General features: G+C 48.8%; 2 protein-coding genes and 1 long non-coding RNA gene across 3 annotated transcripts; 1 reads left to right on the top strand and 2 right to left on the bottom strand.

Annotated features, from left to right (window-relative positions):
• Window positions 1-145: 145 nt before the first annotated feature.
• LOC116951365 (protein disulfide-isomerase-like) lies at window positions 146-19,092 on the bottom strand. Its single transcript, XM_032969896.2, has 11 exons — window positions 18,840-19,092; window positions 13,454-13,663; window positions 10,014-10,147; window positions 9,277-9,411; window positions 8,879-8,983; window positions 8,096-8,221; window positions 6,849-7,049; window positions 6,377-6,497; window positions 3,600-3,781; window positions 2,167-2,268; window positions 146-1,116 (listed from the first exon to the last, which is right to left on the bottom strand). Exons 1-11 carry the CDS (start codon window positions 19,000-19,002, stop codon window positions 1,057-1,059), a joined length of 1,539 nt encoding a protein of 512 aa, XP_032825787.2. The 5' UTR covers window positions 19,003-19,092; the 3' UTR covers window positions 146-1,056.
• Window positions 19,093-26,556: 7,464 nt separating this feature from the next.
• BAIAP3 (BAI1 associated protein 3) lies at window positions 26,557-112,734 on the bottom strand. Its single transcript, XM_076073720.1, has 35 exons — window positions 112,645-112,734; window positions 92,387-92,544; window positions 79,908-79,983; window positions 77,310-77,393; window positions 76,414-76,521; window positions 73,237-73,296; window positions 72,275-72,341; window positions 71,406-71,622; window positions 67,558-67,602; window positions 66,651-66,728; window positions 63,666-63,768; window positions 63,228-63,335; window positions 62,564-62,653; window positions 58,107-58,210; window positions 54,282-54,399; window positions 53,253-53,377; window positions 52,101-52,191; window positions 51,499-51,555; window positions 50,273-50,370; window positions 49,660-49,711; window positions 47,796-47,947; window positions 45,268-45,391; window positions 41,602-41,619; window positions 40,339-40,479; window positions 39,510-39,611; window positions 38,734-38,967; window positions 38,212-38,280; window positions 35,540-35,619; window positions 34,992-35,100; window positions 34,599-34,670; window positions 33,806-33,889; window positions 30,935-31,055; window positions 30,322-30,445; window positions 29,042-29,292; window positions 26,557-28,281 (listed from the first exon to the last, which is right to left on the bottom strand). The coding sequence occupies exons 2-35, from the start codon at window positions 92,518-92,520 to the stop codon at window positions 28,175-28,177; spliced, it is 3,603 nt and encodes a 1,200-aa protein (XP_075929835.1). The 5' UTR covers window positions 92,521-92,544; window positions 112,645-112,734; the 3' UTR covers window positions 26,557-28,174.
• A 4,744-nt stretch (window positions 112,735-117,478) lies between these two features.
• Window positions 117,479-119,319, top strand: LOC142930791 (uncharacterized). Its single transcript, XR_012946742.1, has 3 exons — window positions 117,479-117,562; window positions 117,878-117,983; window positions 118,461-119,319. It is a non-coding gene; the product is annotated as an uncharacterized LOC142930791 (long non-coding RNA).
• The last annotated feature ends 24,860 nt before the right edge of the window (window positions 119,320-144,179 follow it).

Genomic DNA, 144,179 nt, shown 5'->3' with positions numbered 1-144,179 from the left:
GCTCAAGACGACACCTGCAACACGGGCTGAAATTCGGGTCATTATCCGAAACATCACCAATTATGTTTTCCTTTTAGGCGTTGTAGGTCAATGTGTTTATGTGCGTTGGTATTTGTGCTTGTGTACCACTGCCAACACGTGCATCATCATTTCAATGTTGTCTTTATTTTGACGAAGTGAAATGAGTTCACGCGCAGGAGGAGTGGGATGGCTCGTGGCGAGAACATCGTGAGCGTAAGAATTTATTATTTACTATGTTTTGATTTAAAGCTTTCGTGACTGCAGGGATTCATATTCTTGGTTCTTTCGGTAAAGTCACGTAGAAGGGAAACAATAAAATAATAAAAATATAAAACAATACATTTCCCACGACGTTTCGACTGCAACACAAGCAATCATCATCAGGTGAAATTTTCTTGCTGTGGAAAATTTGAAATTTGCAGTTGTAAGGCTCCTATGTTGACGTTTCGACCGCAACGCAAGCAATTATCATCAGGTGTGAAAACCACAGCAAGAAAATTTGAAAATTTGAGATTTTCTTGCTGTGGAAAATTTGAAATTTTCTTGCTGTGGTTTTCACACCTGATGATGATTGCTTGTGTTGCAGTCGAAACGTCGTGAGAATTTTATTGTTTTATATTTTTATTTTTTCATTATTTCCCTTCTACGTGACTTTACCGACAGAACCAAGAATATTTACTATGTATCACGCACTTGCTGTGAGAGTGTGCGAGGGGACGTGGCAAATGTGAGATCTGCAGTTGTAAGGCTCCTATGTTGACACCCACGATGATGGGCCTTGGTTTAATCTCGACGTATATCCGCTGAGGTAAAAATGTATTTTTTTTTTCTAAAAAGAGACGTTGATTATTTTCGCCCAGTCCGTCTGAAAAGTCTCTCCCCCCAAAAATTGAGAGCAACAAAATTGGGATTCCTGACTCCCGTCGTATGGACAAACTAACAAACAACAACAACAAAATCCATGCACGTGTGGTGTGTCTAAATAATAAATTGTGAAGTCACGATGACCCCGCGCTTAACAAACAACAAGAAAGATTACAGCTCATCTTTCTCGTCTGATGACTGATCTACGTCATCTTCCACCTCTGCTTCATCCTGAGAACAAGAACAAAACACACACGCAAACGCACCGTGAGGCACACTGCAACAATGGGCGTGGGTTGTTCAGCAACAGTTGGGCATGTAGTAGTAGTAGTAGGCCTTCGCGAACAATATCATTCATAGCAAAAGTTTTATGGGTTACATCGCGTAAATATAAATGCGTCCTTAACCCACCGCCACCCAACACGGAACAACTAGTAAGGTTTGTTACGTTAACAAAACGTGCCAATGAGTCACTACACGATCATTAGTTGCTACATGATAACGATGAAGTAGTAACTGATGGGCACGTTTTGCTCACGTGACAAACCTCACTAATTCATCGCGGGTTAACAGCACATTCATAATACTCATTGGATTTTTCTTGCCGCTCTCTCTCTGGCCCCTCTCCCCCCTAACCGTAATTCCTATTTAAGCTTCTGTTCTTCCCTCTGGCCCCCCTCTCTCTCTCTTTCCTTGCCTCCCTGTCCGTCTTTCCTCCCTCCTTACCTCTTGGTGGACTTGTATATGTATTTCTACTGACCGTGTACCTCGTATTTTTTCACTTTTTTTCACTCTTTCTATGCTGGTTTGTGGAATCCAGAGGTTGAACACGAAATTTAACACTCTTATGAAATTCGTGGTCCGCCAGGAAGTGTCTAACTGTGTTGTTGGCCTGACTGGCTGTGCTTTACGTAATGTTTTTTCAGGTTTGATGAATTCTCGTCTCTCATCTTTTTTGTTGTATTTACCTCCGTGATTTGTTCTTGACACCTGATGAAGATCGCTTGCGTTGTGATCGAAACGTCGTGATTGTTTTTTTGTTTTAATATAATTTAATTGTATTTCTACATACGTGACTTTACCGAAAAAAACCAATGAGTAATTTTATGCAGTCACGAAAGCTTTAATACTTTATTAACACATTCATATTTACGAGCTCTAACCCGTGAAACCTTTATCGTGTTCAGAAACAGTCCACGCGGCATCGGACGGTCTTCCCGAAGACTTTTCCTTTGGCCGCCCTGCCCGCCCGCCCACCCGCTCGTGCAAACCGACTCTCACGTCTGCGGGTGCCTCTTCCGCCTTCTCGGATTCTGGATTCCCACCGCTGTCCAGAAACTTGCTGAAAGCCTCCAGAGTCTTGTCTCCATTGTAGTCGACGATCTGCGGGGTCACCAGCACGCGGTTTAGCACGAGCAGCTTTTTGTGCTAACCACGGCACAGCCACCATTGGAAGGGTGGCTGGGGCAGAGGGCAGGGGGGGGGGGGTACAGTCAAGGTCATGATGTGTGGATAAAAGGACCGCAAAAGAAAGAGAGGCCGTCCATAAATGACGTCACGCACCTGGGGGGGGGGAGGGGGGTCAGACATTTGTGACGATGTGTGACGAGGGGGGGAGGGTGGGGGGGTTTGAGAAATGTGACGTCACGTAAAAATGCGCAATTTTAAATAAATATTGATTAAATAGAATTGTTATAACAACACAATTTAAAAAAAAATCATTATTAACTGTTTGATCCTTTAAATTTACTAAGGCCACCTTTTATTTATTCCATGAAGGAGCATTTTGCTTCTCCATGGGAGAATGGAGAAGCATACAATTTGAAAAAATATTGTTATTTAACATTTTTATTCAAATTATTCTACTAGGGCTTTTCATTATGTAGAATGAATATGTGATTGTTATAATTGTACTCTTCATTTTGCTTCGTTCTACTACAAAATTTAAAGTATTTTTTTATAGTTCTAATTACGTTTAATATTTAATAATTATAAGAGAATTTCAATATAATATTCTGAACATCTGCAGTTTTAGTTGAACGTTGAATATTTTCAAGTAAATTTTATGCTAAATTTCTCCTACAACATCAGAGTGCAGCGCCACATTAAATACGCACTACAATGACAAAAGTGTAAAGCGATTTGAAGCATGTTTTATTTTTATAATGGAAATATGTTTTTTTGGGGGGGGGGGGAGACAGAGCTTTGTGACGTCACTTTTGAGGGGGGGGGGTCTGACTTTTTGTGACGCCGTGTGACGAGGCGGGGAGGGGAGGGGGCAAAAATCTTCCAAAATCGCGTGACGTCATTTATGGACGGCCCCAGAGAGGAGATGATGGGAAATTAAAGAAAAAGGAGCAGAGGGTCAGGTGAGATGAGGATAGACAGTGACTACACCAGGGCCTCAACGTTGAAACTAAAACTATTTTTTTTATTTTACCAGGTAAGGCCCACTGCCCTACCCACTAGCTCAACAAAGTGGCTTATCACGTGGACATTTACAGCGGCCGAATACTCTAAACAACGCTTGCTGAGTCTCAATGTGCAGGGGGAACAAAACCGCAGGGACCCAGTGAAAAATCCCACGCAAACCCAAGGGGAGAGGGACGTGCCAACTCCAAATATACGCGCGCCAAGGGTCGCGATCGACCCCCGAGAACCTCCCGTGTTGCCAGGCGAGGTGGTCCGACACCTCGCCACCGCCGGTTGCTCACCTTGCGCCCAGCGCCCGCCGGGAAGAACTTGATCATCGGGTAGCTCGTCACCTTGAACGCCTCCAGGTCGTTCTTGGTGGCGTCCATCTTGGCGATGACGACGTCGTCGCGCTCCTGGTAGCGGTCGCCCAGCTCGTCCCACACGGGGGCCAGCTTCTGGCAGTGGCCGCACCACTCCGCGTCTGGTGGGGGGGGGGGGGGGGGGGCGGGGGGGGGGGTGGTGGTTACGCAGCTCTGTGGAGGCAGCGGCGAGGGTTTGGTGGATCGCGCGCAGATGTTGCGCGGAACTCCCTTGCCCCGTGGACATCGAGGACTCTACCCGCTTCGTCCGTGCGGGATCGAGCGTTTCCCCCTCGCGCGTGGGTTTTTCTCCGGGTTCTCCGGTTTACCTCCGACGTGCGTTAACACTCATCGATGGGTCCGATAACACCTTAATATGTAGAAGACCGCAGAGCTTCGTGGGAGGAATTTGGCTGCGGCCTTGCCAGCTCGTCTCTGGTTCCTCCTGGCGCCTCCGAGCCGTTCTCTCTCTCTCTTCACGAGTGAGCGAATGCCAGTGGACATGAATAATATTATGATTATTATTATGAGAAAATCCTTTACGTACGAGCAAATTTCCACTCGCCGGACAAACGGGAAGGGACTGTGAAAACAATTACTTAATCACAGAAAAAAAAACCCCGGGGGGTGGAGGGGGTAGAGGGGGTGCTGGTAAAAGAGAAAAATTAAAACACGTCTTGGAAAAACGGAAGTTTGCAGAAAAATCACAGTAGAGCAAAAAAATAAATGAAACCATGATATATTTCTTGATCAAGTAAGTTATTTCTTTGAACTGGGTTTGTTTTTTCTTCCCACCCCCCCCCCCCCCCCCTAATGAGGAAGCAACCAAATGACAAAATCCGAGTTTGGAAATTCCCCGGCAGGACTGTCACTTGGGGTCACAGGTTCGGAGAGGAGCCAGGAAGATGCCCCACCGCCGTGGCGAGGACTTCCACCTGTCCGGGGGTTTCCGAGGATTGTTCCCACCCCCCCCCCCCCCCCCTTGTCGAGGCAGCTGCCCTGGGAAATATCGAATTCTCCCCCGGGGCATTCATTGTAGGTCTGTGGTTTTTTTGTTTGTTTGCTTGTGTCAGTTGGGTAATAACAATAATGATATTTCCACGTACGCGTATAAAGTTGCTTTTTAAATAAAAAAAAGCAAGGATCTTAAAGCGCAGTAACAAGGCAGCAGCAGACAATCAGCACGAAGGTAACTCACGCAATTAGACACTAAGACACGCTGCAAAATAATAATAATAATAAAACATCTTCTTTGGTTCTTTTGGTAAAGTCACGTAGAATGAGAATAAAATAATAAATTGATAAAATAAAATAACACAATAAAATTCTCACGAGGTTTTGACCACAGCACAAGTGGCCTTCATCAGGTGAAGGGACGAGACTGTCTCGAGGACAGCGCTTCACCTGATGAAGACCACTTGTGTTGTGGCCGAAACGTCGTGAGAATTTTATTGTATTATCTTATTAATTTATTAATTTATTCTCATTCTACGTGACTTTACCGAAAGAACCAAAGAAGATGAATCCTTGCAGTCACGAACGCTTTAAATCGAAATAAAAAAAAAAACTAAAAGCCATTTTTGATGAATTAGCTACAAGTTGAATGAACGGATGTGCATAGAGATAAGATTTAAGACAAGCATTCAATATATCCGCAGGCTCGAGATACTGCTTGGCATTTCGTGGGGGGGGGGGGAGTTCCAGCGTCCGGGCGCTACATGGGAAACCATGGCAGGCAGATGCGGGGTTACCCGATGTACAAGTGGGAAATGAAAAAAGACTCTCCTGCAGTAGTGTGCGACTGCGTTCGTCCAGAAAGGACCAATGCAACGAGTCACGACGCGATGCCCCCCGATCCACGAATTCCCAAGGAGACATCATGGCGATACGCGACTCCGCTGCTCCAGACGCGGGTTATCTGTCTGGCTTGACCCACCTGAATGTGAATTTGTAACCGTTGCTCTGCCATCTATATTAGCAGTCGTACAGAAGATGACGAAGAAGAAGTAAAAGGTGGAGGGGGGGGGGGAAGGAGCAAGGAGCTGTCGCCCATCGACCAAAGCCTTGGCCTGGAATCCACCGCTCGGGACAACGCTTTTCCACGTCCATTAGTTCTCCCCCTCTTCCCACATTTGCGAGAAGTTCTCTACGAGAAAGGTTTCCCTCGCTTTTTTCCGCGGTAGTGGTCGAGGCGGTTAGGGGTGAGATGCGTTCCGGAAAAAATAGGGCGGCGCAAAGCGAAATGGCGTAGCGTGGATCGTACGGCCACCCGACCCACAACGCACCGCACGAGGAGACAGCTGCCTGCCGAGTGACGCACACACACACGACGTTGTCCGACGTCCGACTGCTTCGAGCGAATTTTGGGTAGAAACAGCCGCGTAGATACGTGAAATGTTACAAACTGAACCCACAAAGTGAGGGAAACTTGCGCTGTGTTGTTTGTACCTGATAGGTGCCAATCCTATCAGCACCCAGTGTCTCTTCCAAAGATCCTCTTATCAAAACCAGTCATGGCCCACTCGTGCCATTCACGCTGCGTGCATGGTGAATTGTGAGATGTGTCTCGATGATGGATTAAAGTCTCCTGAATCTGGTTCATCACACCGGACATCTGTGAACAAGAGCTTCACAGCTCATCGGATTTCTCCAGGATAAATACAGAGATTCTGGCTCAATATTCGTCACGAAGAGGCAAACAAACAAAATTTACTAACAGAACTTCACGAAGACATTCTTGTCGTTGTCAAAGGCCACCTCCTCAAAGTTCTTCCCGACGAGGACCTGGACGGTGCCGTGATCCCAGTCCACGGGCACCTCCTCGCTCTTCAGGAACGGCTGTCGCACGGCAAAGCAAACACAACAGCATCATTTAGTATCGTCATTCTGAAAACTCAAGTTTTTATGTTACCAGGTAAGGCCCACTGTGCTATATAGCCCAGTCGTCATCTTCATCGTTGTTGTTGGCGTCACCGTCATCATCATCATCGTCATCATCGTCGTCGTCATCATCGTCTTTATCGTCCTCATCATCGTCATCATCGTCATCATCATCATTGTCGTCGTCATCATCGTCGTCATCATCGTCATCATCATTGTCGTCGTCGTCATCATTGTATTTATCGTAATCATCGTCATCATCGTCGTTGTCACTGTCGTCATCGCTGGTGGTGGTGGAACGGCACTTACCTTCAGCGTGCCCTCGACGAACCCTGAGCAGAACGCGCGTAGGCTTTCCGCCGAGAAGTCGTCCGAGTCTGGCTTGAACTTGTCCATGGTCTTCTCCACCTCGATGAGACGCAACGTGGGGCAGTCCTCGGCCTCCACCCCGAAGAACTCGAGCACCTGCTTGTTCTCCTCCACGTCCGCGTCGATGGAGACAAAGAGGATCTGCGCGGGTCAGAGATGCGAGGTCGCCCCCCCCCCCCTTCCCCGTCAGCGCCGCAGGTTCCGGCGACAACGAACCGGCGGCCGTATAAACTATTTTTTATTTTATCCTACCAAGAAAGGCCCCACTGAGCCGTGTAGCTCTTTTGTCAAAGGCGACCTGGCCATCACAAATTATAGCTCAACGAAAGTGTCTTATCACGTGGAAGTGTACAGCAGTAAAATAGTCTAAACGCGTGGTGATGTTGATTCTTAATGTGGAGGGACAAAACCTGGAGGACTCGGAGGAAAATCCACGCGACCACGGAGAGAGAGAGAGACACCGAAAAACTCCAAATATACAGCAGCAGCAGCAGGCGTCAGGGGTCGGGATTGAACCCACGGTCTTCTGCATACCAGGCGAGGTAGTTAACATCTCGCTACCGTGGCGCACCTTAAAGATTCCCCCCCCCCCTGTGACGTCACGTGCTGGACGGCGTCACGTCCCAAGTATGACCGGGATAACTTTACTTGAGAAACATCGAGATCGTCGCCCCCGCTGATGCAAACACTTGTGGCAGGAACCTCCTGAAAATGGGAGATTTGTGGCTTTCCCGGATAAGCCGGCTCAATAAAAAGAATAATCATGACCCTGTTCAGCAGGAAGCAAGAGGCCCATTAGAGATCGAGGGGGCATCTATAATAGGATCGCCGTGTACTTATATTCTCACGTCAGTAGGCCTCACACTGGAGTCGAACTTTGCTCAGAGACTGCTCAGCCGCTCGCCAATCGTAACCAACATTTCCAATTCGCCGCGCTGGAATTCTTTCTGTCGCGTTAAAGCCAAACGTAAAACGGCGGAGGTTTTGCGTAGGTTTAGCAGGCATCGGCGACCGTGCCGAGGGCCATCAGCTCCACTTGAGAACCCGGTGAATGCTAAAGAGCGGCTGCCTGCATTCGAACCCGGTACACGAGCAACGGCGATCGAAACGCACGCCCCTGACATGGCCACGATGGTCGCCGCCCCGAGACAACGTCGACTCGAAGCAAAGGGATGCGAAAGCGTCACCTTGTCCCGGAACTCCGGGGCCACCTCCCGGAAGTTGTTCTTGATCTCCTGTAGGTTCTCCGTGCCGTTGGAGAAGAAGAGGACGTTGTGCACCTTGACGCTGTTGCTGAAGAGTTTGTTGGCGATCTGCAACGGGCGGAGGTGGACGGGCGAGCGATAAGCGGGAGAGTTTGCGAGCGGGCGTCCGGGATGGGGTGAGCGGGTGGATTAGTGTGGAGAGGACTTCATGCTGTGCGGAGGAGTTTCAACGTGCATACCAGGCGCATCGATTGTTATCATATTAACAAAATAGAAAAAATCAACACATTCGTCAATAGCAAAATAAATCGTACGTGATCATTGCAGGCAACGTTTCGGCCCATGCACCCCTCTGCATTGGCCGCAAGAAGACGAGCCATTGCCCGAATCCTCGGCAATTGTATACTTTTTCTTTTCAAGGTGACAGTGTTATTGACGAATTAGTTGAGCTGTCTTTTGATGCACGCTTGCGCACCACTGGCAACGTAGTATCGCCACGTAATTTGTCGTACGCGTGCGCGTTGAACTTCTTTCGCACCGTACGTAGCCAACCGCGCTGATCGGATGTGTGGGGGGAAGGACAACAAACTAGACACAAAAGAAGAATTGAGTCTTCAATCTCGATGATTTAAAAGTGCATTGCTCAAAGTGGTTTCCTAAAATCGAAAGGAAAGAGCGTTCCAGACGGCCGCAGAAGCGCATCTGAGAGCGCCGCGCGACGCCGGTGGCCGCCATCCCCACGGCTCCATGGAGGCTGACGCTCACCTCGCTGGAGAACTCGACGACCATCGGGAGTTCGTGCCTCTGGATGAACTTCAAGACGCTCTCCTTGTTGATCGCGCCATCGTAGAACACCTTGGCCTCGTCAAACTGTCGACGGGAGCGGACACGCGCGAAGCCGCGGTTTCAGCCCTCGCTTTGAGCGACGTCCGAAACGATCGCCGGCACGACGTTGATCCACGATAAGACGCAGGTGCGATTCGCAAAGACGCGCGCGCGCGCGAACGCGAAGAGCACAAATTCACAAACACAGCAAACAGTCTTCTTAGCCGGTGGGGCAGGGCCTCGACGAGGAGACCGACTGTGTGACGAGAAAGCAACGCGGCGACCGCGAGATGGGCAGCGGCCGGGGCAGCAGAGCGGCGAGCGGAGGAGTTGGTCACCTTCTTGAAGAGCACGAGGCCGTCCTTCTCCACGCCCTGGTCGCTGAACAGGCCCGGCTCGGACGTCACGGCGAAGGGGACCGCGTCCGTGGTGCCCGCGAGGGCCAGGAAGGCCTGCTTGTCTGGCCCGTCCTCCTGCCGTTCAGCGTCACCACCGCCACCATCACCACCAAGCATGGTGTCCACAGGATCAGGATCATGATGAACCATGGCATCAACATAATGAACGTCATCACCAACCACGGTCTCCACAGCAATCACAGTCATCAACGCCATCACCACGTGTAATACGTACAGACCTTTGATATACGCGTAAAAAATATTTTTTGTAAATGCTGTAGTCATGTTCTCCATCACCATCTATACCATCATCTTCACTATCATCATCATCATCATCACTAGCATCACCTTCACCACCATCATCTTCAATACCATCATCTACACCATCATCATCACTAGCATCATCATAACCACCATCATCTTCACGACCATCATCTTCAATACCATAATCTACACCATCATCTTCACTATCATCATCATCATCACTAGCATCACCTTCACCACCATCATCTTCAATACCATCATCTTCACGACCATCTTCAATACCATCATCAACACCATCATCTACATTCTACACCATCATCTTCACTATCATCATCACCACCACCACCACCACGTTCAACATCATCACGATCAATCCTCCAATGTCACCATCGTCCTCATTCACACATCACCACCTTGAAGAAGCCGACCAGGACGAGCTCGTTGAGATCCTTGACCTTGTCGAGCCCTTCGGCGGAGTCCACGACGGTGGCCGGAGGCCCCATCTGCTTCCTAATCCACCGCACCATAGCGTCCGAGTTCCGGCTTCCTGCGCGCCACGGACGAACAATGTCCCTGGGGACCTCAGGAATCGTCTCTGTGGTCTCCTCAACACGACGTGGCTAGCAGTAAGTGCCGCACTAAGCTAGTGCGGGGCCTGCAGCATATATGTTATAAAGGGGCCCTAAATTAAAAAAAAACAAAAGCACGTAAATATTAAAACGCATACATTTTATACTTGCATAGTAAAGTAATTGTATTTTTTTTATTTGCTATACAGCCGGATAATACGACAAATCGCTAACCATAAACACCCAGATGTTCGTAAAAGTTGAAGGCGGTATAGTACTATAGTAATGGAGCAAGTGCAGAATCACTGAACCGGAATTGATAGCTTGAAAGCGTTTAGCGTGGGGCCCTTGAAAGTGCGGGGCCCGTAGCTACTACATATACTACATATGACAAATTATCAGTCTATAATTTTAATGGTAGGTTTATTTGAACAGTGAGAGACAGAATAGCTACTACATATTTAGCTACTTGTGCTACTTCGATCATCAGGCACACGCTGCCAGAGGGTTGGCTCGGAGCGTGGGGGGTCGCGATCCCTGGGTTCCAGTCGCCCCCCCCCCCCCCGGAACGTTAGCCCGGGTGAAGTTCGCTACAATGCCTCAACGTACAAAAAAAAACAACGCGAAGTGTTTCCCTTAAAAATTGACGAAATTCCAGGCGTGAGAATTTCAAACAAAACAAAAAGGTGCCCCATCTGGTTTGACCGCTGCAGGATGAACGCGTCTCTGGAGCGACGCGCGCGTTCAAAGTGCGACCCCTGGCGTGTGGGTTAACAACAGCAACAACGTCTAAAGTCACATTCTTAGCTCTTTCGGTAAAGTCACGTTGAAGGGAAACAATAAAATAATAAAATATATATAAAACAATAAAAATTCTCACGACGTTTCGACCATAACACAAACGGTCATCATCAGGTGTGAAAACCCAACGGCAAGAAACATTTGAAAGAAGTGGCGGTTTGCATTTATATATTTATTTTTAAACGGTGTATTTATTTAAAAAAAACGTTAGCGCCACGGGCAGCGATTTGGCAGTTTATTTAGAAGGACTAGTCCATCTGTGTTCTGAAAAGAGGAGGGGGGAGACGAAAAATTAATGTATGCTGTCTGAAAGCCACCGTAAGCGTGAACAATCTATTAAGACCTGAAATGGTTTATCAAATCCTTCCAAAGATTGCTAAGCCAGAATCCATCTTCTCGGTTGAAATTGTCTCTGTGCTTGTATATGTGGATAGCCTCATGAACGAATCTCTCATGGTAGCCAGATGGCTTACAAATAACCTCTGTCTTGGAGAAGTCAATGTCATGTGAGCCTACTGAATTATAACAATGATCTGCCACGGCCGAGGTGTTGGTCCTACCGTGTTTAAGGTCTGCTTTGTGTTCACGAATGCGGTCCGAGACATGGCGTTTGGTTTCTCCAATGTAACTACTACCACAGAGGCAATTTAGTTTGTAGACACCAGGGTACCGTATGTCCGGAATCACATCTTTTACAGACGGAACCAGATCACGGATTTTATGTAATGTGTTGAAACGGACCTAAAGTCACGTGACCAATAAGAAGAGGCGTTTCCCCTTTCGAGCAATCAAACGGGAGTTGTGTTAAGATGGTCGAGCACAAATAGAAACATTTTGCAAGGAATCACGTGACTGCATTAAACACACTCAGCGCTTGCGGTGAACATGCAAACAAAACAAGGATCTGATGATATATTATTTTACGTATTGTCTTTGAAACTGATTGCCCTACATCAGAGACAGACAGCAGCATGCTTCGTGGCCTCGTCTCACCAAGAGAACGACGCCACGAGGCGAACACAGAACAGCAGAGAGCACTGATAGCTCGGGGCACGTTTGTTTGCATGTGCACACTTGATTCCTCGCGAAAGGTGTATATTGAGTGTTCGAACATCTTAACACCTAGCGGTGTTTTTTTCTGGAAGACTTTGATATTTTCTTCCAACACTTTCCTGTTGCGTATAGCCACTTTAAATATATCCTTGGTTCTTTCGGTAAAGTCACGTAGAATGAGAATAAAACAATAAAACAAAATAAGGCAATAAAATTCTCACAATCAAATTCTCACTGAGAATTTCTCACTGAGAATTTTATTGTCACTTGTGTTGTGGCCGAAAACGTCGTGATTTTTGTTGTTTTATTTTTTACCTACGTGACTTTACCGAATAGAACCAAAGAGTATGGATCCTTGCAGTCACGAAAGCTTTAAATCTAGACTTTACCGAAAGAACCAAGAACATGAATCCTTGCAGTCACGAAAGCTTTAAATCGAAATTTTAAATCACTTTAAGATGTTTTCTCGTTCATGTTTGTTTTGGTTTTGTTGCGGTTGCACCCGGTTCAAAAGCCGCACGGCTCACAGGGTTATACCTAATAAGTGCAACTGAAACCTCCTGCTTTATTGATAGAAAGGGTAAAAACCTATTATTATTTTTCATACTTTGAGACTGGCTAAAAAGGCGAAAGAGTCGCTTGTTTGAAGGGCTCTTCTCGGCGGAAGGAGCTCCGTGACTTCTCACACCTCTTCACCTCGAGGCCGGTAGCACAGTTTCAATCGACTAAATCGCACGCAAGGTTTATTCACTTAAAGACGTCCTACCCGTTCCGACTTGGCACCATTACGTCCTCACGGCAAGGTCCACATTTGTCGAAATGTTCTCGCAAATGACTCACTTGGGTAAAACCACGGTAGCAACATCACCCCCCGCCGGCAGGCGATAGTCACCTGTGAAGCATCGACTTTGCGACAGCCTCGTGTAAGGGGTAGGAATGGAGAGGGACGGTGGCTTAAGGGACATGGGGAGGATTCCTGTCAAAAGGAGGGGGGCAGTGGAGCGGGAACAGTGGAAGGGGGGGGGGGGGAGGCTGGGAAACGGATTGAGAGAGGGCTGTGGGCAAGCGTGTGGACTGTCGGCTCTACGCTACACTTGCACTCAGTGATGATCATAGCCTCCGTATGAGAAAACACACGTCTTCGCCCGAGCCCATTTTCAAATCACAACTTAAGAATCCATCCGTGCCGTCCTGAAGGGCACCTCTTAATCTCTCCAGCGACGGCGTGACCGACCACCCAGAGGACAGGAGGGATCACGCCTGCCGCCACCAGCACCCATTTAGCCATTTAGAATGATCCCCCTGGAGCAAGATCTGAGATCTGTTAATTCCCAGAAGCGCCCGCGGGTGGTGGCTGGAGATCATCGCCGTGCTCCACATGGGCCAATGCGAGCCACGCCACCGACACGGCGGAGGGGAGAGCCACCGACCCTCGTATTTCTTGGCCTCGTCGCGGTTGCCATTCTTGAAGAAGACGAGGGTGGGGAAGCCCTTGACCGAGAACTCCTGGGCCAGCTCCGTCTCCTCGGTGGCGTCCACCTTGGAGACGCGGGCCCCCTGCTCGGCGCCCTCGGCCAGCTCTGCGGCCGCTTTGGCGTACTCGGGGGCCAGCTTCTCGCAGTGGCCGCACCACGGGGCATCTGTCGGGAGTCAGTTCAGTTTCATTGATTAGGTGTAGAGCCCGTGAGCCATGCGGCTCTTGACTCGGGTGCAACCGCAACAAACAAAAACGTGAACAAACACGAACAAACAACGGACGCGAGAAAAATCTTGACTTCAAGCTTTCGTGGCCGCAGGAATTCAGATTCTTTGGGCCTTTCAGTAACGTCGGGGGTAGACATCGTCGTCGTCATTCGTAATAGAGGTTGTTGTTGTTGGTTCTTTCGGTAAAGTCACGTAGGTAGAAAAATAAAATTAATGATATATTATTTTGTATTTTATTTTCTACCTACGTGACTTTACCGAAAGAACCAAAGAGTATGGATTCCTGCAGTCACCAAAGCTTCAAATCAAGGTTGTTGTTGTTGTTGTTTTTCTTATCCTTGTGGTTAGAGCGCATGAATAAAAATGTTGTTGCTAAAACCCGCCACAATTGTGAGCGTCGTGGGTCTACTCTCCAACACACAACCGTTGTGCTGAACTAGCAACTAACGTTTTGTTGACGTGACGCACCTTACTTATTGGCTGTGTCGCGGGCGGTGGCGGATTTAACGACACATTTATATTTAAGCGATCTTACCCAACAAAACCCCCCTCTATTATGATCATCATCATCTTCGTCACCATCATCATCGTCGGCACCACAGTCGCCTACTGCTGTTACCACCAAATCCCACATCTTGGATCTCAGCAGCAGCAGCAGCAGCTTCACACTGCGGACAATCCAGGCTCTCCGATTATTCGAGTAATCGATTTACTCTTTACTATTATCGGTTCGATCAACTCGACTGCAGTCGTCGGATGACACGAAAATAGCTGCAATAAAAAAGTAGGTCTCACTGCTCTCGTTCTACCACGTGTGCCGCTGGACGGGAGGTGATGGTGAGCGGGCCTCGGTGACGTCACCCGCATCATGAGCCGCACGCATCACGCTGGGCGTGGCTCGTTCGGGGGTTTCCTGCCTTCAGGAGGCAGGCTTGTCAAGGATCCCGATATAAATCGACCACAACCAAAAAAAAAGTCGATGAATCAACTTATTTTTTTTAATGAATTAATTGTTTATTTCCCAGCTTCAAACTCGCGTGGGTGGAGATGGGCGACGTCACCGCGGTGGCGGTGCAGGCGCTAATTTTTTTTTTAAATCGAGCTGGGAAGAGTCGCCCAGCGGTTCTCACCTCCACCCGTGCCTCTTCAAAACTTTCAGGCGAATGGGGCGTCGGCTGCGGGGCATGTATACCGTGCAGGAGGACATTTCGAATGTGCGCCGGGAGGGAGGGGGCGTGAGGGGGGGGGATGTCAGCGCCACATTGCGGCGAGAGCTGGGGGTGCCCCATCGCCGTGGGGGAGATGGGATAGAGGGGGGGGGGGGATTGTGGCGACCATCTGATGCGCCGTTTTAAGTCGACGAATCGACTAAAACATTGCAATCAACTCCCCCCCCACCACCCTTTTTTTTAGGTCGAATACTCGGCCCCCCCTTTTTGGAAATGACTGACGGCGAGTCGAGATACCCAGGCGCCCGAAGGCGAGCAACCCCCTGGGAGCCACGGCCAGCGTGGCGGGGCGGATAGCGATGAGCACGTGGGAATGTGGATGAAGCGATCTCCGTGCATGATACCCCACAAATTCGATCATTCAGATATCCCAGTAACGAGCTTTGTGACTGCTCAGACGTCGCGAGAAGGGACGATGTGCTAAACCGTCGAACAAAGACGGCCAATGGCAGCGCGCGTTTCCAGATGCCCTTCGGCGGCCGTCTGGATCGCTCTTCCTTTGCGATATTTTAAAGCCACTCGAACTGTGCACCTTTAAGTCGTCTAGATTGAGAACTGATTTCTTTAGAGCTGCTTTTTGCGTTTAGTTTATTGTCCTCCCCCCCCACCCACCCCGCACCTCCCGATGAACACGGTCGGCGACGTACGGTGCGAAAGAAGTTCAACACATCTACACACGCACACAAACGACGGAGTGGCAGTCCAGGGAGAGACACGCGCCTCAGGGGTCACGTGCGACGCGGAGAACGGAGCAATGAAATCAGCTCGCGCGCAGCTGCACGGCGTGATCCGTCCGAGACGGCGACGGCTTTGGGAGGCCTTTAATGCAGCAGTGGATTGATCGTGATGATGGTTGCTGTGCGGTGCCGCCACCTTGTGGAATAACTAAAATATTCCCGCATAAGTTGGTGGGGGGGGGGGCATTGGGGGGGAGCGGTGGCGCAGCGGTTAGCGCGCTCGGTGGAATGAAACTGGCAAATCCGATTTCGATTCCCGGCCACGAACTCGCATCAGCGGCGAGTGACATCTTAAAGCTGTCCTCCACCGATTCGCAGCGATGACCAGGGTGGTGAAGTATGGTCAAACAGCCCTCACTGTGGACACGGCGGCGGCATGGAGGATGACCTTCGTCTGACGGTGGATTGGCAACGAGCCGCCGATTGTTAATCCTTAGCAAGTTCGACTCGCAACCCTTTCATCTAGAAACGTGTCTATTTATTTTTACATATCGCGTGCCACTACCGTAATTTCCGGATTAAATACGCACCACCCCCCCACACACACACACACATTTTATTTGAAAGCAAAAGTTTGAGGTGCGTCTTATAATCCGGTATTCGCGCAAAAGTTGTAGGTGCGTCTTATAATCCGGTATTCGTGCAAAAGTTTGAGGCGTGTCTTCTAAAACGGTGCGTCCTATAATCCGGTATTAGGTCAAACGTTTGAGGTGCGTCTTATAATCCGGTATTCGCGCAAAAGTTTGAGGTGCGTCTTATAATCCGGTATTCGTGAAAAAGTTTGGGGTGCGTCTTATAATCCGGTATTCGTGCAAAAGTTTGAGGTGCGTCTTATAATCCGGTATTCGTGCAAAAGTTTGGGGTGCGTCTTATAATCCGGTATTCGTGCAAAAGTTTGAGGCGTGTCTTATAAAACGGTGCGTCTTATAATCCGGTATTCGGTCAAACGTTTGAAGTGCGTCTTATAATCCGGTATTGGTGCGTAACCAGATTTGTGTAACTTGATTGACACCCGGTCCCGAGTCGTTGAGGATTGCGTCTTACTTTCCGAAGCATCTCATAATACGGAGAGTACGGTGCTCCTGTTCCGAAATGGTAACATGAATATAGCATTACTATTCCATTATTTAAGCAGACGTGTCCTATACGATGATACATACATGCATAAAGCGCTTTGTTAATATCGTAGCTTGCTTGCTGTTGGACATTACGGTGCGAAAGAAGTTCAACATATATATGCACGCGTATGCTCCATATTGCTGCACGCATGCAATGTGTTTGTGAAGGTATACATACATACATAGACAATGCGTAGAACTAAACTAAAAATATTTAAACAAAAAATGTTTGTTTTAACCAGGTAAGGCCAACTGAGCTATATAGCTGGGGTTTTTTTTTTCAGACACGACCTGGCCATCACAAATGATAGCCCAACGAAGTGGCTTATCACGTGGAAATGTTATCGCAGCCAAATAGTCTTAATCGCGTGGTTAGAAATGTGGAGGGAAAAACCGGAAAATCGTGAGAAAAATCCACGCGACCATGGAGAGAGAGAGCGAGAGAGACGAAAACTCCACATATACAGCAGGCGTCAGGGTCGGGATCAAACCCGCGCCCTCCTCGTGTACACCACGCGAGGTGGTTAACACGAATATAGCATTACTATTCCATTCATTAAGCAGACGCGTCCAATGTTATCCAGCACATGCACACGTGCCATGTTGCATCGCATCTGACTTTGCTATTGGTCATTAGGGACCATGCGCCACATGCTACGCGCATGCAATGCATCTATGAAGGAGTAACTTACGGAGGACACTGCTACGTACGAACGTGAACAAGGCTAGACTCCTATGAAATGTCATCGGTAAAGGCGCATCCCCTGCAACCGCTTACCCCCCCCCCCCCCACTCCCACCACTGTTATCAGAAGGGCATCAGCTCGACTCTGGTGACTGCAGGGCGTTTCATACAGCTACTCCAGTGGAGGAGGGGGGGTGACGTTATATAAAAGTTATACGAATCAATAGACCGTGAGGAAATTTTGCAATACATGCGCACACTTTCTGGTGGTTCTTATGTTTCGCAAGAATGCACGTTTTAAATTGGGTCTGTCGTGCGAACGAATAAGGGCTCCGGTCACCATCGCCTGAGAGCGCTCACGCACGTGGGCACGACAATGCATGCGTGTAAGGATGTATGCACGCGTCAGTCGATGTGGTCATACCGTATTGACGATTATTGAAGGGTTTTGTGTCGTACGCAATAGCGACTGTCGGTGTTAACTATTCGCATGGCGATTTAAAAACAGTGACAAATATCTACTCGAAGTGTTTATCAGGTCCCCATGGCGTAGCGTGCAGTTTCTAACTATCATCGTCCACTTTATGACTCGTCTCTATGTACTATGAAGGGCTGTTGCCCGAAACGTCACCAGCTGTATATACAGGGTGCTTCAACATTGTTTTAACACTTCTATGGGACTATCGCTGTTAAAGGAAAAATAACGGATAATGCAACACTGTAACGTGATAACAAATGGATATTAATAACTTCAAAAAGGTCAAAGGGTCTCCCACGTGTTCGCCATCGTTGTCAACGCGTGCCCTGGAATCTTCTGTAGGTGGTCTTCAGAGCATGGAGGCTGCTGCACATTTCTCGTGGTTATTATTGCAAATTCTCGGAAGTGTTAACATTTTTTTGAAGCACCCTGTATTATACTTTTCGGGCCACGCGTGTTCCTGACAAATGTGTTGGGTCGCCAACGCAGCAGCGCCTCGGAACACATCACCAAAGCAAGCTAGGGTCTGTAGCATATGTTAGAAAGGGGGGCCCTAATATCAAAGAAAATTTATTAAAACACATTTTTTTTTTTACTTGCATAGTCAATTTATCGCATTTTTTCATTTGCTATACAGCCAGATAATACGACAAATCGCTAACCTTAAACACCCAGTCGTTCGTAAAAGTTGAAGGCGGTATAGTACTTTAGTAATAGAGCAAGTGCAGAATCACTGAACCGGAATCGATAGCTTGAAAGCATTTAGCGCGGGGCTCTTAAATGTGCGGGGTCCCGTAGCTACTTTTGCTCCGAGGATAATTCGGCAATGCCTCATCTACGTGTGCGTCGTCTGCGCGGGTACCTACAGAATTCCACCATGAGGTAGGGGTAGGTGGAAAGCGCCTCTTCAAAGTTGGCCTTGTTTAACACCAGCACTCCATCCTCCTCCTGAAACTCCGACGCAGCGGTGGCCAGGAGGGCCCACAGCACCAAGACGAGACGTGGAGACATCATCAGCAGCAGCTGCATCAGCACCACGAACCAACCAGCCAGCCGCCGGAGAACTCACCACGGGCAGGCGAACACGACGGCGAGAAGAGACAGAGAGAGGGGGGGTGTTGGGGACAGGTCTCGAGTTTTAACCCAGGGGGGGGGGGAGGGGGAACACGAGAGGCTTGGCTGGGCGGCCGTGGGTATCCTGCCACCTGTTTGCGAGTTGCACGGACAACCCTGTCAAGGACTCGGGGAGGTAAACGCCACGTGGAGGGACGTGAGTGGTGGCGCCGCGCTCGGCGACGTTTCAGGCTGGCGGCTCCGTCCATGGCAAGCGAAGAGTTGTGTGGAAATCCGCGGAAGCTCTCGACTTTTTTTTTGGTGGGGGGGGGGGGTGGTGTTTGTCGGTGGGAGGTTTTCTTCCCACCTGCATCGCCGTTGTCAACCCGCGGGGTTCAACGCCGCGTTCTTGTGACGGGTCGGGGCGGGGGGGGTTGAGTTTTCAGGTCCATGCTGCGTACAGCCGTTTCAATACGGGCAAAAATAAAGAAATCATACGGTCAAACCAAAGGATAGTGTATTGTTAAAGCCTTCATAAGTTTCTGTGTTTTATTGTTGTACATTTACAACACGAGTGTGTGCATCCACATAGCAAGCTCGGGGGCCGTCCATAAATGACGTCACGCCATTTTTTACGATTTTTGACCCCCCCCCCCCGTCACACGGCGTCACAAAAAGTCAGACCCCCCCCTCCTCAAATATGACGTCACAAAGCTCTGCCCCCCCCCCAAAAAAAAAATAAAACATGCTTCAAATCGCTTTAAACTATTGTCATTGTAGTGCGTATTTAATGTGGCGCTGCACTCTGATGTTGTTGGAGAAAACATTTTTTTTTAAGTCTATTTAATTAAGTAGAACGTGTTGTCTATATTTATTTAAAGTTGCGCATTTTGATGTGACGTCACATTTCTCAACCCCCCCCCCCCTCGTCACACATCGTCACAAATGTCTGACCCCCCCCCCTCGGTGCGTGACGTCATTTATGGACGGCCTGCCAGCAGCAGCATCGGCATGCAAGATCACTGACATGATAAGCAGCATCATTGACACCAATGATCAAAATAAATACATGAAGCAGGTTTTGTTCAGCAAAAAAATAATTTTTAGGTCTATTTTTTTGGTGTTTCTCCCTTGTGATGGTACTTTGTAGGATGAACGTTGATGTTTATAAGGGGCACGGGGTGACCAATATGTTCTGAATTGGTCTGTAATAAGGTAGGGGGCACTGATAAGGGGGTTTGACATGTATGTAGTAGTGAGTGTACTGGTGGTGAATGTAGTAGTGGTGATTTTCTATTTGTGTTTCTCTCCTTGTGATGGGACTTTGTAGGATGAACGTTGAGATTTATAAGCGGCACGGGGGTGACCAATAAGGTCTTAATTGGTCTGTAATAAGGTAGAGCAGTGATAAGGGGTTGACAGGTATGCTCTTGCAAGGTTCTCGTTCTTAAAGTGGAAGCAATTCAGGGCCGGTTCATCGATTCTCCGCTCGCCGTTCAATAATTGAGAATTAAAAAAAAAAGAATCCATTGTGTTGAATGTAGCGGCCCCTAGTGGCTGGAGGGTTTCACGTGAGCCCATTACATGTACTCATTTTGAAAAATATCGATACAGAACGTGTATCGTGAGCCTATATAATCGATATGAAACGAGCGCAATATGTAAACTGGACCTCCGCTAGGTCGACTCGGCCTTAAACGAGTGCCTGGCGCGCGGCGTAAATATATCGGCATTTGGGGAGACAAAGGTGGCCGGGCGGGCGCGGTGTTGGCGACACCACCAACTTCGTGCGCCGCTGCGATCTCCGCAGGTGCCCGCTCGTAGGTCCGCACCTCCGACATGGCACGGTTGGCCACGTACGGCGCGAAATAAATCCCCGCATACCCATGCAAACAAACTACGGCACTTGGATTTCGATTTAAAGCTTTCGTGACTGCAGGGAATCATCTTCTTGGTTCTTTCGGTAAAGTCACCACGTAGAATGGGGATAAAATAATAATAAAAAATAATAAAATAACAAAATTCTCACGACGTTTCGGAGGCAACACAAGCTTCCGTCTTGAAGACGTTTCCGAGGCAACACAAGCTTCCGTCTTGAAGACGTTTCCGAGGCAACACAAGCTTCCGTCTTGAAGACGTTTCGGAGGCAACACAAGCTTCCGTCTTGAAGACGTTTCCGAGGCAACACAAGCTTCCGTCTTGAAGACGTTTCGGAGGCAACACAAGCTTCCGTCTTGAAGACGTTTCCGAGGCAACACAAGCTTCCGTCTTGAAGACGTTTCCGAGGCAACACAAGCTTCCGTCTTGAAGACGTTTCCGAGGCAACACAAGCTTCCGTCTTGAAGACGTTTCGGAGGCAACACAAGCTTCCGTCTTGAAGACGTTTCCGAGGCAACACAAGCTTCCGTCTTGAAGACGTTTCGGAGGCAACACAAGCTTCCGTCTTGAAGACGTTTCGGAGGCAACACAAGCTTCCGTCTTGAAGACGTTTCCGAGGCAACACAAGCTTCCGTCTTGAAGACGTTTCGGAGGCAACACAAGCTTCCGTCTTGAAGACGTTTCGGAGGCAACACAAGCTTCCGTCTTGAAGACGGAAGCTCGTGTTGCCTCCGAAACGTCGTGAGAATTTTTATTTATTATTTTATTATTATTTTATCCCCATTCTACGTGGTGACTTTACCGAAAGAACCAAGAAGATGAACGGCACTTGGCACCAAAAGTCCGCACGAGGTGCTTGGGTTTTGTGTGCAACTGCAGTGGAACGGGGAGGAGCACGCGTTGGGTGTCGTGGAACTTCCTCGATGTTTGATTACATTCCACGTTTTCTTTTAACTCACTCTGTCTGTTGTTGTATCCTCAAATCTTGTAACTCAATTTTAACCCACTGCATACTCTTTGGGTTTTTCGGTAAAATCACGTAGGTAAAATAAAATTTGAAATAAAAGAAAACAACTAAATTAAATCACGACGTTTCGGAGGCAACACAAGCTTCCGTCTTCAGGTGGAACAGTCACAGCAAGATAGCTGCATCAAGTGCGTATTTAATGTGGCGCTGATGCAGCGATCTTGCTGTGACTGTTACACCTGAAGACGGAAGCTTGTGTTGCCTCCGAAACGTCGTGATTTAATTATTTTCTTTTATTTAGTTTTATTTTATCTACGTGAATTTACCGAAAAAACCAAAGAGTATGAATCCTTGCAATCACGAATGCTTCAAATCTAGAATTTAACCCACTTCCCAATGTGGTATCGACTGTAAACTTGGTAAACTTATGTCATACTGATGACAATACTATATTCTATCATTAAAAATGAAAATATATTTTTAAACATTCTTTTTTTATATGTTATGTTTCGGCTTCGGTCTAATTGTCTACGCTCAACTGACTTTGGCTGTAATTGGCCACAGTCCCTTACGTTGTGGAAAGCTTCGGGGCTACTTTTTGGAGTCGTGGAGTTCTTCCATTACGAGTACATTTCATAAAAGCGTGTTTTTAAATGTTTTTTTTAAATGTTACTTATGATTTATCCTCAATCCTGAGTGCCGAGCTGTCCTTAAGCTCTGTGCCGATAGCTTTGAGCCACCGGGGATAGTTGGTCTGTACTATCTGGGGTAGTTGGTCTGTTCTATCTGGGGTAGTTGGTCTGTACTATCTGGGGTAGTTGGTCTGTACTATCTGGGGTAGTTAGTCTGTACTGTCTGGGGCAGTTGGTCTGTACTGTCTGGAGTAGTTGGTCTGTACTATCTAGGGTAGTTGGTCTGTTCTATCTGGGGTAGTTGGTCTGTACTATCTAGGGTAGTTGGTCTGTACTATCTAGGGTAGTTGGTCTGTTCTATCTGGGGTAGTTGGTCTGTTCTATTTGGGGTAGTTGGTTTGTACTGTCTGGGGTAGTTGGTCTGTACTGTCTGGGGTAGTTGGTCTGTTCTATTTGGGGTAGTTGGTTTGTTCTATCTGGGGTAGTTGGTCTGTACTATCTGGGGTAGTTGGTCTGTACTATCTAGGGTAGTTGGTCTGTTCTATCTGGGGTAGTTGGTCTGTTCTGTCTGGGGTAGTTGGTCTGTACTATCTGGGGTAGTTGGTCTGTACTATCTGGGGTAGTTGGTCTGTACTATCTGGGGTAGTTGGTCTGTACTATCTAGGGTAGTTGGTCTGTACTATCTGGGGTAGTTGGTTTGTTCTATCTGGGGTAGTTGGTCTGTACTATCTAGGGTAGTTGGTCTGTACTATCTAGGGTAGTTGGTCTGTACTATCTGGGGTAGTTGGTCTATACTATCTGGGGTAGTTGGTCTGTTCTATCTGGGGTAGTTGGTTTGTACTGTCTGGGGTAGTTGGTCTGTTCTATCAGGGGTAGTTGGTCTGTACTCTCTGGGGTAGTTGGTCTGTACTACCCAATATTCAAATATTCTCAAAATGTCCCCCCCAATATATTGCTATAAAATAGATTTCTGTTCATATGATTGTGGTTATGGTTGTATTTTTATTTAAAGCTTTCGTGACTGCAGGGATTCATATTCTTGGTTCTTTCGGTAAAGTCACGTAGAAGGGAAACAAAATAATAAAAATAGTAAGCAATAAAATTCTCACGACGTTTCGTCTGCAACACGAGCAATCTTCATCAGGTGTGAAAACCACAGCAAGACAATTTGAAAAAAGTGGCGGTTATTTTTAATACCTGATGATGATTGCTTGAGTTGCAGTCGAAACGTCGTGAGAATTTTATTGTTATGGTTGTACTTTATTAATCCCTAATCTCTGCCATTACATACAATGAAACAAGAAAAGGTAAAAAATAAAAAAAACAGAGCAATGTAATACAATACACTATTAGACATTATTGTAAAAAATAAATTGAAAGTCCATCCTATGCGTTAGTGATTTTTTAAATATTTTAGGCAGGAAAATCGTTTTTAAATTTAGATTTTTTTCTGGGGGGGTGGATCCCCACACCCCCTGGAAGATTTGGTCACCCCCCCAACGTTGACTCCATGGCTACCGCCTTGGTAGACGCTATTCATATTCCGCGGATGTTCCTCGTCACTTTTTTTTCGTGCCATTCCTCAATTCCAAAATAAGTTTCCAATGAACATAGTGTGTTAAACCCTTAAATTAAAATGTTTTTTTGTCGTAAAAATAGAGCTACCGAGATCACGTTGCCACCACAGATATGTTGCCATGGAGATAAAAACACAATTCAATAAAATCGGCGGTAGCATTTGCCACCACGATTGCTACTTTATACTGCCAAAGGGATTGTTCCGCTACGCATGAATGTCCACGAGCTGATTTAATCGCGGGCTCGTGAGAGATATATGGCAAACGGCTTGGGAAGGCTTTCATCCAGCAGCGGATTGACCATGGCTGATTATTATCCAGCATTTGCGACGTTGAAAGGCAACAAAAAAAAGACACCACCCTTAACAGATGACGTTAAAAAACACCCGCAACACATTGGTCCATCATACTGCGGTCGTAACCAGGCGCGGTTCGTCCACAAGGGGGCGTTGAGGCGCCGCCCCCATCAAGCAGCTGGAAAAGACCTTTCCATACTCTGGTTCTTTCGGCAAAGTCACATAGGTAGAAATAAAATAAAACAAATCACGACGTTTCGATCGCAACTTCAGCATTTTCTTGCTGTGGTTGTTCCACCTGATGAAGATTTCTTGTGTTCAAGGACGGAGCCACAGGGGGGGGGCTGGGGGGGGCTGGGGGGGGGGCTGGGGGGGGCTGGGGGGGGGGGCTTAGCCCTCCCTGAAATTTTGGTGCTGCCCTGCAGGCTGCCACCTTGTGCTGCCCTGCAGGCTGCCACCTTGTGCTGCTACCTTGTGCTGCCCTGCAGGCTGCTTGAGCGGCAGCCTTTCGAACTTATCGAACTTATTAACCACATCAGCGGCTCCGACCTATTAATAAACTCCGCATTCAAATCCAATAAAATGTGTTTTATACATTTGTGGCGCCCAATGGAAAACATAACCACTGGATATCTCAGAATATTGAAGTCAGCCCCCCCCCAAAGTCAAAATCCTGGCTCCGCCCCTGCTTGTGTTCAAACGTGATTTGGAGCTTTCGTGACTGCAGGAATTACTGTTTGTTTATTTCGGTAAAGTCACGGTAGAAAGAACATTAATAGTCGTGAGCGTATTTAACCTCTTACCATGGCGGCTCTCCTGCCGACTTCAGCATTTTCTTGCTGTGGTTGTCCCACCTGATGATGATTGCTTGTGTTGCGATCGAAACGTCGTGATTGGTTTTATTTTATTTCTACCTACCACGTGACTTTACCGAAAGAACCAAAGAGTATGGATTCCTGCAGTCACGAAAGCTTCAAATCAAATACTTTTCTAAAAAAAATAGTTTCGTGTTTAAATTATTTTTTAATTAAAGAAACTTTTATAAATGGTTTTGTCGTGTAAAATTTTTGTTTGAAATAATTCTTTCAACGTGAATTAACTAATGAAGATGACATTTTAAGTTGTTCACATTAGACAGCGCCGCAAACGCCACGGTCTGATTTGTCCCCCGGGGAGGTCTCGGGGTCCGCCTGTGATTGGCGTTCTCCGAGTGAGAGGTTTTCCCCTCGTTCGTTGCGATTATCAGCTTCTGCCATTTCAGCCACGGCGTTCGGAGACCCGTTCAGGGCGGTGAAGAAGGCGGCCGTGGCCGCAGTGAGACGATACCACGACGCGAGGTGGCACTGGTGCAGACGCAGTAGGTCGCACGGCCTTCGGCAGCGTCAAAAGCGTTGTGTGGTGTGGACTTGGGGGCTGCATGGGGACAGCATTTGAGTGCTTTGTTGTTTCGTATTGTTTATAAATGCCTACCGTTGGTAGATAAGGAAGTTATATCACTTTCACGGGAAGGCCATTATAACATGACGAGGTTTTTTCTTCATTAGAACACCATCTTCTCAGAGGTCACTCACAACAGCCCCACCCAGTGGACATGTCACGAGCCGCCACTGGTCGTAACAGGACAAATATTAAAATAGGCGACGTTTCAGGCAATGGTCCTTTCACAGCAACATCCAGCACAACCACCCTCTCTGTAGATTGGCTCATGCTTGAACACACCACGCGGTGGGCGAGAAGTCCCTATACCGTGTCTCCAACCGATCCACTGGACGCGGAGAGGCAAATGAGCATAGCGACTTCCCGTCCAGTGTGGCGAATTGGGTTGAACGTTGACTTGTACAGAGTTGTGCGGAACACGTTCTTAGCCACTCTATCGCGTGAGCTTGTTCAAATTACTGTGGGGGGGGGGGGGCGAACAATAGCTCAGGAAGGTGGCACGACACCGTCAAAGTTTAGCAAACTGAACAAATGTTAAGCGCTAATTAGAATAACGAAGCGTTTGTACCCTGGGGAGCGGTGGTGCAGCGGTTAGCGCTACAAAACCGGCGACCCGAATCCCATTCCCACTCACGGCCAACACCGGTGACGATTATGTGAACCGGTCCTGGGCCTCCCCTACGTCGACTCAGCCTCAAATCGCGATTGTAACGGCCACGCTTGGAGTAATGACCCCACGAACATTTCCTTTCTCAATTTATTAACAATTTTGGTCACTTTTCACACATTTACACCAATCTAACACATTTCACTGTCGTCTATGGCACAGCAGCACACCAACATTAACCAGAGTCCACCTATACGCACGTATAACTCTTTCCAAACACTTGTTTTTTTTGTTGTTTCAAAATTTCTGCTTAATGCTGCGTTTACTGCACGAGAGGACACAATGAACGCCGGAGGCGGCGGGTACTCACGCCACTGGAAAAAGCGCCCCATGTGCAGGTTCACCCAGAAGTTCCCAGAGGCCGCGCAACCGAATGCCACGTGGTAAGCCCCGTTAATCGTGAGCAACAAAGCCCCAGGCCTGGTTGTGGGGCCACTTTAATGTGTGTGCGGCCCTGGGGCAAATGGCTCCCATTTTACCTACCCCCTCCCCCTCCACCCCCCCCCCTTCTGGGCGGCCCTGTCATGGGGTGTGCATGGCACCTCCATAAAAATACTGGAGAGCTCACGCGCTCGTGAGATCCTGCCAAGAGCGTGCGGATTGTCACAAGTAGCCAGACTCGCTACGTTTTAAACGGCGGTGAACGTGCCAAAGAAAAAAAAAACCCCGATAAAATAACGAATCGCTAATTTTATAAGCGTCGTACTATACGAATTACCTGCAAATTTTTAAAACACAACAGAACAGGAAGAGTAAGCAAACCATTTTTTTTTGTTTTTACATTACCAGCATTTGTCAAACCTCAGTTGTTGATGTCAACTTTAACTTCAATGGAAAAAAAATGTTGGGGGGAGGGAATGAACTGCACGAAAGGTGATTAATTCCACCGTCGGATATTCAATCCAATCCACGCATCGCGTGTGGTCTCAGCCAGGCCCACGGGCGCAAGGATAAAAGAGGGGGAGAATGAATGAGATGACCTGTGCGGGGGACATGGCTGTTGGCTCTCGATGTTTCTCCGTAATGATGCATTTGCCCGGCACTGTAAAGTGGTTCGGGTCGCTGGATTGTGGACCTCCTTCAAAATGATGTTTCAGGCAATGGGCCTTCTGCACAGCGCTCCATGGGCAGGTTCACCCAGAGCTTCCTGGAGACCCCGAGGTTGGAGGCCCGTGACAGAATACCACGTGGTTGAGCCCTGTTATTCATTAGCAACGAGCTATTAAGAAGGGGCTCAATACCGAGATCCCTGGATTATTTGTGTCCTTATGAATGTAAATTATTATTCTGAAAACGTTGCCTGTGATATAAAATTTTCCTCATTTTGGGGCAATGTTACTGACGAACCTGTCGAATACGTTATTACTTGTGCGTTGCTGCCAATGCAGTATCGCAATATTTTTGTAAATTGTATAGAATCCTTCGGAGCAGCGCTGGTAGAATAATACGGTCTGTGTGAAAGTGCATTCATTGGTACAATTCGCAAGCAATTAAACCGTCGGCAAATCTGGTCGAATATACCCTGCGCCCAAAAGCCCTGCTTAATGCGAACACTGCAACTGGCGCACGCGCCTGTCGCCTGGAAGGGAGCCACCAACGGTGGCACTATGGGGGGGGTGGGGTTGCGATGTGTGCACAAAAACGACGGCATTCCGCTAAAAACCCTGTCGGTGCCACCAGATGGCGGTGGCCGGTCATTCCAACGCCTGGGAGGTCTCTTCGATGTCTCGCCTTTTCTTCACAAACTCCTGGGCGTCCTTGTCTGCCACCCTGGCTTCAAGGATCTTCAGTATTCTGCTGGCTGCGTGGACCGAGATACGAAGAGAGGGCATCGGTGAGGTCTGGTGTATAGGGCATGCAAGAGGGTCAAGCAAGCATTACATGGCAAGTGATCGTGAACTGACACGATCAATTTTAATTGACGAATTACCGTATTGCCAGGCTGGTGGTGTATACTTAAGCAGCGCGTACGTGTGTGAGCACACGCTGGCACGCTTGTGCTGCCCTATATAAATTCACTGCTCGATGAAGGCCTCTCCATGCCAATTCGGTCACGGTGGTTGCAATGCCGTACGTGGTGAAGAGGAGGACCCAAGGTCGACCCATTCAGATATCACGAGCCACTGATGTGAGCTGCGGCCGGGAATCGAACTTCTGGTCGCGAAGTTAATAGTGCAATGCGCTAACGATTGTGCCACCGGCACCACGTCACATGTGTGCAGACATTGTTATCATTATAATTACTGGTCAGCTACAAATTGTAATTGACTACTTCGTTGGTGGTTGATTACTCGGGCCCCTTTAAAAATGGCGGCCATACAACAGTCCACCTCCCGAAGGTGGGAAACCCCCTACGAGCCAAGCCCAGCGCAACGCGGGCAGCGATGCCGTGTGCATCACCAACCACGCAGAGGTGAGACGTTTGTTTGCTCCCAACTAATCCGATTTATCAAGCAATCAAACCGATAATCGGTAAGCGCGATCGGTTACTTGATTCACCGGATGGCCCAGATATAATTGCCATATCCTTCACGGTGCGTGCTGCCTGTGGCCGAGGTTACCCTTGGGGTGTCCGAGATGCAGGGTGAGTACGGGCTGGCTGCCCTGCGTCTGCGCGAGGCTCTCGGTGGGAGCCGCCCCGGCTGCCCCGGTTGCCCCGGCTGCCCCGGCCGCCTCAGCCGGGACACCCTGCAGTTCGGCGAGCGGCAGGATCACCTCCCCCTCCAGCTCGTCCCGCGACAGCCAATCGTAGTCCATGACGGCCAGAGACAGGCACGCCGCCTTCCTTCTGCACGGCTCTACGGCGGTCGGGCTGTACACGCACACAGACGGCACTTGAGGACGAAGATTCCCCCGTGTAGCCTTCACAGACTGTTGGGGCAAGTGCCGTTAGCGAGTAGCACCTGCGTAGGCCGGCGCGGCACACGAAGGGGGTGGGGTGGCCAGCACCGTGCCCGACCGCCTTTGTCTCCCCAGTGGTGATGTTTACACACCGCACCGAGTACTCATTTGGGGTTGAGTCAACCTCGGGTAGGCCCATGACCGGTTCAAATAATCGTCACCGGTGTTGGCCATGAACGGGAATCGAATTCGAATTGCCGGGTTCATAGCACAGCACGCTAACAGCACACTACCGCTGTCCACACACACGACACACATGACACGCAACAATCCCCTGTGACTGTTGGGGGAAAGCGCTGTGTGCGAGCACTGAATAATTGGGCGGTTGTTAATAATCGCGACAGCGTAAAAAACACGGCATGCATCTCCTGGGAAGGGATAGAAGGGCCCCGGGTAAATGTTACGAAATGAGGCCCCAAATTTATCTTCATGGGGCTGCTCGGTAGCACGTTCCGTGTGAAGCGTCGCACAAGTGTCAAATGGTGTCAGAACATCAGAGCGTCAGAGAGATCACTAACAAGAGGGGGCCTTTCGGTCCGTCTCGCTCGTTAGGGCAGGGAACCAGAGACAAGCCGGAAGGCAGCCAGAAACTGGTACTAACAAGTGCCCAGGCCCTGTGGTCCGCGAGTGGGGGCGATGGAGGGGGGGGGGTACTTTCTGTGTAAAATCCCAATTGAGTAATTGGAAAAGTTGAATCATAGCGCCAGCACACGATCAGCTACCCTTGCGAAAGACGTCACGAGCTCTTTTTGACGTCCACAATTTTAAGCAGACGGCGCCCGTGGCATTACCACGGTTGACACTCACCGCAGTATTAATCAGGGCGGCTGCCGGATTCGTACCGTGAATCTCTACAAGAAGCTGCGAACGGGCCACGTTCGGAGGCAGACGTCGGAAAACGTAGGCCGCAGCGGGGCCGAGCGCGAGCGTGCGTACTCACAAGGTGAACTGCTCGTTGAAGACAGGCTGCAGCGTCTTGGGTTTCACCTGGGTCTTGAAGCTCCGCAGGTGCGGGAAGTAGTGCTGCGGGCCCAGCTCGACGATGACAAACGGGTCGCTGAGGCCTGCGGCGGGCAAACAACGCGGCGCCGGGCGGCGTGAGGGGGCGCGCGAGGCAGGAGACGCCGACGCACGCCCCCTTCTTCGACGCCCTCCCCTTCCGTTCGCCAGAGGGTTAGGCAGCCGATTTTGTGGGGCGGCAGCGGCCGATGCGGATCGGTGTCGCGCTTTTAAGACGCCGAAGTGCGGGAGGCGTCGCCCCGCCGACGCGTTAACGAAGCGTCCATTGAAACGGGGGGTCCTGAAGCCCCACTTGCGTTGAATCACGCGTGGCGGTAAGTCTTCCGGGGGACATCAAAATCTCGGGGGGTGGGGGGGGGGGTTTTGTCAGCAGAGTACTAACACGGCACTCAGGACGATGCAATTTCGCGTGAGTTCTCCCCTCTTCCGGTATCGTGGGATATTTTCTCCTGCCCCGTGACCATGTCACGTCTTTGGTTTTTTTTTACTTACACGTGCCTCCTAAGTTGCAACTCTAAGCAACAAGCTCTCACCGTTAGAGTCGAGTGGAATGAGGTTCGTCGCGCTCATGATCTCCACGACCACCTTCTGCTCCGCGCTGTTGTAGTAGCAGATGGCGTTCAGCGAGCCGTACTTGCTGGGCTCCGTTGGTTTCTGCATTCGGAGGACCACACACCGACGCACACGCGCCGCCCGGTTACGCTTGCGCGCGTGCCGGGGGGCCCCCTTGCTTCAAGTCGGCAGGTGGCTCTGCCGGAAAAATTTCCAGCCCAGAAAACAAAAAAATCATGGTCATAATAATAATGAAAAATCTACATGGCAGGCCTCCTTGCGAGAGCAGGCCTGGCGATGCCCGTAGCGACACCCGACGGTGCATTAACCGGCATCGCCTCCGCTTCCCTGTTGCCTTCTAATTAATTCCCCCGGAACAGGGAAAAATCCCACGGCGTAGTTTATTGTCTCCGAGAAAAATTTGGTAGCCATTCCACATCCCTCCTTAATTTATCGCCGTCTTCCTGCCGTTTACTTAATGAACTCCCGATGGGGTGTGGGACGAGGGTAGGGGGGGGGGGGTGGGACGCAGGCACTCGTGGCGTATTTATTATCGTTGAATTCTTGTGGGTTAATTTTGTAAACACTCATCTTTGATGGTGGCACCTATTTGTCTTGAGAAATGAACTCGGGACGGGCGATAGTCCGCATTCACGTCAGGCGGCGAGCCGCTGGCTCTGCCGCGCAGGTGATAAATGGGCGCTGACATCGCGGAGCTGTGCAGCTGCCCCTGCTGATAAAACCATCTCAGAATTATTCATTGGCTCAGAGCAGTTTGCTTTGGTAGGCTTTGTGGCAGGTTGGCACAAAGGGGGTCTTAACCCTGGCCATCATCCGTGGAGGGGAAATCATAATGGGGGGTTGGGGGGAAGGGGGGGGGGTGGCCGGGCAGCCTCCGGTGTCAGAACGCTGAGCCGGCGCTGCTGAGGTCCTTAGTTGGAATCCGGGTTTCAGCCGTCCGAGATTCGAGCGTGGCTCTCTCAAGTGTAGCGAGTTGATGGCCTCTCACCGGTTCACCGATAGCGACAAACCATGGTAAAAATGTGGGTTCGTCGAGGTGTCATGAACGTCTCTAATAACATGATATTTGGGGAGCGTGCTGTACCCATAATGTAGATGAGAAGTCACTGGAAGGGATTTCAGAAACTCTCCTGTTCTACAACTCTCCGACGTGCTCTCAGATTGTACATCGTGATGCCCAACGGTACCGTGCCACACGAAGCAAAACTGCATTGGCCAGCCTGAGTCAGAGAGATGGCAAGAGCAGCATGCAACAGCTGAGAGCACGTGTCGAGGGAGAGGGGAGTGAACTGCCCAATTCAGTTCCTGGAGAAGCTCCCATCGTGCGGATTGAAACGTCGGACATCGTGCCGAACAATGCGGCACGGTTGTACCATCCGACAGCACGTCGAGAGCTGCGCGGCAACGAGAGCGAAGAACGTACGCAGGAGCGCTCGGGGATACTGCCTCCCGCAGGGCGTTCTCTGACGCAGGGCGCTGGGCTGCTTTGCAAGAACACGGCAGAGCCACTTGATCTTGACGCGACGCCCACGGCAACAATTGGAAAAAAAAATGCATTTGGTGGTAGGTAAAATAAAGAGGGCGCAGCCCTCGCATGAATCATGGTCCGCTGCGGCGGACTGCTTTGATCGCTGTGAAATTGCAGGGAAACATTTTAAGCACATATTTTTTTAAAGGGATGCCACCTCTCCTGCTTTTCCCAGCACACCCTTGTGTAACGAGCGACTTCCGAGACACAACGTGTAGAGGGCTTCTTGTTTATTTCTGACACTTGGGCACCAACACTGGGCGACATAAAGAAACGTATCTAAGTAGCTACACACAGCCGACCTTTCTACACAGCCCAATCGTCGGCGTCTAACCACATAGCTGGCTGACTAATGTAGCGATGACGACGATGGGAGCCGTGAAGAGGATCGGCCATTGCGACCGGACGACGAAAAGAGATGACGGCGAGCGGCAATGCAGCCAGGACCCGGGACCCCGCGACAGTTCAGGGCCTTCGGTTACGTCCCCCCTATATACTTCCCGGCGTGGGCAGGCCCCGCCTCCGGCCACGCCCCCTTCTAGAGCCTTCGAGCAGGCTCCCGGAGCTTCCCGACTGACCCCGCCCTTTATCTTTAAACCCAGATACGCCCCCTTCTGGTTGGTTATTATATAACGCTCCCATACCCGTGATTACCCCTCCTGGCCGACAGGTGGCACCCTGTCGCTACACTTGTGTTGAGGTATAGCTGCTATCCTGTCTTTTTAGAGACATTACAAGTCCCGTTTTTTTGTCATTTGCATAATAAGAAAGTTCGTGCAATATCATGCCCTCTTGCGGCATTGTGAGAGAATCTCCTTCCCGTAACATGTCCCGATTCTTTGTTGTACCTTCACGAGGTGGCAACCCTAATGAGGGGTTGAACAATCACTAAAACGAAACCATTTTTTTTCCAGGTAAAGCCCTACTGAGCTACATGGCTCTTTTTCAGAAGCGACCTGGCCACGAATGATAACCCAACTAAGTGGCTTATCACGTGGAAATTTACAGCGGCCAAATACTCTAAACGCAACGTTGATTCTAAATGTCCAGGGAAAAACCGGAGGATCTGGACAAAAATCCACACCATCACGGGGAGATAGACACGCAAACTCCGAATATACAGCAGGCGTCAAGAGGTCTGGATCGAACCCACGATTTCCTGTATACCAGGCGAGGCAGTTAACATCTCACCACCGTGGCGCCCAAGCGATGGGTCACTTGGCCTAGGACAGAAACTACATATAACGGGGAGGGCGGGGGGGGGGTGGGGGGGGGGGGACTTGGCTCGTATCCCCCGACGCACCTGCTGGCTCAGCTTCTCAAGGAAGTACTGCTCGATGAGGTCCTGGGTGGGCATCTTGTTGGTGATGAAGTCGTTCCGCAGAGTCTGCGCCAAACGAACACAGGGCCATGGTGAATACACACGTGGCCTCGGCTAGGAACACACTTCGCATCGCGTTGGCGTACGATGATGGCAAAATACGTTTGGGGGAGGTGGTGGCTATGCACGCCTGCAAGCGCTGCGGATGTGAGGGTTGGCGGATCACGCAAATGTTGCGCAACTCCCTTCCTGTGCGCGTCGAGGTGGTACCCGTACCCTGGCTTGCCAAGAGAAGGCGCTACAGCAAAACGTGGACTCCCCCCCGTTCTTTCTGTATGTGATCGAGCGTTGCCCCCTCGCACGCATGGGTTTTCTCCGGGTGCTCCGTTTTCCGCCCGCGTGTAGACACTGATTAATTGGCCGATAACACCTTCGTATACAGAGGACCGCAGAGCTTGAGGTGACGACAGCTCATCGCCTGGGTGCCTTCCAGATCGCCTGTGGTCCCTCGTGCCTCCGAGCCATTCTGCCTCTCTCTTCGGGAGCGACCGGAGTACCGGTCAAGTAATCCAGCAAGGTTGACAAAACGGTGTGTGCATGCGCGCGTTTACACACACATCTCATCGCATCGATTTTATCGGTTGCTCGTGTTGCCTGCCGATTGGCTAATAATTCTCGCTCAGTGGTGCCGGGATGAGGGGTGATGCGGCCGGGCGACGGGGGAAGGGGATCGCGGCGTTCTTTGTGAAGGAGTGGCTGCACGCCCGCCGCTCACCTTGTACTCCTCATTGTAGACGACGGTCATGGGCAGGCCTTGACCCTCCGCGTGGAAAAAAGCCACAAGAACCTAGCACACAAAGCACCTTGTTTTTTTATTTTCTCAAAGGTCAGGGTGAACGCAAACCCGCTGGCGTAGATGTTGCCGTTCCCCACCACAGATTTACCCCAACCGTGGTATTGGCGCCATCTCACGAGACTGTTAAGCATTCAATCAATGAATTTAAATATTTTGCTTGAAAAATCCGTGGACATCGAACATCCTAAGCTGCCACCACAGACGCGTGCATTCCGACCTGGAGCGTGTCTTCTGAACTGGAGCGTGTATTTTGAACTGGAGCGTATATTCTGACATGGAGCGTGTACTCTGGCCTGCAGCGTATAATCTGACCTGGAGCGTGTAATCGAAGCGGCTGTAGAACTCGGTGGTGTGTGGCTGATCCGCAGCCACCACGTCGACGATGATGCCGAGTATGACCTTCCACAGAGCCTGTAGCATCCTTGGCAGCACAACGCCCGCACAGGCAACGCATCCTTCAGCTTCCCTTGTTTGGCTATGAAATTTCCCCCCACCCCTCCCTCTTCCCTCCCCACCACCCCCTCCCCGATCCATTTCTTCCCCAATAAAAATGGTCAATGTACAGTGTGGTCCAGATGTCTTGTGACCCCCCCCCCATTTCATTCTCTAAAACGTCATATTTTAGCGTGTGGAAACCAAAATAAACAAGCAAAGGGAAGAAAAAAAATGAGGGGGCAATTGATTGGCGGTCACAAGACACCTGGACCACCCTGGACTACGCCACAGCATCGCATATCCGACCGTCACATATTCACCCTGGCCAATTCATAACCCGCAACCGGTGTATCATTTGTCGCAATGTCAAACGAACGTCCACGAAAAGCACTTTTTTTGCGAAAGCCGGTAAAAAGTGCACTCACCAGTTGAAGTTTTCCTTGAGCAGGGTTCTATTGAGCATGGCCAAGTTGTTATCCAAGTACTTCATGAGAGGCGAGACGGCCTGGGGTGGATAAGCACACTCCTGGCCAGCAGCTCAAAGCAAATTCACTGCCGCGCTGAAGCTCCCGGCCAAGGCGGCGGGGGTTTCGAGCGAAAGGCCGCACACCGCGACACAGCCCCGAACACGCGCGCCCCGAAGAGCTGACACCAACACCGAGATAGAGCTGCGTGACCTCCCGCACTCAACCGTCAACGCCGGCGCGCGCCGCCAGAATCCCCCCACGGTCGCCCAGCAACGCAATTATCCACTGGACAAAAGTGCAACCACCGCCACCGTTCTGACGTATGGCCGGATAAATGCTTGCCGGACGGCTTGGATGAGGCGGGAAGTACCCACACTTTGTCCCCCCCCCCCCCCCGCCACATTCGACCCCGGCCGATCGACTGACTGACTGTGGTGAGCCCATTCGTACCGCTGGGTGCGTAGAGGCGAGGTGGGGGGGGGGGGTGAGTATTCAAGAAACCCGCGGCAATTGTTTCGACTGCTGCGTTGGGGAGATTCAATTGGACCGAAAAAACGGTGGATTGAAACCACTGCTGCACCACGGCATCATCCCCATCAGCCCATCCGCTGTACGCGTGCTATTAAAGATGACGTGGCATCGTTTTCAAGAGGAGATGATTGTGTGCTGTGCGTTGTGGACCAACGTTTTCAATGATTCACAATGGCCTAATTCTGCAGTATGAATGCGTTCCCTGTCCAAGTAAGAGATGTGCTATCTCTGAATCTATTCGGCAGAGGTAACAGTTTCATTTGTTGTCCTTCTCCCGCACCTCCGATTATCACGGTTGGCTACGTACGGTGCGAAAGAAGTTCAACGTACGTATACGCACATACGTACGGAGCGAGCAGTGCCCAACTGGAAGGTTACAAGCACAAATCCTGGTCGATGGTTGACTCGGCCTATCATCCCATGACCAGGAGACAAGCACCAATGTGTCACTCAGTGTCTCATTCCAGCAAGGAAATCGCCGAGACTTTTGTTGTTATCGATTGCTGTTGTCTGTTTGGTGTGTGGATGGACCATGGAGATTATAGTTGCCACCTGGACTCAATCTTGGTCAAGCAGGTCACACGGCAGCGATGCTAACCATGCAAAGCAAGCGGCTTTGCATGGTTAGCATCGCTGCCGTTACAGTAATTGATTAATGGAGTTCAAAACATTTCAGTTTTGGAAAACGTGGGAAATAATCACATGGTTCCGCACAAGTCCAAACACAACATCTTAATGCAATACAAATTGTCGCGAGGTACGCCAAGCGCTTGAGTAATGTATTGAGCATTAACTACGGCGTGACATTTTGTTATTGTTAAAAGCACACGCAGACTCACGCTTTCATTATATATCCAATTTATTTTAATTGTAGCAACTCATAGCTTGAAAGCACTTATTCCATCATCCCATTACTGTACGCGGAGAGGGGGCTTCAAAGTCACCCCACTCTCAGGTCGGTGTAATCGTTCACAATCAGAATATTTATTGAGACTGCGTTCATTTAAAACGACAACATTCGCCGTTGATATTTGCGCAAAGTTTTTGCGGTCGTGCTCTATGTGTGTCGCTCTCTGGTGCGCTTTCTTTCCGGCTGTGCTGTGCGCAGCCGTTCTGGTTTGATGTCCGACGTGAGCTGGGTGATCCTGTTCAGTACTGAAGAAGCTACCGGCGCTCGGAGATAAAAACGTCGGACATCGTTTCGAGCAACGCTCCCGTCCAGTACTGAAGTACTGAAGAACAGCGTGTGGAGTGGAAACGTCGGGCATCGTGTCGAACAATGCTCCTGCTCAGTACTGAAGAAGAGCAGGAGGAGCGAAACGTCGGGCACTTAAAAACTAAACTATTTCTATTTTTTTATTAAAAGCTTCCGTTACTGCAGGGATTCATATTCTTGGTTCTTTCGGTAAAGTCACGTAGGAACCAAGAATATTTCCACTTTACCAGGTAAGTCCCACTGAAACGTCGTGAGAATATCATTGTGTTATTTTATTTTATCAATTTATTATTTTATTCTCATTCTACGTGACTTTACCGAAAGAACCAAAGAAGAAGTCCCACTCAGCTCTATATCTCTTGTTGCAGAAGTGACCTGGCCGCAAATGATAGCTCAACGAAGTGGTTTATCATCACGTGGAAATGCATAGCGGCCAAATACTCTAAATGCGTGACGTCGATTCTAAATGCGGAGGGAAAAACCAGAGGACCCGGAGAAAAATGCACACGCGACCACGGGGAGAAAAACATGCAAACCCCAAATATACAACAAGCGTCAGGGTTCGGGATCGACCTCCTGTATACGCGGAGAGGTAAGAAACATCTAACCACAATGGCGACCCCTTACACCGCGCCAAACACCCCACGGTGTGACCCGAGAGCACGTCGGAGAGCACGCGCGGTCTCATCGCACTCTCGCAACACGTAAACCGTCGACCAGAGGATGAATGTTGTTACAGGCGCACCAGATGTTTGGTTTGTCATGGCCCGTGGGGGGGGCGGGGGGGTGTGGCTAAGATGCGGGGTTCAGAATTAGCAGGGTGTCACGCGTGTGCCGCATTGGGGCCAGCGAGAAGCGCGAGGTACGACATGGGGAAACTCACTTCGTCCGACTGGATGGAGTCCGGAGACAAGCTGATGTGCTGAACATACTTGCGAATGTCCGGGGACATCTGCGGATAAATGCAAACGGCGACGTGACGATCCTACTGTGCACCTGCTCAGGGACCAATATCATCACCCCATCTCCGCTCCATACGTCCTCACGGACGTGTTGCGTTCATTTGCTTCCACTTCTCCGATTAGTACGGCTGGCTACGTACAGTACGAAAGAAGTTTAACGTACATACACGCATACTCCCGTCATTATCCTTGACCATCGGCCATGATACATCCTGCAGAAGGACCGCTCACTTAGATTGAATCACATCCATCATTTGCGTGTGTCCACTTATCAACGAGTTCCTCTCTCTGTCTCTCGGCGTAATTCCGAGAACGCAGCTCTCCACGCCCCGACCGGTCTTCCCCGAAGCTCTTCGTCGTCCGCAAACTCAATCAAGTTGGAGAGAGGCGGAGGGAGACGGGACAACAGAACACGGCACGGAAACGGTCAAATCGGCGCTCACCTTTTCAGCGAAGATGGTGACGACGGCGGTGATCTCGTGCTGCACGGCGCTGTCCAGGGCGTGCAGCTGCGCCAGCGGGGCCCCCGCCGTGCCCCCCCCCGCGGCCCCCCCCACCGGGAGCCCCCCACCGACCGCGGGCGCGCCCGCCGCCTCGGCGTCGGTCAGCCCCAGCTCCTTGGGCAGCGCGCACACGAACTGCCGCACGTACTCCATCCCGTTGAGGGCTACGCACAGCTGCGCGAGTGGGGGGGGGGGGGGGGGCGGGGGGGGGTGCACACGGCAGCGGTGACTCGCGGAGCTGACGGCCAACCTCGCCGACATTGAAACTGAAACTAGGGGGGCAAGTCATGCCAGTGCGCGGACTTTTGAAATGCTCCCCAAAGCGCGTTTGTCCTCGGAAGCGTTCGATTAGCAGCGCTGCGCTCGTATCCTTTTGGCGCTAGTGTTTGTTTTGTTATCGCAAAGCTTGAGAGTATAGTTGCGTTGCTATCAGTGACCTATACTATATACAACCGGCCACCATCATCGCAACCATCACCACCATCATTTCCCATACCTCCAAATAGCACGGTTGGGTACATACGGTGCAAAAGAGGTTCAACATACATACACAACCATTTCATCAATCTGGCCGGTTTTCCATAGGATAGGTCCCCGATTAGCAACACAACTATATACTTACAGTTATCGTGCCCCCCTGTTACATACAGACAGACAGAGCTATTGCGCAAGAGCTCAGCAGCATGCGACCCAATGGACCCCGCGCATCAGAGTACCTGGTTGCTGACGTCGAACTGCCCGTCGGCCCTGTAGTAGCCTCCCGCCTCCACCTTGCGCTTGACGAGCTCCATGTAGAAGTGGGCGCAGTTGCAGAAGTTCTGTGCAGCCAGACATGGTGGAGGTCAATCCAAATCAGGGCCTTGCAAGCTATAGCTGGACTCTCCGATTACGCCATTAAGCGGATGACTCTCTCCAATTATTTCAGGAATCGATGACTTTACCGGTCATCGGTTCGAGTACTCAACTAAACTGATAACTAAGACAACAGTTGGGCGGAAGAGTCTTTCCTGTGTTCCCAGTTTGTGCCGCTGGATGGGAGGTGATGGGGCGGGGCTTGGCAATGTCATCGGCATTGCCAGCCGCGCCACGCTGGGCATGTCTTGTAGGGACGGTTTCCATTTTCACGGCTCATGGTTCATGGCTGATGATGGTGCTCAACCCTACTATAATACCTTGCCGATCTCGTCAAGGAGGATAAAACATCACGAAAACTCCGGTCGTCCTTGCAGCAGCGGCTTCTGGCTCGCCATCAAACAAAGACGGTGGTCACCGCATCGCGCGCTTTCAGATGCGCTTCTGCGGCCGTCTGGAACGCTCTTCCTTCCGACATTAGGAAGCCACTGCAGCTATGCACATTTAAATCTAAATTGAAAACCAATTTATTTGGAAGCGCTTTTTGTGTTTAGTTTGTTGTATTTTCCCCGCATCTCCGATTAGCACGGTTGGCTACGTTATGGTGCAAAAGAAGTGCAACTTAGATACGTGCATGCGTACTCCGGGTGCGTGTGGAATGCCGGTGGTGCTGCCGAGAGCTGGGACGCTCACCTGCATGAGCTTGCTGAGGATGGGGGTGGCCGAAGCAGGGGGCCACTGAAGACCCTTCCACAGGTCCCGGATGTGGGACAGACATTCCGTGGTGCTCAGTGCCGACGAACTGTACTTCACCTGGGCGTTCAGGAAGTCCAGCTGTGTAACACACGCACAGAGACAATGGTCCCCCACCCCCGTGTAGCCTTTAAAAGACTCTCGAGGTGAGTGCGGTTTGCTAGAAACCCATCAAGGCCGGCACGGCGCACAAAGGAGGGGGGGGGGTGTGTGGCCAACACCACGCCCGGCCGCCTTTGTCTCCCCGGTGCTGATTGTTTACACACCGCATCGGTATTCATTTGAGACCGAGTTGACCTAGGGGAGGCCCGGAACCGGTTCGGATATTCGTCACCGATGCTGGCCGTGAGCAGGAATTAAACTCGAGTCGCCAGGCTCGTAGTGCATTGTGCTAACCGTTGCACTACCGCTCCCCACTATATATGACAAACAGAAACACTCGAGGAATCCGATGAGCTATAAAGCTTTTTTTCACAGATTCCAGGAGTTTTCACAGATGTCCAGTACACATAACATGTGCACACACACACAGGTGAACTCCTAACTTTGCCAATGAGCAATAATCCACCTTGGAATTTCTGAACTCCAACTGCATGACACAACAAGGCTAAAGATCCCCCATATAGCCTTAACAGACTCTAGAAGCAAGTGCTGTTAGCGTGCGCCGATGAAGGCCTACACGACACAGACACACACAGAGACACATGCACACATGCAGGTGGACTCCTGACATCCGCACACAGTAGCTCTCTCCGATGCGTGTTGAATTGTCGCACAGTTCAACGTTTCTCTCCCTGTGCCGGGCGCTTCCTCGGGAAATGGATTCGGTTCCGGAAGGAGGAGCTCGCGTCACAGCGTGCCCTCCCCGAAGAAGCGCGGCACGACCTGGAAACGCGCCGGGAGAGGGCCGTACAGCGGCGCAACCACAAAAACCCGAAGAGCAGACGTCTTCAAGGAGCGTGACATCTCGGGGACGCTGATCTGGCACGAGCGGAATCGGTATGCGGCAACGACGGCGATGGCGACGACGTATGGACCATGCGTCACGAGTGAAGTGACGGCAGAAGCACCCTTAACGTAAAGAAAGCGGCACTTGGGCAAATAAATCAAGCGAACAAATGGCAGGGAATGAGCTCATGCATCAAGCGCTCCGTTTAGGAGAAAGCCGGCGCCGAGGAAAGTGGCACTGCCGGCGAGATTTACCTTGAAGCGCGACACCTTCTGACGTCGGCGCGTTACAGGCGAGAAAAGGCGCGGAAAAGGAAGGAGAAACGAGCAAAGCACATTTAGCGGAAGAACTCCGCAGGAAAAAAAATTCACAGCGGTCAGGGATGCTGCGATATCGCTGTTCGTGATACGTTATGATATCGAAATACACGGTAGGACGATTATCGCGATATTACTTCCCCCCCCCACCCACAACTCTACAATTGCATTTCACATTTTATTGTTTGGGATTTGTGCTATACGATTATTTAAACGTTCTTTGGCTGCACTTCACTCAACTTACAGTGAGGGAAAAAAGTATTTGATCCCCTGCTGATTTTGTACGTTTGCCCATTGACAAAGAAATGATCAGTCTATAATTTTAATGGTAGGTTTATTTGAACAGTGAGAGACAATAACAACAAAATCCAGAAAAACGCATGTCAAAAATGTTATAAATTTATTTGCATTTTAATGAGGAAAATAAGTATTTGACCCCCTCTCAATCAGAAAGATTTCTGGCTCCCAGGTGTCTTTTATACAGGCAACGAGCTGAGATTAGGAGCACACTCTTAAAGGGAGTGCTCCTAATCTCAGCTTGTTACCTGTATAAAAGACACCTGTCCACAGAAGCAATCAATCAATCAGATTCCAAACTCTCCACCATGGCCAAAACCAAAAAGCTCTCCAACGATGTCAGGGACAAGATTGTAGACCTACACAAGGCTGGAATGGGCTACAAGACAATTGCCAAACAGCTTGGTGAGAAGGTGACAACAGTTGGTGCGATTATTCGCAAATGGAAGAAACACAAAAGAACTGTCAATCTCCCTCGGCCTGGGGCTCCATGCAAGATCTTACCTCGTGGAGTTGCAATGATCATGAGAACGGTGAGGAATCAGCCCAGAACTACACGGGAGGATCTTGTTAATAATCTCAAGGCAGCTGGGACCATAGTCACCAAGACAACAATTGGTAACACACTATTCCGTGAAGGACTGAAATTCTGCAGCGCCCACAAGGTTCCCCTGCTCAAAAAAGCACATATACATGCCCGTCTGAATTTTGCCAATGAACATCTGAATGAGTCAGAGGACAACTGGGTGAAAGTGTTGTGGTCAGATGAGACCAAAATGGAGCTCTTTGGCATCAACTCAACTCGCCATGTTTGGAGGAGGAGGAATGCTGCCTATGACCCCAAGAACACCATCCCCACCGTCAAACATGGAGGTGGAAACATTATGCTTTGGGGGTGTTTTTTCTGCTAAGGGGACAGGACAACTTCACCGCATCAAAGGGACGATGGACGGGGCCATGTACCGTCAAATCTTGGGTGAGAACCTCCTTCCCTCAGCCAGGGCATTGACAATGGGTCGTGGATGGGTATTCCAGCATGACAATGAGCCAAAACACACAGCCAAGGCAACACAGGAGTGGCTCAAGAAGAAGCACATTAAGGTCCTGGCGTGGCCTAGCCAATCTCCAGACCTTAATCCCATAGAAAATCTGTGGAGGGAGCTGAAGGTTCGAGTTGCCAAACGTCAGCCTCAAAACCTTAATGACTTGGAGAAGATCTGCAAAGAGGAGTGGGACAAAATCCCTCCTGACATGTGTGCAAACCTGGTAACCAACTACAAGAAACGTCTGACCTCTGTGATTGCCAACAAGGGTTTTGCCACCAAGTACTAAGTCATGTTTTGCAGAGGGGTCAAATACTTATTTCCCTCATTAAAATGCAAATCAATTCATAACATTTTTGACATGCGTTTTTCTGGATTTTTTGTTGTTGTTATTCTGTGTCTCTCACTGTTCAAATAAACCTACCATTAAAATTATAGACTGATCATTTTTTTGTCAGTGGGCAAACGTACAAAATCAGCAGGGGATCAAATACTTTTTTCCCTCACTGTAAGTGTGCGATCAATCTGCAACGCTCAAGCTTTCAGCTTCACAAACACAACGAATAAACTCGGTGATCTGCGAAAATGATGAATTCATATAAATGCCGTGCCGTTAATCGTTTTAATACATTATCACTAAACACTCATTTAATGGAACATACTGTAATTATTTAATTACAACATTAATTATCGTGTCATTTCTTAAAAGGTTTTTTTTTTCTTCCTGAAAATAAAATATTTAAGTAAAGAAAATTAATAGCGCCCATTCGCGACATGACGGTATTGTGCGAAATGGACGATACAGTTATCTTGGTTCAATTGTCATACAATACATCACGACGATGATGGCAACGATCGTCCAAGTGCCGCCCTTCTACGGTCCACCATAGCTTGAGAGAGACTGGCTGCCAACAGCGCCTTGGCTTGAATTATCGTTGGGTCACTGAATTGGTGAGGCGCTGGTTACCACGCTACATGGGGCCTGGAGGCGAGGGTTGCTGCATCACGCAAATTCGTGATGTGTCCTACCTTGCTGTTAATGCCACACTAGGACAGTACAGCAAGTGGATTAATTTCCAGTTGTACGGGGATCGAGCGTTACGCCCATCGCAATCATCGTGTCCTGGGCCTGGGCCCATGGAACTCGCTGCACGAGAACAAGATCTCCGTTTATCTCGAGGGGTCACGGCCACTGCGGTTATTAATTTTAAATTGCATTCTAATTAGGGAACTGTGCTTACCATTGTATCGGAAGGAGTGCACACATTAAAGTGTATGAATGGAGGCACTCATTTACATATAAATTGGGCATGTAATTTGTAACCTGGCTAACGCCTGATTTGCATGCACTTTGTTCCATTGCACACAAGTGCAACGATATTGGCCAGTAAAGAAACCTGAGGAGAAAGACATTTGGTTTTCAAGAAACCCAACCATCAAATGTCCTGGAGGCAACAGGTGCATTCGTTCCTTCTACAACGTTCCCCTTGTGTGCTCAGCAATTCTGGGTTTTGCAGGTCACCAGATACTCGATCATAGCAATATAAATAATCAAATACCAGACCATAGCCATGCAGGTAAACCAGATACCAGATCACAGCAATGTAGATAACCAGATACCAGATCATAGCCATGCAGGTAAACCAGATACCAGATCACAGCAATGCAGATAACCAGATACCAGTTCACAGCAATGTAGATAACCAGATACCAGATCACAGCAATGTAGATAACCAGATACCAGATCACAGCAATGTAGATAACCAGATCATAGCAATATAGATAATCAGATACCAGATCATAGCAATGTAGATAATCAGATACCAGATCATAGCAATATAGATAATCAGATACCAGATCATAGCCATGCAGGTAAACCAGATACCAGATCACAGCAATGTAGATAACCAGATACCAGATCACAGCAATGTAGATAACCAGATACCAGATCACAGCAATGTAGATAACTAGATACCAGATCACAGCAATGTAGATAACCAGATACTAGATCATAGCAATGCAAATACAGATCATAACAATGCGGGTAACCCAATACCAGATCATACCAATGCAGGTAACTCGATACCATAGCAATGCATATACAGATCATAGCCATGCGGGCAATCCGATACCAGATCATGGCAATGTAGGTAACCCAATACCATAGTGATGCATAACCATATAGCAAGGCGGGTAATCCGGAACCAGATCATTGCAGTGCGGGTTCACAGTAACGTGAGCATCGCCCAAGAAGCAGACGTACCCCGTCCGCCTTGACGGACTCGCTGATCCTCTCCTTGGCCTTCTGGTGAACCAGCTGCAGCCAACGCAGCATGAGGACCTTGAACCAGCCGTGGAACGAAGCCAGCGCCAGCGGCTTCCCGTCCCTGGCGGAAGCGGCACAGGAGTCAAATGCCAGCGATGTCACATGACGGCGCGTTTGGGCCAAGTGTCACTTTCAAAACTTAGGTCGAACTCAAAAAATCCAATTACGAATGTTTTATTTGATCGACAACGCGAGTATCGGTCGGAAGGACGCTGACTGGAGGGCACGATCCAGAGTCATCATTGTGAAGATGAACTGAGCTGGGAACGCGACGGCCTACTTTCTCTGATCGCTGGCAAATCCACGCATGGATTTCCCCCCCCCCCCCCCCCAATATACAGGGTGATCCAGTTATAGATGCCCCGCTGATTTCTGATGGCCTTCTTAGTTCCTTCTCAATGGTTGAGCGATTACATCGTGACTGCTGTGGCCATATATCTGGCGCACGACGAGCATGCTGGAGCACTTAACGGGCGTCGCGAGGATTGGTGGGAGACGTGTGGAGACTTTGAAATAAACTGCCGTTTCCTCTGTAATTTCTCGCTTTCATTTTCGCGGAGTACCCGCCGCGTCTATCAGTGGGATGAGATTTAAGGCGTCGCTCACTCGACCGCTGGACCACCTGATCGGATCGCCCGGTAATGAATTACCCGCAAACCACACAGCTGCACACAGCCGTACAATATTAATATCCTCTTGTCAACTGCTACCCCTATTTCCTGGCGATTTCAAAGAGCGCACACAATGACGCAGGTGCGATAATTAATTGCACAATTTTCTTATTTAATTTGACATCCTATCCCGCGCGGCAGTCGGCGGGTATTACGTACGGATCTATTACGATACAGCCTCCAACGTGGCTATCAATTATCAGTTAATTTTATACCGTTAAAAGAAACAACATAGTGCAGCCTATTGATCATCTCAGAATTGCCTGGTTCTTTGTGGGTGTGCGGCGGCATTGTTGGAGTTATCGCGGGAGAGTTTGGCGCCCCGAGGTCTCTATCTTGGGCGTACGTACGGCATCCTCAGCCATCTCAAATGTCATCTCAAGACCTCCTCCTCCACACTCGTACGTTTAAAACAATAAAAATCCCATTTACTTATATTGATATTCCTCCTTATCTGCAAGTTTACTTTACCCCCCTGCCCTCCCTCCATCAAAATCACGTTTGATTACTTTTTAAATTAAAGTTCTTATTCAAGTCGAACATATATATAAAAATGCTCTTGGCTACTTTGCTGAATTTGAATCTCTGATATTTGACATCTGCTATCACTACGGTTTCACGATTTTATTTGAAAGACCTCTGAAAAAGTGCTTGGTCTAATCACACACTTCTACTTTAGAGACGAGTTCATACTGCCAACTTTATTCTTTTCAAGAATAAGTTCTTTATCTGTATATAAAAAATATACAGAATTAGAATGGTTGAAATGCAATACTGTTGCAATGTGATGAATCCTAGAGGTAACTTGATAATCAAGGCTATAATAGCATCACTTTGTGCACTGCAACTCATTATGGGCCAAAATTAAAATACTTTTGTACATTTTTACTTTGAATAAGCTTTACAATTCAAATGTGTCACGTTTAAAAACGAGAAGTGAAATTCAAGGATACACAGTTACAGCCTTGGACACTTAAATGCCACAGTCAGTCAAGGTTGGCTTGAAATTGTAATTCTACAAATGGGATCAGGATCTCAATCATTCCAATGCCCAGCTGTAGATTTCGTCAAGGGACCCCCCCCCCCTCACCCCGATGGCAGCTGTCCCTGTGTAGCACAAAGTGAAGGCAGCACCAGCCTACGAGTGGGCCGTTAGTCTCGCAGTATTGGCCGATGTTGCCATTTGTTTTCCACGGTGGTGAGGGTGCCACGGTGGCTAGGCGATGTTAACTACCTCGCCCGGTATACAGGAGGTCGTGGGTTCGATCCTGACCCTGACGCCCATCTATTTAGAGTTTGCGCGTTCTCCCCGTGGTCACGTGGATTTTCCTCCAGGTCTTCCGGTTTTTCCCTCCACATTTAGATACACGCATTTACAGTACTTGGCTGCTGTAAATCACCACATGATAAGCCACTTCGTTCAGCTTCTGAAAAAGAGCTACATAGCTCAGTGGGCCTTACCTGGTAAGATAAAAAAAAGTTTAGTTTTAGTGTTGGGCAATGTTGCAATTTGTTTTCCCAATTAAATTATATATATGAACAATAACCGAATTGAATAGCGGTGGGGTGTTTGGCATCATGCTTGAGTGATGGTGAAACAGTAGAGGAACAGAAATTACAAATATACAAAGATATCCCCCCGCCACCCCCCCCCCGCCCCGAAAAAAACACTATACCAGCCCTGGGCCCCCATCAAGCGTCATCGCACCTCCGGTTAGCGCGGCTGGCTACGTTTGGTGCGAGAGAAGTTCAACATATGCACACACGCACGCACGGGGCCGCGGCTGCACGCACCTGGCGGGTAGCGAGTCACTAAGGCCGTGCAGCTCGCGCAAGTTCAGGTAGAGCTGCAGCATGGCCTCCCCGGAGGGCTGGCTCAGCGCCCCCACGTCTCCCTCCGAGCTGCCGCCCGGCTCCTCCAGGCAGCTGCTCACCTCGTCCGATATCTGTTTGGGGGGGCGGGGGGGTTGCGGCGAGTGAACACCGATCTCACGACGCCGGCGCATCGTCGCTAAAAAAAGGGGCAATCGGGTCTTCTGCACGTAAATTAAACCACGCTAGAGATTTGATTGGCTTACCTTTCCTATAATTTGCACTCCCGTCGTGTATTTTGTATCGTTTGTTGTTGTAACGTTCTGACCCCGTGCCCCCTGCCAGAGATCTGTGAAAAATATCTTTGTAGCTCGTCGGATTCCTCCAGTACGAATAAAGATGTTGATTCTGAAAATATGAATGATCGGCAACGTCTCGAACAGTGGCCCTTCTTCATAGCTGACACTTGTCAATTTCCACCAAATCGCTTTGTTTTTAAAACTTTTATTTCATTAGTACTGCAATAACGAAAGTAAATGACTTTGGGGCATCGGGCATGGGTGGTTATTAAACACCTCCACCCAATGCCCTTTTTCACAGTTACACAAAAGGCGGCAGCATCAATGGTATTGGTCACAAGGAACTTGGTTTTCAGTGAATACCAAATGTCTTGCTCCAACGGGATGCCCTGTACTGAAGGCTCGGGCCTAGGTGTGTATATTCAGATGTAGTGTTGGTGCTGGCCCATTGGGGGGGCCTAAACAGACTTTTTGGGGGGGGGGAGAGGGACCTTTTGTATGCATGTTGAACTTCTTTTACACCGTGCATAGCCAAACGTGCTAATCGGAGGTGCGGGTGAAGGACAACCCCTCTAGTGAGACGACAGAAGGTATACATATTAGAGAGAGAGACGAGACATGAATGTAGGGCGATGAGAGATGTGGACAAAACATATGGGGTTTGAAAAGAGAAGAGAGCTAAGGGCAAGCAAGATAGATATGGCCGGGATTATTAGCCCTGTAATTTAATTGGATATTCACGTTCATTAGGATTTGACCGAGTTGATATTTTGTTCACGCCTAGTTGTGTTTTTTTTTTATTATTGAAACCGGGGCCCCCTTGAGTTACTCGGGTCCCTAAGCTTGTGCTCGGTTTGTTTGTGCCGAACGCCACGAGAGCTTCCAGTGGAATCAGAGGGGGGACATTGTCTCCGCTTAAGGGCGATGGGTGACGATGCTATCGTATTGTGGGTGAATCACAAAGCTTATTTATTTGTGTCTCGTGTGATTAATTAAAACTATTTCATAGACCAAGGATGCCTGAACAATCCTTTGTTGTCAGGATTCTATGAATTCGATTTTCTTTGTCTCGTGAATGCATTCAAGGACAATCCCCCTCACACTGTATTAGACTGCACAAGACAAACATTCCCCCGTGTAGCCTGTAACAGACTGTTGGGGCAAGTGTTATTCATGAGTATCCCCTTTGAAGGCCGGCACGGCACACGAGGGGGTGGGGTGGCCAGCACCACGCCCGACCGCCTTTGTCTCCCTAGTGGCGATGTTTACTACACACTGCACCAGGTACTCATTTGAGGCTGAGTCGACCTAAGGGAGGCACCAGGACCAGTTCAGATGATTGTCGCTGGCGTTCGCCATAAGCAGCAATCGAACTCGCTTGGTTCGTAGCTCCAAATTAGATTTTTTTTTGTCTCGTGAATGCATTCAACGTAGAAATAATGTTAGATGCACCTCCAATTAGCACGGACGGCTACGTACGGTGCGAAAGAAGTTCAACATACATACAGACATACAGACTGCACACATGCACGCAAGCACGCAATTACCAGTTTCTCCAACTGTCGGTAGGTGACACTGAAGTACTCGACCTTGACGGCACTGAAAGAAAAGGAATTGTCATGCAGACGTCAGGAAGGCATTCGGAGAAAATAAAATCATCTCCCCCTTTCTGGATTCAAGGTGAAACCTCGCTATAGATTAACCCTGCAGCGTGACCTTGTTTAAAGTCATGCTGCGGGGGGGGGGGGGTACAAAAACACAGGGGGTGTGGCGGGGGGGGGTCAAAGATATGACCAATGTTAAACTTCAAACAGACGTTAAACGGAACGGGTAACGATGAGATCTTCCTATGTCTACCGCGCATCCTGCTCTGCCTTTCATCCCCTGCGTGCTTGCTGAAAGACTGAGAAGCCCATCGCTAAAGAACTACAATATATATTTTTTTAATTTTGTCTTTCCCCCCCTCCCTCTGACAGCTTGTAATGCACAGTTACATGCACGTGCAGGCGAGCCTGCAGGTGTAGTGCCTGTAATGGCGATTCACGCGTTTATATCGAACAGTTCGTACGCCAAGTGCCTTGACTCCCCCGGTGCCAAGGGTCTGCTTTGTGTTCACAAATTAAGGGCGTGGTGATGGATGTTAATGCGCCCGTGGGATACCTGGCGAACATCTTGTTGTAGTGGTCTCTGTTTTTGTAGAGGTCGGAGAGCACCGCGTTCGTTATTTTAACCAGGCCCTGAAGTTTCTCTTCTTCACTCTGCCAGGTGGACAAGGAGCGGCAACGGTGACTCGCAAGACATTTTGAAGAGTCGAACACAAAAAGCACACACACACACACACACCCGTCGCTGACACCGCCCCACAGCACGAATCTACGTGAGGCCCGCGAACTGTCTGGAGCGTCGACGCGGGAGAGCGGGAGCGCGTTTGCCGTCCGCTGCCGACGTTTGGCCTACTCCTCCACGCCAGCTCGACGACTTGGTAGAGGTGGGATTGCCCGCAACGTTACCCCCGCCACACGCGGACCTGCCGATCACTGTTCCACCTGAAGACGGAAGCTTGTGTTGTTGCCTCCGAAACGTCGTGATTTAATTTAGTTGTTTTCATTTATTTTATTTTACCGGCGTGACTTTACCGAAAAAAAAAACAAAGAGAATGTATATATTATTATCAGAGCATGCTTATTTGCGTGTTTTTCCACAAATACGTGTGGTTAATGCAGGCTTCATTTCTTGCGGAAAGGTATCCATTTGGAGTTTCAACTGTTTAACACCTGTTTTATTGCCAGACAAGGTATAACCTATTCTTATTTTTTCATAAAATCAGTATTACGTTCTGATGAGCTGATTCACAAGAGTGCTTCAGGGTTCAGGTTGCATAACAACCTGGCCAGATTCGTGCCGTTACGACCTTCAACCACCCGTAGCATCCTAACAAATTGTTAATTTGCGCAAGCGTGTGACAAGCAAACTTACTACGGTTTCAGCCCACGAGAATTATTCTCACAATTTTAGCCGTATCATTACGTGGCCTAACCAAACAAAGAAAGTACGATCACAATATTGGCTGCGAAATTAATCGACGTGTTTTGGTAAAATTCTCGATCTCTGGGTACCACTGCAAACGTCCGTCTGGGATATCTGCCCTTCCCCATTGTGCACACTCGCCCCACGCATCACATTACATCCACAGGACATTCCTGCCACATTCCATTACGAACTTCCAAGTTGCTTCACCCCATCGCTCCATGAAATTCCGAGCGCACTCCGCATGTTCCTGCTTTCAAAAGCCGCAGTTTATTTCTCAGTTATGCCGCTAAATTCAAACTCCTCTTGGTCACACGGACAAATACTCAAGCGTCAAACATTCAGGTACATCCAGGTACCTTCCCGCCCGCCTTGAACGTAGAGTTCATCTGCTCGTACCACTCCTGCGTCCCTTTCTAAAACACAAAACGACAACAAGCGAGGAGGAAGGAGAAATAGCATCTACCCATGGATTTTGTAAACATTTCTAACATACATTGGCCCTCAGAAGTCTTTACTTATAAAGTTTAGTCATGAATATGGAAGCCGACGGATAGCTGTCAGCGAAAAATGCATTCGCATATATGTAAAAAATAAAACATTGAGTGCCCTTTATTTGTAAAAAAAAAAAACTTTTCGTGTTGATTTTTTAAAATAGTTTTGGGCAAGAGACAACGTGTACATTTACAGTCCTTTGTTGTCAATCTACTGCTGGATAAGGGCACCCCCCTACTGTGCGGGCCATGGTTGGCGGGGGGGGGGTGTTATTTGGTGGTGGGTGGGGAGAGGGGGGCGCGGTGGGGGGGGGGGGGGGGGGACAGGACTAGTTCAGATACCACTCGCCACTGATTAATCGAATTCGGGCCAGCGGCCGCACGGGGCAATGCGTTAACCACCTGCGCCACCGGTGCCGCTACGCAGCACTGTGCTTGGCTGCGCGATGGTGAGTGGCCCTCCTCACCTTGATGACGCTATTTATCTCCAGGTAGAGGTCGTTGTGGAAGGGACACGCCTTCTTGAACACCTGCGTGCCGTAGAACTCCGACAAACACCTTCGCAGGGAGGCACAACACGTTGCAAAGGAACCGTCAGCTCCGACATTGTAAAACAATGATGTTTACTTAAACATCCATATATTTCCAGTATACATGCTGTGCATATCCAATATAAACAATTTGGGGTCAGTGTATATGCATGTGCCATTTTGTCGATAAACCTTTTACCCATGGCACACCAGGGGAAGGGAAGTAGAGTCAAGGATATGATGAATGGAAATATAAAAAGGAATAGGAAAGGGAAGAGAGGAGAAAATAATAGGAAATACGAGGAAGGGGTTGGAATAGAAACTGAAAAATAGGACCAAAGGGTCAGGAAAGCTGAACAAAGATTAGGATAGGGAGGGAGCAGTGTGTGTTTTCACATGGGGCGGGGAAAGGGGAGGGATTCAGAGTGGGGGTGGCCACACAGAGGTCACATGACTTAGGGGAGGCTTGAGCTCATTATGATATAGATATGTACTGCATATACCTTTGCCTTCAGCCAAATTTCTTTACCTTTTACACAAGTTTCTCCATTGCCTCTATCTAATTTTTTTGTGGCATTAAATCACCATAAAATGTAGTCGACATTTGTTACATTTTAAGTGACCACGGGCGACGCGTGTAGCCACTGCCGCAAACTTGGCCTAGAGGCTAAACAAAAAAAAATACCCGATAAATCCTACTGAGCGATATCGCTCTTTTGCAGAAGCGACCTGGCCACAAATGATAGCTCAATAAAGTGGCTTATCACGTGGAAATGTATATCAGTCAAAGACTCTGAACCCATGCAAATTCTAAATGTGGAGGGGGAAAAAATGGAGGACCCGGAGAAGAATCCACGCGACCACCAGGAGAGAGACGTGAAAACCCAAAAAAATACAGCGGGCGGCAGAATCGGGATTGAACCTGCGACCTCCTGTATACCAGGCGAGGTAGTTAACGTCTCGCAACCGTGGCGCCGGGCCACATCGCCGAAAGCTTGACCACCAAGAAATGCTCCACACGCGGCCTAACCCCCCCCGGGGAAGTCCGCACCCGGATCACCTCGCGCGCTCAACGCCGTCGGCCCTTACCCCAGAAGCGCCTCCAGGCGGGACGTGGCCTCGGGGTTTGTTGACGGGAACACGTCGCGGATCTTTCGCAGCAAACCCAGGCAGAACTCAAGGAAGCCGTTGAAGCTTTCGGCCAGGCTCTGCTGCTGCACCACACGCCGACCGACGTACACCGGCCATTATACGCGCGCAGCCCCCCCGGGGACGGGCGTCTGCTCGCTGGGGCTGCCACCACCGAGGTTTAAGAGAAATTCAGGAGATTTCGCAGGAAGATGAAGATCTCGCAACTACTGGACGGTGGTATAAACCGCAGTGGTGTTTATTTTGTTTACGATTGTTCAGCACAGTGCAAAAAGGCCTAAAAATTACCAGGTGGCCAGCAACAAACAGCACTGTTAAAGTTGTATTAGATTAGAATTTAACACATTTGTTGAATTGAGGACACTTATTTTAAGAACTTGGGAAAAAGAGACGATGGGAGGAAATGTCATGACGTGTAGCGTGGTGAGTAAATGGGCAAGTGAGTGATTGAGTGTGTGGTGTGAGTGGGTGACTGAGTGAGTGGGTGAGTGTGTTGTTGTGACCTGCATTTCGGTGGCTCAACACAATGTGGATGACATGAAACAGTCAATCTGGCAGACCGAGTTCTGAACGCAGCTGCAGGAATCAATGAGTGATATTCAGAGAAACGGTAAACGTGATAGTAGCATTAGAAGAACGATAGGGAGAACTGACCGCCGGTGAGTGAGTGACCGGAGTGAATCAATGACGGCTGGATCATCAATCAACCTGACTACTTTATGCAATTAGGAAACTGACAAAAATCGGAACTATTAATGTTCCTAGGAAGACTTACCAGTTTTCCAGGACCACCACCGCAACAAGAAGACGATCCTGGGAAAACCAGGCCAGGTGGCCACCCTTACTCCTCACGCCTACCCACCCCCTCCCACCCACTTCCAGGTGATTTCGTTCCGCCAATTCCGCCACCGCTGCTGGGGCCACGAGGCGCCTCGTACGGAGCAGACGGTGGGGCGCGGGGGCGCTCACCTGCTCGTGAGCCACGGACGCGTCCTGGAAGCTCTGCTCCACCTGCTGCAGGGCGTTGTGCAGGCACGTGTAGCTGATGGCGTTCGCCTGGTGGTACTTGCTGTAGGCCTGCCAGTGCCTGCAACAGGAAGCGCTTTTAAGCGGGCACAACACCCGCTACCAACAATGGGCCAAGCTCTACAGACCTCTACGTGTAACGATGTTTTCAGCCAATCAATGAGTGCCTATACTTGTGGGCGGAAACCGGAGCACCCGGAGAAAATGCACGTGGCGCAAAGGGGGCCAAACTTCACACGCAGGTTGGGGAAGGCAGCATAGTACAAATGTTGGGAGCATCTCATCCAATGCAGGCAACTATCGGTTGCGGGGGTAATCGTGGGGGGGGGGGTTGATTTGAATTGGCACAGACACAAGAAAAAATACATGGGCTAATGGAAGACGTAGGTAGACTAAGCTGTAAGAGACGCGGCCTTGCAATGGCCTGCTCAACGCAGCGCGATTTCTCAGACGCTTTCAGCTCGCATGGGTTTTTGTGTTTTCCTCATGAAAGTGAATAGCAAATAACTAATACCGCAAATATACGTTTTTGTATCATTCTTAAACTTAAATGCTAATTATATATAAAAAAAGTGGTTACTCGTGGGATATTAACGCGGACAAACGTGCCCTGGGTTTAAATTAAATTTCTTGTCAATTACTGGCAAGAAATGATATATGTGCGCTTCTCAAAACACAACAACCGTTGTGCATTAAAAAAAAAAACCCTGGTGCGCGCATTTTGCAAGAGCCTTAATTAATCCTCGGTAAATTACATCAGTGGCTTCTCTGCACCGTGACATAATCTGAGATTGTTTCACAGAGAAAACAGGCGATTGCTTTTTCAACTGTTTTACTGCATTATCAACAAAACCGGTTTATAACGCACCGAATTGTACAGATTCAAAGACACGCCGGAAAGAAAGACGCATCCCAGACTTTGGGGGTACAGTTGTGTATTTATTTTTTTTAAGCGTGCCCTCTCGCCTCTCTCTTCTTCCCTCCTCCGATCGTTACCCCCTACATCGGTAGGGCAGCGAGCCCAGATGCCCTCGTTCAATCTGCAATGTTGAGTGATGGTGCATTACGCCTGGCCTGTTATATACTGCGTGTTGTTGCCACCCTCCCTTTTGATATTCCCTACTGCATTGTGGGTTCTTGAAAGACAATATTAAACACTTACAACAGGGGTGGGGAACCTTTTTTCTGCCAAGGGCCATTTGGATATTTATAACACCATTCGCGGGCCATACAAATTTTATCAACTTAAAAATTAACTTGTTATATTTGGTCAAACATTTAATTAACTCACCCCTAATTCTGATGGCTGGAACTGCTGCTCTTTTGCGAGGTGTGTGATGATGTTAGCCGGTATTGACGATGTTGCTGCTACTCGCAACTGCTTTTACAAGTTTGCTCCTAGATTTATTGAATTTCGAGTCCCATCTGCGGTTGCCTTGGCAGGGCAGGCAGACCAAATTATTTCGCAGGGCCTCATACGGCCCGCATTGCCGGACGTTCCCCACCCCTGGCTTACAACAACGATGAAGCGTGGTCTATAATCGGGAGAAAAATATGGTACTGCTGTGGAGCTGACTACCAGAAGGTGATTATGAAAGCGCCGCTTTTAATACGGCAAGAGATGTACACACGTACGCTGAACCTCCTTTGCACCGTACGTAGCCAACCGTTGCCAGGTGCCGGGATGCCTTCTGGAAGGTAATTCCGGTCGGCTGGTGGCGGTGTCTACCGTCACCTGGGTGGTCGTGTTACTGCGTTGCTATCGGGAACTTTCTTCCCGAAGGTGATTTCGAACAACTAGATTCCAGATTGAAAGACGTCTTCTGCAAAACAGTGCATTCTCCCGATTTCGAGACACACACCCCCCCCCCCAACAACTTTTGCTTTAAAATACAGGGAGAAAAAAGGCGTATCTTATAATCCAGATAATATGGTAATAATGAAAACGATACTTTAATTTATCTATCTATCTTAGGAAACCCTTACCGAGCCCCAAGACTCTTTTTCAACAAACGGTAGGCGCAGCACACAGCGCTGCCCAATCAGATCATTCAACGGCGATCTGAAACAAATTCACGCGGCTACTCCTGAAGCAATGTAATGGATATCAAATCTCGACATGAATTTGTAATCTGTTGAAATCCCCAAAATGTCAAATGAAACAAGGACAGCCCCGCCAATATAGATGTTTTTCAGCAGGGGGCGATGTTGCTACGTGTAATTCCAATTGAGTACTTTACAGATAGCTATCAGCATTGAGATGTGGACAATATCGGCGAGATAGTATGGGTATGATTTTTGTTGATGCTGATAAGCAGTGTCACATGTGTAGAGGTGTTACGGGAGGGTGACACGCGGTTGTAGGGTGGTGGCCACAAACACGTCCGCTACGGCCACCACCCCAGTGAGGGACAGTATAAAAGGTGGAACCCGAAGAGCTGAGAGGGAGTTCGACTCAAGCAAGATGAAGAGCCAGGGAAGAAAGAAAATCGACTAGCTAGACCCTGGAACTCATTTGGCCCGATGTCCTTCTGAGGGCCGGACTCGTGTGGCTGGTGGTCGAGACCTGCGCCGAAGCTGGGCCAGGTCAGACAGCCTCCTGAGAGAGGACCAGGATAGAGGGAACCAGGGAGCTAGCGTGGGCTAAAGCTCGGGGAACGTTCCCTCTGTAGAGTACGGGTGAAGAGGCCGTTACCTCTTCAAGTAGCAGATTCGCCACTGTAATTGAAACGTCTGTGATAAATACGTGTTGCCTCAAGTGAACAGTCTCCGACGTCAATAAGGCCACTACACATGCATTAACCCCACTCTGTTGTGCACTTCATAAGTCACCCGGGGGCCTTCCAATCCCTTTTTGGTAAGTCTTGGTTTTAATTTGGTCCCAGGATAAAAGCCCTTTATTCGTACGCGCCTGTAGTTTGTAGCCACGTATCTATTATGTGTGCTGCTGAACTTCTTTCGCACCGTACGCAGCAAACCATGCTAATCGGAGGTGCGGGGGAAAGACAACAAAGTAAAGACGAAAAAAGTGCTGTTAGCGAGCACCTATTAAGGCCTGCGCGGCACGCGAGGCCATGTTAACACACCGCAACAAGTTACACATTTAAGTCTGAGTCGACCTACGGGAGGCCCAGGACAGGTTCAGATATTCGTCTTATTGGTTGAGAGCGGGAATGTAACTCACTCAGTTCGTGGCGCAGTGCGCTAACCACTGCGCCACTGCTCCTCCAATTGTTTGCAGTTACGTATGTATGCTGAACTTCTTTCACACCGTACGTAGCCAACCGTGCTAATTGAGCGAGACCCGCCTTGCAACACGGGCACAGTAATTAAAACGTCTTTTAACATCATTGACGCTTCAATTGCTCCCATAATTAATTGCAAATCGAATGCCATTTCGGCATAGGTTGACCACGTGTAATGTGACCCGAGTCAAAACCATCACCCCGACTCAGAGCGCCACACAGATGGATTCTCGAAACCATTGCCATACTGAGTGGTGCCACTCAAAGCTCCACACACAGATTATATCTAACAATATGAGGCATGTGTTTTGGATCAAAACATGTTGGACATATTGGTAATGACGGTAATGACGAAGACAATTATGAAAATAATGGCAATGACGATGGTGGTGATAACTATGATCATAACAATGTGCTAATCGGAAGTGCGAACAATGATGATGATGATAAAGACAACGATGAGAACGATTTCGATGATAATGATGGTGGTGGTGGTGGTGGTGCCGGTGGCAATGACACTCACAGTATTGCCTGCTGTGCAGGAGGTATATCCGTCTGGACGGCATGCTGGTGCAGGACCGTCTTGGCGCACTTGGACAGCTCGCCATCCCACGTGCTCAGCCCGCCCTGGGGTCGGGAGTTCAACGTCACATCGAGCTGCCTCCACTCCCTGTGTGCTTGGAGCTCGCGCCCAGCAGGTGTCCACCCAAAACAAGACTTACATTGATTGCATCTTACAAGTGAAACCACCTACCACATCTACCCCCCACCTCTACTGCCCCCCCCCCGACCACCCTCTAATTTCACTCCTCTCTCTGTTCACGCGCTCTCTGCTTCAGCAATAGAAGTATTCTGTTGAAGCCCCCAATGACTTGACACTCAGTGGAAGGTCACTCCATCTTCTTCCGCTGCCCTTGTAATTTGGAAATTCTCTCCGCGCAGCCACCCAAAGCCATCTGTGCCGCTCAAATCCAGGATCGAGTCCTTCTGTCCTCTTCTCTTAGATTGACAGCTCTCTGTCCTCTTAAAAAAAAATGGTATTACATAGAGCAGTGGTACAGTGGTTAGCGCCTTTGCTCTGTGAACCCAGCGATCGAAAGTTCGATTCTCGGGGCACGGCCAACATCAGTGGCGAGTGATATCAGAACCGGTCCTGGCCTCCCTCCTCCGCCCATCAACGAGCATCGCACTGACCAGCAATGGTGAAGTGGGGTAAAGAGAAAAAAAAACCCCATAACTGACGTGGCATGAGAGGCCTTCATCGATTGGGTGGATTGAGAATGGCTGGAATGCATTAACTTCGTTTAACATATACGACGGCTTCTCTTCCGTGCGATGGGACGTGCCGCGTTATTTTGCACGGGCACCCTGTGTGCAGCAATTTCAGCTACGCGTGGGCAGTAGATTTTATTTATTTATCGTCGCTGTGGTGGTAGTGGTGGTGGTGGCGACCATGGCCGCGCTAACCAAACTGTCGCCCGGCTCGACCCCAAACACAAACCCGCTGATTAAGTAAATGGCCCCTTATTTTTTGCGCTTTCATTATTTATTTGTTCATTTGATGTAACATTTTTCTTTTTTAATGCCAGCAATTGATATACATCGCAAAGTATGTTTCAGTGAAACGTTATAGCAACAACAATAAAAAAACTCAACACAATAAGAGTGTCCTCAAAGGAAGACATTTACATAACAGGCAACGTTTAAAGCCGATTATGTATTTTTTTTCCCCCTTTAAAGGCCGCACAGTATTATTATTGATGAAGGGATTGAGTGTTTGTTGTGGTTATTATGCTTAACGCACCACTGTCAACACAGCAGCAGTAGCATTGCAAAAAAAATCATTTTCGTTTAAGTACATCCCAAACTTTGACTTAAAACTTTCGTGACTGCAGGAATTCATATTCTTGGTTCTTTCGGTAAAGTCACCTAAATAGAAAAAAATGATAAAATAAAATATCTATATATATAAACGTCAAAAATTGTCTGTTTGTGGGTTTGTTTGTGGGTTTGTGTGTTTGCGCGCTTGCAAACGATTTGCCTCTCCAACGGTGGGGTTTACGTGGGGGGGGGGTCAGGGGATGCAGCCCAGCCCCAGCCTGCCAAGGTGCCACCTCGGCCGGCTGGACAATCTAGGCGAGGCCGGAGGCTCTGCACGGGACTAGGCCTCACCACGCCACTCTGTCAGGTGAGTACTTTGTGCTATAGAGTCGATAAATACTGCTAAAGAGTCAGCATGTACTACTGTAGTGATAGCAGGTACCACCACAGTCGGTATGCACTGCTGTAATCATAGGTACCACCACAGTATGCACTGCTGCAGTGAAATCAGGTACCACCACAGTCAGTATGCACTTCTGTAATCATAGCAGGTACCACCACAGTATGCACTGCTGTAATCATAGCAGGTACCACCACAGTCGGTATGCACTGCTGTTGATATTTTTAAGAGTAGTTTTGAAAAAAAATTACGACCCGGGCAACGCCGGGTGCTTCCTGCTCATAAAAAATAAAATAAATAAAAATATTTTAAAAACCCATGACGTTTCCATCGCAACACAAGCGGTCTTCATCAGGCGGAGAGAAAAGAGGGGTAAGCCTCCAAATGTAGCTGCTTATAAGGGTTTTTTTGTTTTCTATTTACGTGACTTTACCGAAAGAACCAAGAATATACATCCCAAACGTTAGTCGTCAATTCATTTTCATATTCCAATCCGTTTCCTGGCCATCTTAGCAAATATGTATGCATATCCGAGTAGTGACACTTTATCATTTTTATACCGTGCTGCATTAATTTGCAAGTAAACACGGATATTTTGACAGCTTTTTTCATCACAATTCATACGTGCGAGAGCATTCCAAAAGAAAAATCCGTTTTATTTCGCTGAACAAACGGTACACGACGGTGCTGCTTCTGCGTGCACTTATTTCGCGGGGGGGGGGGGGAAACGTAAGCGGTGTGTTTCAAATGACACGTCCATTAACACCGCCAAGCCGGTCAGTACGGGGTTAGCCAAAGGTGGGAGTACCAGGATCGTTTGAAACATCACTCAAAGACGGCGTTTGCTATGGTTGGGAATTGAAGCCAGGTCGCCGAGACTCATGGCGCGCTGGCGCTAACCGCCGCTCCGCCGCTCCTCCGCCAAAATTGCTAAATTATTTTAAATGCCATTTTTTGACGCTGTACCTTGGCTAATTTCAAATTCCTCATTTCCCAGTGACACAAATAATTAACAATGGCACAATCCCAGCACTATTTTAGAGTCAATTAAAACAAATTAATGATACCTGACATGTTTTATAGTTTAATTTAACACGTCTCTGTACGCGTTTATGCCATGATTTTATATTTTAAAAGTGATATTTCGTTTATCTTGTTCATTTCATCGGGTGTCCTTTATTTAATGAGTTGAGAGCCCACCTCCCACCCACTGTCTGTATTGCAAAAGAAACGAGGATGGCCCCCAGGCTGCAAATTTGGACAGGAGCCCCCATTTAATTCCACACACCAGGGCCCCTGCCGACCAGGCTACGCCGCTGACACTTGTCGACGTGTAGACAGAAGTGAGCGGTGGCACAGTGGTCGGTGCACTGCACTCTGAACCCAGCGACCTGGTCACGGGCTAACATCAATGACGAGCGATATCTGAAACAGTCCTGCAACCACCCCCCACCCGTCACCTCCCCGTCACCAAAACCGCATGTACGTATATATGCTGAACTTCTTTCGCACCGTACATAGCCAACTGTGCTAATCGGAGGTGCGATTAGCACGAACAAACGTTGGGCAGCATGGCCAAACGGCCCCCACGATCGAGCCGGCACGGGAAGGCCTTCATTCAGCAGTGGATTGACAAAGGGCTCCACATTTGTATTTTAATGTTCCAACGATGGCCAACTGTTGAAAAAGACATCATAGCAGTCCCTGACGCCCCTCTCCAGCAGATGCTTCACACATGCTGGCAATGCACTGTGCATTTAATATGAGGACCTGGGGTTGAATTCCCAGAGACTTTCAAATGAGCTACTTATTCCAGAAGGAACTTTCCTGATGATTATGCTACCCTGCCACACGTGGCTTTTAATATATTGATTACTCATCTTATTGCTATAACCAATTATCACAAAAACTTACTGAATGGGAAATTAGAGGCTCCATTGAAGATGGTTTCATTCCACGGTAATATTCATGTCATATTTTACAATATTAATTATATCATATTTGTCGTTCAAGGCCTCCGTGAGGAAAAAAAAGCCAGAATATCAAACGCAAAAATGAAGCAAATTAATGTATTTCAAAGAGATTATTTAATATGTTTATTTATCCTGCACTAGGCCTCGGTGGCCAATGCACACAGAGCTTCTCGTTAATTTACAGTATTTCAGGAATTGAGGCCGCTTGCCAAAGGGCTAACGAGCTTGACATTCCATTATTTGAGGTCAGAGCAAAGCTCCATCCCGCCATTTGTCTGCGGACGCTAATGAGGCAGTTGAGAAAAGATATTTTAAAGCGGCAAACCTGGAAGAAAAAAAATTGAACCACCTCACCTGCACAAAAGGAGGTCAATCAATAATTTACATAATAATGAACAGAGACTGACCGGACGTTTGGAAGACAAGCCACGTGGAGTTGCCATAGCACGACGGGCGAGTGCGTTATCTAGCCTGTGATGTTTTTATTGCGGTTATGAGTAATTAACTGGCGATGATCCGTCAGGTTTTTGAATCAGGGAAACATGGGAAGATGGCATTTCACATTGCAAAATATGTTTCAATATTCGATGGTGATAAGAATAGTTAATTTTGTCGAACAATGTTTTTTTTTTTAAGGAATTCATCACTGAAAGAAAAACAACATGCAGACAGGCTGTTGTGCGGTGCATGCGGTGTCTGCAGTTTGTGCGGTGTGGGCGGTGCGTGCGGTTTGTGCGGTGCGTGTGGTTTGTGTGATGCGTGCAGTGCGGAAGACGGTGCACGTGCCTGCATGTTGTGCTGGTAAGCGATGAAGTGTTCCATCAGCATCTCGTACACCGTCACGTTTGAGACCTTTTTGCTGAGCAGCGTGTCCCTCTACAAGTGAGCAGGCACACGCATGCACACACGCGCACAAGCACGCAGATTAACGCGCACGCACGTACATACACACGCACATATGCACACACGCGCGCACATGCACACACGCGCGCGGCACGCTTGACGGCATGCAGACGCAGCAACGCAGGGACGTGTGAGCACGGTCGGGCTTGGAGAGGAACCCCCAATTAAAAAATCCCCGTTGACATGGGGTGTCGGAGCTTACGGAATTAATTTTAACATTGAAAAGTTTGCATTAGTATTTACACGGTTTTTTTTTTTCAATATGAATACTTATAGCCCATTTTTAATATTAAAAACGTATAAACATTGCCACTTATTTGAGAGTCGACGCACGACGCTTGAAACCCACGTCGTTTGTGCTAAAACCTAGCCGCGCTACTTCCTATCCCCTCCGTCTCCAGCTCTCTCCGTCCACAGTTAACCCAAGCCGCCTCGCGTCCCATCGCTCACAGCGAGCCCCGCGCACACGCGTCACGACATCCGCGTCACGCGCTGCACTGCAGCCAGCCTGCCGACGGGCATGCGGGTGGCTCGGCGGAGGTCTTGCCTGCGACGAGGTGAGGTTGAGCAGAAGGTGGCACCAGCCCTGCACCTTGGACGAGCTGGTCCTGGGCTCCAGCTTGCACCACTTGTCCACCCCCGTGGACGGCAGGTCCTGGCACGGCAGCAAAAGGGCCGGAAGGGCCGGCGATCAGAGAGCGAGCGCGCACAGTGCGGTAAAACGCTAAAGTTGTGCAAGGTGCAGCCGTGCAATTTCTCGCCCGTGCCCGCCCCCCCCCCCCCCCCCCCCCAGAGGGAGCTTTAGAAAGAACAGCAGGCTTGGGACACGTTAAGGGGAGATGTACGTGGCGTGTCGAGGTCATTCAACAGCGTGCCGAGCCGTCCGCGCGTTGAAATCAAGCGCGGGTTGTTATTTGGGGAGGCGGGGAAGGTCGCGGTGGCGGTCTCGTCGTGAGCGATGGGAGCCGACTCGGTGGGGGCTCACATTCAGTGGGATGTCGAGGCATCCCAGGAAGTCATCGACGTGCTCCTCCGCCGAGCCGGACGCGTTGGTAGTGCGGGCGGACTTCACGATCTGTTTGAAATAGCTGAACGGGAGCAAGAGACAGTGCCCAGCGATGTTGGGGGCCGGCGGGTGAGATATATTGCAGCGGAACACACTCGCAGCCAGACAACGTGCACAAAGAGCATCCCTGTATTGCTGGACGGCAGGGGTGGAGCAGTGGGTGCAGTGGGACACTATGATTCCCAGCCACGACTAACAAGTGGCCGGCCTTACCAAACTCCCCTCCCTCCTTCATCATCCTGCGCTGACCAGCATGGTGAAGTATGGATACAAAAAAAAACCTCATGACCAATATGGAGTGGCGAGGGCTTCATCTATCGGTGGGTTGAGACTAGCAGCACTCATTTGTTTATTTTTACATCCGAGAATAAAAGAAAATATTTAATCCGACTGTATGACGTCACGGGTAATTACAACACATACTGCGTCACGTCTCTGCCTTTTCACCTAACAGTGGTGTCCCGTAGCATCGTCTGATGTTACTTTTGTGAGCATGAAAACACGGCGGTGTATTTTGTAATAATACAAAAAATATGCTGATCTATAAAAAAAAATCTGAAACGTTCCATAAATATCTGAAAATCTAATATGAGAAATGTGAGTTTCAACCCCTACGACACACCTAGCTGGTACCACCAATTGGTCGGCGCATGAGTGTTCATCGTACATAAGGTGCACATTGGGACATCTGTGTTCACAAAAGGCAGGTGGGGCCACTTGAAATCTTTACGCGGGCGTAATGGCAAAGTCATAAAACCGCCCGCTCCACGCTACATAGCAAGGTAGCGTCGCGGGAAAGCGAAGAGCGCCGCTCATCAGTAGCTCCACATCTGGGCGTTGGCGAGCAATAACGGTGGAGTGGGATGTAAAAACCGATCCCGTACGGAGGCATGTTCGGCTCTTTTACACCGTTTTATTGGCGCGGGATTAGGGATGGAAAAATATGTGACGGCCAAGATTAACTTGGCACATGCAGTAAAGTTTGGGCTCCAGGATACCGCACGGACGGGACGCATTCCAGCTTTCTAAAAAAAATAAACGTTGATAACAGATCAAGCGAAAACAGAGAAGTTTTCCCTCTCCGGGATCGGTGAAGCGAGGAGCAACGGAGAGATGCCACTTGGGGTCACGCAATTCCGATGCCGCTCGCTGCGTGAACGCTCCCCTAAGAACAGCAAAACGGCGGCACGTGGGGAGAGAGACGCCCAATCTCGCCCCTTCCTGTCCCATCTGGCAGCCACAATAGCGGCAGGCCCTTGAGAAACACGCCAGCCCACCCACCCGCGTATGATGCGCCACGGAATCAAAACACGCTCTCTCGTACGCCTTTCTCGTACGCCTTATCCATAATAGAGGTTTTCTTAGGGTTAGGGTCGCGTAAATATAAATGTGTCGTTAAACCCGCCACCACCCAACACAGCCATTTAGTAAAGTTTGTCACGTAAACAAAACGTGCCAATTCGTTACTAGTTCAGCACACACCGGTGCGCTGGAGTGTAAACCCACAACATTTACAATTCGAGTCCGACGTTTCGCCAGTAATTACAACCAGCCTCATCAGGCGACAGCGAAAGTTGTGGAGAAACCCTCCTGTCTTTGGTATTAAATAGAGGGATTCAATGTCAACGTCATGACTTGTGAGCCAATCGGGTGCGAAGACCAAGTGGTGGAGCGGGGGTTAATGCATTCACATAAATGACAATCGATCTCTTACTTTATTGGTTGGGTTATTCACAATCAAAGCAAAGGGCAATGCTGGTGGGAGAGCCGATGGCCCGGTGCGACGCGCGACGACCTTGATGCCCAAACAAAAAAACACCGCGATTCGCAAAGCGGAGCAGCGGCGGTGGGCGCGCCAGCTGGCCGGCCGTGTGCTCAACCGATTTCACGCCAAACCCCTTCATTAGGCGTAGGTGCCGCAATCAATGGGGTTTTCATTAGCGCCGCTGTTTTGAGTTGCGCGTTATACCTCGCGTAAACAGGTCTGCCCGGGCATCAATTTGCCGTTGAAATCATCGAAAACGAAAATATCAATAGAGCGGAGAGAGAGAGAGAGCTTGTTTTTATAATGCAGCAAGGACGCCGCTTGTTGTGCAACAACAACAAAAAAAATAAGGTGAAGGTGCAGCCTCTGCAATTTCTGACTTGTGCCACAGCTGGTTGGAAGGGACGCCAATCGAGGCAGCTATAATAGAGAGCCCCTCTAAAGCATATTTTTCGGCCTACTCTTCCACGGCTGGTCAGCATTATTGGAACAGGTGGTACATGTAATATATAAATAACAATTTACAGCCCTTTGTCAATCCAATGCTGTATGAGGGACTCATTCAGCAGTGGTAGTGGCGACGTTTTTTGACCATATTTAATCCATCTGGTCAGTGAGGTTGGTGCAGGGGCAGGTCGTGGGGGGTGGGGGGGGGGACAGGAGAGCCACCGATGTTAGCCGTGACTGGAAATCAAACTGACGTCACCAGGTTCACGGCGCAGCGTGCTAACCGGTGCGCCACTTGCTCCCTTCAGAGGCCTAATAAGATCAAGCAGCCAGAAGGCACAGACGCGTCAGAAAAATAAAACTACAATCAAACATTTCTTCTTAAAATACCGATATACAACAAACAAAAAAAGGGATCTTTTGACTAAATATCAGATTCTACGACATGATGGTTTGCCAGTCGAGGAAGACGGGAACGCTTGCTTCGACGAATTTGAAACACTGACGGGCCATTCTCAATCTGTAGCTTGGGCAGAAGAAACCGGCAATGTGCCAAGGTTCACCGAGCACGGACGGGCTCGGCAACCGCACCTCCGATGAGCCACGCACGGTGCGAAAGGACACGTACGCGCTGCACGTACTTGGGTCGCGCAGGCGTTTGTCGATGGCGTGTGCGCGTGCGCGTGTCTCACCTGCCCATCCCCTTGAGGCTGTGCACCTCGTTGAGCTTGCTGCACGCCTCCACCACCGACACGTCGTCGTCGTGGTCCCTGTCCGGGTTTGGGCACACGCGGTGAAACCTCCTCGACCCAACTCAATCCGGGGGTGGGGCGGGGGGGTGGGGTCACTCACTCCGGTGGTCATTGCGTTTCTATCATTATTATTATTTTCCGTATTAATATTATTCTTGCAACAGTTTGTGTTTTTATTACATTCGTTACTGAAGACGCAGCATCGCACGCCTCAAACAATTTCCAGGGAAAAGCGTGCCCCGTTTCCAAACCGCCACGTGTCCGACATAGACTTAACTGGGTCCGCCTTAAAAGCAGCCCGATTCGCAATCGGATTCTCTCTGCGATGCAATTTTTTGTTGTTGTTCAAACAAACTAAACACGTAGAAAAACAGCTCGGACGCAAAGGACCGCCACGTGCCCGACGAAGACCGATCGGTCGAGAGAAGGAGTCAGATGTCGGCTAAGGCAGGAAGGAGACGCAGCGGAGAGGCAATGGAGAGGCGGGACAGAAGACGGGGGAAATGAGGGGCAGAAAATAATCGGCGGTGAAACGACGGGAGCCAGGAACGGGTCAGCAGAAGGGAAACCGTACGCCTCTGTGCGCGATTTAAAGCAAGTCATCAAGCATCAGTTTTGACTTGTCAAGCGACGGACTTTTTCCCTCGTGTGCAAAGCGGGTGCGAAGGTGCCGTCCTCTAGTGGGTGAAACCAGAGGTCACTTGATAGGAAACTCAGAGGTAGCTCTGTGATATCCGCTTACCCGGGGCCGTTCCTCTTACACAAAGGGACGCACTGCTCGTGACGTGGCACTGATAGCACAATGAGGGTAACATTCTTAATATATTTTTTTTAAAGGAGGACTTACCATATGTCAAGGTGAAGTGTATCGGTTTGAATATCGTCAATGTCTCTGAAAAGAAATGTCCACACATGCGAATATTAAAAAACCAATTGGTATTTTTTTTGTTATGTGCAGTTTTTGAAGTCGCACCGGCTACTGAAGACAACGCATTGTGTGAGTGACACACCACAGAGGAAAGGCCAAGCCCACGTGAATACTTTGTCAGGTTTCAAAATCATGGAGGGGGGGCGCTGCCACGGTGTCATGGTTGGCACACTGGACTTACAAAGCAGAGGTTGCCAGCTTTCGCGACCAACATCATCCATAATACATGTTTTTTGGGTTAGATCGCATAAATATATAAACATATCTGGCTGTCGCCTGATGTAGCGAGTTGTCGTTACTGGCGAAACGTCGTATTCAGATTGTAAATGTTGTGGCTTGGCTCTCCAACACACCGGTGTTGCTGTAGTCGTGACGAATTGGCCACGTTCTGTTTTCGTGGCGGGTTTAACGACACGTTTATATATATAAGCGATCTAAGCCAAAAAACCTGTATCACAGTTGAAGTTTCTTAATCCCCCCCTCCCCCCCTCAACAGCCCCCATCACCGAACAGCACAAATGGGTACCCCGCCGATAGTCGTTTGGCAGGCCGCGAGTGGTGAAGTTAAAGTGTGGGTACTCCCACCTCTTCTAAGACGTTTGGCCAGGGTAGAAGAGGAAGCCAATACCGTCCACAGGGGGCGCTCTAGAGCTGCCTCGAGTGAACGCCCTTCCGCCGGCAGTGACGTGAGTAAGCAATTGCAGGGCCGCACCTTTACCCCATATAACAAGAAGGCGTGCTGTTTTATAACAACTTTTTTTTCTTCATAAAAGCTATCACAGCAACCTTGCTATCATACATATTTGTGATCTAGAGAAGAAACGCTTCGAGGTAATTAACGTTAGCAGTCGCCACCCTCGGGGGTACGTATATGCCATTTTTGGGCCAATGTCTCAAGGGCTAAGGCTGCCAGGATGTGGAGCAAAACCTCGTACGTCGTGCCAACACCGCAGTGCAATCCGAACAAAAACACATCGGAGAGCTATGCAAGGAATTACATTTTTAATAAACCCACCAAACGGCGTGCAAATGTGTGGTTAGCGTAGCATTTGAGCGTGCGATGAGAACCAACTTGTTTGACCAGGAGAGATTTAATTTTATCGCAGCTGCCGGTGGGGAGAGCTGCCGTGATACCCAGATACACTCGGCAGGTCACGCGGAATGTGCGCTCGCCCGTTCGCCTCCAATGTTCTCTCTGTTATATTTGTTCCCCACCCCCCCCCCCCCCCCCCGAAGTCTGGAGATTATTTCGTGAAAGTCTACACGCCCACATCCCTACGTGGGCGCTTGGGAATCCGCTCAAGGCGCATTTACAACACGCCGCGGTGTTTCACACGCCTCGCCATAGACTCGACAAAAACTGCGCGCGAGCGCACGTGCACGCCGGATCGCGGCTCTGGCGCGGCAGGAATGGCAGTCGCACGTTGGGCAGACGTGCGCGCGTGTGTGTGTGTGTGTGCATGTGTGGCGCAGGGGAGCGGCAGTGTAGCGTTTAGCGCTACGCTGCGCTACGAACCAAAGCCACCCGAGTCGAATTTCCGCTCACGGCCACCAACACCGGTGACAATTATCTGAACCGGTCCTGGGCCTCTCCTAGGTCGACTCAGTCTCAAACGAGTACCTGGTGTGGCGTGTAAAATCATTGCCACTGGAGAGACAAAGGCGGTCAGGCGTGGTGCTTGGCCACTCATCCCCTCGTGTACCGTTCCAGCCTTCATAGGTGCTCGCTCACAGCACTTTCCCCAACAGTCTGTTAAGGCTATATGGGGGATCTTTGTATTTGTGATCGGCACGAGCATATATATCTAATCTGTACATGATGAGGAAAAAACAATCGTAATAGAATAATAAGCACAGGCCGGAAAACCATAAGTTTCACAAAACCGCAGTTAATAGCACTCAGCCTTTGTGCATATTGCAAAGAAAAATAATCAATCAGCAGTTCCAGAAGAAGTGCATTGTGGTCCAGTTGTCTTAGGTCACCATCAGAATAAATTTGAGTAAATGTCACCGACTTAAAGGCAGCGATAATGCCAAGATAAACAACTGTAGGCTAGTTTCATCATTGTAAGGACTCATAAGCACAGCATAATCACCAATTCTCACTGTTGCAAGTCTGCTTCTGCACTTACATGGTTCCCAGAAGCACACTTTGCAGCAATGAGCATTGGTGACCGCTGCACTGACGAGTCCTACTGAGGATGAAACTGATCGACAGTTTTCCATCACTGCATCACTGCTGCCTGCCAGTCGGTTAAATTTACTCAAATACATCCTGATGATGACCAGAGACAAGAGGACCGACAATCTTGATTTGAAGCTTTTGTGACTGCCAGGAATCCATACTCTTTGGTTCTTTCGGTAAAGTCACGTAGGAAGAAATAAAATAAAACAAATCTTCCAACGTGGCTTTACCAAAAGGACCAACAATGCAGTTCTTCTGGAACTGCTGACGGTTTTTTGTTTTCGCATAATGCACGAGGGCTGAGAGCTATTACCTTTGCTTTTGTTTGTTGCTTGAATCAAAGTGGAGGACAATTAAAACCTCCCACGTGTTTTTTTTTTCACGTTGCACCACGTGCTGTACGGCACGATGTCCGACGTTCCGCTTCAAGTGCTTAGAGCTTCTTCAGGAAGTCAATTGAGGCGGCCGCTCTCCCCCCTCTCTCTCTCTCTCGCTGGATTCATTACCAAACTGGTCGCTGGTGTTGCTGATTGCACATCAAAGAGCTCTGCAGCACGACCGCTAAAAGCAACCTTCGTTGTCGTAAACATCTTTAATGCCGAGCCAACAAAAACACACGCACATTCGTATCTGCACCTTCACACAGACCGCCATACGTAGCCGTGAGCAGTTCCCAATATAATTCTGCCAGTTAAAAAAAAAAATGGGCAAAGGGAACCGTGATGAAGTCCGGCAATGAATAAGCGTCAACATTATTTAAATCTGAGAATAGGTTTTCCCCTTTTGTCTGGCAACAAAACAGGTGTGAATATGTTAAAACACCAAACTGAAACCTTTTAACAAGGAATCATGTCTGCATTAACCACAATACTTGTGATCAGAATGCAAACAAAAAACGTACCCTGATAATAAATGCATTGTCTTTGAAACTGATTGGTCCACACCAGAAAAAGCTTTCTTTTGAGCCTAGTCTCAAAACGGTGTTAGACCAGAGGACGCCAAAAGGCGTACAGCACAAAGACAATACACTATCAGAGTAATGAGCCGCGGGCAACGTTGCGTGTTTACTGGGATTCAATATGACTTCATTTGAAAGATGGGAAAAACATTTTTTGCTGTAGCAGGAGCGGCCGAAAACACTCGGCCCCGCAGACGTCTAAGATTAAAAACTCCGCGGCACAACCGGCCGTGTGACCACGCCGCGTGACCACCTAATCAAATCGCCCAGCTCCGTAACCCGACTAAGGTTTTAAACCCCTGCTGGCAGGTAACGACAGTCGAAGCAATGTTAGCCGTGCTTGCTCCCGTCGTAGTAGCCTTGTATCAGAAGTTTCCCTTCGCTTCCCCAGCCCACCCACCCACCCCGCCCAACGGCATACATCAGACCTGTGCTTATATCCAGCTGCCACCGCAACCACCAGGTTCTGTGACGTCACCTAGTGAGAGATAAACGGGCGCCTGAGCGCGGTCGCTCGCTCGCTCCCCGGCGCGAGAGTTTAGCGTCGCCGCACCCCCCCCCCCCCACCCCCGTCCCCCCCCCCCCCTGTCCCACCAGCGACAGACAGAAACGAATGGCGCTTACAGGCTGAAGGACTCCTTCCACTGCGGGTCGAGCGTGTGCGGCTTGACCTCCGTGGCCTGGATGAACTTGGCGGGCAGCACCTCTTTGATGCTGGGCGTGCGCTTGTCGGAGCGCCGGCGCAGGCTGAACTTCCTCTCCTTCTTCTCCTCGGCCGCCTCGCGCGGCGAATCCTTGCTGCCCGGCATGATGCCAAGCATGCAGTACGGGTCGCTGAATCCTGGGCGGGGGGGGGGGGGGCGGTGGAGTTGGAAGGGGGAGGGGGGGGGGTCGCAGAGTTCGATTCCCGCTCACAGCCAACACCAGTGATTAATTAATTTCTGTATCGGTCCTGGGCCTCCCCTAGGTCGACTCAGCCTCAAATGAGTACCTGGTGCGATGTGTAAACATCGCCACTGGGGAGACAAAGGCGGCCGGGCGTGGTGCTGGCCACCCACCCCCTCGTGTGCCGTACCGGCCGTCATAGGTGCTCGCTTACAGCACTTGCTCCTACAGTCTTTTATGGCTATACAGGAGATCTTTGTCTTTGTAGATGTCATGGGTCAAGGCTTGCTCCTGGGATCGCCACCACTGGCAGTGTTGGGCATAAGTAAAGCAAAGCACAAGCTCAGGGCTCCTAAGCAGCTTCAAAGGGAAGCCGGCTTCCTGCAAAAATAGGAGCACATGAAACATCAGTTCAAATTCAGATCCCAATAATAATAATGTTGCAAGCCGATTAGCATAAAGGGCCAATTAATTTAGCTCTCTGTCATCTCTATGTTGTCTACATTTCTCATCTCTCGCCTCACAACATCTCGATACTTCTCCGGGGACATGTTTTGATCGGCCCGACACCGAAGCATGAGCATGCAACGGGCTGACGGTCAACTCACCATCGGGGTCTTTGGACATCAATCCTTTAGCCTCCACCACGGTGACCTTGAGCACTTGCACGGGCGGCTTGACAAAACAACACGAGTCACTTCACAAGAATCGCTAGACAAGACCATCACGATCATCATCAGATCATCATGACTTACAACAGGGGGACACAATGGTTGGGGTGAAAGGGGCGACGTAATGCTTAGGCACACTACACTATGGCCCCTGCGAGATGACTCTTGATTTGATTCTCGGCCATAGCTGACAACAGCGGAGAGTGAAATCTTAACTGGTCCTGCAACCTCCCCCCGCACCCCATGGACCACTCAGTAACAACACTGGCCGCTTTGATAATTCACTAGCAGCATCTCAAGATATTCGCAAGGCTACTTCGGCAGCCGCCCACTGGGCTCGCTCGCCAGCCTCCACTCATTCGACGTCGCCAATCCATTTCCGGCAACACATGGAAGGAGGAGGTCTCAGCGTGACCATCGACATAAACGTCCACAATCATCCACGCTGGGACTTACTTAAGCACCTCTCGAGACGGAGGCAGGCACAGTTCGTCGTGTTTTATTTATCGATCAACAAGCAGGGCTTAAGTTTCTCACTGAACGTTTTCCAAATCGCCGGAAAAGGACTGACAACGTTGGACACGTTGCCCGTCTTGACGCGCAAACTCCAGCATAGTTGCGCACTTCAGTTGGGGCGGTTGGTCGCGCCCGTGATCTGTCGATCAACCAAATCACTCAAGACACCGGTACCAGTAGTATGGCAGCCAGAGCGTTTTTTTTGTGAATGCCGTCGCATGACGTCACACGTTTTTGCGCAAAGGTCCTTCACTGACTACGCGTGGTGATTGGTCGATCAATTGGTAAGACTGGGGTAGGTGGCGCGTGACTTGTAGCTCCAGCCATGGGGAGAGGAATACTGGAAGTGCACGCGTGTTAGCCCAAAGGCAATGCTTCCTTACTTTGGCTTCTTTGACTTTCTCCATCAGGGCTTCATGATCCATTTGGCTCAGGTTGAACACCTGTTACAAAAGGCAATTGACACGAGCATATATTTAAAATAGATCTTTACAATAAATTAATGAATAACCAAATAAATATATCCACCATGCGAAAACACCAAAGGATTGCCACACTATCTACGATAAACAATACAAACAGATTTCGAAACGGAAAGGCTCCACATGAAGTAATCAGTGAGGACATCACATCGTCCGAAATGTGACCCTTAGGGTCAACACTCCTACTCAACAGTTTTCATACTTCAAAGATTTCCATTTTGCTTTTGACTATTCAAAATCCAAATTAAGCAAAAAAATGGTGAAATGCGAGAACACACTTAAACCTTTGATCTGCTACGGTGGTGCCCTACAAATGCTGCTTCAATGCCTGACGGGGTTTTTTTTTATTTAACCTTCATTTATAAACAAGACCGACTGAACTGCCGACAAATTGCATCTGAAGCAGCGCGAGTTGAAACCCCTCCGACGTGGTTTTTCGGGTCGTGCCGCGGGCCGCATGTTTCGCTCCGCACACGCTCACGGAGCTTGTATCGGAATTGTGCTTGGCTCCCGAGCAAGCTCTCGGCGCGCGGAAGCGAAACGTCGGGGCACCGTGCCGAACGACGCCGCGGCAAAGGCACGTGCCCGAGAGCCCATCGCGAGAGCCGCACGTGTCGGCGCTCCCGCGGAAAGCCCGCGCTGGACAAACGCGGGCGAGAGTTCAAACGACGGCAGGTCCTCGCTTCATGCGCGTCGGCGGTCGTGCTACGACGCGTCCTCGCCGCAACGCGATTCTTCCACTCGAGAATGCTTTTGGCACAACGCGGGAACGCGCTCGCCGTCGTAATGCGGAACGCGCGCGCCCCGTTACAACGCGCCCTCTGAGCGGTCGACACCGAACTACTTTCTAGAAGCTTGCGCGGCTGAGCAGTTTCATCAGAGGACACGCGGAAGGATGCAGCGACGCGGCGGCGCACTCTCAGTTATTTGCCCCGCCATCTGTGTGTGCGTAGCAGTAAGTACATCGTGTCTCGGCAAACTTCACAGTTACATTATTTATGGGAAAATTGTTTTTGCTTCACGACTTTTTCGCTTAACGCGGCACTCTTCAGAGACGCATCTACCGCGTTACGCGAGGACTTACTGCCCTCTGGTCCCCAACCATTCTGAGCCTCCTCATGAATGGTGTGACTATAATGTAAGAAAATCTGGGGAAAAACATTTGTTTGGGTATAGAATGTATGATTGCGGTTAGAAATAGCACACATCTGATTGTCCACAAATTAATCCATTCAAATGGATTTCCTTTCATTTCATTACGTAGGAATTGTAAAACTTAATCAATTTGATTTGTACAAAATGTATGCGACGAAGGGTGTCCTTTTATGTCAGCGATCAGGCAGATACGAGACAGGACAAATGAGACAGACGGAACCAGGGCCGCAAACATTTAAATGCGACCCAAGACAGCGCTCGCTGTCGTGGAGAACAGATGAGACAGGACGCACAGCAGACAGGGCACAGACCGTACGAATGAGAGAGACGAGACCGACGGTATGAGCTCGCCAGACATCGCAGACGAGACGGCACAAACAAAACAGAATCGCGTCCAGATTCAAATCGCGGTGGCAACTCTCTGAATAAGGCGGGGGGGGGGTGGATTGCGAAGAGTTGCTTGATCAGTAAACAGTGTTGTTAGGCTCACGTACAATGCTATTGGTAATGAGTAATAGTGAGATGTTAGTGCAAGGGTGAGGAACACACGCCCCATGGGCTGATAAGGCCCCCCCCCCCCGAGTTCATTTTATAGGAGGCAAAGCATCTTAGCCACCCTAATTGGGTTCGAGAGGGGAACGGTTTTTGACCTGGCAACACCGCGCTTATAATTTTAACCCCGCTCTCAAGTCACTGACGTCACTGCAAGGGGGCCTCTTGCGGTGACCGAAATGACTGAGGTGACTGCTCATGTGTGGGCCGCGCGAGGTTCGCTCCGGTTTCCACCAACGTGGATAGGCACCCATGAATTGCCTGAAGACATCTGAATATCTAGAGGAGTGCAGAGCTTGGGCAATTGTTGGCACCAACTCACGCCGCCTGGCTGCTGCCTTTCCGGCTTGTCTGTGGCTCCTCGGCGACTGCGAGATGCAATTTGCATGAACGCTGTACAAGACCACACGTCATCATCATTATTATTATTATTATTCATCATTATTGTGTAACGAGTGGAAAGTCTGGCGACATGGGTCCTCGAGCAGGTTCAGGAGGCGAGAAGTCTGGTCGGAGCAATCCAAAACGGGTGGAATATATGGCTTTGGCACGATGTCTCAAGATAAGAAAATCTCGATGACGGATGTTTTGGAAGGAAGTTAAAATTTGAGGAAAGGGGCCAAGCAGCGGTAAAAAAGAAAGCACGCACACTGCCGCTCGACAACTCAACGGAGGGGGGTGAGGCCGTGTACAGTTGTGTCCTATTCTTGCGCACGATGGCGGAAGGTGTTCGGGAGCTAAAACGTCAATGTCGAGGTCTGCTGGCCAGGACAAGGGGGCCTCAGCGGAGAGTTACATTGAGAAACGTGCGTTTAGATTGTTTGGCTGCTGTCAATTTCCACCTGATAAGCCGCTGCGCTGAGCTATCATTCGCGGTCAGGTCGCTACTGAAAAATCAGATAATAGCTCGGTGGGCTTTACTTGGTAAAATATATTTTTTAAAAATTGTTTGCTTACCTTCCTATACTTTGCACTTCTATTGTGTTTTTGTATCGGTTGTTGTTGTTGTTGTAACTTTCTGACCCGACCCTACTTGACATCTGTGAAAAAGAGCCTTATTATAGGCCATCGGATTCCTCCAGTATAAATAAAGATTCTGATACAGTGATATGAAGAAGAGGCCCCAAGATCGCACGGGATCGAGGGAGTTTGAGCCAGAGAGAGACTGCTGTCGGCCACAGCACGTGTGTCCGCTGGACTTCTTTCGCGCCGTACGTAGCCAATCGCGCTAATCGAAGGTGCGGGACTAAAGCAGGAAAAAAATTTCCCCGCCCTGTGTCCCCCCGGTGAGCGGTTAGTGATGCGTGAGAGTGATGTCTGGTGCGATGATTTAACTGCGACCCCCGCACGGGAGCCCAACCCATCACTGACCCGCTTGAGGTATCCGTAGAGCTCGTAGTCTTCGTTGACGTAGTCCTCGGTGGTCTCGCCGCTCCGGTGCATGATGGTGTAAAGGGCCTCCTCGTACAGGTTGTCCAGCTGCACGCGGGACAGGACACGTGGGGCATGTGTCTGCGTGAGCTTGTGTGCGTCCGTGTGTAACCTTGGGTCTGTGTGAGCTTGTGTGTGTCTATGTCTACGTGTGAATGCCTATGCGTGTCTACATCAGTACCTCTGTGTGCCTATCTGAATGCCTATGTGTGTGTCCGCGTGAGTACCTGAGAGTGTTTGTCTATTTAAGTGACTGTATCTATCTGTGTGGGTGCCGGTGTGTGTGATTGTGAGCTTGTGTGTGCGTACGTATGTGAGCGCTGGTCTGTGTATATGATCTTAGGTATCTATCTTGTGGAGCTATGCACTTTCAAATATAAATTGAAAACTAATTTCTTTGGAACTGCTTTTTGCGTTTAATTTGTTGTCCTTCCCCTGCATCTCCGATTTGCACATTTGACTACGTACTGTGTGTAGCTGTGTAGCTGCGTGTGTCTTTGGGGTCTGGTAGCGTAGCGGTTAGCGAAACTGCGCTACAAACCCAGTTGCCCTAGTTGGATTCCCAGTCACGGCCAACACCAAGTGACGATTATCTGAACCAGTCCTGGGCCTCCCCTAGGTCCACTCAGCTTGGTGTGAAGTATAAACCTCAGCACTGGGGGAGACAAAGGCAGCCGGGTGTGTTCCTACCCACCCACGCCCCTCGTGTGCCGTGCCGGCCTTCATAGGTGCTCACTAACAACATTTGCCCCAACAGGCTGTTAAGGCTATAGGGGCAGTTTTGGTCTTTGTATGTGTTGTATGTATGTGCGTACTTATGTACGAGTCATTCGCACCTCACGCTTGGAAAGCTTAACGTTCTCCATCAATTTGCCCTGAACGGGAGCTTCTTCCAGCAGTGGAGCACTTACTGTGGATTCCTGAGGAAAGGAAAACAAAAACGATCTGTAGAGTTGCACAAATTGCTGCTCGCACGCTTCTGTGGTTGGGGCTGGAAGGGTACTCAGAGACTCTGAGGTGCTGCGGATGTCTATCCCGCACCTTCGAGAAGCACAGTTGGCTACGTATGGTGCTATAGAAGTCCGACACATACAGATGTGGTGTAATAATAGCGCTGGCAGGTGGACAGCAGCGGCAACTGTGGTGGACAGACAGCACACACGCCGGTGAGCGTGAGCACGGTGTGTGTTGGCAGAGCGGAGGAACTGGGGCAAGGGTCACGGAGGACCCCATCTGGAGGCCCCTGGAACCTTCTAGCGGGTTCGAGAAGGGAGGCGAGGTCGGGGCGGAGCCTTGCCGTGCTGGGAGCATGAAAGGAGCTGAGAGCGGGGGGCTCGGGGCTGCCGGTTCTGGGATTGTATTTGTCTGATCGTTGCTGTCGTCTCATCGCCGTCGTCACTAAACGTCTCCACTAGATATTGCGCTATGAAGGATAGTAGTTGGTTATCTCAGTCAGCGTCGTCAGTATTAGACAGCGCCGACAGTGTTAGAGTGTGCGGACGAGATCGTGAAAGTTGTTAATAAAGAACGTGCCTCCTAGAAACTCTGTCTCTGAATCGTTGACATTACACATACATGGGTTTAGCAGCAACATGTTCGGAAGCTAAATGCCAATGTCGAAGTCTGCAGGCCACGAAGATGAAAATTGAGAAGAGGGTTCGTGTAGTTTTGCGATTCCGCCTCCGCTGAAGGAGCGCCGACTATGGCGGTTTACTAAATGGGTCCAAAGTTTGGGTTGCATGGCCACAAACGCACCACTGCAGATCGTGTCTTTCATTTTCAGTTTGTGATGGTGAAGGGCGCGCATGGGCCTGTTGATGGTTCCACGAGTGTCTTCATGGCGGAAGAGGAGGAGGAGGAATGTCAGAGCCAGTAGGTTGCAATGCGTGGGTCTCGGTTAACGTATTCTTTCCGGTCGTACCTTTACAGGCGCACGTCAACTACACGTCCAACTTCTTCCGGGTTAAAGTTGAACTTGCAACGCATTCCGGCAAATCGGAACGAAGGGACGTTTGGGATTATTTCGCGTTGTTTTACGACGAGCACGCGCGTGAGTGCACGCTCGCAGTTCCCTGGATCGTTTTCTGAAAGTTCGCCAGCCGAGGAAAGTTTTACTCGAAACTGCCGTTGATGCGAAAATGACCTTATTAAATTGTTGGGAAGGTGTTCCATGTTAGAAACATAATCAAAAGGGTTTTTTTTTTATGTTTTTGTGGTTTCGTTTTTAATTGTACCTCTGCTGTATTTTAATTCGTTGTGACCGGGGTTATCTTATGTACTTGCTAGATGAGATTTCTCAGCAATGATGGCGTGTTTATTTATTTCTACTTTTCCTGTTAAATAAGCTTTCATGAAAAACATACATACATTTAATTGCTTGCCAAAAATGAGAGAAAACTGCTGGTCATTACCACGCTAACTAAAAATTCATAATGACAATCGCATGCTACTTTCCTGAAGCCCTGCATTGACATTTTCGCCCAATTATTTTCAACTAATCTTCTGCATGTGGGAGGAAATCCGGAATGCTGTACCTAAATAAAATGCATGTATCCTAGATAACTCTCAAAATTCCACACAGATGGCTTCACAAACCTCTAAGTTGCTCTTATCCAATCTATTAGCTACCTCACAGCCCCGGTGATCCACAGCCCGGTGATCCACCAATCCTTGTCTCTGAAGAGCGGGATCACAAGCGTGCTCGCCAAAAAAACATGTTATCTTCATCTTGGCTTTGGAATGTTTGCCGTGACAAATTTGTAGACGATAGGTTAAGAGCACCTATTAAGGCATAGCACAACGAGGAGGTTGTGGTGGTGGTGGTGGTGAGACCGGCACTACCTCGATCTGGAAGCCAATTCACCCCTCTCTCTGCGTAGGTACACCACCTCTGATCCTGCCCGTCAATTCCAATGCGGTCAGCATTTTGTTATTTTTAGCCACAGTCTTAAGTCAAGCCGACGACAACCTGTGGAGTTTTAGCCGAGTCCTAGTCCGCAGATTCCACACGGTAATTCCCGTAGTCGCGTCGGCTTAAGCAGTCAAACGCTCTTCGCTGCTCGACGTTGGTGTGAGCAGAACGCAATTCCCCTCACACACTTTTCGTCGGGTCAGCCAATCGGTGAACTCAGTAAATATTTTAATAAACACGTATATGCAGTCAATCAATGTGTTCGGTCTTCCTCACCGTGCCATTGTCTCGTGTGAATTACCTCAGTCTGCGTCTATCATTCAGACTAGGTAGTATTGTCTGGTCATCATCAGGCATGCTAAGAAGAGGAGGGGCAAAACTGTATGAGGAGGCCCCCCGATCCGAAGCCCTTTGCACCAGGGCCTGTGCTCTCACGCTAGGCCGCTGCAATAGAGGGTTGCTACCTCGCACGCAAGCGCACGAGGGCACGGGCACACACTGGAGGAAAGAGGTGAAAACTTGCCAACAGATCTGGGTTCCTGTACTGATCCAAAATGCTGCCGACTCTTTCAAAGAACCCCTGGTCTGCTTTCACCTCCCTGAAAAACAACAGAGAGACGCGAAAACACATTAGCGCTGAATCCATTAATATTATTTAAACCCTGTTAAGACTTTAACTTTGTCACCATACCTCCTTTCCCGTCAAGATATTAATCTCTGCCCTTTCAAGTGCTCTTCTTTCTTCTCTCTGCCTTAGTGCCCGTGTCTCTGAGCCACATGACAGCACCGGTCGTTTCGCCGTTATATAATTGACCCGGTTATAAAAAAATTATATTAAAATTCCTGATAATCTCCGCAGGGACATGATTACCAAGGCTTTCCTTCGACCGTGAACAATGCGACATAAACATTTATGAGCCGTACGACATCAATCCCAAGAGCAGGTCATTGTGTTTAAGGATCCCCATAGCTTAACATCACCGGTAATAATTAGGTGGACTGGTAGCGCAGTGATGACAGCATGCTGATTCTCGTGGACCTGGTCCACCCGAGTTGGATTCCCGGCCATGGCTAATCAGTATTGCCGAGTGAATATCTGAAGCGTCCCTGGGCGCCTCCCTTCCCCAACCCGCAATGACGAGCATGGTGAAGTGCGCTCAAGCAAAAACAAACGTCGATTCATTATTTGTTTCTTCTGGGTTAGATCTTCGTGTAAGTATAATGGAAGTTTTTTTTTACTGCAGTATATCCCTCCACCACCTGATAGAACCAATAAAATCAAGTTGTCACTTTGCCAATTGATTTGGTTATCAGCAACAACCAGAATGTTGAAAAGGCAGCAAATGCCATGTCAAGTGTTGCCATGAGCAATATGGGTAAAAGCAAATATTTGCAGAACTCAGATAATATTAGGTGTCTCCAGATATGACCAAACAGTTTAATCTATCAGCCTGTTGGCTTTCCAATCGAATATTTTTCAAGCTGCATTTGTTTAAGCAAGAAAGCCTGATTGCTGATGAGAGCCAGACGGTCAAAATAATTTGAAAGTTTGCTTGCTTAAACAAATGCTGCTTAGATATATGGGTCTGAAAAGCTAATAGTCTAAGACAATGTATTTTTTTACATGTGATAATGAAAGTCAAAATCACGATTATTTCTTAATTTCCTGCTCAAATAAGCATTGAGGCTGTGCTCATCTCCTGCTGACAGAAAAGAGTCGGTGGTGGGGGGGGGGGTGGTTGGAGTCTATCCATATGACAACCACAAGTTGACTTCCCCCGAAAGTTGGTACCCATTTTATTGACCCAAGCAGGACGATGGACTTAGCCGACCCCTCTTCAGGATTCGAACTGACAACTTGATTGTGATTCCATGTGTGCGAGTCAGCCCTATGGCTGCTTGAGGAGTTTGGCTCCACTGTGCAATCACAATGAATATGACGACGAAGACGATGATGATGATGATGGTGAAGAAGTTAATGATTATGATGATGATGAGTCAAACCCGAACCAGGACTTGAACTCGCGACCTTTCCATTGCGAGCTGCTCGCCCTTTCGACCACCGAACCACGTGGCCGGATAAATGACACAAGTGAATTAATCAATTTGCCTCGTTGAATTTACACTGAGATCCTTGGTGGCGACGCCTTGAGGGAGTATGTCCCGCCACACAGCCTGGCACGGCGCTGGTTTTAGTCGCCAAATGATTAATGGCCTAGTGCAACAGGGAGACACACACACACGAGAGAACTGCAAGCCACAAGCCAGCCAAGCCTTCCCTCCCTCCCACCCCCCTTGTCTTCCTCCCCGCGGGAGAAGCACTTGTTGATTCTCGCTGTCAAACGCTTCCCATTACGACTGTGCTAGAATATCGGGCAGGCAGGTGCCAAAAAACGCCACTCTCTCCCGACAATGCCAGTGTTGTGATTTATACGATCGCCCACACAAAAGGCACCGTTGAGTGTAAATGCTCATTTTGAGGAATATCCTACTCGGGGGTATTTCGTCAAATTCTTTATCTATTTTTTTGTTCATTAGAGATGATGACGGAGTACAATGGTTTGACACACGATCTCCCGGCAACGGCAGTTGAAACAATGGGCGAGATTCTTAAAACCATCCACCTGCCACCACCAGCAATATAAATTGGTGGGTTCTTGGGTCTTTCGGTGGGGTCACGTGGATGGGAAACAGTGGAATGGTGAAGGTATAGAATAATACAATTCTCACGACGTTTCAAGAATATGAATCCCTGCAATCACGAAAGCTTTAAATAAAAATGTGTTTGTTTTCTCATTCATTCGTACCTGATGATGGTTGCTTGTGTTGCAATCGAAACGTCGTGAGAATTTTATTGTTTTATATTTTTATTATTTTATTGTTTCCCTTCTACGTGACTTTACCGAAAGAACCAAGAATACGGTGCACCACAGTTCGTCTATGATCGGCAGGTGGCGTGTGCTGGGGTAAAGTGTGGGTACTCCCACCTCGTTTTGGTGTGCCGCGGTGGCGAGATGTTAGCGACCTCGCCCGGTATACAGGACGTCGTGGGTTCAATCCCTTTACCCTGAGTTTGCGTGTTCTCCCCGTGGCCGCGTGAATTTTTCTCCGGGGTCCTCCGGTTCTTCCACCCACATTTAGAATCAACGTGCGTTTAGAGTATTTGGCTGCAATACATTTCCACGCGATGGGCCGCTTTGTTGAGCTATCATTTGTGGCCAGGTCGTTTCTGAAGAAAGAGCTATGCAGCTCAGTGGGCCTTTCCTGGTCAAATAAAAATTGTTGATAAATAGTTTAGTTTTTTCCAAGATGTCCCATAAGTGCGAATGAGTAAGTCAAACACCCTCTATCGGGGGGGGGGGGGGGGCTTTCGATAGCCCCCTCCAAATGGAGGCCTTTCCGCGAGCGTTGGCGTGAGCAATTGCGAAGCTGCACTTGCACCTTTAACTTGACCTTTTAAAATGTTTACGTCGGAATGCACGGAGGAGGAATTTACGCGCGGAAAAGAGAAGAACAACACTCCGCACGGACAGTTCAGGAACCCCTGCTAACGAGTTGTGGCCAATTCTAAAGCAGCGTCAGGACGTGGCATCGACGTTACCATCGCCACCGCCGTGGCTGTTGCGCTGATTATCATCGCGGGGTTAACCCCTGCCATTCTGGATCCAGTCCTTAAGGTTCAGGAGCCCTTCCCTTCAAGCGGCGGCGAACTCGCCAGGGACAAAGAAACAACAAGTCCTGTCCATCGTATATTGCTCGCTTTCTGGAAGCGAGCAATATGTGACGAGAAGGTGAAGGCGCAGCGCTGCGATTATTTGTGCTCATGCCACTGCTGGGAGAAGGGCCCTCCACGAGAGGAAACCAGCTCGAGCGAGCCCCTTACAGAGTGTGTCGATTTACTCTTCCACGCTGGGCCAGATGTCTTGGAAGAAGGGTGGCAGCACCCACACTTTACTCCACCACACGTGACCTGCAGTTCGACTAACAGTGGTCTACCCAATTATAATGCTGCGTGGACAAGAGGCATGGGATTTTAATAAACACGCACCACTGTTTCAACTGCCACGCGTACGGATCGTATTGAGCCGGTGACCTCTGGCATCGCAAGTCCATTGTGCCGACCGTTGCACCACTGTGGCCGCATCCCCACGACTTTTCGAAAATAAACGTCCCCCCTTAAAACAATCAAAAGACAAAGATCCTTCGTGTAGCCTTAGCATACTTTTGAGGTCAAGTGCTGCTAGCGGCGCGCCTACGAAGGCCGGCACGGCACGAGTGTGGGTGGGCGGTCGGTTCCACGCCCGGCCGCCTTTGTCTCCCGAGCGGCGATGTTTACACACCGCAAAAAGGCACTCAATTTGAGGCCGAGTCGACCGGTTCAAAAAAATCGTCACTGGTATTGACGGCCGTGAGCAGGAATCGAACTCGGGTCGCCGGGTTCATAGCGCGGCGCCGCTAACCACCGCGCCACCGAAAAACACGCACACGCGCGCACCCTCAGACGTCTGCGCACACACACGTGCGTTGTGCTGCATCGACTTCCACCTGGTGAAACGGAGCTTTGATTGATCTGTATCGACCGCTTCTGTGTGAGACATTTAAGATAAGACGAGAGTGGGCTCCTTTAATGCATGCGGGTAATCCCTTGCAGGAAGTGACTGCTGCACGAGTCCACAATGGAGCAGGGGGGGGGGGGGGGCTTAATGAAAGGACAAAATAGCAGGCCAGGTGTGCGGCATCGACGGAATTCAGTTTTCATCCGTGATGCCAATAAATGACGGATGTAATGAGATTAAAGCTCACGGAATCTGGAGAACCATCTCGCATTTTGCGACCACGTGAGAGCAGAGGTTTTCAGAGGTAGCGTGATTGTGTGAGTATAGTTGACAATGTGCCGTACATTCTATCGTAGTATTCACGGAGCAAGTATAGGGCACAACTCCATTCTGCGTCTCTATATGTAAACATGTCTTTCGTAAATCGGCCTACATTGACTTTTCAGACCAATATCAAGCAAAATGTATTTTAGCAAGAAAACCCTGAACCGGTTTAGACCATCTGGGTCTCATCGGTAGAGTCAGGCTTGTTTCACAAACGCTGATGGATTACCAGATGTTATTGGCAAGAGCACTCCATATATGCTATGTTCAATGCCAAACGCGATGAGTCTGTTGATAGTCTCTTTTGCGAGGAAAATTTGTGCCTCAACATTACAGGGAAAAAAACGCAGCAAATATTTCATTATTTATTAAACCTGTATATATATTTAAATGCCCTATTGTAATTGAGAGCCAATTATAATGCACAATGAGGCAATATGGCTTTGTATTCAAGAATGTGATATGGTAAGCAGACAATATATCCCTCCGCATAAAAAATATATACAAATAAAAGTGTTTGGATTTTTTTTCAACATATTCTATCAGCCACACACGGCCTTCCTTCTGGGAGTACATACATTCATCAGAATCGATTCAACATTCAGTGTCTCATCAGCAGAGCCACCAGACTTGCTTGCACCAATGCGGGCGAACTGCAGCGTGTTTATCGGTGAGGACGCCTCTCTGTTAGATATGGGTCCTAGTTTGATGTAAAACTATTCAGTTTAACAAGTAGGCTTTCGCGACCAATATTATTCATAATAAAGGTGTTTGGGTTAGATCGCGTTATTTATAAATGTGTCGTAACCCTCCACCACCCGACACGGCCAATCAGCAAAAAAGTGTCACGTTGACAAAAGACAAATAGTTCACTACTTTAGCCCACCGGTGTGTTGAAGAGTGAATCCACAACATTTACAGTTTGAGTACTCAAACTTTTTGTGACCGGTGGGCTAAAGTAGTGAACTATTTGTCTTTTGTCAACGTGACACTTTTTTGCTGATTGGCCGTGTCGGGTGGTGGAGGGTTACGACACATTTATAAATAACGCGATCTAACCCAAAAACCTTTTTTATGAAAACTATTCAATGGTCAATAACTAGGTTGTGGGAACAGAAATGCACCGCTGTCAATAAGTGACGTAGATTCACAAGCGCGCGACAAAGCATTGACCGCGCGAGGAAGAATCGACGTGCAATCCATGTAACAATGTCACGTCCTCTTTGCAGCTACTAGAGGCGCTACCATTCACGACAAAAATGGCAAGACACATTTTACAAATCGGCTGCGATGCTGATTCGCGACAGTTCATCAAAATCACCGCGAATTGGGGCGACGGGGGTTTGGAGGGTAAAGTGGGTGGGCGATTTGTTCTCTTAGATTACAGTGGGATTAGGCAATTTAAAAATTGAGAAATTCAGCCGAATTCAGAGAGCAGCCCCGTGATTAAAATGGGTTCTCAAGGGTAATGAGTCTTAGCCCGGTCACCTATGACTGCACACATAAATAGAAAAAGGCCATCGTATAAAAATTTGGTTCTGCACTTAAATTTGCCTAAATTCCAGCTCTGAGGATAAAAAAAATATATCAGTTTGTCAAGCGAAGAAACATTCGTACTCTCACGTGGCAGGACAGGTGGAAAAATGCTGCGCCAATGCTTTATGGACCAAATATCACTTGCCGGGATCTCTGAAGCAGTTCTTTGATATCCGCTTTTCTGAGAGCTGTTCTCGAACACAATGGATGGCCCTGCTTTGTGAGAGTTTAGAATGGATGCTTCGGATACAATTTTTTGTAAAAATGACAAAAGAAAAGTAATTCCATTTTATTTTTTTGACAATTTGGCCTAAGTTGGCGAGCTCTTGTGAACAATGTCCGAGGGTCTTCAAAGTGCACTTCACAGCAGATGGCCCACACCATGGCACTGTAAATATTCGCTGAATGTATGGCCTTGGTGCTGGAAACGGACCATCGATGCCATAGCAACGAGGTTGTACCACTCGTTAATCGACATGGCTGACCGACGTTTTACTCCGCGTGCTCGGAGCTTCTTTGGGAAATGAAATGAGTTCCTGAATTAAGTTCCTAAATAAGCTCCCAGAACATCTATGTATGTATGGAACGAAACGTCGGACATCAAGCTGAACAACCCCATGGTACAACCTGAAACCACTTCTGAGAGCTGTACAACGCAACTGTGAACACCTACGCAGTAGTGTAGTGATTTAAAGCTTTCGTGACTGCAGGGATTCATATTCTTGGTTCTTTCGGTAAAGTCACGTAGAAGGGAAACAATAAAATAATTAAATATATATAAAACTATTAAATTATCACGACGTTTCGACTGCAACACAAGCAATCATCATCAGGTGTGAAAACCACAGCAAGAAAATTTGAAAAAAGTGGCGTTTTTTTAACGTTAGCACCACGGAGAGTGATTTGGCAGTTATTCAAATTGACGAGTCCATCTATGTTCGGAAAAGAGGAGGGGGGAGACGAAAATAATGGATGCGGTCTGAAAGCCACCGTAAGCGTGATCAATCAATTAAGACCTAAAATGGTTTATCAAATCCTTCCAATGATTGCTAAGCCAGAATCCATCTTCTCGGTTGAAATTGTCTCTGTGTTTGTATATGTGGATAGCCTCATGAACGAATCTCTCATGATAGCCAGATGGCTTGCAAATAACCTCTGTCTTGGAGAATTCAATGTCATGTGAGCCTACTGAGTTATAACAGTGATCTGCCACGGCCGAGGTGTTGGTCCTACTGTGTTTTAGGTCTGCTTTGTGTTCACGGATGCGGTCCGAGACATTTTCGTTTGGTTTCTCCAATGTAACTACTACCACAGAGGCAACTTAGTTTGTAGACGCCAGGGTACTGTATGTCCGGAATCACATATTTTACAGATGGAACCAGATTTTATGTACTCATTGCCCAAGTAGACGTGGCTCTCAAGGGCCTGGGTCACATCGCTGCAACCCTCAAAAACGCTAAGATGCCAGCTAGCAACCTCAGCAAAGATGAGCGTTTTGAATTATATAAATTAAAAAAGAGGGATGACATTGTCATCCTCTCAGCCGACAAGGGCAATGCCACTGTCATCATGGATAAAATAGAATATAACAACAAAATTCAAGAATTACTCAACGATGGCAGCTATACAAAAATAAAAAGAGATCCCACCAACAGCCTCGTCATACAAACCAACAAAATCATTTCTGATTCAACCGCATTAATTGATCAAACCAAACAGTTATCGTTGAAACCTTCTGCTGCCAGGCCACCAAGATTATACGGCTTACCAAAAATACATAAAGTAGATACACCCCTTCGTCCCATCGTCTCTACTATCAACTCCCCCATCTACAAACTGGCTCGTTTTCTGTCTGAAATCCTGCGGTCTTTCACTGGAAAAACCACCTCTGCGGTACAAAATTCTACTCACCTGGTATCGACAATCACGGGTATTTCCCTGTCCCCAGACGACCTGCTTGTTAATTTTGATGTAGTTTCCTTATTCACCAAAGTTCCTGTACCTGACACCATCGAAATCATTGAAGACTTGGTTCATCAAGGATTAAACACTGAGGTACCCCCCCTGGTGAGACACTGCTTAACCAATACATACTTCACTTGGAATGGAACTTTCTACAAACAAACTCAGGGCACCTCAATGGGCTCCCCCCTATCTCCGGTTGTAACCAACATTTTCATGGAGAAATTTGAGACTGACGCCATCTAGACTGCCACTCTGCGCCCAACCTTATGGAAGAGGTACGTGGATGACACTTTTGTCATCTGGCCACATGGCCGGCCTGCTCTAGACCAATTCCTCGACCACATCAATTACATACACCCAGCCATCAGATTTACCATGGAAGTCGAAAAAGATGGCAAGCTACCTTTTTTGGATGTCTTAATAAAAAAGAGATCTGATGGTTCAATGAGCCACTCTGTCTACAGGAAAGCTACCCATACGGATGCTTACCTGAAACCGGATTCCCACCACCATCCATCCCAGAAGAATTCCCTCATCAAGACTCTGCACCATAGAGCCCAATGCATACCCGACCAGGAACACATAGCCAGTGAACTCAAGCACGTACACCAAGCTCTTAAGGCTAATGGTTACTCCGACGACACAATCCACAAAGCTATCACTCCAACCATGAAGAAGGACCCTCTTGAGGAGCCATTCAAAACCATCACTTTACCCTACATTGCGGGGATAACAAAAAAGATCTCCAAAATCTTGAATAAACACAAGATCCAGGTCCGATTCAACACATTACATAAAATCCGTGATCTGGTTCTGTCTGTAAAAGATGTGATTCCGGACATACTGTACCCTAGCGTCTACAAACTAAGTTGCCTCTCTGGTAGTAGTTACATTGGAGAAACCAAACGACATGTCTTGGACCATATTCGTGAACACAAAGCAGACCTAAAACACGGTAGGACCAACACCTCGGCCATGGCAGATCACTGTTATAATTCAGTAGGCTCACATGACATTGACTTCTCCAAGATAGAGGTTATCTGCAAGCCATCTGGCTATCATGACAGATTCGTTCATGAGGCTATCTACATATACAAACACAGAGACAATTTTAACTGAGAAGATGGATTCTGGCTTAGCAATCATTGGAAGGATTTGATAAACCATTTCGGGTCTTAATTGATTGTTCACGCTTACGGTGGCTTTCAGACCGCATCCATTATTTTCGTCTCCCCCCTCCTCTTTTCCGAACATAGATGGACTCGTCCATTTGAATAACTGCCAAATCGCTCTCCGTAGTGATAACGTTAAAAAAACGCCACTTTTTTCAAATTTTCTTGCTGTGGTTTTCACACCTGATGATGATTGCTTGTGTTGCAGTCGAAACGTCGTGAGAATTGTATTGTTTTATATTTTTATTATTTTATTGTTTCCCTTCTACGTGACTTTACCGAAAGAACCAAGAATATAGTAGTGTAGTGCTTTAGATATGTGTGTACCGTAAATACACATATACGTAATATTAGCAGAGATACTGCTGAACTCATTTGGGGAGTGGTAGCACATTAGTTAGACTATTCTGCTATGACCCTGGTGACTGGAGTTCGATACCTGGCGATGGCTGACATCCTGGTTGGCTAATCGTCTTAGTTACTGCCTGCGAGAGATGTATGAACGACACGATATGAAACCAAACATTGTTACGGTTATTATTAGTAGTAGGAAGTGATATCAGATCTGGTCCTGGGCCTCCCCTAAGTGTACTCAGCCTTAAATGATCACCCATGTCATATATTTCCACCAGGACAGTAGTGCTATGAAAACCAGCTGATAGCGGAGAGCGCGTCAAAAAACGGATTATCCGCGATAAAGATCTCGGGGCTGTCGGGGTCGTGCCGTTGGCTAGATTTGGGAGACGTGGGAGGTTTTGGTCGAGATGGAAAAGCGTTGCGGGTGCTCGTGTTTGAATTTCCGCACGTTTTTTTGGGTGGCAGGGTGGCCGCGGTAGAGCAACACTCATCGCAAGAAGACCCTGGGTTCGATTCCCGACTCGGGCCGCCCATTCATGTGGAGTCTCTATATTCGCCCCCTGTTCCGCGTGGGTTTCCTCTGGGACCACCGGTGTCCTCGCATAGCTAACAAAAATAACCCATGCAATGTAACTGGTATTGGCCAAACATCTCCAGAGCTGAAAGATGACCTGCAAATTACTCAATTGGGGTTACATATAGCAGCAGCAGCCTCACCGCTCCCTTACTGCAAGTTACTCTGCACCCTCTAAAAATGAGTTGTGAGACTCAGCGAGGCTTTCTAGGGTAAAAAGGCGTATTTAAATTAAACAAAACAAATAACTCAAGGTGGCTGGCATTGTCAATGGACGCTGATCTTATCATCATTCCGAAAAATAATCAGAAACACGTGTTGTCCTGGAGAATATAAGTAACGAAACAAATTAACCGACAGCACATCTCCTTGTCACATTTGTCTCTGTACTTAAAACAAAAAACAACGGCGTTTTTGACAACACGGCCCACAGCGCTGGGTTTTCCCGAGATGCTCTGGTTCCCTCCTTCCAGAAGTATAAACATCTTAATATATCGAGGACTGCAGAGCTGGTGCTAATCGCTGGCACCGGCCCACCGATTGGCTGCTGCCTTCCCGCCTCTGAGTCTCTCTCTCTGTCTCTCTTTCAAGAATGAGCGAATACTGTGCGCGTTCACAAGCTGGCGTTGTTGTTATTATTATTGTTAATACAGGCGATGCCGCGGAGCCGCTTCGACGTTCAGTGTCTCATCAAATGAGTCAGCTTGCCAGGCAATGCACACCGCGCCGACAAAGTAGCTCATTTCGACACACTTCACTCGCTAACCCGCAAGGCATTGCGTCACCACACTTCTTTAGAATAAATACACCCTGCTTAGAAGGATGATTAACGCAGGGCACATTTCCTATACACGCTGGCAATCAAGTCACTTCACACGAATGACAGTAGAGTGTGAATTTAAGCACAGCATTTGGGAGCAAGGCCAGGTATGGTTATATCTGAACTCGTGTACTTTCTAGATTTGAAGTTTTCGTGACTGCAAGGATCCATACTCTTTGGTTCTTTCGGTAAAGTCACGTAGGTAGAAAAAGTATAATAAATTAAATCACGACGTTTCGATTGCAACACAAGCAATCATCATCAGGTGTGACAACCACAGCAAGACATTTTTTTACTTCAGCAAGATGATTGCTTGTGTTGCAATCGAAACGTCGTGATTTAATTTATTTTACTTTTTCACCTACGCGACTTTACCGAAAGAACCAACGAGTACGCGTGTACTTGTCTCAGAAGTATCCATTTGTGTTTTCCTCCCACCAGTGTAATGTACACATGTTTTGCCTAAACCAGAACTGTGTTCATATGCCAAACGAAAATAAACACGCAGGCTTTCACGGCCAATATCATCCATAACACAGGTGTTTTTTTTGTTAGATCGCGTATTTATGCGTATTTACGCGATCTGAACCCAAACCTGTATTATGAAAATAAACACATTCGCCCGATAACACTGCCTTAAAATGAAAAAAAATTACAAATATATAAAATGTTTTTGGGTTATCTGTCTTTGGGCACATACCACTGGAAATACAGCAGCATCACCAACAAATAATTTGTGTGCTTATATACAGTAAGGGGTGCTTCTACGCAACTGTTTTGTATAACTGCGCAACTATCAACATAGCGTAAGCCATCATTTTTGTCGGGTAAAGGTAACATCTCGCAAAATTTCCGAGACGCTATTTTAACGATAATTATAATTTTGCACAAGCGCAGACAACGGTGTTGACGAGACTTGAAGACGACTCGCGACGCGCCGCTATTGTGGAACGTCAAACAATAATAATTCATAGCCATTGAACAATCCACTGCCAGATAAATATCTCGCCACGTCGTGCCAGTTGTTCGACCGTACCTCATCACACCAAACACCCGTTAAGCGCAGTGCAAACGTGTAGCAAGGACGATGACGACTTGTCTTGAGTTGGTTGCCCTTCACCCGCAACCTCCGGTTAGCACGGTTGGCTACGTACGGTGCGAAGGAAGACCAACGTACATACACACAATATTGGGGAGCAAGTTGGGAGTGCCTTCGGAAAAGCTGAACCCAACAATGAACTTGACAATACAAAACGGTGTTGACGAGACTTGAAGACGACTCGCGACGCGCCGCTATTGTGGAACGTCAAACAATAATAATTCATAGCCATTGAACAATCCACTGCCAGATAAATATCTCGCCACGTCGTGCCAGTTGTTCGACCGTACCTCATCACACCAAACACCCGTTAAGCGCAGTGCAAACGTGTAGCAAGGACGATGACGACTTGTCTTGAGTTGGTTGCCCTTCACCCGCAACCTCCGGTTAGCACGGTTGGCTACGTACGGTGCGAAGGAAGACCAACGTACATACACACAATATTGGGGAGCAAGTTGGGAGTGCCTTCGGAAAAGCTGAACCCAACAATGAACTTGACAATACAAAATGAAGCGAGTCGTATTGACGGGTTGACGGAATTCCCGACGGAACGCCTCCGTTTTCCCAGCGCTTCGGGGAGGGGGGGGGGGATCACTCACGGCGTCGCTGAGAAGCACGAGATGGGCGCGCGGGCGGCCTGCAGGATGCCCTCGTGCACGGGGGCCGCCGGCATGGTGGCCTGGCGCGCCAGCAGGACCCGTTCCTTCTGCGACTTCCTCCTCACCGAGGCCATGGCTGTCGTCACGCGGCGCTCGCGCTGGGGAACGCGGGGGGCGAGAGCGACACGAAGCGCGGTTAGCGACGGCGGCAACCACGGTCAATCCACTGCTGGATGAGGGACTAACCCGAGCCGACGCTGCCGCCTACCGCGAAACTGCGGTGCGACAATCCACCCAGCGCCTGGGCACGAACCGATTTAAACGCTCCGTTAGTTTGTTTATCGCCAGTTGCAAAGTGTAATAATAATAAAAAATATATAAACATTTCAGAGCCTTTTGTCTATTCACTGCTGGCTGAAGGCCTCGGCCACGCTGTTTCAGCCATGGGGGTTGATTGTTTTACTCGGGAAGCTTTGACTGAGGAGTCTCAAGACCGTTTTGTCCAGGCAGGTCCTGAATCGGGATGTTTGGCCAATTCCACTGAAGACTGTTTGGCATGTGGGAGGAATCCAGAGAGAACCCACAAATACGAGGTGGACGGGGTGGGGGGGGTAACACTCCAAGTTCCACACAGATAGAGTCATGAATCATCTGCTGTGCTGCCATCTCTTGGCCACCACGAAGGCCAAACCTACAACACCTGATATTCCCAAGGCGGTCTCCCATTCAACTACGAACAAAACGCTGCTGAGCTTCTGAGATGAGGGTGATTCAGTTGTAGGTGATCGTAGGACATTCACCTGTTAATATTTAGAGTCTTCCAATCAGAGGCAGACTAAATAAATCCTCTCGTGCATGAATTATTAAAATAAAATATAAATAAAATCAAAGTGGGTCCATCACAGAGGGGATGATGCATTTATGCGGTGGGTTACCATACAGCCATATGTTAATAGGGTTACAACGACATGACAGACCCCTGAAGGACTTCACGTGACGGGTGCACTCTATTCATTTATGTAATAATTCATTCCCTAATGCCATGTAAATGTATTTTCAGGTGGAAAATGCAATCGAGACGTATTAACTCTCTCCTAAATTGCAATAAGACAATCGAGATATCGTTGAGAGGAGTAAAAAAAAAAATCTGTAAAAATCGAAATCAAAAGTGGGATGTAATGAGAATCATTTGGCCTTTTCAAGGTGCAGCGGGCTTGGTCGGTAGAGAAGGACTCACGAAAAAATGATTGCGTAAACGAGAGCGTGTGCCTGCCTTTCTCCCTCGGCCAGGGCCGCATGCCAACCGCCATGAGCGAGCCGGTGAGGATTTAAAATTCGTTCATTCATTCGCACGCGGTCACATGCCCGCACGCGCCTCGACAAGACACATGGAGTGCGCGCGCGTGGAGCTTTAATTAACGGAGCCTCGACTCATTCGTCGCTGCTCAGAGTGGGCACCCGGAGTGGTGGTACTGGTGCGTAAACAGGCATTTCAATAAAACGCTGAATATGTATGTGAATACACAAAGAACCCCCACACCCCACTCCGTGCAGCCTACTCAGGCTCTTGGGCTGAAGTCCTGTTTGCACACAGAACCAGGTGCGCGTCTAAGACCGAGTCGACCTAGGTTCTAGGTCAGGGGTGGGGAACCTTTTTTTTCTGCCAAGGGCCATTTGGATATTTATAACATCATTCGCGGGCCATACAAAATTATAAACTGAAAAATTAGCCTGTTATATTTGGTCAAACATTTAATTAACTCACCCCTAATGTAATGGCTGGAACCGCTTCTCTTTGGCTAGGCGTGTGATGATGTTAGCCGGTATTGACGATGTTGCTACTCGCAACTGCTTTTCCAGGTTTTGCTCCTAGATTTATTGAATTTCGAGCCCCGCCTGCGGTTGCCTTGGCAGGGCAGGCAGACCAAATTATTTCGCCGTGCCTCATACGGCCCGCGGGCTGGACGTTCCCCACCCCTGTTCTAGGTGATGTCCAGGACCGATGCAGATGACCATCGCTGATGCTTGCCATGGCTGGGAATCGAACTCAGGCCACCGGGTTTTGTCGCGCCGCGCACTGGCCAAGACGCGACCGCTCCCCACGCACCCGCACCCACATGAGGCTAGGGTCGGATAGGGTGTGCAGTCGAACCGATGATATCAGTCTCTCCTTGATCGTCTCTGTTGATTGACCCAGAGACAGTGCTGGAAATTCCATTTTCCCACGGCAAGGGAATTTTTGTTCATAAGGAAACCACTGATGGCTTTCTACAGATAGGTCATCATCACCATCGGCCATGATCAATCCACTGCTGGATTAGGAACTCTCCAAGCTGCGATGTAACGATCCACCTTCCACCATCATACGAGCTGATTTCATTACTCCTTCTCCTGAACAAACGTCCTCACGGACGCGAGCTATTCCTTGGCTGCAATCGTCTATGCTGGTGATGGTACCTGTCATACCTAGACGACTGTGATGGAGTGAGTGAATTATTTTGATTCTGATCATCTTCTAGAAGGGCTACAGAGCCGAAATGTAACAGTCGTAATATAATCAAGTTGAATTCTCAGAAATGTAAACAAATAAAAGCTGAAATCGAATATATTCAAATGGAAAATTACAGTTCATTGGTTTCCATCGTATAAGGGCAGGGGGGGGGGGTCAGGCTAACGTTCAAAATAGCTTTAAGTCTCGAAACAATAATTAAAATGTACAATCCCCATAATCAGTGAGCCAAGTAATTCACCTCAAGCGGAGTGTGACGGCAGATCTGATAGAAAGCAAGCAAATCGAGCTACCTGTTACTGGCACCTTATACGTACCGACATCACGTGTACGCTGTTCGTTCTGCAAGTGTGTGTGTGTGTGTACACGTGCAGCGAGTATATCCTCTATACACTCTACAAGTGCAGCGTACGTGTGTGTGTGTGTGTGCATGTACAGTGTATGGAGGTCATGCATACGCTGTAGGTGTACACGTGTGCTCCGGGAAATTGCTAATGTTTACTCTCGCGTGCATGAATTATTAAAAACACCAACATTTTTGCTTGGCTTAATGCCATTTTAGAAGTCAAAGGTAAGCCCTCTCAGATGTATTGAAAAAATAGTGTCATCGAATTCCATAGCAGTCCCATAAATCGTATCGGTCCACCACAATGGACAGAATGCACGAGCGCAGTGCAATGCTGCCCGCACATCACGATAGGAAGGAGAATGCTGCGACTGCGGTGCCATGATTAGCACGCTGGACTTTAAATCCAGAGGCTGCTGGTTCGATGTCCCGGTGCGGCAGGTTGAAACAATGGTTTCTTAAATCCCCATATCCCTGCCCCCACTGCCCCCCCCCCCACTGCCCACTGCCCCCCACCCCCCCTTAGCAGTATAAATGGAGACACAGACACCACAGTGAGCCGATTGACAGGCCATGTGTGGTGGAATAAATTATGGCTATTCAATTCTCCTTCAAGACGTCTGGCCAGAATTGAAGAGTAGGCCACATGCACTCTATATCTACCTCTAGTGAAGGCCGTTCCGCCAACAGGGACGTGAGCGAGCAACTGCAGGGCCGCGCCTTTACCTAAACCCTTTTTTTTTATTTTAGACCAATAAAATCTCACCGCTGTCAACAGACATCCACCGTGGGGAAATTGTCGTGGCCAAATTGGACGAATGACCCAATCGCGGTAAATGTATCCTCCTCCACGTTTTAAGACAATTAGTGAGTAATACGCACCTGTGCTAGGCGACTTGCCCTATATGACAAGACTACGGCATGGTGTGGCATGGTGTAACATTGTTGGCCCTTCTGCCAGCAGCGGAGTGAAGAAGAAATTGCAGGGCTACAGCTTCACGTTGTTACAATTTTTTTTTTTACAAGAAGTCGCATGGGCTGCACTCATCTAAGCACAGGTCTGTGGTAGACAGAGCTGGGGGAGAGGCAAGCAACCGTGATGGGGGTTCCACGTATAATGCCCTGTCAATCGGACACACGTGCCACAGGTTCTCATTGCCTGCTCACATCTAATCAAATGCGCCGTGTCACTCTTTTCAAGACGTATAATGGAAAAATCGCTCTATCCGTTCTCCCCCCCCCCCGCCACCTCTACCTCCCCTGCCACCACCACCACGGCTCTATCTCTCCCACTCTTTCTCTGTCTCTCTCTATATGCTCGCCGTAATATCCAGGCCGTGAGTGGAGATGGCTTCTATTTTAATTCATGGTAAGTGATTTCCCCCCCCCACCACCCATCGTATTTACGAGCAGGCACATCTGCACACTTTTTTTTTAGCACTTTTCATTTTTTTGTTCCGTGTTTTTGTTTGTTGTTGACCTTGGGCACCCGAAGTAATCGGGCCACGTCACTCACAGGAGTGCAGCGAGCGCGATTGGAGGTGCATTCAGCCCATCATCCCTCCAGAGTCCATCATCCCTCCATCATCCCTCCAGCCCATCATCCCTCCAGAGTCCATCATCCCTCCATCATCCCTCCAGCCCATCATCCCTCCAGAGTCCATCATCCCTCCATCATCCCTCCAGCCCATCATCCCTCCAGGGTCCATTATCCCTCCATCATCCCTCCAGCCCATCATCCCTCCAGAGTCCATCATCCCTCCATCATCCCTCCAGCCCATCATCCCTCCAGGGTCCATCATCCCTCCATCATCCCTCCAGCCCATCATCCCTCCAGAGTCCATCATCCCTCCATCATCCCTCCAGCCCATCATCCCTCCAGGGTCCATCATCCCTCCATCATCCCTCCAGCCCATCATCCCTCCAGGGTCAATAAACCGAGTACCACTTTGCTGTGGAGTCAACAGCGGTTGTCCTACAGGTGAACTCACCCCTGCCACTGGAACGTGGAATTTTGCACCACTGGCTCAGGGGTTGTCAACGGGAGGTAAGAATCACCTCTATTAATCTTCTGAGGTGAAATCACCTCGATTTTTTCAAGACATCGCTGCGACTTCCCCATTGATTTCCAACAGCGGGCTACATAGCAGTTGTGATGCGTCATCCTGATGTGCAAGTTCCTCATCGCTGCTCGACCAGTACGAGCCACGCCTCTTATTGGGCGGCGCATGAGTTGAACCCTTACCGACACAGGTACAACAACAATTCATCGAGGAAATATCAACCGATGCTTAAAAAGCTCACCGTGTTTGGCTTCGCGTTCGAGGAAAACCCAACGAATCCGGAGAAAACCCAGCACGTGCACAAAGGGGGGTAACACTCAGCACTGCCATCTCCTGATCACCTTGCAGCCCCGCACCTACAACAACTGGCAAGCCATAACAGTCAACTCCGCTTAGCTTCTTAGATCGTATGCGATGGGGTGCGGTTAGGGTGAATGTCCCAAGGAGTTATTGACTAATGCACGCTGCCCCAATCCTCGTGAGATAAAAAAAAACCCACGTGGCTCTCGCAAAAGTGCATCCTGGTGTCAGTGGGGGCTCTTCACCATCAACAGCCGTGAGGCATCCACTGCTGGATGAAGGCCTCCCCACGTCGGCGCTCTCCCCTCGCGACCCTTGCGATCCCACGATCCGTCGCTGCTGCTGCTGCACCTGAGCTGATTTCATTGCTCCACTTGCGTGGCGGTCGTTTTCTTCCTCAAGCGTGTCTGAGCAAGATGACCATTCTGCCACCAGTCCCGTCCACGGGCCATCGTCCTGTATAGCGAGGGTCCCCTAACCCCAACCCACTTACGTTTCATAACGGTCAAAATTTACGTCTCTAAATGTGCATTTCCTCTCTGATCTATGTGCAATGTGTTCCTCTTGCGGCCTCTCGGTTTTAACTCCCAGCATGCATGCCTTCTGTCTGCACTTTTCAGTTTTCGTTCCACGATATCTGTCAGTGTTCACGTGTCGCAGCAGGAAACACACGCGCATGTACTAATTGCTCGAGCTGTCTCTTTAAAGCCACATTGGTATGCTGCTTTGAAATGATCAAATTCAATTCCCACAAAAACACTCCATTCTGCTCTCACTCACCCCTTTTTACACCGACGTTCACCCCATTCCACCTTGAATGATTGCCCTATATATTACACCCACGTATAAAGTGCTCTGTTGTGCTTTTCGATTTGTGTCCCACCAACTATTAATTCATGTTGTTGTACATGGCATTGTAAGTGGCATTTGTTTTGATCAGATGTAGGGCAATTCAAGCTGCCCTCTTTAGCTTTACGAGGTGAAAACGCGCGTATCCCTTGCAAAACCGCCTCCTGTTTTTAGTGGGATTACGTCCTGCCTATGAATTTTAAAAAATATGACACTACCACTACTTCTGCAGCTGTCAACGGGCGTGAAGAACAAGAAGGGGGAGACCAAGCATACCAAATAAATTACCCAACCGCGAATTGGGGGTAAAATGCACTGCAACATCCTAATGGATGGGACAATTTTTGTGGCCAATCTGGAGAAATTACCCACGGCCATATTTGAAGAATGCCCCCACCAAGTTAAAACATTATCCCCTATTAATGAGGCCAGGTGGCTCGGGGATTGGAGGGAAATGGAGCGGCTCACAATCGGAAGATCGCGAGTTCAAATCCTGGTTGGGCGGTTGACCCGGCCCATCATCGCTCCGAGGTCGATAACGTAAGAAACAAATTTGTCGAGAAGTCAAAAGTGGTTGTCCTATGGATAGACTCGGCCCCCGCCATGTGAACGATGAATCTCTACCACTGGCTCAGGCCTGCAAGCAGGGAAGAGCACCAATGGGCGTCAAACCTCAAGTGAACAAGAAATCATTTTGACTTGACAACTGGCGTGGCCAAAGACAATTAGTGACACACCTGTACTGGGTGAGTGCCCTGTTTGACAAGGTTACGGAGTGCAACAATTGTGGTATGCAGTACAGTATAATGTGTAATATATTTATATTTACTATTTGGGAGTCAGTGTGACGAATGGCAAACGTTGCATTATCGCTATTACGATTGCCTATATGAGCAAATCGCCGAGAATGCACCCGATACCATCAGATATCGCAAGCTACGCAGGGTTTGAGTCTGCACGGTGCTTGGATGGACGATCGCCATGCACCAACGGGCTGGTAGAGGCTCCCGCGGGACTGCGTGGTGGGCAGCAGAGGGCAGCGCAGGAAACTCCATCGAACCATACTTCGATGCTTCCACGTCTATGCTCCCCCCCCCCCCCCAAGCTTGACCGACTCGCACAGACGAGCGTGGTGAAGTATGGTCAAGTAATCATCCCGCTACTCGCCGCGTAGGCATGCGGACTGTTGCTCGGGGCGAGTGCTGTTAGCGAGCACCTGATCCTCATGGCGGTACCCCGGGGTACCAAATAAAACAAAATTGGCCGAGGCAATGAAATGTTTTATTTCTGGGACATTATTTTTTTCCCAGGGGTGTTACTTCACCCCGCGACTGGGGTAATCAATCCATCCGAAATCAGTGCCACACTCCGCGATGTCGAAACGCCAATCATAGCATTAAAAAAATCCGTTGTCGAAAAATTTAACTTTGAATCGTGCATCGTGCACAGCTCGCCGAGATGAGTCGATTGCCGCATCGCCGACCATCAACAGACTAAAAATGACTGCATCACGGACATTATGCGAGGGCCGGAGTACCGTGGTACCCCGGGGTGACCGCCATCAGGTTCACCTATTGAGACTGATCGAGACACGCGCGAGTTTGGTGGTGTAGCTCGAGGCATGCCCGGCCCTTTTCGTTTCCTGATGATGAAAGAACGCACCGGGCAATAGCCCTAAGGCTGAGTCGACCGAGGAAGAGGCCCCCCCCCCCCCCCCCCACACAAGACGCCTTCAAGATAATCCACGCTGACGTTAACCACGGCACGGGAATCGAACCCCAGGTGGCCGGAGTAACGCTCACCAGCTCACCACCCCCATACACTCACACAGTACACGCGTTGCGTGTTACGTGCATGGGCACGAGCGTGAGACACACGGTGTGTGCGGCACCGCGGCGCATACCAAATGCAGGGCACACGCGCGTTCGACTATTCACGTTGAATCACGACTGCTATCGCTTTCGCTCTGCGCGCCCCAGCGAACGTCAGTCAACAGGTGGTTTGCTCAGCCGGCGAGAGAAAAAAAAAGACGAAAATCGTTGCGGGCAAAGTGTTGTTGGCGAGCACCTATGAAGGCCGGCACGGCACACGAGTGGGTGGGTGGGTGTGAGCGATAGTGTATCGGTTAGCGCGCTGCGCTATGAACCTGGCGACCCGGGTTCGATTCCCGCTCACGGCCAACACCAGTGACGATTATCTGAACCGGTCCCGGGCCTCCCCTAGGTCGACTCAGCCTCAAATGAGTACCTGGTGCGGTGTGTAAATATTGCCACTAGGGAGACAAAGGCGGTCGGGCGTGGTGCTGGCCACCCACCCCCTCGTGTACCGTTCCGACCTTCATAGGTGCTCGCTAACAGCACTTGCCCCTACAGTCTGTTAAGGCTATATGGGTGATCTTTATCTTTGTGTGACCAGCACCAGAACTACACCCGGCCGCCTTTGTCTCCCCAGTGGTTTATTTTTACACATCACACCAGGTAGCTCATTTGAGGCTGAGTCCACCTAAGGAGAAGGCCCAGGACCGATTGAGATATCTGCCACCGGTGTTTGGCCGTGAGCGGGAATCGAACTCGGGTTGCCGGGTTTGTAGCGCAGCGCGCTAACCGATGCACTACCGCTTACCTACAGCCCACACACACACACACGTGTACGTTCTGACATAATACATGACACGCACATGACGACACACACACGACACGTCATACATACACATGACAGGCACATGCTTAAGCTGTGTACGGCCAACATAGCGCATAACCACGTAATGCATAACAACCTCCGTTTGCCACTAAGTGGCGGCGACGTCGCCGAAGCGCTTTGTGCCAGGCTAGGTGTACTATTAATTGGGTGGAAACACCGAATTACAGTGCAATTCATAAACACTTGTCCACACACACACACGCTCGCATGGAACGATGACTGACCGCCTGTGTCTTTCCCTGCGTACCAAGCAACAACAACAGGTGGGTTGCTCCAGTTACGCACATAACAATGCAAAGACACACACATACACATGCCACATGCGTGTGACATGCCTGCTCTGTATGACGCATCGAGCGCGTGGACACGCGTCCACACACACACGCACAGGGGGGAAATGATGGCAGTGTCTCTTTTTCTCCGAGTACCCAGGCTAACCAACAACATCATTCCTCACCCTAACACATAAAAAATACATCCTCCTCACCCCCAATATATAGCCTTAACAGACTGTTAGGGCAAAGTGCTGTCTCACACACACACACGCATGACGTTCCTGATCCTTCCGCATGCATTTGGACCCACGTTCTCCCCATTCGCACGGACTCATTCACGTTCCCTCCCGTGCGCTGGTCGTTGTTGCTCCACGCGTGTTTACGCACGCACGTGCCAATGGTCACCGACACGCACGATGATGGCATTGCTTCGGCTACACAGGGGCCCACAACGCAAGGCACCGCACACTCTCTCGTAGGGAAATATGACTGCGTCTCTCTCTCTCTCGCTCTCTCTCTGTGTGTGTGTTCCTTCCGAGCACACCCAGCAATAGGTTATTGCCCAACCCACATATTACATGCGGTGCGCACACGCATTTCACGTGCGTGCAACCCATGGTCGGCATGGGCCCACCGTGGTGCATGCGGTAAACAAACACTCGTGAATTATAGCTCCCTGTGTGCGTGTGTCTGTCCGTCCGTCTGTCCGTCCGTCCGTCTCTCTGCGTAGCGAGAGCAATGGCTAGTAGGGTTATTGCTCGACCCACATGTTGTCTACGGTGAAAACATGACAACACGCGTGGCACGTCCCCGTATCCGCCACCCATTCACGCGGAAGAATCATGGGGGGGGGGGGGGGAGAAGAGGGGTGACCGTCGCTTGCGAGGAACCCAACAAACGAGCAAAACACAGGTGGATGTCGTGGCCCATGCGTGACCGGCATGCGTGACACATGCGTGTGGGTAACCCGTGCGTATGACGCGGATCGTCACAGAGCATGTACCGACGCATGCATGCACGCACAGATGGATGGAGCCACCGCCATCACCACCACCACCGTGGTTCTTTCCATTCTCGCATGCACGTGGGGGATTTGTCAATTATGGAAGATTCCTGCTCTCGCTCTCTCGCTCCCTCTCCGCACTCTCCCAAGCAACAGGTTTCTGCTGCTGCTGCTGAATATCCCTGCCCTGACCGCGAGTGGCTCTTGCGGGGAAGAATATGTACAGACGAATGTTTGTGTGTGTGTGTGCGCGCGCACCGTGCGCCCAACTTCCTTTGCACCGTGCTAATTCGGAGGTGCGGGATGGCTCGCATCGTACAACGCAACGAACCCGGCGACCCGAGTTCGATTACCTTGAACCGGTCCTGGATCCTCCCCCCCCCCTAGGTCGACTCAGCCTCAAATGAGTACCTGCTGGGGCATTTAAAACATCGTCACCGGGGAGACGAGAGGCGGCCCGGTGTGGCGCTGCTCGACCCATCCCCTCGTGTGCCGTGCCGGCCTTAATAGGTGCTCGCTAACAGCTTTTGAAATAAGACTTAAGAGGTCTATTAAGGCTAAACCTGGACGAAGATCAGCCGACTAACCAGCCAGGCAGCAGTCTAGACGGCCAAAGCAGCGCACGGAGGGGTGGTGGTGTGCCTGCAATCACCCCCCCCCCGGGCCGGCCGCCTTTGTCTCCCCAGCGGTATGCGTCGACCTATGGCTAGGCTTAGATACAGTATTTAGCTATTTGCTCACCGATCTTGGACGCGAGAAGGGAATCGAACCCGACCCGCTGTTGTTTGTTGCGCAGTGCGCCGACCACTACGCCGCCGCTTCCCCGTCCGTCCGTGCGCATAGACACAAAGACAAAGCTCCCCCGTGTAGCCTTCACAGACTGCTGGGGAGAGTGCTGTTAGCGAGTAGCACCTATGAATGCCGGCATCACGCCCGGCCGCCTTTGTCTCCACCAGCGGCGAATGTTTACACACCGCACCGGGTACACATATCGAGGCTGAGTCGACCTAGGGGAGGACCGGGACCGGTTCCGGATGTTGGCCGTGAGCGGGAATCGAACTCGGGTCGCCCGGTTAGATACAAAGTCAAGGACACGTGCATAAAACACGCAAAAAAACACACACAAAACCACATACACATATATATAAACACGCGCACGCATACACAGGCAGCATCTGTTAGCGCTTTCAAATCACACGCCGGGTGAATATGTTGACATACACACGCACACATACCGATGCAGCACACACACACATACAGAGGCAGCGACACGTACATGAGCGCACTTGCATATACGCAATGTCCACACGCATGTAAATATATGCACGTTATGTAGGTTATAACATACGTATTGACACACCGTGTATACCTAAGCAAGCGTGTCTGTGTGCAGAGGTTCACGTACACACACGCACTCGAGTATGCCATGGGGTACATTCGATTACAGCTGATATCACCCCCCCCCCCGCTACGTATGAAATCACACGTGTACACACACGCCTACGCATGCATACCCCACACAAGCACTCATTAGAGGCTGAGTCGACCTAGGGGAGGCCCAGAACCGGCTCAGACACACACGTACGTACGTGCGAAGTTAACGTGCGGAGAGAGAGAAACACGTGAACAGGACGATCCCCGGAGACTTTTGGGGGCAAGTATTGTCTGCGAGCACCTATTAAGGTCGCCTCTCTCATCGAGCACACACGCATACACACAAAGATCCCCCGTGTAGCCTTAACAGACTGTAGGGGCAAGTGCTGTTAGCGAGCACCTATGAAGGAAAGCACGGCCCACGAGGGGGTGGGTGGCCAGCACCACGCCCGACCGCCTTTGTCTCCCTAGTGGCGATGTTTACACATCGCACCAAGTACTGATTTGAGGCTGAGTGGACCTAGGGGAGGCCCGGGACCGGTTCAAATAATCGTCACTGGGTGTTGGCCGTGAGCGGGAATCGAACCCGGGTCGCCAGGTTCATAGCGCAGCGTAGCGCTAACCGCTACACTACCGCTCCACACACACATGCACGCACACACACGCGCACACACGCACGCACACACACGCACACGCGCACACACACATGCACGCACACACACGCGCACACACGCACGCACGCGCACGCACACACACGCGCACACACACCCACGCACACACGAGTACACACACGAGCACACACACGCACACGCGCACACACACATGCACACACACACGAGCACACACGCGCACACGCGCGCACACACACGCGCGCACACACGACCACACACACGCACACGCGCACACACACGCGCACGCACACACACATGCGCACACACGCGCGCACGCACACACACATGCACACACACACGAACTCACACACGCGCACACACACGCGCACGCACACACACATGTACACACACACGCACACACACATGTACACGCACACACACATGTACACGCACACACACATGTACACGCACACACACACGCACGCGCTCGCTCGCAAAGATCTCCCGTACAAACCACACCGGCTGTCCGGGACAGGTAAAAGCTAGCAACGTAGCAGAATTAAAAAAACACCGCGTGCGTCCCTCTTGACGGACTGCTGGAGAAAAGTGACGTTAGCGAGCACCTATTGAGGGTGGACAACACCGCGCCCGGCCGCCTTTGTCTCCTCCTCGGCAGCAGCACACGCCGCACAGGACACACATGCACCCTCCTCAACACGTGCACACGCATACCGAGGCTGATGTTGAATCCCCTCTCCCCAAAGCAAAAACAACACACAACCACGAACCACACACAACACTCTCGTGCACACAAACCTCACCGTGTTCCAAAGAACCGAGGCAGCTTCTCAGATGCCTCTTCCTCCACCGACAACGTCGCCGGATGATGATGATGGTGGTGGGGTGGGGAGGAGGGGGAACTTGAGGAGGGAGGAGGAGAACGCTGTGCTATTTGTGCGGGGGACGCACGCCTCTTGTGCCACCACCACCAGTCGCAACAACAGCAGCAGCAGCAACAGCAGCCTGCGTTAAGTGAAAGGACGGGGTTGTGGGGGACAGTCTCTCTCTCTCTCAGGCGTTGCGACCACTGGACAAGCAGCAAGCCACCTCACAAAACGGCGCAGGCGCTACAAAGACAAAGATCCCCCCCCGTGTAGCCTGTAACAGACTGTAGGGGCAAGTGCTGTTAGCGAGCACCTGTGAAGTCCGGAACGGTGCACGAGGGGGTTGGGTGGCTATCGCAGGAGCTACGCACACAACGCGACACGCGCGTGCACGTGATGCGTGCGTCCACGTGTCTGTGTCTGTCGTAAATATCTGCGCGTGTGTCGTGTTGTGGGGTTGTTTGGTAGTGGGGAGCGGTGGCGTAGCGGTTAGCGCTGCGCTACGAACCCAACGACCCGAGTTCGATTCCCGCTCACGGCCAACATCAGTGACGATTATCTGAACCGGTCCTGGGCCTCCCCTAGGTCGACTCAGCCTCAAATGAGTACCTGGTGCGGTGTGTAAACATCGCCACTGGGGAGACAAAGGCGGTCGGGCGTGGTGCTGGCCGCCCACCCCCCTCGTGTGCCGCGCCGGCCTTCACAGGTGCTCGCTAACAGCACTTGCCCCCGCGCGACAAACCCCGGCGTCGACTCACCCGAGTTCGATTCCGCAACTAGGTCGACTCGGCCTCAAATGAAGCGCCTGGTGCTGTGGTGCAGCCAACATCGCCACTGAGCAAGTGGGGGGGGAGGGGGTGCAGGGGAGGGCCCAGGCGTGGTTGGTTGGTTGGCCACCCACCCCAACTCGTGTGGCGTGCCGGCATCCATAGAAGCTCGCTAACAGCACTTGCCCAACCCCTCCTCTCTCCCACACCCCCGACAGTCTGTGGAGGCTATACGGGGGATCGTTGTCTTTGTGTTGTGTACATTGGTGGTGGTGGCTCAGCGGTTAGCGAGACAAACCCGGCGCGGTCAACACCCAAGCGACGTAGGGAAGGTCCTTCTGGGCCTTCCCTACGTCGAATTCACCTATAAATGAGCACCTGCGGTGTGTAAACATTACCGCAGGGGAGACAAAGGCGGCCGGGTTTTACCATCACACCCTCGTGTGCCTCGCCGGCCTGCACTTCCCATACGTATCCGTTGATGTGTGTGTTAGGTGCTCGCTCACAGCACTTACACCCTTACAGTCTGTTAAGGCTATACGGGGGATCTTTGTCTTTGTAGATGTTGTCACACGTGCGTGCGTGAGTACAGTAGAGCTACCGCCAGGAACCCGAACCACCCCGGTTCGATTCCCGGCCACGGCTAACATCAGTGTCGATTATAATTATTATCTGAACCCGAGATGGGCCAGGCCTGCTTGCTGGTCCACATCTCCCCTCCACGTGTGGCACGCTCCGGCCTTCACCACAGGTGCTCGCTAGCAGCACTTGCCCCTTATCAGCCTACTTTGTGCGTGTTTAACCCTTTGTGTGTGTCTACATACGCGTGTATATTGCCCGGCTGTGTCAATGCATTAGGGGCCATCCATTGAGTACGTACGCAAAAATCTGTCAAAACTTGACCCCTGCCCCCCTCCCTGTACGCACGCGAACTTTTTACACCCCCCCCCGCCCACCTGCGTGCGTACGCTTGACGCACACCCCCCCCCACCCCCGATTCCTATAGATCGACAGATATTTAATCCACGCAGAAACGATCAATGCTACATTAAATAATTAAGTTGCGTACCTTGGCCACTTATGTTGCTGAGCTGCGTGATAGCTCGCAGTTAGGGGTAGGGTGGCACACAAGTGACACCTCTTCTCCCGGTGGTACTTGACAGCTGAAGAAACTGAACTGTGGCTCATTTGAAGGCCAATTTAGACAAATTATTATCGAGGCTTCATCCCCCCCCCCCCATACGCAAGCGTACGAATTTGGGTTAACCCCCTCCATGCGTACGCACTAAATGGATTGCCCCTTACCTTCCTAATTATAATCGTGCTCAGAGGGCTTCTCTGGGAGTTAAGCTCCCGAGAAAAATGTCCCCGAGTCTCCTACAGATGGTGTACGTTTGTTTTGACACCTGTGTGTGTGTACGTTTGTGTGCACAGTACCAGTGTATGGTACGAGAGAGGCATGCACGAGGAGGCCTTCATCCAGCGGTGGATTGGCAAAGGCTGCAAAATAGGCGTCAACGCTGGCAAGCCACCTTTGAAGAGGTGGAGGTGACCCACTCTTTGCCCCACCAATTTTTTGTTCCCACTTGGTGGAGGGAGACGGAGCGATTTTTTTTTTAAAACGACACCCCCAATTGTTTCTACTGCCGCGCCGCAAGGTCGGATCGACCCGGCGACCTTTAGGATGTCAAGTCCAGCAATTCTCACCGTTATAACCACGGTTGCGTAGAAACCTGTGTGCATGCCTACACATACAACACCCGTTTCCCAACGCTTTATGCGGGTTTCGGTTTGTACGATTTCACGAACACGGGGCTTAACCTATTTTATCTACCCAAACTTCGCTATGTGCGGTGCGAATTCACTCATATGCGGGTCGGACGTGGGACAACATTGTGTGTGTTGCGCGCGCTACGCGTCAGGCAAGAAGCTGTCTCCTCGGGCGGATTCGCTTCATACGACCTCTCTTTCTCTATATTTGTTTATTGTAAACGCATCTACCGCAATTAAAATGCGAGGGTAAAATCTGTGCTTGTGCTTAATTTCAGCTGGAGCTGTCCTGGGCTGAGCTTAGAAAACATTCCACGAGCAACGAATCAACGGATCCCCACTTTTGCCCGCGTGTGTGTGGACCTGTGTTTGGCGAGCTAAGAAATGCACGTGGCGCATCTGCGTTATCCACGTACGACTTTTTTTTGGGTGGGTGGGGGCATCTCATCTATCCAGTTGTTATTCTTGGTTCTTTCGGTAAAGTCACGTAGAAGGGAAACAATGAAATAATAAAACTATAAAACAATACAATTCTCATGGCGTTTCTACTTCCACACAAGCAATCATCATCAGGTGACGATTATTGATTGCATCAGGTGATGATGATTGCTTGTGTTGCAGTCGAAACGTCGTGAAAGAACCAATAATATGAATCCCTGCAGTCACGAAAGCTTTAAATCAAAATTTATACAGTTGTTATCTGTGAAATTAAAACAATGCGGTACTGTATGTGTGTGCCTGTCTGCCTGTGTGCGTGTGTGTGTGTGGCCAACGCCTTGAAACGATGGGAACGAGTCTCAAATAATAGCCTGGGGTTCAACAGACCCACCTAGAACCATCTCATCTCTCTCTCTTTCCCTTTCTCTCTGTACGCAGGCAAGTGGCGGCACTGTAGACACATTGGCGTGCCTTGTGCTGGCGAGTGAGAGAGAGAGAAACGATTCCCTTTTGTTATAATCAGTATAAAAAAGGCGTACACAGAGCGCTTACTTTACTTAACAGCTTTGGCGTTGCAATAGGGATTTTTTTTACGTAAGTAGAACGAACGCCTCTTGGGATACAAAGTACGCCTATACCACAATAACCCCGTATTACGAACTAATTATATAAGCAGACAATTGAACACGTGGGCTTTCGCGACGAATATTATCCGTAATAAAGGTTTTAATTAGTTTTTTTTGGGGGGGGGGGATTGGATCGCGTAAATATCGTGTCGTTAACCCCCCACAATTAGTAAGGTTTGTCACACACGGTGTGTTGGAGAGTAAACCCACAAGACTCGCAATTATATTCTTGGTTCTTTCGGTAAAGTCACGTAGAAGGGAAACAATAAAATAATAAAAATATGAAACTTTACCGAAAGAACCAAGAATATGATTCCCTGCAGTGACGAAAGCTTTAAATCAAAACTCCCAATTATGTCGGGTAGTGGCGGGTTTTACGACATTCATATTTACGCGGTCTAACCTATAAAAAAGTCTCTATTATGGAATCAGCCAATGCTTCCTCCTTCATACGAGGGGGGAGGGGGGTGTGGGTGGCCAGCACCACGCCCGACCGCCTTTGTCTCCCCCAGTGACGATATACAATATTTACACACCGCAACCAGGTGCTCATTTGAGGCTGATTCGACCTAGGGGAGGCACAGGACGGGTTCAGATAAATCGGCACCTGTGATGACCGTGAGCGGGAATCGAACTCGGGTGAGTCGCCCGGTTCGTCGTGTAGCGCGCTAACCGTTGCACCACCGCTCCCCCCACACCTACCCTCACCGTTGCACCACCGCTTCCCCCAGACCTACCCTCACCATTGCACCACCGCTCCCCACACCTACCCTCACCGTTGCACCACCGCTCCCCACACACCTACCCTCACCTTTGCACCACCGCTCCCTGCACCTACCCTCACCGTTGCACCACCGCTCCCCACACACCTACCCTCACCGTTGCACCACCGCTCCCTGCACCTACCCTCACCGTTGCACCACCGCTCCCCACACACCTACCCTCACCGTTGCACCACCGCTCCCTGCACCTACCCTCACTGTTGCACCACCGCTCCCCACACACCTACCCTCACCGTTGCACCACCGCTCCCCACACACTTACCCTCACCGTTGCACCACCGCTCCCCGCACCTACCCTCACCGTTGCACCACCGCTCACCGCACCTACCCTCACCGTTGCACCACCGCTCCCCACACACCTACCCTCACCGTTGCACCACCGCTCCCTGCACACCTACCCTCACCGTTGCACCACCGCTCCCCGCACACCTACCCTCACCGTTGCACCACCGCTCCCCGCACACCTACCCTCACCGTTGCACCACCGCTCCCCACACACCTACCCTCACCGTTGCACCACCGCTCCCTGCACCTTCCCTACCCCCACCCCGGCAGAATCGAGGGCACGACAAGGCGACAAGCCGTGGATGTTTGCCAACACAATTCCTGTAGCAGCCGTCCGGATTGTTTCGCCTTTTCTGAAATTAAGCGATGGCTGCCAACGCACATTAGGCTCACGACCGGCGGCGAGTGTACATGTGTGACGCGTGTGTCCCGGGCCTCCCCTGGGTCGACTCAGCCTTCAATTACCTAATGTTGCTGGTGCGGTGTGTAAAGGTCAGGGCTGGGGAGGCAAAGGCGGAACGGGTGTGGTGGTTGTTGGCCACTCCGCCCTTCGCGTGCCGCGCCTCGCCTTCATAGGTGCTCGCAAATCAGCACAGGGCCACAGCGATCTGTTAAAGGCTATGCGGGGGGGCGGGGGGGGAGCTTCGTTTATGTTTCAAATACACCTGACTGACTTGCAAAGATAATAAGTTGTTGTGAATTAAACGGGGGTCACAAGGCATCTGGACGCCCATAGAGACAGGAACTCTCTCTCTCGACTGTAAATGTTGTGGATTCACTCTTCAACGCACCGGTGGGCTAAAGTAGCGAACTAATTGTCTTTTGTCAACGTGACACTTTATTTTGCTGATCGGCTGCGTCGGGTGGCGGAGGGTTACGGCACATGTATAAATAACGCGATCTAACCCAAAAAACCTTTATTATGAATGTTTGGTCGAAAATTTCGATTTAAAGCTTTCGTGACTGCAATGATTCATCTTCTTTGGTTCTTTCGGTAAAGTCACGTAGAATGAGAATAAAATAATAAATTGATAAAATAAAATAACACAATAATATTCTCACGACGTTTCGGCCACAACATAAGCGGCCTTCATCAGGTGAAGGGACGAGACTGTCTGGTAGGACAGCGCTGGAGTGAAAGAGCCACGTTCAGATCACGACCTTTAAGCTGTGTGAGAGGAAACAAAGCGCCTTGACAAAGGAATTAGCATAGAATTTAGCATTGAAATGGCTGAGTGATTAGCTTGTGACTGGTCACAGAAATAGCTATGTTAAAAGTTAAAGCATACACATCCGCAGAGGCACCCCTTGACAAAGGAATTAGCATAGAATTTAGCATTGAAATAGCTACGTTAAAGCATACACATCCGCAGAGGCACCCCTTGACAAAGGAATTAGCATAGAATTTAGCATTGAAATAGCTGAGTGATTAGCTTGTAACTGGTCACTGAAATACCTACGTTAAAGTCAGAGCATACACATTCACCGAGGCACTTAGTACAAATCAAACAGGAGAATTTAGCATTGAACTAACTAGGCGGATTTAGCATTGAAATAACTGAGTGATTAGCTAGTGACTGGTCACAGAAATGACTATGTTGAAGTCAAGGCTTACACATCTGAGCTATTCACAGTACTATATAGTGAATCAATAAAAAACTAAAATATAAATTACCTTAATGTTATCAATAAACTCTATATTCTCCAATCAGCTAAGCTACCAACAATAAGTCGTTATATATCACAATGCTATATAGCTACGGGCCCCGTTCAGACGGAACGGGGCCCGTAGCTATCCGTGGTGCTAAAGTTGAGGGTAAAAATCCACCCATTTTTTCACCATATAGCATTGTGATATATAACGACTTATTGTTGGTAGCTTAGCTGATTGGAGAATATAGAGTTTATTGATAACATTAAGGTAATTTATATTTTAGTTTTTTATTGGTTCACTATATAGTACTGTGAATAGCTCAGATGTGTAAGCCTTGACTTCAACATAGTCATTTCTGTGACCAGTCACTAGCTAATCACTCAGTTATTTCAATGCTAAATTCGCCTAGTTAGTTCAATGCTAAATTCTCCTGTTTGATTTGTACTAAGTGCCTCGGTGAATGTGTATGCTCTGACTTTAACGTAGGTATTTCTGTGACCAGTTACAAGCTAATCACTCAGCTATTTCAATGCTAAATTCTATGCTAATTCCTTTGTCAAGGGGTGCCTCTGCGGATGTGTATGCTTTAACTTAGCTATTTCAATGCTAAATCCTATGCTAATTCCTTCATCAAGGGGTGCCTCTGCGGATGTGTATGCTTTAACTTTTAACATAGCTATTTCTGTGACCAGTCACAAGCTAATCATTCAGCCATTTCAATGCTAAATTATATGCTAATTCCTTTGTCAAGGCGCTTTGTTTCCTCTCACACAGCTTAAAGGTCGTGATCTGAACGTGGCTCTTTCACTCCAGCGCTGTCCTACCAGACAGTCTCGTCCCTTCACCTGATGAAGGCCGCTTGTGTTGTGGCCGAAACGTCGTGAGAATATTATTGTGTTATTTTATTTTATCAATTTATTATTTTATTCTCATTCTACGTGACTTTACCGAAAGAACCAAAGAAAATGTTTGGTCGGTTAATTTGCACGTAACAAGTAACTGTAACAACAGCATCTACTCACGTGTGTTATTGGCCGCGGTGCGATGTTAACCGAGTTCAACTCCTGCCTGCAGTTAGACTCCCAAATGCCGTTGTTGTTATTATTATAAACGTCCAGAGATAGCAAATGTGGGCGTTGCAGCGGTTGCTATGGGAGTACGTCATCGCGCCCACGGGCATCGGCCAATCAGCTGCCAGCACTTCTGCCCCTGGCAACATGGCCGCCGTGAAGTAACCGGTGCAACATGGCCGCCGTGACGTCATCGTGGCTGACAAGGCTTGTTCGTATTCGGGGCCGTCCATAAATGACGTCACGCACCTAGGAGGGGGGGGGGGGGGGTCAGACATTTGTGACGATGCGTGACGAGGAGGAGGGGGGGGGGGTTTGAGAAATGTGACGTCCATCAAAATGCGCAACTTTAAATAAATATAGACAACACGTTCTACTCAATTAAATATACTTTTTAATAAATGTTTTCTCCTACAACATCAGAGTGCAGCACCACATTAAATACGCACTACAATGACAATAGTTTAAAGCGATTTGAAGCATATTTTATATATTTGGGGGGGGGGAGCAGAGCTTTGTGACGTCTTATTTGAAGGGGGGGGGGTCTGACTTTTTGTGACGCCGTGTGACGAGGAGGGGGGGGTCATAAAACGTCAAAAATCGCGTAACGTCATTTATGGACGAACCCATAGGAGGGAACCCGGTACGAGAGCATCGCGTCCACAGCACAGACGGAGCGATGGAGTCGGCTCGTATGCAGGAGCTCGAGGTGGAATCTGGTTTTCAGAAATCGTGGGGTTCCAATCAATACAGAAACGTGTTTCATAAAACATACACACACAGACATTGTGAATGCCCCGAAGGAGTGCAATTGCGGCCTTATTCTTGTCTTCGATTACCATCTAAATAAATGCAAGCTTCGTCTCATACTTATTATTGTGGCTGATGTAACAGACTGGGTCCAAATGTCTTGCGACCCCCATTTCATTATCTAAAACTTCAATTGTTTAGCATAAGAATGGGTGTGAAAACAGAAACAGGATGTGGAAAGGAGAAAAAAATATGTCATGGGTCAATTAAATTGTGGGTCACAGGACATCTTGGACGGCCCCGTAGAGTGACAACTATAATTTGACATCGAGGTGGTTGAGCCCATGTGATTTGTGGTGAGGAGTAACGCAGAGTGGTTGCTGCATCGTCGCTATTGGATTTTGCCTCCTACTTCGTGTTTGTGAATCGGGAATAATGATAAAGGCAGGTTGTGTGTGTTCCACGGGTCTGTTGTGGGTAGTTGACCACAGCCGTTTAAAAAAAAAGAAACATCCCATTTGTCCATCAAGTATCCGCATCTTGATTTGAGCAAATGTGACCCGACTGATAACCATGGGGAGGGAGTTGGGGGATTGTGAGGTCTTGGAGAGGTCTTTATCCAGCAGTGGATTCATCATAACTGTTGATCATGATGACAGTGGAACTTTGAACTTGTGCGTTACACCGCCAACCAACACCAAGATTATAGGCTTTAGCCAGTTAATAAACTTTTACTTAAATATACTTCACACACCACCATTCAATCAGAAGTAATCCAATATTTGCTCTTTATAGTCTAGATGTGAAGCAACGTCCAATGCCATATGTGTGTGTTCCACGTGTAATGTATCATTTTAATTATCCGCGGAATCCATCCCAGATTAGCCCACCATGGCAATACGATGCAGAATTCGATTTTTTTATTTTTACACCAACTCTGACCAAAATTATAATACATAAAGATCGTGCTGTTGGATCACCCGGCCTGTTTCAATTATTGTTGTTTAATCGGCAGCTTACTCACTTAGCAACGCACTAATTAGCACGGTTCGTTTTCCCAAATCGTGGATGAGTGGCTGCACCGGAGGACAGACATCTCTACCAAATAGCCATACCGACCGCTCTTCTCACTTCACCATCATCATCTCATCAGCTATTCCCTAACCACCACAGTGGTCGGGAGGGAGCCACTGATGGCTTGGCTATTCTCTCTTCACGTGTCAATTATAAAAGAGCAGCAACATCATTAGTATGTATGGCACAAATTGCTGTCACCGCAGCCTAAATAGCTCGAGAGGATGTGGCTGGATGGATTTGCTGTGTGCATGTAAATAATACATAATTCGCAGTCCTTTTCTTTTGTCAGCCCACCACTCGAATGCCTCCTCTAATCTCGCGGTACCGGTCATGGGGGTTCGTTTGACCGTACTTCAGCAGGGCAAAAACGGTGGGTGGCGCGTGGTCGGGTGGCATAGCAATGTGTGGTACGCGTGAACCACCGCCCCACCTCTCCTCGTGTTCGTGTGTGGGCGTGTAGCTTTGGGAGGTAATTCTGGCATGTCATTTTTTGTTGTTGCTGCAAAAAAAAACAAGGGCAGGCATTTACAACGAATCCGATGCCGTTTTTGTCTTAACCCACGGGCGACTGTGACCCAGCCGAACCACTCCTTGAGGAATGGGGCAATGATGCCTGACTCAAAAACCGGTTCTTCCAACAGGTTTGACAGCATCACCATCCGGTAGAAGCTCCGACGGTTGAGGGAAAGAGCTGCGTGTGTGTGCGCGCGTTTTTGTGTGTGACACGCGCACGGCTTTCGGGGTTCATTGCCCATCTCAATCAATAGCCAGCCACTCATTTCTGGCCTCGGGGGTAAAAATGCCCTGCATCACACGGAATAAATATAGTTCGTTTTCTTTAATGGTAGGGGTGTTTCATCTCTGCACATTATATCTTCTCGCCTCTTCTCACTAGAATTGCCTTTGCGCACACGGCACGAGACGGGTCAGTTTCTTTTTTTATATCGTAGGCTAACTCATTAAACATGTAAAATTATGGTAAATAAATGCAGCGCATTCAAATGTCTGGATGTGCCTAATGAAGTGCCCCAGATGTGGGCATTTTATTGGTGAAATGGTGTTTGTTTGACGTAGTCACGCGATGATACGGCCGTGCAACAAAAAACAACGTCCTTATTTATTTTTGGAAAACTAGCAGAGAATTCTAGAAGCCAGGCCTCTGACGTATCGCCCAATTCAATATCGAGCACGAAAGAAAAGAGGTTGGATGTAATAAGCGAAAGCTTTCAGCTCAAACAATTTGGTCTGCACAATTACAGGGTTGCAAGCCTCGCGGTGTTGTTTAGGGGTTGAGGCTGCTGGCAGGATTTTTTTTATTTTATTTTAGTATTGCATAGGTGCGCACGCCTTAATAAAGACGGGCGCAAGGTGTGGCTGGTTTGAGTCAGTACACGTGTCACCGTGTCAGCGCCGGAACACCTCATGCAAACGAAGAGTGTTTTATGACATTTTCCCATTCGCTTCAGGTGTGGATAAAGAGCTTTATAGCTCATCGGTTTCCTCCAGTATAAATGCATACTCTGATCATCGGTATCGTCAGCCATGATCAATCCACTGTTGGATGTAGGCCTCCTTGCGGATTAACGCCAGCCGATTCCCACCGTGGTTTACTTGAATTAAAACAAAGTTTGTCTTTTAGTACAATCATGAACAGCACATGGCACACTGCTCAGATGTCTGCAACAATTGTTACTCGGTTGTTCCAGATGAACCCTAACACCCACCTCTCTGAATATCCTCTGTCAATCCAATGTGGACTACCAGCAAATACCGAATTCATTTCTAAACCCTCCCGGTGATGTTGGTATGATGATGATGATGTTGACATTAACAACCAAACACCACTTGATGGTGACGCTGATGACGCTCAGTAAATATGACATAGCAAACGTGGCCGGTCCAGCCAGCCCCGCACAATTAACTGGTACCAGAAATAAATAAATAAGCCAGGCATATTCACAAAAGGCACAGCGGCGCTGTTGCCACTTAACGAGAGAGTGAGACACGTGACCTCCGCAAAAGACACGCGCCCACACAAAGCGGTTTTCATACCCACGCAGCATTTTGCTCATTCACATTTCTGCAAAGGGCTTTTTTTTAAACAAATTCTCCGCCCGTGAGTTACCGCATATGCAGCGAGTTCATCAAGCGGTGGGTATTTATAACTCAGCCACCGCTCTCGCCTTCCTTACCCAGCGCGAATTACCACAAGAGTGGCAGAACAACGAAAAGCATGAACAATGCACGCTGTTCTGGAGATGGTGGCGGTGGCAGGAGTGGCTGCAGCGGTTGCGGTGGATACTGGGAGCCTCCGACTTGCTATAAGCCTCCAACAATGCGAATCCATCAACAGTTGGGAATTCAAACTAAGTCGTTCCATGCTGCGCGCACCCGATGATTGTCAAACACGTCCCACGTGACGAGCTCGTCAATTAACGTTTGCCTGCGTTAATAGAGCCGATTCAAAATAAGATTGAGATGTGTGCGTGCTTCGCTATCCACGTGCGCGTGTCCACGTGTTGAACGCGACGTAGGCAGCGTTGATTGCTAAGCCGCGTCACGTGGGACGTGTTTAACAATCATCGGGCGCGTGCAGCGTGGAACGCGTTAGCACGTTATTTGAACGGGGAGGCGTACTTTGGTCGACGCTTAAAGGGGTCGTTCATAAATGACGTCACGCGAATTTGGACGATTTTTGACCCCCCCCCCCCTTCGTCACACGGCGTCACAAAAAGCCAGACCCCCCCTCAAATATGACGTCACAAAGCTCTGCCCCCCCCCAAAAAAAATATTAAACATGCTTAATTGTAGTGCGTATTTAATGTGGCGCTGCACTCTTATGTTGTTAGAGGAAACATTTATTAAAAAGTATATTTAATTAATTAGAACGTGTTGTCTATATTTATTCAAAGTTGCGCATTTTGATGTGACGTCACATTTCTCAAACCCCCCCCCCCCCCCCGGTCACACATCGTCACAAATGTCTGATCCCCCCACCTAGGTGCGTGACGTCATTTATGGACGGCCCCAAAGACGTAGCGTGGTGAGTCGCGATGACAAGTTTGTGAAACCTTTCCCAATGGTGTAGCAGCAGCAGTAGCGGCAAATCATGATTTGACGCACACATCGTTTGTGCCCTCCGGCCGATAAGGCACTGCCCCCATCTGCACAGTCAGCAACGTGGCTGTCTTGCGGGCGAGTGGCATTTTGACGCATTCGAGTTCTCAACCGAGAACAAAAATAAAAGCTCGAGCAGCAAGGGCGTTTTCTGCGATCCGGAATCCACACCACCGTACTCCATCCACCCCTGTTGGTTTTTGCGGGGGTTCTGTGTTCCAGGTTTGCTTGTGTGTTGCAGGTTTGGGTGTGGTGAATGGAATGCGGTTGGTGGCCTCGCTTCGCCCAGGAGCAAATCAGCATCGCGCGGGACCATCGACTGAACGACCGGTTGGGTATTGCTCGTGGTGAGACACAATGTGGATATTCGTACCACTTTCAAAGGTTCGGCCACGGTGGCTAGGAGATGTTAACGTCCTCGCCCGGTATACAAGAGGTCATGGGTTCGATGCCGACCCTGACGTCTGCTGCATCATTGGAGTTCTTGCATGTTCTCCCCGTGGTCGCGTAGATTTTTCGGTCAGGTTCTGCAGGTTTTCCCTCCACATCTAAAAACATCCGCTTAAGAGTTTTTTTTTTTTAGCAACTGTACATTTCCACACGATAAGCCACTTCGTATGAGCTCTCATTTGTGGCCAGATCGCTCATGAAACGTAGTTATATCGCTCGGCGGTTCTTACCTGGTAAAATAGTTTAGTTGAAATAGTTGGGGGGAGGGGGGGGACTGCAGGGAGATTCGTTAGCAGGCGGTCAAACTGCACAATTCCTAATTTAGCACGGAGGGTTTTTTTTAATATTAGGCAATGGCTGATGTTTGCTTTCAGGTGAGCATTTGTCGAGAGAGGCACGCCACGACATTTCGGCGCGAGGAGTCATGCGGGCATCAAGGAGAGAGCGTGCCGAGGCCAGGTTGCAAGGGAGGTTCTCGTCCTTGATCGCTTCTCTCAGTCCCACACTCGTCCCCTGCCTTCTCCGTCCGTGTCACGGCAGTTCTCTTCTATCTCCTCCTCTGCTCCTCCCCCTTCCACTCTTCCCGCTCCACTGTATATACAAATCGTTTTTTTTTATTCTGTATACGAGTCGTTCTGTTGTAATGTGTGCAATGTCGTGGCGATTGTTATGATTACTAGTGTTCGAATTTGTTTCGTTTAGAAGCTTTCGTGACTGCAGTGATTCATATTCTTGGTTCTTTCGGTAAAGTCACGTAGAAGGGAAATAATAAAATAATACAAATAAAACAATACAATTCTCACGACGTTTCGATTGCAACACAAGCAATCATCATCCCTTCTACGTGACTTTACCGAAAGAACCAAGAATTCGAATGTGTTGTTTGTATAGGAAAACTTTTACCAAATGGCGTTTCTATTCCTCGTTTTGAAATATTTTAACGAATCTTATTCCTCACTCTAGATGCACTATTTTTCAATATGTCTCTCTAATCTTAATGTTCAGGTTAGTTAAATATTTAATTCATAATTCAGAAATATATTGTAAAAAAAATTTAAAATATATTTGTTGACTTTTTTCATTGCTGTATTGTATTTATAATTGTTATGCGACTTGTTGCAAACGTTACGTTTTAAATGTAACAATTCTGTTTTGTTGATGAACCCCGATTCAGGAGCTTCTTAGCTCACAGGTTAATTCGAAATAAACTGTTTAAACTGTTTTTGGCAGGAATCCTCCCCCTGGCGTCCCTTACGCGGGCACTTTTCCATTCAAATCCAACGCTCTTCTGTAAACGATGAGAAACAGGAGACCCGACACGCAGGCTGGAAACAATTAGATGGGAAGTGTCACGTGGTTACCACACTACAAATACGTACGACGCTCTCGGCCTTGTCTAGACCACCACCAACTCAAAAGAGCTGAACGCGTGCCGTATTGCTTCAGGCACTCGCAACCAGTGGCGTCACTTGGAGGGTGCGGACCGCACTGGGTGACACCATCAGAGGGAGAGGGTGGGGGTGACACCAAAATTACTTTACAATTTTTTGAGCAGCGTTTCAGCAGAAATGTCTTCTTTTTTATATCCCTGTAGTTAGTTATAACAACAACAAAAAACATAATTCGTGAGCCCAACTTACATGTACTGTCAGAGTTACCCAATTCCAGTGATGCTTCGAGTCACGTGGTTTCGTCTGCACGCGGTGCTGTTTTCGTTGCTGCTCGTGTTATTATAGTCGCTGATTTTGTCAAGTTTTCTGGTGTTTTAGCTACAATATTGTGGCAATTAGTATTTGTTAACCTATATCAATAACTTTTTTGAGAATGTAGTAGTAATTAAACGAAAAGGAGAAAAATCTAAAAAGGCGTCCGCTCCGTTACTAATAATGTAACAAATAATGTTGTAATTTAATGTAGAAATATTTTACAAAACAATTTTGTTGTTAGTATTCATATCATCTAAGAAATATTACATTAAAGCAATTTACAACTATATTTATCACATTATTCTATGATTAAATTGACTATTTAAACATGAAGGGGGGGAAATGCTGTTTCTTGATACATGTTGAGAAATATAACTTATTTTTTTATTTGAGTCTTTTAATTTTCTTTAAAAACATCACTGTCTTGCAAATATAGATATGGTTTTACGTTTTTTTACTTCGAATTATATTGTTTTCTTACCGAATTTTCACTTTAACCACTTGAAATTAAGTAAAAGTAAATACATTTAGGCTGTACGTAAGATATTGCCATTTAAAGGTGTAATTTAAATTTTGCTACTTATTTATGTCACTACTATTGCCATTTACATTCAGTGATATACGGGAATTACGATTTACGAGTAACATTACTAAATATTAGTGAGAGAGACGACCGCTTGTGTTGCGATCGAAACGTCGTGATTTGTTTGATTGTTTTCTAACTACGTGACTTTACCGAAAGATCCAAAGAGCAGAGATAAAAGTTTTATTTTCTGGCTGGCTTACTGCTTGGATTCACGCCTGCCTGGCTGGCTGACGTCCTCGGCCTCCACGCCGACCGTGAACCTCTCGTCAATGCCGCGGCAGACGCGATCTCGTACGATATGAGACAACGTAGCTAGCCTGGGGCTGGCAGGGGGTGCCTTGCCCCCCCTCCCACCCTCCCCCCCTCGTTGCACAAAGCTACGAGTTGAGGCCGCCTTGACAACCACCATGAACATCTATTTTCAAACAACGGTGTACAAGAACAGAAACTTATTTTGCGAATACGGAGCGCGCCCTACAGCGGTGAACGTTCGAGACCGTGAGCGTAATGACGATGCGATTAGGCGAGAAGAGTCGCGACATATAAATAGTCTGGCGTGCGAGACGAATGAATTATTGGGGTCCCCACCTGACCGATTGCTGCGCGCCCCCTGAGTAATGCAGTTACGACGCCACTGCAGTTACGACGCCACTGATTTGAGACGAAGTTGTTGCTTTCTTGCTGCAATTACGGACGGACGGCGACGTCGAAAGGACGTACGGGCTGCTCGTGTTTGCCCAACAACAACAACAACAAAACCGATGGGCAATTTCCAGACATTTTAAGAATGCATCTACACTATTTTCCACAGTGTTGTTTGTAATTGTTTTTCTTGTATGTTCAGTCGAGTTCATTCCATTTGCCCCAGGTATGGGTGGAGGGGGAGGGGAATTCCTTCCTTACTGGAGGGCAAATAGGACTTTTTAAATGTCGATGGGGAGGCAAAGGTATTTTTAAAAGTCGACAAGCTCTCACACCTGACAAGTATCGGTGTATAATTATTCGTAAGATCACGTGCTTCGGTTATTTTTGATACGCTTTAAACGCATACGCTCTGTCTTGCTCTTTCCTATGGCCTATTTTGAGCAACTATAAGAGATTCACTTTCCTATGGCCTATGCAGAGCAACTATAAGAGATTCACTTTACGTGCGCAACTGAGGTAGGTGTGAGGGTTGTGGTAAATCTCGTAAACATAATCCAATACACTAACTAAATAAACTAAGCTTTGTATTTTACTAGGTAAAGCTCACGGAGCTATATAGCTCTTTTTCAGAAGCAGTCTGGCCACAAATTACAGCCCAACGAAGTGGCTTATCACGTGGAAATATATAGCAGCAAAATACTCTAAACGTGTGTTGATTCTAAATGTGGAGGGGAAAACCGGAGGACCTAGAGAAAAATCCACGCGACCACAGGGAGAGAGAGACGCAGAATCTCAAAATATACAACAGGCGTCATGGTCAAGATCGAACCCACGACCTCCTGTATACCAGGCGAGGTCGAGTTAACATCTCTTAGCCACCGCGACTATGAATGGTAATTTCGTAGAAGGTTGTGTTGCTGTTAGGGATCCACCCGTATTGGTGTCCCCAGCCCTGCCGGTTGTGTAGCGGCCTCTCGGGCAGACTTTGCAATTCCCCCCCCCCCCCCGTCCATCCCACCTGGCCTGCGCACCTGGCGACAGCCCTATCGTCATTATTGCTAATTCACTGACTTCCGAGGACGCACGCGTGTTGGACAGTATTGCAGAATCCCTGCATATGTATTATTTTCTTCCTTGTTTGCAAATTGGCGTGGCTCCCCATGCCAAATATGACTTGCTGAGTAACCACGTGCCACTGCCGTGTGTCACAGTTTGCCTTTGATAATAATAATGTTGCGTTTTATATACAGCGTCGTCCTCGTTCATGCCGATTGCATCTCTCACGATCACCAAAGAACCACAGACACGGTGAGCCGGCACTACCGACGGTTGCCCAAGTTCCACAGTCCTCTATATAGCAACACGTGTTCAGCCAATTAATGAGCGTTTCGTGCGCGTGGGGGAGGTAACTGGAGAAAAATCCACGCGTGCAAAGGGGGGCACCCACTCTACGACATACAGATGGGATGGATTACCTTAGGCTACCACTTCGCTGCATCGCCTTCTCACAGCGAGCCAGGGTTGTCACGCAACATTTGCGTGATCCACCAAGCTTCGCCTCCGCGGCGCTGGGCTACAGGCGTGCGTCATCACTCGCCCACCCAGCTTTTGCCATCACTTTGTTTCATTCCATGACAGCTTGAGTTGCCTTCAGCTGACTGCGGTTATTTACATCGTGGCTTGAGATGACATCCCATGGCTCCTTCTCTTTCAATTATATTCCCCTGGTGTTTTTTTTGCCATTTGAAACTCTTACAGCTAAGCAGTGTACCAGGCTGTGTCAGAACAGTCCCGGATGATAACGTCACAGACTTCGAAAGTGACTTCAGTATTCCTCAATATATATTTGCACTCGGGGCAATAAGACACGTTTATTTTTTTTTGTTTCCATGAAAAGGCCAAAATGTTGAATTCCCTGGAACAAGCCAAATGAAACTTGACTTAAAGCTTTCGTGACTGCAGGAATTCATATTCTTGGGTCTTTCGGTAAAGTCACGTAGATATGTTTAAAGAAAATAATCAAAAATAACAGAAAACTATGACGTTTCGATCACAACGCAAGCGGTCGTCTTCAGGAACACGACCGCTTATGTTGCGATCGAAACGTCGTAGCTTTCGGTTTTTTTTATTATTATTTTCTTTGAACCTATCTACGTGACTTTACCAAAATACCCAAGAATAAGCCAAATGAAGTGAAAATCCAAATAACATTTTGAAAGGTGTGTGTGTTCAGTGCATTGGTTATCGGGTTGGAACCATCAAATTGGGAAGCCCGTTTAATCACGGTACCTGCCAGGATTTTAGACCTTGCGGTCTGACATTTGACCCCAACCGGGCCACCCCACTCTTCCCGTTCTCCCAGGTCGCAGTTTGAGCGGCTGTCACGTGACCACTCGCTCACTGGCCTCTCTGTGTTTTTGCCGCAGTCTGAGGGGCTGTGAATTTGCTCTGCTGTTCACATCACGGCTATATTTGTAACAAAATAAATAAGCAGGCGATATGCCTCCTTGCCACATCTGTCCCTCCACAATGAATAAAAAAACACTTAAATTATTTTACATAATGAGACCTCCTTTGCCAGTACCAAAAGATAAGAATAGGTTTTTCCCCTTTTTTATGGCAACAAACTGAAACCTTTTTACAAGGAATCATGTCTGCATTAACCACGATACTTGTGGTCAGAATGCAAACAAAAAAATACTATGATAATATATGCTTTGTCCTTGAAACTTATTGGTCCACACCAGAGACAGCTTTCTTTTCTGGTGTGGACCAATAAGTCACAAGGACAATGCATATATTATCAGTGTTTTTTTTATTGCATTCTGACCACAAGTACAGTATTGTGGTCAATGCAGACACGATTCCTTGTAAAAAAGGTTTCAGTTTTGTTGCCAGAAAAAAGGGGAAAAACCTATTCTCATACTTGAAATTATTCTCTACACATCCCATCAGCCAACACGGCCTTCTGAGGAGTGCTTCATTTTTCGCAGGATTGCTTCAGCACAATCAACCGCAGGGTTGTCTGCTTAGTTTGTCACTTGTACTCTCCACGATGACACGAATGGTTATTTTGGTTTATATTTGGAGTCACTTGGCTCCACATTGTAGGGCTGCAGGTGTCTTGTGTGTGTCCGGACAACCCCCAACATGTTTAGGTGTGGCGCCACAAGACGTTTGGACAAAAATTCACAGTACTGTATTTGAGAACACTTCTTCATCCCTTCAGGCAGGTGACATGAATTCTGATTCCGCTAATGACGAAACCTCGAAATACATAATGGCATAGCAACGGCAGTTTTACTGGACATCTGTGAAAAAAATAGCTTCATGGCTCATCGGATTTCTCCAGTGCGAATAAATATTCTGATTCTGAGTTTGCTTGGATAGGACACGTGGCAGGAGTAGTAAATGAATATTCACGGAGTAGCAGCCAGATAATGAATCGTCTCATCTTTGGGTGCTATAGGTGGGTGATGCTAGTGGCTTGGGGAGGATTTCGTCCAGCAGTAAATTGACTGACCGTGACTGATAATGATGTTGTCGATCATTAAAAAAAAACATTCTGTACCAAAATATGGATAGAGGGCAGGGCGATGAAGCCAGCGACATCATCATCAGCACTGTTGCTCTCGCAGACCCCATGGCCAATTAACTGGCGTTACACCAATCCACCAGCAAGCCTTGACGTCGGCAGAGAAGGAGTTAGGGGGGGGAGAATCAATGTGTCATCACTCAGGTTCTCAAGTTGACTTTGTTTAACCAGGTTGAGAACTCAAGAGACCAGCATAAGCCTCATTTGCAAGAGTGACCTGCTAGTAGGGGCCAGTGTTCGCCATGTAAAATCCCAATTGAGAAATCTGCGGTGAAGTTTATGAATTTGGCGAATTTGGACCATGACGCCGGCACACGGTGGCCTAACTCTTGCGAATGACGTCAGGGGGTCTATAACATCCACTGGGATATTATTGCTGCCTATACAAAGTATCGTAATATTGATCAGGGTGGCCTGCTGGATTTCGAACCGTGAACCTCGGCAACCGACGGCGAGCGCGCTGCCTCTGGGCCGCGTCACCCAGACTGTCGGGCGAGTTGAACTTTATAGACCACGCCTAGGTGGACTCAGCCTCAAATGAGTACCTGGTGCGGTGTGTGTGTAAACAATGCCACTGGGGGAGACAAAGGCGGCCGGGCGTGCTGCTGGCAACACCGCTCTCTCGTGTGCCGTGCCGGCCTTCAAAGACCCCACTCGCAAACAGCACTTGCTACAAAAGTCTATTAAAAGGCTTGGGGGGGGGGTATCTTTGTCTTATAAATAAATGTAAATATTCTACGTGAACAAATACACACAACGCGCTGTAGGCGGATGCACAGGGCAACTACAGAAAGAGCCGAAACAAAAACCGCCCATCAGGGGCCGCGTTATCCGAAGGCGATCGTGCTCACACACACCTCGCTCTCACACACACACACACACCTCGCTCTCACACACACACACACCTCCCTCACATACACACACACCTAGCTCACACACACACCTCGCTCCCACACACACACACCTCGCTCCCACACACACACCTCGCTCTCTCACACACACACACACACCTCGCTCTCTCATACACACACACCTCCCTCACATACACACACACACCTCGCTCCCACACACATACGCCTCGCTCGCACACACAGACACCTCGCTCTCACACAGACACCTCGCTCCCACACACACACACCTCGCTCTCTCACACACACACACACCTCGCTCACACACACACACACACCTCGCTCACACACACACACATCCCTCGCTCATTCGCGGACAGCGGGACGCCCGTGCGGGCTTATCGCCACGGTGCACGTGGAATCCCTCCCCCCCCCCTGTCACTGCGTAATCAACTATCCCGGGCCGCATGCTGCCTCTGCTGAGCCAGGGCTCACAGGGGTGGTCCAGAGTGGAATGTACCATGATTGGCAGGGTTCGGAGGAGGAGGGTGAAACGAACGTTGGTGGTTTTCATAATCGAAAAATGCATGTCTACTGCGTTGGTGGCGCATGGGTATTCCTGGCATTCATTTGCAACGTTTGACTCATTTGCAAATTGGCCGGCAACACGCGGTGTTTGAAATAATTTTATTACAACGTTTCTGCCAATCACCGCCTACCTATATTTACTTTATAATTAAGTTGCGTGAAGTAAAAAATACAGGAAAAGTTATCACGCGATGGGGGGGTAGGAGGGGGGAGATGTGATCTCAAAGTTTTTCGGAGGATGTGTCTGGCAATCTTTAGATTTTTTTCAGGGTGGGTGGGTGGGGTGGGGGGGATGGATTGGAGCCACGCAGATGTGACTGTAACTATGACGAGACTTAAAAAGTCATCACAATTTGTTTTTTTGCTGTTGACAATTTCTCATCGTATCGACGAACAAAAGCGCACACGCGACTGCGCATTCCGGGTAAATATTCGCTCCACTTCAAAGAGGGAAGAAGTGGAATTGTTGGAATTTTTTGAGTCGTCGCGACGCGTAAGCCCTTCCACTCGGCGGCCACGCGTATTTTGGAGGCATTTAAACAAAAAAAAGCGGAACCGTGTCGAGGTGATGCGTCCCTGTTGGCAGGCCTAGGGGGACACCCGGTAAGAACATGCAACATGCATGCAACATGCATGCAACATGCATGCAACATGCATGCAACATGCATGCAACATGCATGCAACATGCATGCAACATGCATGCAACATGCATGCAACATGCATGCAACATGCATGCAACATGCATGCAACATGCATGCAACATGCAACGTCCTGGCGCCTCTTCCACGTGTGTGCACTGTCTCTTTCGATTCGCGTCGTGTGTTTGCATTCCGAAAATAGTGAACGTACCTGCACCTTTGCCTAACTTCCTTCTGGACAACATAAAACATATCTAAAACACCCAACAGGCATTTAAACGCCCGACAGAATCAAATGCAAGTACGTTTCCACTCCAAAAGGCGTTTACACCAGTGGTTCTTCTTAACCTGACCTGGGGTGCCCGCTGCACCCCTGGGGGTGCGAGATGCCCTTTCTGGGGGTGCGAGACATGGCCTTATTTTTTTGAGAAGCTAAAAATCACCGAAACAAATCGAGCACGGGTACGTAAGTTACAACTTACTTTATTTCATCAAACCCTATGTATTTGTTAACATACATTTTTTTTTTACGATTAAGAACCAAAGGGGCACAAGGATGCAGTAAAGGTTAAGAACCGCTGGTTCTTTATTTTCTGGGGGTACGAGTTTCGAGTTAAGAACCACTGGTTCTTAACTCGAAATTGGTTCTTAACTTGAAACTCCTGTGCTCACCAGCCGTGAACCACGGGTTCTTAACACTCCTCCGGCCGCAACTATCGACGCCGCTTGCACGTGTTCAAAACCTGTGCGTCAAAAAAAACGATAGGGTGGCATCGCGGTAACCAAGGACGACAAAACTACGGACGGAATTAGTAACAGGGGGGGCCACGGAGCAGCCGGGGAAGGCCACGCGGGGGAGAGAGAGAGAGAATTGTCTGTCATGTGCCATGCCACTTCGGGAGGCGGTGACACGAGAAGCGTTTTGTGTCGCGTCTCCTCGAGATGGATCCCAGCCGCCGAGCGTTGCGCGCAGGGACTGACGGACGACGATGATGATGATGACGATGATCGGTTTCACACGCAGGAGGATTTAGCGACCAATATTGTCCATAATGGAGGGGGAGGGGTTGGGTCAAACCCGCCACCACCTGACAGTGGCCAATTAGTAAGGTTTGTCACGTAAACAAAAGGTGCCAATTCAGTATCAGTTGGACGCACACATTTCGATTTAAAGCTTTCGTGACTGCAAGGATTCATCTTCTTTGGTTCTTTCGGTAAAGTCACGTGGAATGAGAGTAAAATAAAGCAATAAAACGGCGTGAGAATTTTATTGTTTTATTTTATTATTTTATTCTCATTCTACGTGACTTTACCGAAAGAACCAAAGAAGATGGACGCACACGCTTTTGCTTTAAATTAGTGGTGGGGCGTCGGTGGGGGAGGGTGGAGTGCGTGTTCTATTCGGGAGAATACGGTAACACGAGTCCTGCCATGCTCTTTTTTGCTGAATGTTCTTTTTGTTTAAAAAAACGAACACACCACGTGTGTCTTCTCTCTATATATAAATACAACCCAATCCCCATTAATGCTGGCTTTCCTAAGCGAGCCATTATAATAGAGCTCCTAATAAATAATAAATAGAGGCAGCTCGACCTGCTTTGCAATAATTAAATATCAGCCGGTTATTAGGGGATTGAAGGTGAGAGTAGTTTTTGCAGACCCGGTCAGAGAGACGGGCAAAGGTGCAAACGCAATTTTTGACTTGCAAATGAGCCAGCCCCCCACAGATAAAGGGCGGGGAGCGGTGGCGCAGTGATTAGCGCGCTGCGCTGCGAACCCGGCGACCCGAGTTCGAGTCAGTGCCGGATTAAGCTAATGCGGGGCCTGTAGCATATGTTATAAAGGGGCCCTAAATTAAAAAAAAAAGATTAAAACACATACATTTTTAACTTGCATAGTAAAGTAATTGTCGTTTTTCATTTGCTATACAGCCATATAATACGACAAATCACTAACCTTAAACACCCAGTCGTTCGTAAAAGTTAAAGGCGGTATAGTACTATAGTAATAGAGCAAGTGCAGAATCGCTGAACCGGAATTGATAGCTTGAAAGCATTTAGCGCGGGGCCCTTGAAAGTAAGGGGCCCGTAGCTACATATGTAGATACTTTTGCTCCTAGGATAATCCGACACTGGTTCGAATCCCACTCAAGGCCACTACCAACGCCGGAAACTATTATCTGAACCAGTCCTGGGCATCCTCCTCCCCTTGGTCGACTCATTCTCAAATTAGTAGCTGGTGTGGTTTGTAAAAATCGCCACCAGGGGAGACAAAGGCGATCGGGTGTGGTGTTGTCAACCCATTCCCTCGTGTGCTGTGCCAGCCTTCATAGGTTACTCGCTGATAGCACTTGCCACTACAGTCTTTTGAGGCTACACGGGGGATCGTTGTCTTGGTCTTGTGAGAGAGGGGGCACACGAATTCACAAACATCACCCGCAAAATACCAAATTATAATAGACATTATTCATTTAACAGATAATTAAATTTCAGTGATTTAGTGCATTATATATGCCATATTACCCAAAAGGAAAATTTATCGCGGGAGGATAATGCATATTTATATGCTGTAAATATATTTTGTGGAATAATTACCCATCTTGGTATATGTACTACTGTGTTGTATATTTTAACAAGTGTGCATATTGCCTAATCCTTATCCTGGGCTTAATCCGTCACTCGACATTTTCCACTCCTGTAGCGGTTGGCTCGACAGCGGGGATTATCGGCGTAAGGCACTACCACTAAATTACAGGGTATGCCTATACAGGATTACCGGACTGTTCCAGGCTTATATTGAGCAATGCTCTTCGCTATTCACACCTCCGCTGGTGCCGTTTGTTACTGGCCGTTTGGCCTGCGCTCAGCAGCCGTGAATTGTTTTATGCGTACGTACCTATTGGGCTTGTATGAGAATACTTATATATGTAAATTTGCGAATTTATTAAATATATTTTATTTCCCCCAAAAAACTCTTTCAAGCAATTGTGATGTTTTCACAAACAAAAATAAACGCACGTCTCGTTGCAAATTAGACATTGGTACAAAAAATATAAAGGCACTACCACTCGAGTACAGGGTATGCCTATCCACAAATTATGATACACACACACCATATATTGTATGAATGCTTAACTTCTTTCGCGCCGTACGTAGCCATCCGTGCTAATATTCTTTGGGTATTTCGGTAAAGTCACGTAGATAGGTTCAAAGAAAATAACAAAACACAAAAACTACGACGTTTCGATCGCAACAAAAGCGGTCGTCTTCCTGATGACGGCCGCTTGTGTTGCAATCGAAACGTCGTAGTTTTTTCTGTTATTTTCTTTGAACCTATCTACGTGACTTTACCGAAAAACCCAAATAATATGAATTCCTGCAGTCACGAAAGCTTTAAGTCAAGATCCGTGCTCATGTTATACACCTCGTCTAATTGGCTTAAATAAATAAAGAAAAAAAAGAACACCGCTTTCCTTTGCTGGAGTCCCCCAGCTTGGAGCCATCATTGTTCGCCCCCTTCGACGTGAAGAGATTAAGTGGGGAGCCTGAGACAGGCCGTAATAATACTGGGCAGCAGCTGGCTTGCAATGATCAAGTCAATCCCGCTTCACCTTTGAACCCAGCCGTGGCATCCTCCATCCCAACCGCTCCACCTCCATACGTCCCCCGTCAGTTGCTTACCAAATGCAACCAAATGGCGCTGTCGTGTAACAGCAAGCGTCGCGAGACGAACACGAATGCCCATTTGCATCTCTCGCAGAGAGCGGCACCGCCACGCGTGTATGGTGTACGTTGAACTTCTTTCGCACCGTGCGTAGCCAACAGCGCTAATCGGAGGTGCCGGCCGGCCGGCGGGCGGGCGGGCGGGAAGGACGAACGAACGAACTGAACACAAAAAGCAGTTCTAAAGAAATTCGTTTTCCATCTACATCTCAAAGTGCCATAGCTCCCAGTCGAGTGGCCTTATTCGTTGGTAGAGGTTGGCCCTGGAACGCGGCCGCCATCGTCATCGTCGTGCCACTGCTGCACATTCGTAGCAGCAGCGTTCAGTCGACGCCGACTTTTAGGAAACATTTAACGCCCCCCCCCCCCCCCGTGCCAGCCTCCTCTCTCGCCTGGCTCTCGAGTGCCGCACTCGGTTCGGCTCAGCGCCTCGGAGTCACGGTCATTCCTGTCCCGGGAAATACTGCGCGCGTTCTAAATCGCATTATTCTGTGCGCGTGTAAGTGCCGCGCGTTGAACTACTTCTGCACCGTACGTAGCCACTCGTGGCTCATCGGAGGTGCGATGAGCCACGGTTGTAGTTCATAGTAGGAGTTGTTGCACCACAGCGCCTCATTTGAGATCCCTTCAAGTGACCTCTGGCACGGCACGGTAAATGGGGCAGCGCGTCCACACCAGCTCTGCATATGAGAGAACAGTCGTTCCTCGGTTAAGGTTTTTAATCCGTTCCACGAAAACTGCTGTTAAGGGGCTATCCATTTAGTACGTACGCATGGAGGGGGAGGAGAAGGGGTTGACCCAAATGCGTACGCTTGCGTATGAGGGGTCTACTGACAATATAAGAATGTATATGGAACGGGGAGGGGGTTGGTGAAGCCTCGATAATAACGTGTCTACATTGGCCTTCAAATGAGCCACAGTTCAGTTTCTTCAGCTGTCGGACAAGTACCAGCGAGAGAAGTAGGCCTGTGGGAGAGGTGTCACTTGTGTGCCACCCTAGCCCTAACTGCGAGCTATCACGCAGCTCAGCAAAATAAGTGGCCAAGGTACGCAACTTAATTTATGAATGCAGCATTGATCGTTTCTGCGTGGATTAAATATCGGCCGTTCTAAGGATTCGGGGGTGGCAGGGTGCGTCAGGCGTACGTACGCAGGTGGAGTGGGGGTGTAAAAAGTCCGCGTGCGTACAGGGAGGGGGGGAGGGGTCAAGTTTTGACAGATTTTTGCGTACGTTCTAAATCTATGGCCCCTAACCGAAATGACCATTAATCAAAGGTAGTTATAACCCAACGGATTCTTCCAGGATAAATAATGATTCTGAAATTGTCCAGCTCCCCCCCCCACCCACCCATCTTCATGAACTCGCGTCATGAAGTATGGCCAAACAACCCCCGTGGCAATGCATTCGGTGAACCTTCATGCAGCAGTAGATTTGGCAAGAGCTGTAAAATATTACGGTTGTTCAGAGTGGGATGGACAATTCAGTGTGCAGGTGCTGGGTGTATTGTTGCATCGCAGAACCGTGAGAGACGCCGATGACTTCACCCAGCAGTGGATTGACCATGGCAAATTCAGATCTATAAAATACACAGAAACAATTTCAACCGAGAAGATGGTTTAAAAATAAAGCAACCATTGGAAAGATGTTCTAAATCGAACCAAACATTAAACTAATTTTCAATGGTACAGTATATTTTTCAAGTAGTGGTACCCCAAACTTTCGCAGCTCTTAAATTCCCTTTTCACACCATCAATAGGCAAACTCCCCCCCCCCCGCGCCAACCGGCATGTGCACCGGCACGTACACCACCTCTGCGCTAAGTCGGCCAATCAAATGCTAATTTTTTATGCTAATTCCTTTGTCAAGGAACCTTGTTTCCTCGCACACAGCTTAAAGGTCCGCGGTCTGAGCGTGGCTGTGTTTCACTCCAGCGCTGTCCTCGAGACAGCCTGATCCCTTCACCTGATGAAGGCCGCTTGTGTTGTGGCCGAAACGTCGTGATTTTTTTGTTGTTTTACCTACGTGACTTTACCGAATAGAACCAAAGAGTATGATGATCATGATGATGATCATGATGATCATGATGATGATCATGATGAAGAAGAAGAAGCGTATAACATACGTGCATATCATTGCGGCCTGAAATTTATTGCAGCAAAAGTTTTGCTTTGCTAATCCAGGCAGATCTCATTAGCGGACCGTCTCTCCTTACTAATCCGAAGCTTCGTGTCTCTGATATTTTATTAAACCGCTAAGACGCTAAACGTGCCCCGTCTCGACCCTTAACCCAAAACCACCGCCCCCAGTGAGCACCCCAGCCCCCCCCCCCCCCACGATCCGTAGGCCTCGGCTCTGCGCCTAAAATACACAAAGCCTCCGTGGAGAGCTCTGTGACGCGTGCTTTCGGGTCGTGCCACGTGTTGTTCAGATTGATGTCCGACGTTTCGCTTCAGCTTCCTTTCAGGAACTGAAATTAAGCTTCCCAACCCGCGGTATAATCCGGAAAAAAAACACAGATGGGAGAGCAACTGCGATAGGAAACCTGCATCGTACACACGCAAAAAAACGACGTTATTGACACGCGTGTGAATGTGTGTGTGGTTGAGCCTGCTTAATAGAATTCCATCGGCAGGCTGTGATCACGAGATGTACGGTAATTGTTAACAGATTGAGCAATAAAAATATTTTTTAATATCCAGCATAAGCAATGTATGAAGTCATTAAGAATGCAACGGGAATTAGAATGTTGAGAAAGTTACGAATGTAATAATCATCGTATTGCCCTAATGTGAGCCAATTTGTCAACATTATGACATTAATGCTTTTTGTGTCTTATGTTAATGTTGTTGGGGGTTTATTTTACCGGCTGAATCATGAGAATAATGAGCTTGGCTCTTAAGATCAAAACTATTCTGTAAACTTTTTACAATGAGTTTCACTCCAAATCAGAGTCCCTGACAGAATTACCTTGTAACAAATTGCTGTTTTCAAGATTCGAAACTTGATTTTATCCACGTTTTATTTTGGGTTTTTTTTATCGAGGAAGCTTAAACTTGTACGGCTTGCAATTAGATTTGTGCACCATTTCAATACTTTAATGGAATTATTAAATATATTGTATTAAAACTAAATTCCTGGCGGAGTAGTGGCGCAGTGGTTAGCATCCCACTTTTTGGATTTGGCAACCAGATATTGGGGGTCAGGTTGCTCAGAGATCACCTGCCCCCTACTTGACATCTGTGAAAAAGAGCTTCATAGCTGATCGGATTCCTCCAGTATAAATAAAGATTTTGATTTATGATTCTGAGAGCGCTGAGACGACACTGCTAAGACCCTGGGTTCGAATCCACGTTTCAGCCACCTCCTGCGATTAAACCCAGATCTCAAGTGCAGTTAGTTCATGGTCTCGGCCCGATTACCAACGACTGTAGAAACATGAGTAAACTCCATAATACAGGTTATCTTGGGTTATATCGCGTAAATAAGATAAATGAATAATTAGCGCGATCTAACCTCCAAAAAACCTACATTATTAATGAAATTGGTCGCGAAAGCACACATATTATAATGAGTAAACTCATCATTCACTGTAATACGATGAGTATTACTCAGTGGGAAGATGCTGCCACTTTGCGGACCAAAGGTCACTTGAAGGTTTTTTTCAGAGGAATCTCTGTGGTGTCTACTTCCGTGGGCCGTTCACTGCCCATGCCAGAGTTCCGAATCGATACTTTGTCTCTTGACCTGGCGCCTATAGTACAATCGGGGACCACGACGCATGGAAGGCTTTCATCCAGCAGTGGATTGCTAGAGAGATGTCAATTATGAACATTATTATAATTAATAGTGTTGGTAGATCACATAAAACGTTGAGGTACCCATACCCTGGCTTGCACCAAAGTATGGACAAATATCATCTGCCTTTAAACAAAAAAATGGAACAGAGCGTTGCCCCCTCGCACGCGTACGTTTTCTCTGGGTGCTCCGGTTTCCTCCCACATGCATGGACAACTCGTTAATTGCCTCGACACATCTTAATATTTCTAGAGAGAGAGAGAGAACCCAGGAACCTGGGCAATTGTTGACAGCGCCGGCTCGCATCGCCTGACCCAGGGGACATCAACCCGTGTACGGCGGCTCTTTAAGGACCGTTTCGTGACGTCGTCGTTGTTGTTGTTGTTGTTGTTGTTGTTTTTTTTAGTAAGGACAACCACCGTCTCGTATTCACCACACACGCATTGCGGCTCTTGAAATATTGAGGAGTGTTTTTTTTGTTTTTACCAATTTCGGAGAGGAAAAAAAACCCCGCCTCCTCTTGTTATTTTGGATGCCGACCCCTGGCCTAGCTGCTGCTGCTGCCTTTCAGCTCGTGTCTGTGGTTCATCGGCGATTGTGAAATGTGCAATCTGCACGAACGACCACACCGATGCTATGTAAAGCTGAACGTTGTTGTTGTTGTTTTTGTTTTTGACACTTTTTTAATGGAAAATTCATATTTAATTCTGGCCACGAAATAATAGCGCAAGCTCTGGCGATACGGACGTGAAGTCCTCTTCGGACCCTGTCGCTGACCACAATTACCTCTGTGTTTCGTGTCGAATGACGCACCGCTGCACCCTTCCCAAACATGAATCAACGGCGCTATTTGCGGAAATACAAACGCCGGGGTGGTGCAGGCACTGAGGGCTGGGGCGGTGTGGCTGGGAATGAACAGTGGATACGAACGCACGGCGTCATGGAAGTGCTCACAAAAATGCACACGCGCTTTGTGAACGAATACCCCCCCCCCCCCCACCCACAGTCGGTTAAGCTGGCTTCTACTCGCACGTATTGTCCCGGGGTTTGTGACACGTGTTGTTCGGCACGATGTTCGACGTTTACACTCTACCCTCCGTGTTGGACGGCACGTGTGTTCAACTGCCTGCGCTCCCTGCACGACTCCCCTCCCCCCAGCCTGTCACACCCTGCACGCACGCACGCATGTCACGTGGCCGCAACAAGTTGCCACGCTTGCTCGGCTCGCCACGAGATGAATGGCTTTGTTGTGGCACGACGCCGGCAGCACACGTGGACTCAAATTGAAAATGCAATGGTCAAACGCATCGCGATCCATTTGTAGATGCCCCATTGATTTGCAATGACCCTTTTTCTTCTGCGCAGGTCAGGGATGAATTTGTCACGGAATATTTTCCAGGGCTCTTCCAACCGCCCCCCACCAATCACCCGGACTTCCGCCTCTAGCCCACCCCGCCCTCCCCCACGACTGAGAGCAGAGGGTGGGGAAATATATTCCGGAGCCAAGCCCTGGCAAGCTCCAGCTGCAATCAAGCTCGGCAACAGATGCGGCCGAATATTGTGAAAGGAATGGCTCTGCCGTACCTTACAGAGGAGAGTGTTAACAGATTGAATAATTTTTTTCCGTATTGAGATAAGGTGTGGGGCGTGTGGTGGCTTTAACGTGTAGTTACCTCTATAATTGAACCCTCTGATTTTTAATTTGGGGGTATCTATAGATGGATTACACTCGAATAAATGTAAATCATCGAGTCTATGTGTGCACAAACAGTGGTAACACTCAAACTTAATATACATATGCATCTATTCCGTGCCCTCGGCGAGGAGGCCGCCCTCCTCCTTTTCTACAGCTACACGCTAATCTCTCACATTAACATCACTGGCCCTCGGCCACTTCTTTATGACCCTTGGGCTACACCCATTTCAAACCTTTTAAAACAGTCTGCCTTGGCAGCAGACCACGCTTTCTTAACGTGATGACGGACGCTTGTGTGTTGCGCCCGAAACGTCGTGATTTTTTTTTTTATACCTACGTGACTCTACCGAAAGAACCACAGAGTGTCTATTCCATACTTCATTGTGGCCGATCAAACTCAGGTCACTGCTGCAAATGAGACTCGACCCTGGCCTCGCGAGATCTCGCCTTGGTTAAAGAAAAGCATCGGGACTTGTGGCCTTAATAATTAAAGCTTTTAGCAAAAGACCCCACCGAGCGAGTTATGCCGAAGTCTCAGCTTGTGTGCACAGCTGACGCAGCAGCTCCGAGACCTTGGCTTCGAGCCCCCGTGGCAACTCGAGCCGAGTCACGTGACATTTGGCGTGTGACGTCACGCCACGCGTCACACACGATGACGTCACAGGATGAGCCGGCGAGGCGAGTTGCTTTTCGCGTCTTGCTTTGTGTCGTCGTGATTTTCGGACAAGCCCTGGATCAACTAGGGCCGCGTTTTTTAAAATATATAAGTGTATAGGCAAATTCCCTTAATGGCAACGCGACTTTACGCTAAAATTCCGTGTTACATTGGATCGTCTTTATGAGCGTTATCGTGACCCGGTGTTACAACCAGGCGCCAAGTTTATTTTTGCCTCACCAGGTGGTGAGTTAAGAGACCAGGACAGAGTCTCATTTGCAACATTAACCTGGGTCACCAAAATCTCAAAAAACTAAAATAAACAAAACGATGTACGGCAATAACGTAAACGTCAATGGCGGACGAAATTAAACAAACACTGTATCACACGATGCATTGGACATATGTCAAACGCAAATCAACGTCAAATCAAAGTTGATTATCAAATTCCCTGCAGCGCAAATCGGCTTGGGTATATCACCTCCAGGCTAATCACAGCAACAAAAATGATCAAACTTAGCTCCAGAAACGTTCGACAGCTACAGGGTGACTGTGGCACTCACAATATGCCAACGATCAATTCGGACAGATGTCAAAAGCAGACATACGGAAATAGCTAATGCATTGCCGCTTTGGGTAGAAGCCTTCAATTGAATCGTGGCCCTGCATCGCCACAGGTCGTCGAATTCCAAGGAATCGGGGAGGGGAGAGGAGGGGAGATGGGTGTCGATTCACACAAATGTTTTTCATTGCAAGGCCCGCAGGCCACTGGTGGACCTCTCGTGGCCTTCAGTGCGGTCCCTGACGTGCGGCCCCCGACGATTCACGACGCGTGACAACACCCCCCCCCCCCCCATCATCATCGTGCTGCTGTAAAACCCCCAATGGTTTCAAATGTGTGGCATGGCCCTCACACTGATGATGTCTTATCGGCGAAAGTGCACCGCTCCCCCCCCCCGCCCCCTCCCCCTCTAGATGTATAACATCCCTATAAAAATATTGCTCGTGATTTTTAAACCGCGTGGCGAGAGACAAACAGTGGAATGAAGCCGCCACGCTCGGTAAGCGTGCTCGAGCAGAGGTGGGAGTCGGGGCACTTGGGCCGTACGCTGGTGCTGGGCGAATTATTTGGGGCACCACAGTGGCGAGATGTTTACTACCTCGCCTGAAATGCAGGAGGTCGCGGGTTCGATCCTGACCCTGACGCCTGTTGTATATCTGTGCGTTTGCATGTATTTCTCCCCCGTGGTCGCGTGGATTTTTTCTTCGGGTCTTCCGCTTCTTCCCCTGCACATTGGAATCAAAATGCGTTTAGAGTATTTCGTTTTAATACATTTCCACACGATGAGCCACTTCGTTAAGGTATCATTTGTGGCTTGGTCGCTTCTGAAAAATTGCTACATAGCTAAATAACATTTTTTCATATATAGTTTCATTATTATGATGATGATGATGACGGTTGTTGTTTGGGTTGACAGCATTGATCTTGCGAGTAGGTCCACAGATAAACGTGGGTGTCCAGGAAGGCCTTCCATTCTAAAACATTGAAAAAGTGTAATTCTCTTCTTACCTTGACCCGATAACTCTAATTCAATATCTATTGCTTGTGAAAATAATATTTTTTCGGGGTCCCCTCCCCCCACCTCCCCCAACCATTTACAATCCATGTCCACGCATCTTACAGATCTCCAATTGTTCATTTGTCAAATTATATTGCATTGTAAGCCCCAGTCCCGTTTCCCATCAGAGTATAATTTTTTTTTTTTACATATATATTATGAATCAAAAAACAAAAGTGGAGCACGTTGGGGCCGGTGCAGGGAAATTATCAGAGTAAACCTGAATGGCCACAGGGAAAATATCTTCCACCGTAATAATGTGACCGTTTAACTGCAAGGAATTGTCCTATTTTACCATGTCGGGCATTTGTCTTCCCCCAGCGGCACTTGAGCGAACGCAATTTTTTTTTTTTATTAGGCTGACATGTCATTGGTGTCAAAGATGCTGATGTTTATTTTCATTATTAGGCCATTTTATTACCACCGCACGAAATAATCTATGACCTCACTTTTTTAATGAATTTGTGGTGTATTTACAATGCATTTCATAACTGTAAATCGGATCTGATTTATATTTAGAACAAAAAAACATTTTATAAAAGGAATGAAGGTCCATTGCCCTGTATGCGACGTTTTACTCTACTGCGGTGACAAGGTGAGCGGTTGTCGTTCGCCTTCCGCCGTCCACTTTGGAACGGAGTCGCGCTCGCGCTGCCAAATTGCTCTGATGGAGCCGGGGAGCCGGGGATCTCGGCAAGGAAATTATCCGAGGCCCTCTCGATTCAAATTCTGGACCACGCCGGCTTTAAACAATCCGTCGGCAGGCAATTGGAAAAAGAGCCCCCGCCACCACCCACAATAAATTGACGTGGCTAAGGGGGTGCAACGTTTGAAACCCTGGTACGTCGCGAGGCTAGGGGGGGGGGGGAGATGATGGCGTTGGGGTGGGTGGTAGTGGTGGTGGGGGGGGAGATTTGATAGCCCTCGCTACCAGAACATTTGCGAAGATGAGACGGCGGTAGCCTCAATGGGATTCAAAAATTGCCCTCGCTACCGATGGATATATCTGTTGCCATGAAAACGGCTGAACGTATTGCAAACCGGCCCCCCCCACACTGCTTTTAGCAACACAATATGCATACACACACGCGCGCGCAGATATATCATCATCATCATTATCCTTGGGCTTTGATGATGGTGATATATGTGTATTTTTTTATTACGGATATGCAGACGTGCCCGTGTTTGCGTGTAAACGTTCAACGGTGCCCAGACTCGTTGAGATTTTACATCTTGTAGAATCAGTGCAGATTGTGGCGATGGATAACAGGGATTGTTGTTTAAAAACATATACTATATATTTTGATTTAAAGCTTTCGTGACTGCAGGGATTCATATTCTTGGTTCTTTCGGTAAAGTCACGTAGAATGGAAACAATAAAATAAATAAAGATATAAAACATTATTATTTTGTTTCCCTTCTACGTGACTTTACCGAAAGAACCAAGAATATATATACTAAATAATTCTATATAATACTATATCATTCACAGCAGACCTGCGTCAAGCCACTGCTGGATGAATGCCTTCGCAATGTCGTGTCGATCATGGGGCTGGGCGGGGGGGTGGGTTTGACCATACTTCGCCGCGCTAGTCGGTGCGGCTTGGTGAACAGGTGGGGTCCAGGATACATATACATATGACTGTACTTTTACACGCATGAATACATTATATATTTGCCTCGACAATGATGTTAGCCGTGGCTGAGAATCAAACTTACAGTGCAGTCTGCTAAGCCACTGCGCCACCCATCATTTTCCCGTATTTTTACATAAAGATACCCCCGATTTCCCTCGCTTTATGCGGGTTCGGATTGTGCGATTTTTGCGTATCTATGCAGCTAACATATTTCAAACACAATGTACGCTATATGCGGTTTGAATTCACTCATCTGCGGCGATACGGTGGGATGTGGGACAACATTGTGTGTGTGTGTACTGTTCGCGCTACTCGGTAGGCAGAAGCTGTCTCCTCGTGCGGCTTTGCTTTGCGCACCCTTTGTTTGGAACGCATCTACCGCATACAGCGAGAGAAACCTGTACAAGGCGATCCATTTATAGACACCCCACCAAAATAAGAGCCATTCGCTCAGAGAAGACTTTGTTTTCCTTTCCAAAGCCTCTGCACGTCTCCCACAATCTCAGTGTTGATGATTACATCGTTAACGCTCTCCTCCGTAAGATAGGGGAGACATCGCCTGTTGAGAATAAAGGAAGAAGGGTCAATAGATATCAATGGGGTAGGTGTAAATGGCTCACCTCGTATCATGTTGAGTGTGTAAAAGTAACGTGTCTCTGATAATTAGTATTTGTTCAAAAAATAGTTGGCGTAAAAATATATATTTCAAACAGCTACTTTGATCCAAAAAGCTGTAACGGATCTCAATGTACGCTCGCTTGGTTCAGGACAGTCGTTTGCTATGCACAAATACAAAGTCCCCCCGTATAGCCTTTAACGGACTGTTGGGGCAAGTGCTGTTAGCGAGCACCTATTAAGGCCAGTATGGTACACAGGGGGGTGGGTGGCCAGCACCATGCTCGACTGCCTTGGTCGTGAGCAGGAATCGAACTCAAGTCGCTGGATTCATAGTGCAGCATGCTAACCACTGCGGCATCGCTCTCGACAACCATCAAGCACACACACATTCGGGATGAGTTTCGGACTTTCAAAAGTCAGACTTGTGAATTTCGGATTGTGATGGACGTTTCCGGATCTCTGTCGGATTTTCCATCGTCTCTGTACCCCACACGTTGGGTGTCGTCGTCGTCCTAACAACGGTGACTTCACCCGACGCCACGTGACAAAAAGCGCGGAAGTGACGTCATAGTTGTGACGTTGCATCCGTTTTTCAAGGTGACGTCACAATCGGTTTTTCGAGGCAACGTCAGAATCAGGAACAAAACAGAACATTCGCCTTGGTTCGAAATTGCATTATGTAGGCCTGATATTTTTCAAATCTTTCCTGATTTCATCCACAAAGAGGACATCCCTGGCAATGGATAAAACCAGTACCTTGCGACGCACACGATCGCATTAATGATGCAACGGCGCGAAAGAGCTTTTCGGGAATGGAATACGGTTTTCGGAACTGACAATGCCATCAAAGCTTCACGTTGCAATTCATACGCTGCATGTTATTCAGTCCTTGTCCTTTATGGTACGAGATGGAAGCCCGTTGAGAGAATACTGCCGGCCAGCGAAGGGTGTCAAGGAGCGGAAGGAAGGAACGCGGTGGAACTAGATTCAAGGGCAGCAGATGTGATGAGAGGAGACAGAGTAGAAGCACACGGGGGTTGGACTGATCTGAGCAGCCGACCTCGTGCGACTGTGGGGCTTCTGGCTGAGCAGACATTGGTCCCTGTGCAAGCCTACGCACGTTCATGAGTTCCTATGCGAGTGCATGTGCTCCTCTGTGTCAGTCTACATATCGTGTACGTGTTTTGTGAGTCTATGGCTACGTACGGTGCGGAATAAGTTCTACAAACATGGAGAAGTCTGTGGAACATGAACCTGTGTATATTGCATCTCTGTGCAAGTCTATGTATCGCTATTGAAGTCAATGGGTCTCTGTGCAATTTTATGGATCATGTATGCGTGACGTGCAATGCAATGCACGCACACGTGGAACACGTGCACAGACACTGAGATCTCAATCTTCATATTAATCGGCTCTATTAACGCAAGACAGTGTTAATTGGGGTCGCGAGGACTGGAGTTTGGCAAACCCTGACATGGAGAATTTAAAATCAGCCTCTGTTGATGAGACCCTGCTTGTCGAAACCGGTACAAAGTTTGATTGTGCTGAATCAATTCAGCTGAAATTCTGCACTGCCTGAAGGTTGTGTGGGGCCGATGGGTTGTGTACACAAAAAAGTACCCAGTGACGATGTCTACACATAGCACCAGGTACTCATTTGAGGCTGAGTCGACCTAGGGGAGGCTCCATGACCGGTTCTCAGACAATCGTCGCCGGTTTTGACCGTGAGCGAGGAATCGAACTCGGGCTCGCCGAGATTCGTAGCGTAGCGTGGCGCTAACCGCTACACTACGACACACACAGCGACAGCCTTGTTGACGAACGCGATGTGCGTTTGTTTTGTAGTAGCGGCGGTGGCGGTGGTGGTGGCGGTGGTGGTATTGTGGTGGTATTGTGGTTGTATTGTGGCTGTATTGTTGTTGTTATTTGTGCGCATACCGATGCATCCTTGGGCTCGCGATTAACATATCTGTGCGTCGAGCGCCGGGGCTCGTCCCAATTAGAGCGGCACATCTGGCCCCAGCCGATTCCACGCGCCACGCACAGATGGGGGGCGGGGGGGCACCGAGCTGAAGAGAGAGGGGGGGGGGGCACCCCCCAGCATGAGGAGGATGAGGAACAGCTGATGGTGATGATGTCACCCACGTGGCGACAGCAGCTACCCTCCTGCCCAACAACAGCAGCAGCAGGCCGCTCGCCCGTTAGCAAGCGGCACGCGCCCACATGAATAATTAATATTCGACGATATTTAAAAATATACAATGGGTGGTGTAATATATGCACCGTATTCTCCTGATTGTAATACATCTGCAAAAAAAGAGCTTTATAGCTCATGGGATTCCTCCGGTATGATTAAAGATGCTGATTCTGACATCCCGGAAAGTAGCATGCGGTGTCAATCAACGCGTACTTTATACACATCTAACAGATTATTCGGCATGCTAAACTATTTTTATATAACAACAATTAATTTGGGCCAAAAAATGTTTTGAACTGCCATCAGATGTTTTTTTAAAATGTAATTCTCATCAAGACCCCATGGTGCAAAACCAATGCAGTCAATTCGTATTACGCACTCTGTCTCTGTATTTATGTGCTATGATGAAGGGCCATTGCCCGAAACGTTGCCTATCATGTACAGAATATTTTTAGTTGTTATTTATTTTTAAGGGCTACGGTGTTGTTGTTACTGACGAATATGTTGAGTGTTGTTTGTTATTTGTGCTTGTGCACCACTGCCAACGGAGCAGCAGCAGCAGCAGCATCACCACCAACTAATTTGCATACAAATCTGACAAAGATCCCCCGTATAGCCTTCACATATATTTACGGCAAGTGCAGTTAACGAGCACCTATCAAGGCCGGCGCAGCACACGAGAGGGTAGATGGCCAGCATCACGCCCGACCGCCTTTGTCTCCCTCGTGGCGATGTTTTTGGCACATCACACCAGATACTCATCTGAGGCTGAGTCGAGCTAGGGGAGGCCCAGGACCCGTTCAAATAATCGTCACCGGTGTTGGCCGCGAGCGGGAATCGAACTCGGGTGGCCGGGTTCGTAGCGCGTGCTCTCGCCAAAGGCAGCCTCAAATGAGCACCTGGAGCGGTGTGTAAACATCGCCACTGGGGGAGACAAAGGCAGACGGGCGTGGTGTTGGCCACCCAAGCCAGCCATCGTGCGCCGTGCCGGCGTTCGTGGGTGCGCTCGCTCACCACGACCACATCCCCCCCCCCCCCCCCAAAAAAAAAAAAGATCCCCCGTCTAGCCTTAACAGACTGTTGGGACAAGTGCTGTTAGCGAGCACATCTGGCCCCAGCCATACGGGTTAGCACCACCCCCGGCCGCCTTTGTCTCCCTAGTGGCGATGTTTTTGGCACATCACACCAGGTACTCATCTGAGGCTGAGTCGACCTAGGATCGGTTCGGATATAATCGTCGCCGGCGTTGGCCGTGAGCGGGGATCGAGCCCGGGTCGCCAGGTTCGCAGCGCAGCGCTAACACCGCTAACACCGCTAACACCGCTAACACCGCCGCCGCCGCCGCCACTGACACCAGGCACTCGAGTGGATATTCAAATGCGCCGATCATGCTCGGGTGAACATTCACAGCAGCGCTCGTATCGCACTCGCTGTTGCAGCAATCATGAGAGCCATCGCCGGGGTAAACATGCAAAACAAGCGACTGGGTTAACCCGTTCTGACGAAGTCCTCTGCTGTGAGTGAAGACTATAATCTTGGTTCTTTC

The sequence above is a fragment of the Petromyzon marinus genome, chromosome 43, assembly GCF_048934315.1.
Source record: "Petromyzon marinus isolate PM22_M1 ecotype Great Lakes invasive population chromosome 43, UKy_Petmar_22M1.pri1.0, whole genome shotgun sequence".
Lineage (NCBI taxonomy): Eukaryota > Metazoa > Chordata > Hyperoartia > Petromyzontiformes > Petromyzontidae > Petromyzon > Petromyzon marinus.
Note: the sequence above shows the minus strand (reverse complement) of the source record. Positions and strands in the feature narration are given on the sequence as shown.

What these genes read in the sequence shown, in the direction of transcription:
- LOC116951365 (XM_032969896.2), bottom strand. Translation starts at nt 19,002, where the DNA reads ATGCAGCTGCTGCTGATGATGTCTCCACGTCTCGTCTTGGTGCTGTGG. An exon ending in CTACCTCATGGTGGAATTCT is followed by an intron (nt 13,664 to 18,839) that starts GTAGGTACCCGC and finishes GACTCCCGACAG; the next exon opens with ATGCCCCGTGGTGCGGCCAC. An exon ending in TCCTGGTCGGCTTCTTCAAG is followed by an intron (nt 9,412 to 10,013) that starts GTGGTGATGTGT and finishes GCTGAACGGCAG; the next exon opens with GAGGACGGGCCAGACAAGCA.
- BAIAP3 (XM_076073720.1), bottom strand. Translation starts at nt 92,520, where the DNA reads ATGGCCTCGGTGAGGAGGAAGTCGCAGAAGGAACGGGTCCTGCTGGCG. An exon ending in CGTCCGTGGCTCACGAGCAG is followed by an intron (nt 53,378 to 54,281) that starts GTGAGCGCCCCC and finishes CGTGTGGTGCAG; the next exon opens with CAGCAGAGCCTGGCCGAAAG. An exon ending in ACTCCATCCAGTCGGACGAA is followed by an intron (nt 35,620 to 38,211) that starts GTGAGTTTCCCC and finishes TATCCACCCCAG; the next exon opens with GCCGTCTCGCCTCTCATGAA.